This window comes from Odocoileus virginianus, chromosome 2 (genome assembly GCF_023699985.2).
Source record: "Odocoileus virginianus isolate 20LAN1187 ecotype Illinois chromosome 2, Ovbor_1.2, whole genome shotgun sequence".
Lineage (NCBI taxonomy): Eukaryota > Metazoa > Chordata > Mammalia > Artiodactyla > Cervidae > Odocoileus > Odocoileus virginianus.
This window is the reverse complement of record NC_069675.1, coordinates 20,065,348-20,201,514: the sequence shown is the minus strand read 5'-3', so window position 1 is coordinate 20,201,514 and position 136,167 is coordinate 20,065,348. Positions and strand designations below refer to the sequence as shown.

Below are 136,167 nucleotides of genomic sequence, written 5' to 3'. Positions count from 1 at the left end.
TTCCTTTTCTATCTATGATTTCTAGTATCCCCAGGCTTATATCATCCTATATAGCAATCTTGTGTGTGTGCGAAGTTGATTCAGTCATGTCTGACTCTTTTCGACTCTATGGGCTGTAACCCACCAAACTCCTCTGTCTGTGGGATTCTCCAAGCAAGAATACTGGAGTGGGTTGCCATGCTCTCCTCCAGGGGATCTTCCTGACCCAGGGATCTTCCTGACCCAGGGGATCTTCCTGACCCAGGGGATCTTCCTGACCCAGGGATCTCTTGCATCTCCTGCATTGGCAGACGGGTTGTTTACCACTAGTGTGACCTGAGAAGCCCATACAGCAATCTTAGAATAAAGCAAACTTCACATTCCCAATAATATCAACAGAAGTCCCAGTATTTTTTTTTCTTTTTTTTTTTTTATTAGTTGGAGGCTAATTACTTTACATCATTACAGTAGTTTTTGTTATACATTGAAATGAATTAGCCATGGATTTACATGTATTCCCCATCCCAGTCCCCCCTCCCACCTCCCTCTCCACCCGATCCCTCTGGGTCTTCCCAGTGCACCAGGCCCGAGCACTTGTCTCATGCATCTAACCTGAGCTGGTTATCTGTTTCACCCTAGATAATATACATGTTTCAATGCTGTTCTTTTGAAACATCCCACCCTCACCTTCTCCCAGAGTCCACAAGTCTGTTCCATACATCTGAGTCTCTTTTTCTGTTTTGCATATAGGGTTATCGTTATCATCTTTCTAAAGTCCATATATATGTGTTAGTATACTGTAATGGTCTTTATCTTTCTGGCTTACTTCGCTCTGTATAATGGGCTCCAGTTTCATCCATCTCATTAGAACTGATTCAAATGAATTCTTTTTAATGGCTGAGTAATATTCCATGGTGTATATGTACCACAGCTTCCTCATCCATTCGTCTGCTGATGGGCATCTGGGTTGCTTCCATGTCCTGGCTATTATAAACAGTGCTGCGATGAACATTGGGGTGCACGTGTCTCTTTCAGATCTGGTTTCCTTGGTGTGTATGCCCAGAAGTGGGATTGCTGGGTCATATGGCGGTTCTATTTCCAGCTTTTTAAGAAATCTCCACACTGTTTTCCATAGTGGCTGTACTAATTTGCATTCCCACCAACAGTGTAAGAGGGTTCCCTTTTCTCCACACCCTCTCCAGCATTTATTGCTTGTAGACTTTTGGATAGCAGCCATCCTGACTGGCGTATAATGGTACCTCATTGTGGTTTTGATTTGCATTTCTCTGATAATGAGTGATGTTGAGCATCTTTTCATGTGTTTGTTAGCCATCTGTATGTCTTCCTTGGAGAAATGTCTGTTGAGTTCTTTGGCCCATTTTTTGATTGGGTCATTTATTTTTCTGGAGTTGAGCTGGAGGAGTTGCTTTTATATTTTTGAGATTAATCCTTTGTCTGTTGCTTCGTTTGCTATTATTTTCTCCCAATCTGAGGGCTGTCTTTTCACCTTGCTTATAGTTTCCTTTGTTGTGCAAAAGCTTTTAAGTTTCATTAGGTCCCATTTGTTTATTTTTGCTTTTATTTCTGAAATTCTGGGATGTGGGTCATAGAGGATCCTGCTGTGATTTATGTCAGAAAGTGTTTTTCCTATGTTCTCCTCTAGGAGTTTGATAGTTTCTGGTCTTACATTTAGATCTTTAATCCATTTTGAGTTTATTTTTGTGTATGGTGTTAGAAAGTGTTCTAGTTTCATTCTTTTACAGGTGGTTGACCAGTTTTCCCAGCACCACTTGTTAAAGAGGTTATCTTTTTTCCATTGTATATCCTTGCCTCCTTTGTCGAAGATAAGGTGACCATAGGTTCGTGGATTTATCTCTGGGCTTTCTATTCTGTTCCATTGATCTATATTTCTGTCTTTGTGCCAGTACCATACTGTCTTGATGACTGTGGCTTTGTAGTAGAGTCTGAAGTCAGGCAGATTGATTCCTCCAGTTCCATTCTTCTTTCTCAGGATTACTTTGGCTATTCGAGGTTTTTTGTATTTCCATACAAATTGTGAAATTATTTGTTCTAGTTCTGTGAAAAATACTGTTGGTAGTTTGATAGGGATTGCATTGAATCTATAGATTACTTTGGGTAGTATAGCCATTTTGACAATATTGATTCTTCCAATCCATGAACATGGTATATTTCTCCATCTGTTTGTGTCCTCTTTGATTTCTTTCATCAGTGTTTTATAGTTTTCTATGTATAGGTCTTTTGTTTCTTTAGGTAGATATACTCCTAAGTATTTTATTCTTTTTGTTGCAATGGTGAATGGTATTGTTTCCTTAATTTCTCTTTCTGTTTTCTCATTGTTAGTGTATAGGAATGCAAGAGATTTCTGTGTGTTAATTTTATATCTTGCAACTTGACTGTATTCGTTGATTAGCTCTAGTAATTTTCTGGTAGAGTCTTTAGGGTTTTCTATGTAGAGGATCATGTCATCTGCAAACAGCGAGAGTTTCACTTCTTCTTTTCCTATCTGGATTCCTTTTACTTCTTTTTCTGCCCTGATTGCTGTGGCCAAAACTTCCAAAACTATGTTGAATAGTAGTGGTGAGAGTGGGCACCCTTGTCTTGTTCCTGATTTCAGGGGAAATGAGAAGTCCCAGTATTGAATCTCACTTGGTCACGTGCTCTTCTGAACCGACTAACTGGTAGTTGGTAGGTGGAGTCAGGCTCACCCAAGGATATGGACTGTGAGAGTGGGGAGGGGTGATTCCCCAAGGGAAAATCTGGATGTTATTCCCAAGGAGAAAATGGATACTGATCAGGCAAAAACAACATGTTCTCACCAAAAAGAGTAATGTCATTAGAGTATTAGAAGTTGGAAATAAAAAATAGCTACATAGGGAGTCCTTGTAGAGAGTTCAAGCATTTAGAATATTTTGACACATCAGAATACATGTGTCTCATGAAGAACTTTCAACATTTTGTCAGTGGTTTCAGTAGCAGGTGTTGCCACTTCCTCACATCTATTCTTGTTTTATCTTTGCCTTTTCTCTTGACTAATGAGGTATTGATGCAACTCTGCTTGAACCTTTCTCAACATTGTCAATTACTCTGCTGCTATTCAAAGGACAAGAGCTATCAACATTTTAAAGCACCAGGGACTGGTTTTCTGGAAGACAATTTTTTCACAGACCAATGGGGTGTGGTGGAAAATGGTTTACAGATTATTTGAGAGCTTTACATTTATTATGCTCTTTATTTCTATTATTATTATGTTGTAATATATAATGAAATAATTATCCAATTCACCATATTGCAGAATCAGTGGGACCCCTGAGTTTCTTTTCCTGCAACTAGATGGTCCCATCTGGGGGCTATGGGGAGTGACTGTAAATACAGATGAAACTTAGCTTGCTACTGACCTCCTGCTGTATGGCCTGGTTCCTAACAGATTGAGAACCCCTGAACATTCTAGAGAGAATGCTAGCTCAGATTCAGTCTAGCCTGATGGATATTAATCCTTGCCTTGTCAGAGTACAAGGCAGATGAGGGAGTTGCTCTCCAAGTTTATCTGAACTTCATCTCTCATGACATGGAATCTTATATCAAAACTCACAGGTGTATATAATTCTTGGCATAAAACAGCATTCAAAAAACATTTTAAGGGATTTCTCTAGTGGTCCTGTGGTTAAGATTCCACCCTCCCACTGCAGGAGGTGCAGGCCTGATTCCTGATGGTGGGGAGGGGACTAAGATGGTGTGTGGCACAGCCAAAAAAAAATTTTTTTTAAAGATTATCTTACTCAAAAAAATGTGGAGAATCCACTTCCATGATTTTTCCAGGCTGATTCAGTCATCTTGGATTCAGTCCCTTTCATATCTGCTAATCATGGGAAACATAGTGTCATTTTCTCAATTCCTATCTGCTATGCCACTTGTTCAAGAGGTCCCAACACTTTTACAATTTCTTGCTTTTGGATGGTTCATGTTTGGCTCAGCTTCAGTGATAAATTTCTGACAAGATGTAACAATTGTGGCTTAAAAGAGATACAAATTGACTTCTTTCCTAAAAACAGTCCTGGAGGTTTGTAAGTAAAATTCTAGGATTTTACTTTGCTTGCCAGTTAATAAATTACTGTTTCACAGATGCTGGCTGAAGATACAAGCTTCCTAGGTCTGAGACAGAAGATTTAGCCACTCACTGCATTCAAGCAGAATGGGCATCATGTTGGTATTTGTTCCTCATGCCCTTCAAAACCCATGAAGGCAGCATGAAGGGACCAATATGGTCCCTTCATATAGTGGGTTTGAGAGTCAACTGAAATCTACCACTTTTACAGTGAGGGAGAGCAAACCTGCTTTTTGTTTGAGAGAAGATATTACCTTGATATTATCTCTTGAGCCTGCTCATTGCAAACTCAACTCGGAAAATGGTTGGCTAAAGAGTGGTCAAGTCTTGCACTGCTGGCATGCCCGAAAGGGGTGTTCAGGGGTGCTCAAGCTCACAGTTGCTTGTCTCAACAGGTCACCCAAGGTTAGGATGGCAGTTCTGCTTGATGTGGTCATCTGGGACCTAGGTTCCCTCTAACCTGTTGCTTCATCATCATAAGCTAAGTGCCTAACGTCCACTTAGCTAATGAGGTATGCTACTATGTCCACATACAGAGGACTGGGGTAGAGAAGAGGAGACAGGGACTGCTGGAGAAAGGGCAGCCGCCTCCCTTTAAGGACACATACTGAAAGTTCTATACTTCACTTCCCTTCATCTCCCATTGGCCAGAATGTATTCATATAATCATGTCAAACTTTAGGATATGTTGGGGAATGTATAGTCTTTATTCTAGGTATTCTATTGTGGTGTATGTGGTTTAGTCCCTAAGCTGTATCTGACTCTTTGCAACCCCATGGACTGTAGCCTGCCAGGCTCCTCTGTCTATGGAATTTCTCAGGCAAGAATACTGGAGTGAACCCAGAGATGGAACCCAGGTCTCCTCCTTGGCCAATTCTTTACCACTAAGATACCTGGGAAGTCCTCCCACTGTTTGTACATAATAATAACCTAAGCCTGTGGCTTGGGTGTGTACTGGTCACAGCCAAAAATCTATGAGTACCCACCTGAGGTAGAACTACAAGTCCCATACTTTGAAGGCATTGCCCAAAGTGAGAAGACAAATGAATCATATGACTATCAGGGGTCTGGAAGAAGATAGAGAATTTACTCTAGAAAATGGTGTATTTGTGAGTAAGGTTCTGGAGGCTCCAAGGATAGGAATGGTGTAGCAAGGTCTGGAGGAGCTCTAACTGGAGAAGTTTATTATGCCCAGAGGTGGGTGGTACAGGTTAGGGAACCATTTTGATGGTGATGGGTTCATTGATTGAGGAAGAGCCCAAGCCACACAGAATTTCCCCCCAACCCTCATATAAGTGGCTCCCATAAAAGACATTGAATACTCCAAGTCAGTTGGCCCAGACAAGGGCTATTTCTGTCATGGAAGAGGAGACAGAACCAAGTTGGAGGGAAAGATTTCCAAGAGTCAGTGTTGACCCAATATAGTTACAGTAAGGAATTCCCTAAGGCTGACTAGGAGTTGCCTGGCACTCTCCTTAGTAATACTCAAGTTGAGGTTCCTGGGATGACCATGCATTTGGCAGGTGTTTTTCTCTAGATAATGGTGACTCTGGAGTATACTCTTCTAGTCCCAGGGAAGCTTCTCCTTCATGGAAGACTTGAGGCTCTGCTCAAAGTGGAAACACTTGGCCAGTTCATACTACTTGGACTTCAGCACATTAGGCCTCAGTCATCTCCCTTACCAAATTGACTGTGTCTCTCTCCCTACAGGTGGGTAAGACAATTATTGACAAGGTTAATTTTGTCCTGAACAGGGTTATAGCAGAAGAAATCCCTGTCAAAAATTATCACATATTAAAAAAAAAAAAAACTAGGAATGAGGCCCCTTTGAATGGTTTCAGGTATGCCACCAGGTGTACCAAGAGGTGTGGCATGGATTGATAAAACTATGTGGATTCTCCAGGAAGAGAGAAGAAAAGGCAAGGAAGTGAAGGGACAGCCTTCTAACATCAAGCTCTGGGAGCACAGGAGGCCTTTCAGAGGTGAGTCCAAGATAGGAAGGCTTATCAGAAAAGACTTTACTTGGTCTCCTGGGGCACATTCTAGTGGACATAGCTGAGTAAGTTTATTGCAGCAACTTTGAGGCCTGAGGAAAGGCTTGACCAGTGAAAAATAGCCAGGAGGAACAGAGGCAGGGAATATAGTTAGAGGGAACAGGTCTGGCAGACACAAATGACCAGATTCAAAATGTTTTGAAGCAGCTCAGGCGGGGTCCAGCCAGAGTTAAGGCAGTCAGCTAGTCCATAGATGATTCCAGTAAATGAGCTTGTGTCCTGTTGTGGAGCAGGCCCTTTGCTCCCTGGCTTGCTGGAGACTGTCTTCTGGGTGTGCTACTGATTACAGTCAGTATGTCAGAAGCCTAGAGGCAAATTCTGCCCTCCTTCTGGGTAGGCTCGAACAGAGAAAATTTTAGCCCCACTTCTTTTCCTCTTCAAAAGGTTAACACTGAATTTAGGTCAGAGAATTGCAGCGGAATTGACTGTTTATTCTGGGCTCAACCACATTCTATAAAGAAGTGTGGTTATACAAGGGCCAGGTGAAGTCAGGAGGAGACAATGTGATGGGCCCCTATGTAGTGGTTTTTTCTGACACCACTTTTGATACTAAATGTATGTCATTTTTCCACATACCAACCAATTCTATGACACTAACTGGGTCCTCACCAATTCGGTTCCCACCCTATCTACCTAGAATTAGGGTCAGATCCCATGAGTTAAGGGGTTCAGTCTCATGTGACTGCCTTACTTCAAACCAGCTGCAAATGGGATACCTGGGCAACCCACTCTTCTGGCTGGCTAACTGCAAAGTTGCGAGTCCCCGTGGGCTCCCCTCAGGGTTGTTAATATTCTAGAATGACATAAAACTCCTGAAAAACACTTAACTTACGTCTACCAGTTCCTTACAAAGAATATAACTGAGGGACAGGCAAATGGAAGAGATGTGTCAGAGAAGGAAAAAAATTTCCTTTACCCTTCTAGGTTCTTCTGATTAGTCTAAGAATTAAATTGACATGAGACAGATTAACAGAAGAAAATGAAACAAAAAGTAATAATATGTATACCTGGAAGAGACCCAGGAAAGTTGAGTGCTGCTGCTGCTAAGTCACATCAGTCGTGTCGGACTCTGTGCGACGCCATAGACAGCAGCACACCAGACTCCCGTTCCTGGGATTCTCCAGGCAAGAACACTGGAGTGGGCTGCCATTTCCGTCTCCAGTGCATGAAAGTGAAAAGTGAAAGTGAAGTCGCTCAGTTGGGTCCGACTCTTTGCGACCCCATGGACTGTAGCCTACCAGTCTCCTCCATCCATGGGATTTCCCAGCCAAGAGTACTGAAGTGGGGGGTGCCATTGCCTTCTCCGAGGAAAGCTGAATAACTCACCAAAATGGCCAGAGTCCTCACCTTACACACCATCTTCAGTTCAAGACAAAAGAGGATGTTGGGGTTAGTGGTTTGGGACTTCAAAAGGGAGGAAGACCACAGACAGGAGGTGGATAAGCAATGTTTGTTAGTAAACAAATGTTTGCTGGGCCAGGCAGAGGCAATAGGACATAGGGAGGAGTTTTGACAGACTCTGCTCTGTTCCTGTCTGTCAATCATACCTAGTTTATACAATAGGTATCTATGGTGATAGTGCCCTTCCTGGAACTAGTCCTCTATGTATATTCTTAGGCAGTTAGGGGGAAGGTCAAAAGTTCTTCCTGAGTCTCTTGGACCTTGATAGTTTTCAGTTCAACATACTCTGCATGCCAAAGAGATAATTGGGTTCCCCTACAGATGCACAGGGCAAGTTACAGGGGATAGGGGTGAGGAGTGGGGGTTGGTGCAGAGCTCTCATGCTCTCTCTTGTTATGCCATCTTCCCACCACAGGAACGTGTTCACCAACCTGGAAGCTCACGGAACTTATTTTTTAGGTTTTTAATCAAGGTTATATTAGCTAGGCATGATTACTGGCCATTGGTTATTGAACTCAGTCTCCACCCCTTTTGCCTCCCTGAGGAAGTCAGGGGCTGGGGTTGAAAGTCTAGTCTTAATCACTTAATCACTAAGTCTTAATCACTTGGTTGATTTTTCTTGTGACCAGTTCCCATCCTGAAGCTATCTAGCATGCCCCCCACCAAACCCCTCCAAGGGTTATCTTATTAGCATAAGACTAGTCACTATTAGCATAAGACCTTCATCACTCAAGACACTCATCACTCAAGACACTCATTACTCAACAAACTCATCACTCAAATTCCAAGGATTTGGGAGCTTTGTGCCAGGAACTGGAGATAAAGACCAAATTTTTTTCTTTTTTTTTTAAATACCTTGGCCCTCAACTGGACCCCAGCACCCACTCTGTCTATCAGAATAACTAGGTCAAGAAGGAGACAAGAGAAATTTCCAGACAGGGGAGTGATTCTCATACTTTGGTGCATGTTAGAATATTCTGGGAAATGTATTAAAAATGTAGATTCCTGGATCTGACTCGCAGTCACTGAGGGAGGGACCAGAGTATCTGTATTTTTATTTATTCTTTTTTTTTTTTTTTGGTGCATGCAGGATCTTAGTTCCCTGATCAGGGGTCAAACTTGTGCCCCCTGAGGTGGAGGCTCAAAGTCTTAGTCACTGACCCACTAGGGAAGTCCCTGTAGTTTAATAAACTCGCTAAATGATTCCCACACTCACTGAGGTTTGAAAGCCAGGGAGTAAGCATTTCCTTTAGTCTTACCCCCAACCCCAACACAACTCCTTTCTAGAAGCCTGTCCAGTCAGAGCCCCAAGTCTTTGACTGTAGGTTACCACCTTCCCCCGACTTAAAGACAAGGAAGAATTACGACTGAGTACAAAGGACTCCCAGGTGAAGCTGATCATTAGGATCCTGGGGATTCTGCCTCAGATTGGAATCAGAATCAGGAATCAGAATTAACATCATCGATCATTGTCTGCTGTGTCAGGTGTGTGCATGCTAGGCGTTCTCGGCGGTTTATCTGTGAGGGAAGTGTAAGGTTATAATTTCATGGCTGAGAAAGCCAAGACTTGAGAAGATGCAGCCAAGTAGGTATGGTTAGTATTCAAACTCAGCCCTGCCTGGCCCCACTACCTACCTCAGACTTCGTTGTTGTTCAGTTGCTAAGTTGTGTCTCTTTGAGACCCCATGGATTGCAGCACAGCAGGCTTCCCTGTCCTTCACCATCTCTCAGAGTTTGCTCAGACTCACGTCCATTGAGTCGATGATGCCATCCAATTGTCTCATCTTCTGTTGTCCCCTTCTCCTCCTGCCTTCAACCTTTCTCAGTATCAGGGTCTTTTCCAGTGAGCCAGCTCTTTGCAACAGTCGGCCAAAGCATTGAGCTTCAGCTTCAGCATCAGTCCTTCCAATAAATATTCAGGGTTGATTTCCTTTAGGATTGATTTTACCAGCTGAGCCACCAAGGAAGTCCTACCTCAGAATGGAAAGCAATTAAAAGGGAACACGCTGAATGGGTGTGACTTAATTGTGAGCTGGAGTTGCCACCACACTACTGAGGGTCAGTCCCTCCATCATCATCGCTGTGGAAGTGGCCGCGCTAACATGGCAGCCCTGGACTGCCAAGTAGGAAAAGCTTTTGCCTACAAATGTTACTAACTGAATAGCTACCTTCTCAGAACCTCTCTGGGAAATCACTAGTCCTGATGAGTGTTTCCCTGTCTTTTTGCTGAACTCAAATCCCTCAGGTAGAAGAGCCTAGCCAAGGGTTCTGGAAATTGCTGGGGTTGTCACATCTCATGCTGCATCTAGCATGGTTGAGTCCAAGTTGTTCGGGAGTGTGTTCTGGAGAGTTCTGTGCATCTCAGTCCTGTCAGCAAGGCCAGGGTAGGCCTGGTGGGACAGCAGCCCTTCAGTTCACGGTTGAGGTAGAGGGAGACAGGCTAGGGAGTCACCCAAGGCTTTTCCAGTCAGCCAAGGTCAAATCCAAGAGGAGCCACCAGTGGGGACGTAAGCAGGAGAAGGAGTTTAGATGTCAGCAGCCAGACCTTTTAAGGGTTGGTCAGAAGGAAGTAGACCGGGGATGAGTGACTGAGTGGCCAGCTTGGCCACCACCCCTGGAGTGTGTTGTGGGACAGGTGCAGGACCTTAGAGGAAGTATGTACACCTGGCCAGATTCTGTTCTACTTCCATGTAGGTCCTTCTGCGTCTAAAGTGGGAGTCCCCACTGTGACATGCCATTGACTGAAGGGGCAGGGCTGGGAAACAGTGGTGTTACCAGGAAAAATTGGACAAGTGATTACCAGAGTGTGGATTCACACATGAGTCCAAGGTCTGGTCCTCAGCCTTTCAGGCAAGAGACTCAGTCTTTTTTTTTTCTTCCTTATTGAAGTATAGTTGTTTTTTTGTTTGTTTTTTCACTTTGTCACACAGCTTTTGGGATCTCAGTTTCCCGACCAGGGATTGAACCTGGCGTTGGCAGTTGAAAGCCCTGAATCCTAACCACTAGGCCACCAGGGAACTCTCTCTTGAAGGACAGTTGAATTACAGTGTTGTGTTAAGGAAAATCCATCTCGTGAGAGCCCCAGGATGAGTCCTGCTTAGGGTGACTAATACCAGCTACACTGTTAAGAGACTGATGTGTAAAACAAAAGCCCATTCTATTGGCTCAAAAAGAGGTTATGCTTTTCCACTGCCAGTCTTTAGAATGGACTAACTTTATGATGGATTAATAATCAAGGACCATTTGATAAGCATGGATTGGAGCAGAAAGCTGGAGAGTTTGGGCTGGGGCTAGGCCCCCCAAAATGTACCTGCTTCGTAAGTGGGCATTTCCTCTGATGACCGAATTGCTGATGTCCCACAGATTCAGGGTGGTGTGGCACATAAACAGCCAATGTTTGTAGTTTTGACTTGGCTTTTTTTGTGGGCTTCTGACTCAGAGTCATATAATTCAACTTCGTTGTGCAGATAAAATGGATTTTTCCTACTATTTTGTCCATAACTGATGCGGTCTTCTCTAGAGCTCCCACCCACTGGTTAGTTATTGGTAGTGGTGATGACAAGTTAAATGTCCCATCTCATTTAAAGCACAACAATGCCAATAATTTAATGAACCCTTCAGGTATGTTAAAATATAAACTGAAGCATTTAAAACTTTTAAAGAATTTGTTAGAGCAAAAACGGATTGCCATTGGGCAGCACCAAATCGGAAATAGTCAGGAACACTCCACCAATAGGAGCTCGAAGAGATACTTTTATAGAAAAGGTGGAAGCAAAGTAAGGAAATTATTGATTGGCTATATATACACATGCACACACATATTTTGGCTATGTCATGAAGCTTGTGAGACCTTAGTTCCCTGACCTGGGATCAAACCCAAGCCCTGCACAGTGAAACCGTGGAGCCTTAACCACCAGTCTGCCAGGGTCCTGATAGGCTGTATCTTAAAACCTAGTTGGCTATTTGTGATTGGTTGCCTTTAGGTTTCAATTTCCTAACATTGAGGCATTGACAGGCTTAGATTTCAGTTTGCTTACATAGGCCCCCATGGCATTAGAGCCACCTCAGTTTAATGGCCTCACTGAATTAATTTAACTGGTATGTTAAGTTTCTCTTCATTAAAACAAACCAAACAAACAAAAAAACAAAACCAAACTCCCAGATAAACTCCCTTCTCCCTGCTTCTTTTCCTAACGTGTTGAGTAGGAATTAAGAAAAGGGAGAGGTATGGCTGATGAGTATTTGTCACAGCAGGAAAAGCCAGGGTGCTTGGCTGGGCGTCCCTTGCCTCCTCTGCTCCCCTGTTCACTTGTTTGTTCTGGGCCTCACTGGTTCCCAAAGCTGCAGCCTGCTTTAGTTAACATGTGGCTCAGAACAGACTCGGCAATCTTCCTAGGAACGTTGACCCTCTCCCTTGCAGACTTGGCCTCCTCTTAATTCCTTCCGACTGAGCCTCTGCTTCATCCTCTGTTGGCCTCCTGCCCTGGGATCTCCTGCAGCATCTGCACTGGGTTTTTGTTGTTGTTGTTGTTTTTCTCTTTTTTTTTAAATTTTTGTTGTTGTTGTTTTTAATAACCTTTATCCTCTCTCATTAGTTATAGTGCTATAGTCTTCAACTAGCCTCTGTGGCCTTCTCCAAGCCTTTTCTCTTTCTGAAATACCCACATAATCACATCACTCCCTTCAAAACTTCTAAGAGCTTCCAGTTTGCTGCAGGATAAAGTTTAAACTTTAGTGTGCTTAGTCTGATATATAAAAGTGAACAATTTGGGACTTTCCTGCTGGTCCAGTGGTTAAGAATCTGCCTGCCAATGCAGGGGACACGGGTTCGATCCCTGGTCTGGGAAGATCCCACATGCCATGCAGTGACTAAGTCTGTGTGCCGCAGCTTCTGAGCCTGAGTACTCTAGAGCCGGTGCTCCACTACAAGAGAAACCATCGCAATGAGAAGCCCGAATAACGCAACTAGAGAGTAGCCACAACTTGTTGCAACTAGAGAAGGCCCATGTGCAACAATGAAGACCCAGTGCAGCCAAAAATAAAATAAATGTATAAGCCATTTCATTTAAAAAAAAAAGTGAACAATTTGATTCAATTAGCTTTTTAGCCTCATCTTTGCTCTGGCTTCCCATGCCCATCTAACGCATTATATACCCTTTCATGCCTCTGAGTTTATGTATTCTTCTGTGTAGAATTTTACTTTCTCTTCTTTCTTTAAAGCCTAGCTCAAATGTGTCTCTGTAAAACAACTTTTCATTTTTCTTTATTTTTGCATAGATCTGTAGTATGGCATTTAATAGCTTTTTAAGGAAGATAAAATATTTTAAATTAAACTTAAAAGCTTAAGGAAAATTGTGCAATTTTGTGTAATTCAATAAAGCATATACAAATTTGTATAATTTATGAAAGTATATAAGAATTTAGACCCCAATTAACTATAAATGGACTTCTTTGTGTACAAAAAGCAGCCCCTGGACATTAAAATAAACTCACTTTGAGACTCAAATATTTAGATAATTTTTAAATATGAAAAGTCTCATAACTGGCTTGTTAAAAGTGATTTTGGGGCTTCTCTGGTGGTACAGTGGATAAGAATCCACCCGCCAATGCAGGGGACACAGATTTGACCCCTGGTCCAAGAAGATCCCACATGCCCCAAGGCAGCCAAGGCTCCTGTGCCACAACTATTGAAGCTTGTGCGCCCTGGAGCCATGTTCCGCAGCAAGAGGAGCCACCTCAACAAGAGGCTCAGGCACTGCGACTAGAGAGTAGCTCCCCCTTACCACAACCAGAGAAGAGCCCACACAGCGAAGAAGACCCAGCACAGCCAAAAACAAATAAATAAAAACCATACTTTAAAAAGTGCATTTGGTTACAAGTAACTTAGCGACTGAACAACAACAAACTACTTGTTTGCAACAAGTAATAGTAGGTGAACAAAAAACAGTTTTTTTTCCCCTCACACAATGAGAAATGCAGAGCTGAGCAGTCCAGCACTGGTACAGCTGCTGAGAAATGCTGACAAAGGCCAAATGTTTCTGCTCTACCTTCCTTAGCTTATGGGGTTTTTTTTCTCATGCTTGTCCCCTCATGTCACCAACTGGCTGTTGCATCTCCAGGTCTCACGTCTGCTTTCTAGGTAGGAAGAAGGAGGAAGAGACAAAAGGGACAACAGGGCTCTGCCAGTTGTGATTATCCCTTTTCATGTGGAACTCAGACTTTCCCTGGAGATCTCAAATGAGAGAGTTCTGCTTACACTGTATTGACTGGATCAAAGTTACATAGTTGCTTCTAGCAGCAAAAATGGAAAAAGAAATATAGTCATTGGGGGATTAGTTCCAGGGCCTCTTTGGATACCAAAATCTGTGGATGCTTGAATCCCTTATACAAAACGCTGTAGTACTGGCACATAATCTACCCACATCCTCCCTGATAGTTTAAATCATCTCTAGATGACTCAGAAAACCTAATACATGTAAATGCTATGTTAGCAGTTGTCCATCGAATGTAAATGCTATGTAAATAGTTGCCAACATGTGCCAAATCCAAGTTTTGCCTTTTGGAACTTTCTAGAATCTTTTTCAGTTTCGAATATTTCCAATCTGAGGTTGGCTGAATCCATGGATGCTGAATCCACAGATACAGAACCCATAATACAGAAAGCCAATTTTAGTTTGCTGTCTAGTCCCTATATTGGAAAAGGGCAGGAGAAGAGAACATTCTGACTGTCTGATAGGCAGTCAGTCCCCAAAATCCATCACAGGGCTCCATTGGGTTAGATTATTCATATGATAAATTATGAAGAAGGATCTTGATGAAAAGTGGGGAAAGAAAATGGTGAAATATTAGGATATATTAGATCAAAAACCTCAGGTCTGGCCTTTGTTTCCTGGCCTTAAATCTGTACCAAAGAGATTACTCACATCCAAGAAACTTCTTTTTATGGCACTCTTCTCTCTTCCAGATTCTTCCTCAAGAACAGATTAAAAAAAATCTTTATTGAGATAATTCACAAACCATCAAGTTCATCCGTTTAAAGTGAACAATTCAATGATGTTGTATATTCACAGAATTGTGCGACCACCACTCAAATCTGAGCTCAGAACATTTTTACTATCATAGAAAGTACCCCCTACCCAGCAGCAGTTACTCTTATTTCCACACCCCCAGACCCCCAGGCCTAGGCAACCACTAATTTTCTTAGAGCAAAAAATTTTAAAAGAGTGATTTTCTGCTGGAAAGTCAGTAGGAACACTGTAAAAATGAGCTTTGGGATAGGTAATTTGATTTAAATATGTCACAGAAGGCAATTCATCTGCTATAGTAGAGTTGTGTGTGTGTGTGTGAACTGATGCAGTATTGAACTCAGTGAAAACAGAACTTTTAAGCACTTCATCTCTTTTCTCATTTTGTCCTAAAGAATCATGCTGTTTTCTAAATCTTGTCTTTCTTATATTTCAACCTTTTTTAAAAAATAAAGATAAGATTTAGAAAGATATAAATTAGATATAAAGTTACAAAACTCATAATGCAAATGCAAAATCTCATTAGTGGGAAGAGTTTAACTAGAAAAAACAAAACCCTAAGGTTTTGGTGGGCCAAACATTTGCTGGTTAGAAGTGCTAACTGAGCCAGGTGCCTTTTCTTGTCCCCTGGGATGGTACAGCCCATTTCTCTGTTTGTGTTATTTGCAAGAGATAATATCGTTTACCTACTGAAATGAAAATGAGCGAAGGGGCCTAAGACTCGGAGTAACTGCTTTCATTATCTTTGTTTGTAGCATTCCCTCTAACTGTCATCTCCTGCTCTACTTAGAGCCTGGTGTATCTAGATGAGAGAAAAAACAGGAAATGAAGCAGGTACTGAGCAAGCAGCTATCACCTAAATGTTCTAGGCCAGGGCTTTCTGATCAGAGGTTTGAGGACCCGTGGAGAGAAACAGAAAATTTGTGACAGTACTGAGAAATGAAAAACTGTGCCCAAACAAAAGTGAGGAAACATTTCAATGAGACAGCTTTTGATATTGGGTTACATTACACTTAAAGTAGAGATCTTACCCTGACACTATCAAACTATCAAGTTTCTTTTCCTCTGAGCTACTTTTTCCCTTTGCCTTTCATTACCGTCATTATAGCAGGAAGACATTTTGTACCAGTTTGCTATTTAAAAAGTTAGCTTTCTGTTTATTTTTGTCTTATTTTTTTGAGATTTAAATAAATTAACAGCTAAGTGGATGCTTTAATAACCAATAATTTCATCTCTGAAGGAAAGATAAATCCCAATTTAAAAACCTTTTTCCAGTTTGAAAAGTTCATAGGACTTCTCTGGTGGCCCAATTGTTAAGATTCTGCACTTAAGATTCTGCAGGGGGCAAGGGTTCAGATCCCTGATGAGGGAGCTAAGCATGGAGGAGCCCGCATGCCACATGGCAAAGCCAGAAAAAATGTTCCTAAGTGGGAAAGTAATATTTCTGGTTTCTAGAACTGTACATGAAAAAGTGAAAGTGTTAGTTCAGTTGTGTCCGACTCTTTGTGACCCTGTATACTAAAGGCCACCAGGCTCCTCTGTACATGGAATTCTCCAGGCAAGAATACTGAAGTGGGTAGCCATTCCCATCTCCAGGGGATCTTCAACCCAGTGATTGAAACTCCCACATTGCAGGCAGATTCTCAACCTTCTGAGCCACTTTCTAGAATTGTACACGTACTTCTTGATAAGCGCACTTTTTAATTCTCTACATTTTTCTTTTGTTTATTAATACTAAATTTTTGAGCCATGCAAAAAGTAGAGAAAAATATAATAAAAAATCAAGTTTCAAATCTTGTTTAAGAAATGAAATATTACAAATATGATTGGTCCTTCTGTGTATCTTTCACCTAGTGCTTGTCTCACTTTTCCCACAAAAGAACCAAATTCATACTTGAATTCATTCATCCAAGTATGAATTTGGTTCTTACTCTGAGACATGCCTTTGTAATTGTGATACACACACTCATGTAATTCCTGTTAAAAACGAGACAACAGGCCCAAAGTGGAGTCACTAAGCTAAGTCCTCAGTCTCTGAAATGAGACTTAGTTCTCCCAGAAATGAAATCTTAAATCAGTCAATTAAGAGTCCCCGATCAGCACTAGTTAGGTAATCTGAGACCCTTGTCATCTCCGAAAGGAAAGTAACCGTGCAATAACCAATCTGCAATTTTTGCCAAGTACGACTTCCTTGTTCCTGCTCCCTTCTGCCTATAAAAATCATTTCATGGAGCATCTTGGAGCTCCTTTCTATCTGCTAAACTGGATGCTGCCCGATTTGTGAATTATTGAATACAGCCAATATTAGCTTTAAAATGTATTTAGTTGAATTTTGTTCTCAAATATCCCTAAACAAAATCAGGATTTCTGCATATTTTAAACTTTTCAAAGTGAAAGAAGCACTACAATACTGGCATAAGCTTTGTTTTTGGGGAGGCCGAGCTGAATCCTGCTTCCAGGTCATTCCTGGCACCTAGTTCAGAGGTCAAGCAGTGATCACTGATCTCATGCTCTTGTAGTTAACTTTATAGCTAATCAGTGTAGCTATTCCAATTATTTGGACAAGACATGCAATTTGGATTTATTCTTAATATCTGGAAATTCCTTTTCAAATATAATTTAGTTTTGTGGCTATAAGTTGGGGTGAAAAGCCTCTTTGCATGCTTTTGTACATTGGAATTCTATCAGTCTTTGAAGTAAAAATATGTGTTTATTATTGCAAGAAGAATATGCCAGAATTATTCATGATGATTATAAAAGATTAATTTTCCATGAAAATTATTAAGAACTTTTTTCAGTAGTTAAATAAATAGGGAAACAGATGGACAGTTAATGCAACTATTACGGGTGCATTTGCTAGATAGTTGTAGGAAAAACAATAGATTTTTGTTGAGTGAATAAATGTAAATCCTTATGAAAATAATAAAAGTCAGAATAAGAGATTAGATTATATTATAATTTTAATAATTGTGCAATTATTAAATAACTAAATATATTAAATTAATAAATAAATAAAATAATTAATTATTAAATGGATTAAATAGAATAATCTTTAAGAACTATTTAAAATTCTGTTTATATCATGAATTATTCAAGAAAGTTCCATTTGGGAAATTTCTTCTTTTTGTGAAGATAAATTTAAAGTGGAATGTCAATTTTGCCAACTCAAAATTTTACCAAAAGGGGAAAACTCCAAAATCATATCAAAATCAAAATATATCAAAATATAAAGTACATGAAGAAAAGAAAAAAGAGAAAAATTAGATAATCCCCAAATACATTGCTTTTCTACTGATCTTAGCTAAAAAGATCTTAGTATTACACATAGGTAGATCAGTGACTACAGGAGCAAAATAGCATCTGGAAGTGGTATCAGTTCAGTTCAGTTCAGTCGCTCAGTCGTGTCCGACTCTTTGCGACCCCATAGACTACAGCACGCCAGGCTTCCCTGTCCATAACCAACTCCTGGAGCGTACTCAAACTCATGTCCATTGAGTCAGTGATGCCATCCAACCATCTCGTCCTCTGTCGTCCCCTTCTCCTCCCTCCTTCAATCTTTCCCAACGTAAGGGTCTTTTCCAATGAGTTGGTTCTTCTCATCAGGTGCCCTAAGTATTGGAGTTTCAGCTTCAGCATAGTCCTTCCAATGAATATTCAGGACTGATTTCCTTTAGGATGGACTGGTTTGATCTCCTTGCAGCCCAAGAGACTCTCAAGAGTCTTCTCCAACACAACAGTTCAAAAGCATCATTTCTTCAGCTCTCAGCTTTCTTTATAGTCCAACTCTCACATCCATACATGACTACTGTAAAAACCATAGCTTTGACTAGACAGACCTTTGTTGATAAAATAATGTATCTGCTTTTTAACATGCTATCTAGGTTGGTCATAGCTTTTCTTCCAAGAAGCAAGCGTCTTTTAATTTCATGGCTGCAGTCACCATCCGCAGTGATTTTGGAGCACCCCCCCAAAAAAAAGTCTCTCACTGTTTCCATTGTTTCCCCATCTGTTTGCCATGAAGTGATGGGACCGAAACCCATGATCTTAGTTTTCTGAATGTTGAGTTTTAAGCCAACTTTTTCCACTCTCTTCTTTCACTTTCATCAAGAGGCTCTTTAGTTCTTCTTCACTTTCTGCCATAAGGGTGGTGTCATCTGCATATCTGTGGTTATTGATATTTCTCCCAGCAATCTTTATTCCAGCTTGTGTTTCATCCAACCCAGCGTTTCTCATGATGTACTCTGCATATAAGTTAAATAAGCAGGGTGACAGTACACAGCCTTGAGGTACTCCTTTCCCAATTTGGAGTCAATCTGTTGTTCCATGTCCAGTTCTAACTTGCTTCTTGACCTGCATACAGATTTCTCAGGAGGCAGGTCAGATGGTCTGGTATTCCTATTTCTTTAAGACTTTTCCATAGCTTGCTGTGAACCATACAGTCAAAGGCTTTGGCATAGTCAATAAAGCAGAAATAGATGTTTTTCTGGAACTCTTTTGCTTTTTCGATGATCCAGTGGATGTTGGCAATTTGATCTCTGGTTCCTCTGCCTTTTCTCAATCCAACCTGAACATCTGGAAGTTCACGGTTCATGTACTGTTGAAGCCTGGCTTGGAGAATTTTGAGCATTACTTTGCTAGCGTGTGAGATGAGTGCAATTGTGTGGTAGTTTGAAGTGGTATAGCCTGGATTTAAAACCAAGCAATTTGGCTCCAGAGTCCATGCTCTTACTCCTTTATTCTTATCTTGGCCTAATAAGAATAAAAGGGCCAGGGCATGCTCTAATATCCAGGTTATTTTAGTGCTGCACTGTTTATCTTTGTCCATACATCAAATTATTTCCTTAAGAATATGTCTATTTTCTTTTATAACATGAAATCAAATATGGAAGAAGCCATGTGGTTATGGAAGGGGCTTCAAGAATTTAACATTTTCAGTAATCCCATGAGAGGAGGGACCCTTCCATTACCATTTGCTAAAGACCTATTATTTCACAATTAGTCAGGGAGTCCTTTCTGAAATGTCAGAAAGGAGATCAAGATAATTAGACTGATGGCACCATTGTGAGCACGTCTACAAAAATGGTATATATGAGATGTTGTTTAAAGAGGAAAGCATGGTACACATATAGTATACTTGTATTATCAGGTTACTGTAGGCTACTTGCCTCTAAACTGAACACAGGTCTAGTAGACAAATTTTTTCCTGCTTCCTTTCCTGTGTACAGCTCAGGACTATTTAAGAACAATTTGATGCCATGGTTGCCATGGTAAATACTTTCCATAAGAACTAAGTAATTGTTGGAAGCTGTTACAATTTACCATTATTTAGTTTCAGAGTGATTTAAATGTTCTCACATTCCCTCTTCATGTAAACATGTTATCTGCATCAGAATTTCTTTTTTAATTTTCTTTGAAAAAGACACATCTCATTAAGGACTAAGACACAGTAATTATAGTGAAAATAACGCACATTTTTTTTCCCCCAAAGAATATGGTCAGCTTGGTTTTATGCTTTTTGATCTGCAGGACTTAGAGCATTTTGACTCTGACCTCACATTAATGTTGTTTTAAACCAGGTAATAGATAGGCCTCAACAGTTCAGGGGGAAAAGCGGCCAACTTATCATAGAGGGAGTGTTTGGGAATGCTTACCTTATAGATTTGCTTTTTACCATCATAATGGAATCATAGATCATTCAAACTTGAAAAGACAAAATTTTAAATGCAGTTTTATAGCATAGATGAGTTCTGCAGCTGTGGTAACAATTTATTGCTGGGCATCTGTGCCATGCTGCTAATCAATAACATGGTTCCCAAAGATATCAAGATAATAAAGTATCCTTAAAAAGCAAAGGACTCAACACAAAAATGACATCAAGAACTTGAGCTGATACAAACAGCATTAAGGAACATGATGGGGAGGACTTCCGTTATAACCGTTGCTTATTCACTAAGGTGTGTACCAACTCTTTGTGACCCTTTGGACTGATCATAGCCCACCATGTTCCTCTGTCCATGGGATTTTCCAGGCACAAATATGAGAGTGAGTTGCTATTTCCCTCTCCAGGGGACCTTCCTGACCCAAGGATTGAACCTACCTCTCCTGCGTCTCCTGCATTGCAGGCAGATTCTTTATCCACTGAGCCACTGAGGGAGCCCCTTTATTATAACTAGGTACTCATAAAAATAGACAACTCCAAAGAGCCAAAAGTGTTCAGGTATATTTTAATCACAGGGTGAGAGACTTGCCATGTATCCTTCTAGCGCACCATTGCAGGGCAGAAGTCCCTCAAAATACAAAACTTATTTTCAAAGATGATATTGTGGAACATCAGTTGTGGGCTTGTTTTTTTTTTCTTTCTGTTCTAGGATGAATAATAACCCTGCCCAACAGTGAGTTACCTGGACAAATGTAGACCTCCGTTTTCTCTGCTCTCTCTTCGGTCTTCCTCTCTCCCTTCCTCCTTCTCCGCCCCTCTCTCTCTCCCTTCCTTTCTTCTTCCCTCCTTCCTTCCTCTTTCCTCTCTTCTTTTCTTTCTTTCTCTTCCATCCTCCCTTCTTCCCGCCTTCTTTCTTTCTTCTTGCTTTCTCTTTTATTAGTAATAAGTGATATAACTTTAAGTCTGTGTCTTGGTGTCTGGGTGCTTCACATAGATAATTCTTATGTCCCTAACTGGGCTTCCCTCATAGCTCAGTTGGTAAAGAATCTGCCTGCAATGCAGGAGACCCCAGTTCAATTCCTGGGTTGGGAAGATCCCCTGGAGAAGGAATAGGCTACCCACTCCAGTTTTCTTGGGCTTCCTTGGTGGCTCAGCTGATAGAGAATCTGCCTGCAGTTCAGGAGACCTGGGTTCGATCCCTGGGTTGGGAAGATCCCCTGTAGAAGGGAAAGGCTACCCACTCCAGTATTCTGGCCTGGAAAATTCTGTGGACTGTATAGTCCATGGGGTCCCAAAGAGTCAGACATGACTGAGGACTTTCACAAAAAAAAACCCAAAAAAACTCCCTAGCTAGCTTCTGAAGAACAGAGGCTATTTCCAAACAGAAAGCTCCTCAGTCTTTGACCCTGCAATTCTCCCTTGAGGCCTTCTAGAGTCCATTTTTTACAGTCTGCCTCAAAGCATTTTATCCAAGAATTCTTTACCAATGTACCACTTCTACTGCAATCTCTTCTATTAAAACACACACACACACACACACACAAGCTGAGTTAAAAATACAGATAAATATAAAGTTTTCTCACCTCCCAGAATTGAGAGTGGTTGGCATTTTTTTGCATATTTGTTTTTAGTCTTTATGTATATTTTTGCGTAAATAATAAAATATTCCCCAATACATTAAGTACCTTGGATCCCCACCCATCATCACAGTCCAGCTCTGACTCACCCGCTGTGCTTATCAACCATAAACTTGCTATGAATCCTTTAAGTTCTCTTTTCATATTTTCCAGTGTCTTCTTTATTCTGTATCATAAATGTTTTCATTCTTTTTTTTTTTGTAAGGAACTCCAGGTATTGCCCTTGATCTTAGAACGTCCAGTTTTCCCTGCTAGATGGGGATGAACCAGGAGGCAATTGTATCTCCCAGAGGCCAGCCCTTGCTGACTATGATCTGTGAATATCCTCCAGCCACCAGATTTAGTTGGGGGCATGCTCTCGCCTAGGTATGTCTTGACTTCTCCCTGCTACAATTCTGCATCTTGGTCCTTGATAACAGATTCATAGAAGAGCTCAAATAAACATATGATGTTGTACCTGACCACATTTATGCCCTGTTTTCTTGGGTTCTGTGACTAGAACTTTAACTTGGCTTTTGGTTTTCTAACTGATCTAATTTTCCTCTTGTTTGGCTGCCAGAAGCTCAAAACCAACATACCGTACACCCATATTAACAGGAAAGTTGGCTTTGTGGCATGGCTTTTATGTGTTAACCACATTATGGCTTTATTTTCTAACCTTCATTTATCTTCTGTCTTTTTCTAAAAATATCCTATTTACTTATTCAAGAGTTTATTGTGGACCACTTTTTAATAATTCTTTATTAAATAATTCAAATTCAATTCTTTATTATTGAATTTGTTACAATATTGTTTATGTTTCATGTTTTGATTTTTTGACCACAAAACATGTGGGATCTTAGTTCCCAACCAGGAATCAAACCTGTAACCTCTGCTTTGGAAGGTGAAATCCTAACCATGGGACTCAACCAGGAAAGTCCCACCTTTTGTCTTAATGTTCTTTATTTGTACATTTTTTACCTTGTGGAGTTTACAAAACTGTCCAAGAGGCACCTCATTATTTTAAATCGGGAGAATAAAACTCTAACAATCTGTTGTAGCAGGCAGGAGTTTTCATTATTTCTGATCCAGGAAAATTGAGTGATCTGACAGGTAGCCTCAAAAGAAAATTTATATTTAGGAAGATTAATTATTTCTTGTACTGAGGTACACATTAGGTGTGGTAGATGTCCTTTTTTACTTTTATGAATAATTTATGCGTTTCCTTTAATAGTTAAAATTTGAATGTATTAAATGAAATTCTAAATGAAACATGATTTGGAGCCATGGTTTGAAAATTTCTTTTTCTTTGAAAACCAAAAATAAAACCTTCATGCTATCCACTTAAATATTTTCCTTCTTCCTTTATTTTGAGGTAGAAGTAATGAAGATTCTTTTCCTAGGGCATTTTGGGGATCTGGAACTAACCTTAAGTAGGTGGTGTACGTAACCAATCTGCCTGTATGGTCAAGAATTCTATGGGCCTCTCCTGTTCCCACACCAGCCTCTTACAGTCTCTAAATCACCAGTATTAAGAGTTATGTTCCTTTTGGTCTTTAGAAAGTTTTTTGAAATGTGAATATCCCTTGGAAAAGAAAACCATCTTATGAATTTATAAGCTTCCATGTTTGAAATTTGGCTGGGAAGAACAATATGAACAAATATAAAACAGATATGTTTGGAGAGGATACAGAGAGTTATAAAGCAAGAGAGAAAACTGCTTTTAATTCTCCCTAGGATGAGCCCCTAGCAAAATTGAGAATAGTCCTTTCTTATTTTGGCTAAAATTTTAAGACTTTTCTTCCTTTCCTTTTCTTCTTTCTTTCCTTCTTCCCCAAATATAAAGTTCAGAAGGTTTTGGTCTAAAAAAATAAAAAAAAAGAGTTCTTGTAAGAATTGACCAAAGAGGATAAAATCATTTACACCACATAGGAAATTTCCCATAAAGGAAATTTTCAGCAAATTTTTCCTTCAATGAGTCTCTATATTAGAATTTTTCTCTTCATAAATTCTTTAAACTGTTTCATAGAAAATCAAATTATACATATCTAAACTGTAGTTTCCCAAGACCATAAAGCTTCCTAAGATGAGTTTATGCATCAGTAGTGATGGCACCTGCCTAAACAAATTCTTCTGTGGAATTGTCAGCACTGCTGATAGGTTTAGGGCCAAGCTTCTGCCACATTTTGTAAGATAACAACCAAGTATAGCATGACCTTGATAGATTCTGCTCATATTTTAGCAAAACCACATTCTGCTTTGAGAAAGGTCAGACTCACAGCAAGGGTATAGCTTCTTCCTTACTTATCTTTCATGATCTTGTCACCTATTTATCATATAGTAAGGACAAAGGGCAAATTTGCTTAATCTAGATACTTTACAATTTCATCTCCAAGTACCTAATGTTCTGAGCCAATTATTCTTGGATTTATGATGCTTTTTTCTGAAGAATGATGCTAAATCTTATTATTTTGATAAGTTATTGACTACTCAGATTTTTTAAATTAAAAAAATTTAAAATAACTAAAAATTTGTGTTTCCTTTCTAGGCCTCTAGAAAACTATGTATCTCCTACCATTCCTCACCTTTTCTGTCAAACAATGTCTGATGTATTTATTGGTCACAAAATTGAGCCAGATTTCACCAAGCAAAAGCCCTAAAAATGATTTCATTTAGTAGTACAGATTAGAAACTAATTTTGAAGATCCAAGTAGATGTTTGGGCAGTGAAGATGTAGGATAGAAGAGCAGGTGTTGGCCACGTTAAACTGCATTCAGCTTAATCTTCAGAAATATTGTGGTAATGAATGGGGCTTCTTGGGAGACATTTACCCTTGGGATGTGGTGACCGCCTGTTTAAAATATTGCCTGAAGTTGTATAGAAATTCAGCACTAAAAAAGAAAGAAATTCAGCACAAAGTCAAGCTTAAAAACAGTCCATAATGGCTGAATTAAATGTATAGAACTCAGTTTCCCAAACCTTGCTTGTGTTGAGTTGCTAAGTTCTGTCCAACTCTTTGGGACCCCATGGACTATAGCCCGCCAGTCTCTTTTACTCATGGGATTTCCCAGACAAGAATACTGGAATGGGTTGCCATTTCCTTCTCCAGGAGATCTTCCTGACCCAGAGATCAAATCGGTGTCTCTTGTATTGTCAGGAGGATTCTTTACCACTGAGCCACCAGGGAAGCCCTTTCCCAAACTTTAGCAAGTAACTAAAACCTTCACTGTTGCCAAACGAAGCAGCAAGATATGGAAAGTGGGGGTGGGAAATCCCATACTGGGAAGCAGGATATTTGAACTTTCATCTAGCAAAGATGAATACTTTAATGTGACCCCAGACTTGTCATTTAAACTCTTTGCTTGAGTTGTCTCATCTTGGCAGACTTAAGGTGAAAAGCTGGGCCAGATGACTATTATTAAAACTTCTATTTTAAAAGTAATCGTGAGTGGACTTTCCTGGTGGTCCAGTGGTTAAGACTCTGAACTGCCAATGCAGAGGCTGGAGGTTTGATCCCTGAATGGAGAATTAAGATCCAACATGCTGTGGACTCCACCAAAAGATTAAAACAAACAAAAGAAAAGTAATCATGGGAATTCCCTGGTGGTCCAGTAGTTAGGACTTGGCACTTTCACTCCCAGGGTCCGGGTTTAATCCCTGGTTGTGAAACTAAGATCCCACAAGCTTCAGGGTACAGCCAGGAAAAAAAAAAAGTCACCCTCGTTGTAACAAAACAAAATAAAGAACTGAAAAATGCAGAAAAAGATTAAGAAGAATATAGTGGTAGCCCATATAAACCATAATCTCACCTGCACTGATAGATTAATCAATGTTGACATAAGCTTCTTTTTTTTTTTTTTTTTTTGATAACTGAAATTATTGCAGGAAGGGAGACCCCTTCCAGGGCCCGAAACTGGGCTCTTGTCTAACACTCGGAAATGAATTGTCCGAGGAGACACATGCTGACAAAGCAAGAGACTTTATTGGGAAAGGGCACCCGGGTGGAGAGCAGGAGGGTAAGGGAACCCAGGAGAACTGCTCTGCCGCGTGGCTTGAAGTCTTGGGTTTTATGGTGATGGGATTAGTTTCCGGGTGGTCTTTGGCCAATCATTCTGATTCAGAGTCTTTCCTGGTGGCGCACGCATCGCTCAGCCAAGATGGATGCTACCGATAGGGATTCTGGGAAGTGGAAGGACACGCAGTGTCTTCTTTCAACCTTTCCGGAACTCTTCCTGGCTGGTGGTGGCTTATTAGTTCCATATTCCTTATCAGGATTTCCTGTCATAAAACAACTCATGCAAATGGTTACTATGGTGCCTGGCCAGGGTGGGCGGTTTCAATCAGTGTGCTTCCCCTAACAAAATCATCAATGTATACAATTTTGTATATATACTACTTTTTGAGAGGTAAAGGGTTTGGGATTTGTTGTCCTTCACAAAAGAGGCCTGGGACAAATGGAAAGGTAGACTGTGTTCTTGGGTAGAAAAACTTAGAGGCATGATGATGTTAGCCCATTAGGGACTGGCAGTATCCTTCAAAATTGTAAATGGGTATACATTTGGATCCAGCATTCTACTTTTAATAATGATTCTAGAAATGGTATCTAAGAAATAGTTTTCAATGCAACATTCTTTTGGGGCAATAGCGAAAAATTGGAAGCAGCATAAATGTCAATTAGTATAAGCCTTGTTAAATAATAGATAATTACACTTTGGAATATTACACAGTTATTGAAAAGAATGAGTACCTGCTTTTTGTATTGATTTAGAAAGATCTTCAAGATACATTAAATGAAAAAATCAAGCTGCTGGGAAAATATTTATAGTATTTTATCATTCATGTAAACAATGTAAGAGGACAGAGAATACATGTTGTCTTCTACCCGAAACAATTCTTTGTAAGTCTAAACAAGAAACTTCTAACATCAGTGACTTGTGCTATGGTTGGGCTGGGAACCAAAGATCTGGGACTGAGTGGGAGTGAGACTTTCTACTGTGTACATTTTTATGCTTGTTTGATGTTTGGACAATGTGAATATATTATTAACATTAAAATAGAAATAAGAATGTGCTATCCTTTGTTTGTCTGTATATTATTGATTCACCATTAGTGTGAATTCTATTTTTAGTTTAACAATGATACATTTAGCATGAATCATGATACCACATTTCTTCCATTCTAAGATGTATTTTTCCCATGTATGAAAATTTCTGAAATGAGTAATTCCCTTCTCCTATTGCATATAAATATAAAGTATAAATACTTTACTTTGCTATTTGACTTTCATTGGATTTTTTTTGTTTTTTGGGTTTTTTTGCTATTTAATTTTCACTAGACATTTAGGTTGCTTCCAGTTTTTTCTTTCATTTTTTTTCCCCATGAATAATTGTCTCACTCTGTTATTGAATCATTAAAAATATTTTGTTTTGACAATTAGAAACAATACTATAGTATAATGTGGCAGTTAAAAATATGGGCCCTAGAGGCACACTGCCTGGGTTTGAATCCTGGCCCAAGTACATCTAGGCTGAGTAATATGAGTAGTGATTTAGCCCAACTCAGCTGTTTGTGATGGGGATTATAAAACTACATGTTTCATATGGTTTAGCACCATACTTGGCACATGGCATAAATATTCAGTAAATATTATTCATTTTGTAATGAAAATATTTGTGGATATATAAGAATTACTTCTATAGAACAGCTTCCTGTAAATGATATTATTTAACCAAAGAGTATAAACACTTTTAAACTGTTTTTTGTATTTTTAATTTGAGAGATGATAGTATTTAAATATTCAATTTTAGGGTTTTTTCTTTTTACTACTTAGTTTGATGGAAGTTGTTTTCTTTTTTTAACCCCATATGTTTAACGGCTATTTATATCTCTTGTTTGAATTTGTCTATTCTTGACTTTTCCTTTTCCAACACAATATTTATCTGATTAATTTATATGAATTTTATATAATAGTGATGCTTTAACCTTATTATTTATGCATTTTCAAATTTTAACCTAATGATTTTTAAAATGAACTCAGAAAAAAAGGATCAGATGGCCTTCTAAATTAAAAATATAAAGATACTCAAACAAAAGAATATATGTTGCACCTTTTTACAATATAAAACTTTGTAATAAATTGAACACCTCTGTATCCCCATTCAATTTGAGAAACAATATTTTTGATGACACCTGTGTAAAACTCTCCAATCTTATCCTCCCTAAGCCCTGGGGTTGTCAAAGTTTGAGTTTTGGTTCTTACTTTTTAAAATAGTTTACCAGGTAATCCCTAAATAATATACGGCTTGATTTTTGTCTATTTTCAACTTCTTTTTTTCAATGTAGTCATACTGTATTCATGTTTCTATAGCTTGTTGCAATGCCAGTTCTATTATATATTAGATTTCCATGTGTAAATCTATTTCTGTGTCACCTAATCTATTCTGTTGGTCTATTTTTTTCTGAATTAACACCACAAAACTCTACAATAAATCTTTTTTTAAAACTCCTACTTATCTATTTTATTTCTGGCTGCTCTGGGTCATTTCCTCCTTCAGGAGATCTTTCCAACCCAGGGATCAAACCCAGGTCTCCCACATTGAGGGCAGACACTTGACCATCTAAGCCACCAGCGAAGCCTTGTCTTTGTTGCTGCCGGTAGGCTTTCTCTGACTGCGGAGAGTGGGGGCTACCCTCTCATTGTGATGCACAGGCTTCTCTTTGCAGTGGCTTCTCCTGTTGCGGAGCACAGGCTACAGGGCTCAAAGGCTTCAGTAGTTGTGGCACATGGGCCCAGTAGTTGCGGCTCCTGGGCTCTAGAGCACAGGCTGAATAGTTGTGGCACATGGGCTTAGCTGCTTTGAGGCATATGGGATCCTCCTGGATCAAGGATCAAACCCATGTTCTACATTGGCAGGTGGATTCTTTACCGCTGAGCCACAAGGGAAGCCCCTGGTGTGACTCTAACAATGTAGAAATCCAGTAGGTATCGTTTCCTTCTTTCAGATTAACATGGTAGTTAAGAACTCTGGCTCTGGAGTCAGAAAGACCAGGATTCTAATCTAACCTCAAGGGCTGGAGAATACACATTTTGGGAAGTCTGCCCAGACCACAAGCCTCCTTCTCTGAGAACTTCCCCTAGGAGTGTGCCCTATACTCATGTTTGTATTATGTGACTGCCTGACTGGACATATTCGATTGCATCAGAAGAGAAGAAGACAAGGTTAATTGGATTTCCTCTTCTAATGTTTAGAATTATGACCACTTGAATTTAGAACAAGTAAACGTGCCGGCTGGGTGGCAACTATACTTGGCCATGCACACGTAGAGGAGAGCGAATGCCTGGAGCATACAAAAGATTGAGACAGAGGAAGAAGATATACAGAGAAAGAAGCAAGAAACCTTGAGGAAGGAAGATGATATTAAGGAAGAAAGAGAGATGGGGATGAACTAACCACAAAAGTACCCTCATATGAATTCCAGGCATTTGTACCGCCTCTAACAGATTTCCATTTCTTGATTCAAGTCCATCTTGGTGCCTGATGTTATTTCCTGACTCTTGGGTTCCTGGTAACAACCCTCTGTTCTTAAATTTCCTTTTTGTGTAGGAGGGGGAGTTTTATTTAGCTCAAATCTTACTGGTTTCCATAGTGGCTTTTTTTTTTTCCTTTCTTTCTTTTTTGGTTTACGTTCATACCAACAGTGCACAAGGATTCTCTTCTCCATATTCTTGTCTCTACTTGTAATCTCTTGTCATTTTGATAACCATTCTAATAGGTATGGTATCTCACTGTGGTTTTGATTTGCATTTCTCTGATGATGTTCAGCATCTTTTCAAGTATCTGTTAGTCATTTGCATGTTTTTTTTTTTGAATGTCTATTCAGATCTCCTGCCCATTTAAAACAATTTTTGGATAGGCTATTGAGTTGTGTTAGCTCCTTATATTTTTTGGATATTAACCCCTTATTAGATAGATGGTTTGCAAATATTTTCTCTATAAATTGCCTTTTCATTTTGTCGATTGCTTCTTTTGCTGTGCAAAAACTTTAGTTTGATGTAGTACCACTTGTTTATTTTTGCTTCTGTTGCTTGTGCTTTTGGTGTCATACCTAAAAAATCGTTGCCAAGACCAATGTTAAAGAGCTTTGTCCCTACATTTTCTTCTAGAAGTTATACGGTTTCAGGTCTTGTCTTTAAGTCTTTAATCTCCATTGCCATTCCTTTCTCCAGGAAGTCTTTAATTTATTTCAAGTTAATTTTGTGACTGGTGTAAGATACAAATCCAACTTCATTCTTTTGCATGAAATTACCCAGTTTTCTGGGCTTCCCAGGTAGCAGCAGTGGTAAAGAACTGGCCTGCCAATGCAGGAGAGATAGAGATGCAGGTTTGATCCCTGGGTTCAGAAGATACGCTGGAGGAGGTCATGGCAACCCACTCCAGTATTCTTGCCTGGAGAATCCTGTGGACAGAGGAGCCAGGCAGACTATAGTCCATAGGATTACAAAGAGTCAGACACAACTGAAGTGACTTAGCACACATGCATCCAGTTTTCCAACACCATTTATTGAAGAGACTATCCTTTGCCCATTGAGTATTCTTGTCTATCTTGTAAATTATTAGTTGTGGGTGGGTATGTGTGTGCTAAGTTGCTTCAGTCATCTCTGACTCTTTGTGACCTCATTAACTGCAGCCTGCCAGACTCCTCTGACCATGGGATTCTCCAGGCAAGAATATTGCAGTGGGTTGCAGTGTCCCCCTCTAGGGAATCTTCCCAACTCAGGGATCAAATCAGCATCTCTTACTTCTCCCGCATTGGCAGGCAGGTTATTTACCACTAGCGCCACCTGAGAAGCCCATTAGTTGTCCATATATGCATGATTTTGGTAGAAGGGGACTCTTGATTCTGTTCCGTTGTCCATTTTTATGATAGTACCACACTCTTTTGATTACTATAACTTTGTGATATCATTTGAAATCAGGATGTGTGATTTCTCCAGCTTTGTTCTTCTTTCCAGGATTGCTTTGGCTTTTGAAGATATTTTGTGGTTCATACAAATTTTCGATTATTTGCTCTATTTCTATGAAAAATGTTACTGAAATTTTGATGGAGATTGCATTGAAGCTGTAGATGGCTTTGGGTAGTATGGACGTTTTAATAATATTAATTTTTTGATCCATGAACACAGTATATCTTTCCATTTAATTGTTTCTTTCAATTTCTTTCATCAAAGTCTTAGAGTTTTCAGTGTACAGTTCTTTCACCTCTTTGGTTAAATGTATTACTATTTTATTGTTTTTGATGCTTTTAGAAATGAGATTTTTTTCATTTCTTTTTTAGATATTCTGTTGTTGGTATATAGCAAGGCAATTGATTTTTGTATAATTTTGTAAACTGAACACATCATTTTTCCAAAGGTGTAATGATTATCATTTTAAACAGTATTTCATGTTGTATATAATACATAAAACACTCTCAAATTGTTTAAAAAAAATGTTGCTATGATCATGTAAAGCTGGCAGTGTTCTTTGGGATCTTACAGAATTCTCAGATTCTCAGGAGATTAATTTGGAGATGAAATGGGCTAACATGGGAATCAGTCTCTGGAGCTAGGTTGTTGACAACAATTTTTAGCCTTTTTCCTTTAAACCAGGGGTCCCCAACCTCCAGGCCATGAACTGATAACTCCTGTCAGATAAGCAGTGGCATTAGATTAGAAATAAAGTAAGGAATAAATATAATGCACTTGAATCATCCCCAAACCATCTCTTCCACCCTCCTTCTGTGGAAAAGTTGTTTTCTATGAAACCAGTCCCCTCACCAAAAAGTCTGGGAACCACTGCTTTAAACATAAAAAATTCATAAACCTCATGGTAATGCAAGTCAAAACCGTTGGGGAAATTTCATCACCCTAACATATTTCATCACCCTAACAAGTGAACTGGCAACCCACTCCAGTACTCTTGCCTGGAAAACCCCATGGACGGAGGAGCATGATAGGCTACAGTCCATGGGTCGCAAAGAGTCAGACATGACTGAGCGACTTCAGTCACTCACTCAACAAATGAACCATATTCATTTTTACACGTTTAGTCCATATGTCTTTTAATGGTGATTGACACATACCCTTGAAATTACAAATTGGCAACACAAATACAGATTGCTTTTGAGCTATAAGAGATGCTTGCATAGCATTTGAGGGGTAACACCACACAAGAAGTTTCATTGTCGTTAAAAACTTTTCTGACACTTATAGCAACATTAAAAAAGATCATAATCTGGAGCTGCCCTGGTGGCTCAGTAGTAAAGACTCCATCTGCCAATGCAGAAAACCCAAGTTCCATCCCTGGTACGGGAAGATTCCACATGCTGTGGGGCAAATAACCCCGTGTGCCACAATTATTGAGCCTGTGCTCTAGAGCCTGGGAGCTGCAACTACTGAGCCTACATGCCTCAACTACTGAGGCCACACACCCTAGAGTCATTCTCTGCAAGAAGAGAAGCCACTCCAATGAGAAGCCCATGCACGTCAACTAGAGTATAGGTCCTGTTGCCCACAACTAGAGGAAAGCCTGAACAGCAATGAAGACCCACCACAGCTAAAATGAATAAATAATTTTTAAAATGTGCTTATTAAAAGAAACATAGTCTGTGTATACATCTCCTGTTGGAGATTACAGTCTCAGAGAACAAATGAAGATCATGGTTTGTTCACTACTGTGTACCTTGTACATAAAGGACAATATCTGTTGGAAAAGTGAATGAGATTGATAAAGATGGGCGTCTGACTACTGGAGACTGAGACCAAGAGGGAAAGGAAAGTTAGCTGTTCTCCAAGCTTCTCTCTGACCTGACTAGTGACAGTCTTGCATGAGAAGGGGTATAAAGTGGTAGGTATAGGACACCACCATGAATTTACTCAGTGTAACTCTCTGGAGTCCTTGTCCACTTCTGGCCACCTAAGGCTCTCATCTCCACTTATCTAGAGACCAGAGGAAGAAACACTGTGAGAGTTTTGAGAAGTCCTATTCTTTCACAGTAGCCAGAGATTCAAGAAGGTCTATAGCAGACCAGAGTAACAGGCTGGTCCACAAGAGGTGCCCTAGGGAGCACCCTGTGCAGTTAGGGGTCTGAGGACCTGAGGTAATTTGGAGACAGCCAGTTGTTAAATATTTAGCCTCGCACCACTGAGTAGAGGCCTGTGCTGGGACAAAGAGCTCTGTGGAGACTTCATGACTGAAAACAAATGGACAAAACCATCAACTCCCTCAGCGGTAACAGCACAATATCTTAAATGGCAGAGAGGAAGAAAACATATGAACTAAAAGTTCATCATCAAGGGATAAGACCAAACTAGTCCTTCCAGAACAGTGACTAAGAAGGATCCTGGACACCCCCTAGATTGCAGGCTCTTCCCCTTACTGCCCCAGAATTCTACAATTCCTATCACTGAGCCACTATCTTCCCAAAGTCACTGATCATCTATCTACCCTCATTACTAAGTCATTCAAGAGACTTTAAAAGCCAAGACTGAGAGATTTTTGATCATTTAATTCAGCATTTTTCAAAGTCTAACTAAAAACATAGAGCTTTACAAAATCTCCTTGTAAAGTGGGAAAACGAATTTATTTATTAGGGCCCAGCTCCAGGGCATGTGGGGAAGAAAGGGGAGGGGTATCTTAATTCCTTTACCAGGGATTGAACCCATGTCCCCATGTAGCGAAAGGAGTGAGTCTTAACCATCTGATGGCTAGGGAAATTCAGGAAAATGAGTTTGTTAGACCTGGCATTTTTGTATCAATATTTATAGAAAAAGGAGGAAAGTTTTTTAAAAATGGTGAGAAACACTGTTTTACACTAGAGTATAGATACTTCTATTTTCTGTACACCTCAAGATTATGCTATTCTTGATCTGGTATATATTAGACTCTGATTGAGGAGGGACTATATAAATAAAAAAATTAACAAAAAATAAATAAGCAGGATGTTATTCTCAGTTCCAAAAAAGTCATCATTAAATTTGGAAATGGTGTCTTAGTAATAGTTCTGATAGGGGTGGGCTAAAGTTAAGTGTGTCTATTGCATTCATACTTGGAGCTTTTTTAAAATAGTGATTTCACATTTATATATGGCAATTCTGACCTGGTTACATCAAAGTGACTTTAAAAATGCACTGTTTCAGACCTGTGTCCTAAATGACCTTCTGTCTTCACCATTCTACTCCCTCCTCCTTAAACCTTCAGCATAAAGAAGACAGGAGTTTTGCCAATGACAGTGGTCACTAATGTCTTCATTCATAAACAACCATGACCACATGCTTTATACAGGTAGTAGGGGTAGAGGTAAATAAAGTCTATGCAAATTCTTTTTCTTCATCATATTTCTGGGGGTATGGTAAAAACAATTCTAGGCATCAGCTACCTCTTTATGGTTGAAAATACCCTTTTGCCAGCTGCACAATGTGAAAATACTATAGGATAGAATAGGAACTAGGCAGCAGTTCTGTCTTTTGCAGTCAAGTTCCTCATATGCCTGACATGTGGTGGTTTTCTTCTGCAAAAGTAGTAGGAGGTAGAGCAGGAAAGCAAGAAGAAAAGACGGAAGTCAGGAGAGTCATTCGTTAAATTAATATTTATTGAGCCCTACTATATTCCAACTGTTGTTCTAGGCACTGTTGATAGAAACAAAGCCAGGATCCTTGCAAAGATCCTGCTTTGAGCTTGAGTTCTAACAAGATAGAAATGAATAAAGTTTTATCACAGAGTATGTTGCACATGAGTATGGGAGCTATTTTTGCACAATGACAGGCTCACATTTAAGCCTACTGTATGCTTTTGGTAGCCATGTTGGGAACTTACTGTAGATCTTAATTACATGTACCCACCAATGAGAACTCTTCTAGAAATTGTGATGTTATTTTAAACTTATTTACTTACTTTTGGCTATGCTGGGTCTTTGTTGCTGTTCGGGCTTTTCTCTAGCTGTGGTGAGTTGAGGTGTGCACTCTCTAGTTGAGGTGTGCAGGCTTCTCGTTGTGGCGGCTTCTCTCGTTGCAGAGCAGCAGCTCAGGCATTGTGGCTCCCAGGCTCCAGAGCTGCAGGCTCAATAGTTGTAGCGCATGGGCTTAGTTGCTCTGCATGTGGGATCTTTCTGGACCAGGGATGGAACCCATGTCTCCTGCATTGGTAGGCAGATCCTTTAGGTATATGTTTGGTTGCTGGCATTCAGGGAGCAGGAAAGGGACGTGGCTAGGGCTTCTGTGGTTCAGCATATAGCTTCTTATACAATACACCAGTTTTCAACTCAGTGACTTGTCCTTGCCCTGTGTGTAGCTTGGTCTCCAAGTTCAGAGCCTTTTGGGTTAATTTCTCCAGAGTACGAACTTCCATTCTCCTGAGCAGTGGTGAGTAGAGAGGGGGAATATCTACCTGGCTGCTTAGAGTTGGAAGGGGACCCAGGACTAGGGATTCAACCATTTTCGAAACTTGTCCACCAATCCCACTAATTTTAAAAGCCACATCTTCACTTCACCTTTTGTGGTACTTGCTACCTCCAAACATTGAGACTTTCAGTATTAGTTCATTCATTGAAATTCCCCTCTGAAATGCTTAGATTTCCACTCCCTCTGCTCTCTTAGTTATTACTACATTCACTTTCCATCTTCTGTAAGTTTGTTAAATATTTTTGGTTTCTGTTTCCCCTCCAACTTGTATTTCTTTACTGTTATTTTATTGGTGCTTGAGAGGAGGAATAGACGTGTAGTCACTCTGCCATGTCTTTCTTCCTTTATCTAGTTAACTTAATTTTTAATCCCAGGCATTATGACAGTTAGCATCCCAATAATTGGCTGTAGGAATAAAAACTCCCAGGAAAGGTTTAACAGTTGAGCAGGTTGTTGAAGGAGCTTGAGTCATTTTTTAATTGTTTTAAATACTCATTTATTTGGCTGTGCCAAGTCTTAGTTGTGGCACATGGAATCTTCGATCTTCACTGCTGCTTTGTGAGATCCTTAGTTGCGGCATGTGAACTCTTAGTTGCAGGATGTGGGATCTATTTCCCTGACCAGGGATTGAACCCAGAACCCCTGCACTGGTAGCACGGAGTATAGACCCTGAACCACCAGGGAAGTCCTTGAGTCATTTTTTCTTCAGTCACTTTTTAGTGAAAGAAACCCTGTGCAAACAGGCTCAAGCAAAAGAAAAACTGGTTGGCTCATGCCAGTTGGGAGATTCAGGGAACTGAAAGAACAATTTTGGTCTAAAAGCGAAATTCAGAGAAATAATCTATTATATAGGAGGAACATAAGCTATCTATATTAATTAGTATAAGTAAAATAAGTTAATAAATTCAAGACAAAGTAACATGTCAGCTAGAAATTTTGGAAGGAGACAAACAAGAAGAGAAACAGGTAGAAATTGTAGAATGTCTATATTTTTGTGAACACAAAAGCAAGGGCAGTGAAGAACACAGTGGAAATAAGTCTGGTGTGGTTCAAGCTTCACTCAGGTTGTGATATGTATGCTCTTTCCCCACAGTAGTTCTAGCAATAGAACATACTCTTTATCATAATGACAAAGACCACATGCACACTAAGTAAATAACTATAGGGCAAAGTCATAGGTAGTCTCACTAGCTGAACCTTGGGGAACTATCTAGAGAGGAATTTTGGAAATGATTTGGAAGTGTTTGACCGCAGATACAAGAGTAGTATCATGAAGAAAATAATTTGCTTGTGAAAAGGATTATCTAGACCCTATGGACTTGAGAGAGCTTCTAGGTAATTCCAACCTGGTATCTTTCTCCCTGACTTTGGTCAAAGTTAATGAAGACAATAAATCATGTGCTTGCATGTTCTAATTGTCTCAACAGTTGTTTCATTTGCACAAATGCCTGAAGGAAATTCAAGGAATCCAGGATTGGGAAATAGTGAGACTTTTTACTCCTGGTGAGCTGGGCAAGGGCCTCCCTGGTGTGTCAGACAGTAAAGAATCTGCCTGCAAAAAAAAAAAAAAAAAAAAAAGAATCTGCCTGCAATGCAGGAAACTCAGGTAAATAAGTCTGGGACTGGAGCAATTGAACCTACTGCTTCAGAGCAGATGGTAGGAGAGAAAAAGGAGTTAACATGGAGTGGGCTTTAGATATTACTGGATCCAGGGGCTTAAATGATGTCATCAGGGCTGTTTCCCTACCTCCTAGCTCTGCTCATCTCTTGAAGTTTCGTCCTGGGTTTCTCAAGTCCCAGATGTTTATCCTTCCAGCTTAGCAAATCCAGAAAAGAGAGAAGCCTTTCCCAATAGCTCTGACGAAAAATTCCTGAAGGTGATTCTGATGTTCTGCTGGGATACCTGTACATCTCTGAAACAAGAAATGACAGTCAGGAAATGGGTAACTCTGGTTGGCCTCATCTGGCCACTTGTGCCCTCTTGTGATGATGGTCATGTGGCCCTGAAAGCTCAGCCCCAACTAAGATACCTGCATTGAGTTCCTAACAGGAAAGAAGAGCTCTAGTCTAAAGGGAAGGAAACAGACTATTAAAAATAAATGATGTCCATTACAGATTCATTCAGTACCTGTGGAGTAGAATCTTATCCTGTGTGCTAGCAAGCATGGTCCCCACCAGAGATTATATCATTTGATATAAAACATTCCAAGCTTTTAGAATAAACATGGAATGGACTTGTTCTAAGAAATAATTAAGTAAAATTTAATTTAGTGTGATGACCATAGTACCTGTAGAAAGGTTGCTATTACAGCTTCATTTATTAGGCTTCATAAATATGAGCTTAAAAAATTGCTAGCTGTGAACATGGAGACCATGGAAGTGGCTAACAGAGGAGGAATAATTTTAGAGGAGATGATGTGCCCCTCTGACTTGTCAATGCCCAGACTTCTCCAACCTAGTCTTCATCTCAATGTTCTTCTTATCAAGTTTTTAATCCAATTTTTTCCTGACTGAAAAAGAACATAATGGTTTCATGTATGTAAATTATACCTAAAAATGGTTTTTCATAAGGAAAAAAGAATTTTACCAACTTTTCTGAAATATTTATTTTATAAAGTGAGGAATACCTAGCAAATATAAAACTGGAACTGCAAGATATTTTTTATTAATCAGATATAGTCTGAATGTTCTCACACCTATTAGCCTACGGGAACCAAAAGAGTCACATCAACAATAAACGTGTACCCAAAAGACTGCAATAACTTCCTCTCACAAAATCTTCACCAGTTAATTTAGGAGTTGTGACTGGGTATTTTGCACGCACTTAGGAATAAATCTGCTCATGTTCCTGTCTTGGCCTAATCTCCTGGTGGAAGTCCCTTGTTCAAAATCTGCTTGAAGGAGTCACCAGCCCTGTTGCTGGAACTCACCAGATAAATTCTGCTTTTTGTCTGCTGAATTCCACACAGCACTTACTGTACTTGCTTTGCTCCACTTATGCAGAAATGAAGACGATATCCCCAGCCCACTCTGTTCTTTGTTACTTGGGTCTGACAGATTCTTGTTCACAATCTGCTCTCTTTTCCTTTCTTTCTCAGTTTTCAAATCACCCAAACCTCCAACCAACACCTTTGTTTACAGATTCAAATATATGCCCCAGAACCATCATTCTCTTTGCCAAAGTGGAGGTCCACTGGATCACATGCTTTTCAGATAGAATGCTTTTCAGAATAATGTCATTGAGACTTCCAAAATTAGCTTTTAATCATCCCGTAGTAATGGAGCAGGGAACAGAATGGCTATGTAAATGAGACAATGGTCTTATTCTTTCCTAATCCTACAGTGGTTGAATAGCCTACACTCTTTGTTCTGTGTTCTATACTGGCCGTGTTGCTTATCACACATTCATAAACAGAAGTTCTATTTCTTGGGCTCATTTCCATTAAATGATGGAATGAACACTGTAAGTTCGGTTCATTCAGTTGCTCAGTCATGTCCAACTCTTTGCAGTCCCATGGACTGCATCATGCCAGGCTTCTCTGTCCATCACCAACTACTGTAGCTTGCTCAAACTCATGTCCATCAAACTCATGACCATCGAGTCGGTGATGCCACCTATCTCATCCTCTGTTGTCCCCTTCTCCTCCTGCCTTCAATCTTTCCTAGCATCAGGGTCTTTTCCAAGGAGTCAGGCTCTTCGCATCAGGTGGCCAAAGTATTGGAGCTTCAGTTTTAGCATCAGTCCTTCCAATGAATATTCAGGACTGATTTCCTTTAGGATTGACTGGTTCGATCTCCTTGCAGTCCAAGGGACTCTCAAGAGTCTTCTCCAACACCACAGTTCAAAAGCATCAATTCTTGGGCACTCATCCTTCTTTATGGTCCAACTCTCACATCCATATGTGACTACTTGAAAAACCATAGCTTTGACTATATAGATCTTTGGCAGAACAGTGATGTCTCTGCTTTTTAATATGTTGTCTAGGTTTGTCATAGCTTTTCTTCCAAGGAGCAAGCATCTTTTATTTTCATGACTGCAGTCATCATCTGCAATGGTTTTGGAGCCCAAGAAAATGAAGTCTGTCATTGTTTACATTGTTTCCCCATTTATTCTGCAAATGTTATATGCTATAATCCCTAATACTTTTTTTTTTTTTAACAAAATTGGGCATTGTCAAAATGTTTTCAGTAACTTTCTCATTGAAGTCAAACATACATTAAGTTCTTACTCAAATCCAGTCATGGAGATTGGTGATGGAATAATTCTGAATTCACTTTTTTCTTGTATGAAGTTCCTTTCCTTTGAAATTGTGGCAACTCTGAATGTGGACTGAGTCAAGAAGCATTCTGCAGAATAAGAGTCACATGCAGTATTAATGAGTCACTGTGTCCTTCTTCCTCATCTGAATCACATATCAATTTGGCTTTATGAGTTTTTTAAAAATGATTTTGTAACCATCTAAATAAAGTTTCTTTTGATGATATGTTTGTAGTGGGGAGATAAACATTATTTCTAATAGTGAAATGTATCAATATAATAATCTTTAAAGATTTAAATTCCTTAGAAGATTTTGTAAATCCTAACAGTCCTTAATTTTAACACTCTTAATATTTTCATTTCAAAAATATTAAAGAGAATGTTTACAAGCTTCAGAAACTTCATCATCCTATTACAAATGCTTTTAAAAATCTTCCAAATTGCCTTCCAGCTTTGTCTCTATGTGCATAGGTTTTACATAACTGTGATCACAGATATATATATATATATACTATATATGTAGTTCATCTAATAAGGATTCTCAACAAGAGGTGATTCCCACTCCCCCTGGGAGACAATTGGAAATGTCTGGAGACATTTTTGATTGTCTTTACTAGGGGCAGGAGTACACTACTGGCATCTCATGGGTAGAAGCCAGGGATGCTGCTAAACATTACAAAGTATAAGCCCCTCTCAAAAAAATGAATGATCCAGTCCAAAATGCCAATAGTCCCAAGATTAAGAAACCCTTGTACATACACACACATTTGTATTATGCTTTTCAAAACTGTTAAATAATACATCCCTTTTTGTAACAAGATTCTTAGAGTTATTCCTCATTTTATCTATTTGACAATCATAATTTATGTAAATGATTCCCCGCTCTCAGATATAGATAATGTGAGCACCTTCATGTACATAGCTTTTAAATTTGTTTGGATTAAACCTAAATTATTATGAGTAAAATTACTTTGATAAATGGTATTATTTTATGGCTCAAACTTGGTATAGGGACCTTATAAACATTAGCTTAGCAAAACACATTCATTATTAATAGCTTATTAATGAGAATTGAAGTTTGCCTTTAATTACAGTTTCTAATGCTCTGATTTTGTAAGTGGGAAGTAATGGTGCTGGGTGAAGATTTTATCTGACAGTTTCAGCCTTTGAATAGGCAATGTGATTTCAGGAGCAGAGGATTTCTCTTTCCCATATTACCTTCCTCACTGTTTTATGAAATATCACTTAAGTCCATGGGAGGAAAAGAACCATGTGCCTTAGCCTTCTCTAAAATATAAGTACTCGGACTTCTCTCATGGTTCAGTGGTTAAGACTCCACGCTTCCACTGCAGGGTTTCAATCCCTGGTCAGGGAGCTAAGGTCCCACATGCCACATGTTGGTCAAAAAAAAAGAAACGCACACCTATATATATATACACACACTGATATGGATCCAGAGAGAGCTGTGATGGTGTCTTACTCATCTTCGTATCTTTAGTGCACAACTTCAGGTTGAAAAATGTACATTATTATAAACATTTATTGAATGGTCAGAGAGGGGTAAGAGCAGTAACACATGAAGTGACTAACTGAATGTGTCTGACTTTACTGGGGCTGATGATAGCATAGAAAGTTTGGTGTTCCCATAAAACAATTAGCATTCGTGTTATGATTCGTTCTTATACTTATCATTATACTTAATGATTTAAGAATTGTTGCCCTTGCTATCAGACTCTGCTAGAAATATCTGCTAAGGTTGGTGGTAGAAGCCAACATATTAAAGACCTGGGAACAAATACATTCCTCTTCCTCTTGGCCAGGATGTAAAAGCACTCTCTAGCAAGATAACATTGGTTTTTGTTTAGCAGGGACACAAAGGCATTAAAAATTAATTAACTGATTGATGAATTTTTAATAACTAGGGAATACATATACACAGCACAAAAGCTGAAAAGTATAAAATAATATATAAAATATTTTTTCAAATTGGGATTTCCAGCAATCCAGTTTCCCTCCCTGGAGGGTCTGACATGGATATGCTAGGTTTAGTCTAGAAACTGTCATAGACAACAGGTCACCAAATAAAGTACACAAGCAAAGTATGAGTTTGCCTCTGTCATGTAACAGTCTGTAAGTACATGGGGGTGGCGCTGCTCTACAAAAACCATTCCAAGACCAGGTGCCTTTAATTTGCTATTCTGCTCTTTTGGTGTTGTGCACGGTGAAAGCTAACTTGGCAGCACATCTGTACTCCAGCCATATAGGAAAAAGAAAGGTCATGAAAGTCAAGCAATTTCTTTTTAAACCAATGGCGCAGAAGTTGCACCATCATTTCTACTTATATTCCACTGGTACGAATTTTCTCATGTGGCCATGTTTAGCTACAAGGCATGCTGGGAAGTGAAGTCTTTAGCTGGGTGGCTGTATGCCTAGCTGAAAATGCAGAAGAGAACTGAATTTATAGTTATGAGTGTCTATAAATAAGAATTCTTTCCGAATGTGGCAGTAGTATCAACTGGATTATGAATCACTGAATCTGTCCCACTACTGAACTATGAAGTCTGGCATGTCAGAACTTAATCTCTCTAAAATACCAGGAGATAAACAGCAATCAGTAAATACTTGATGATTTGATCCATTTCATTTGTAGATTGTTTTCTTTAACCCATTCTTCTCTTTCTTATTTGAATCTCTAAGACTGTTGTTATTCAGTCGCTCAGTCAGGTCTGACTTTTTGCAACCCCATGCACTGCAGCACACCAGGCTTCCCTGTCCTTCACTATTTCCCGGAGTTTGCTCAAACTCATGTCCATTGAATCAGTGATGCCATCCAATCATCTCGTCCTCTGTGTCCCCTTCTCCTCCTACTTTCAGTCTTTCCCAGCATCGGGGTCTTTTCCAAAGAGTCAGCTCTTCACATCAGGTGTCTGTAGAGCTTTAAGAGCACTAGAGGTCACTCGCTGGCAAGCCAACATTCCTTCTCCACTACAACAGCGGGCAGAGTTAATCTCCTAAAGTTGTGAAGCAGGGGAAATTTGTCTTTGGCAGTCTTAGCTTTCTTTGCCCTTCTCCCCCGGGCATACAATACCCAAGGTGCCCTGACCATTCAGAACCCCACACCATGGTACATACAAGACAGCTTTCTTTCCATGTAAGGTTGTGATTATAAAATTCCCTTCTTTGCTCACCCAGCAATTACCCCTTTATTACTCCACCTCTAGCTGGTTGATAGGTTTGAGAAATGGGGTATAAAAGGGTTGTTTAAGGAGTAGTTGAAATGTTACCACTTGTGAAAAGAACTCAATTTGATTAGGTAGAATGGCTGCCTTACCTAGTTTAAAATGACTAAAGTCTGTCTTACTGTTTGCAGGACAAAACCAAAAAACAAAACAAAACAAAAACCTCAAACAACCTCCCCCCAAAACCACAAAAACAAAACCCCCAAACATATACATATAAAATGTCTTAATTATAGATTACACTTCGGAATTTGTGGAGAAACCATTTTTACAAATTTTTACTTCTTTTCTGCAAAAAGCATTGTACTATGGAAATAATCAAGCAGATTGACTTTCTTCTCCCTTCCTATGGTCATTTTGGTGTCATTGGCAGAACAGCTGAGACCATCTTAAAACTGCTTTTGGACAAAGATAACTTGCTATATTAATATATTCTTTTCTCACTGTAGACATTACAAAATGTAAATCAAGTATACTTTAATAAAAAAAATCTTTATTACAAGAATTGATTTGGTGATACATAAGTTGATTATTGCTATTTTTAGTTTTATTAATTTGTTGAAAGAATATTTAATATTTAAAAAACTACCTGTGACTTAGGTTCCAAAATGAGGATACATATTGGTCAATACTTGACCAAGATTCAAAAATGGAAATGCTTATTCAAGCATTTATTCAAATGCTTCCCACATCACAGTATAGGTAGAAAATATTAATATGTGTATTGCACAATGATGTAAGGTGGAGCCATCTAACCTGGAGGCTCTGCCTGCACCTAGCCTAACCTAACTGCCCCAGGGATTGAAGGGAATCATCTCAGCATACTCCATTCAATGGGCAACCTGGTTGGAGAGGATAAAATGCTATTCAAAATGTAGCCTTCACATCAGCAGCAGCAGCATCACCTGGGAGCTTGTTAGAAATGCAGAATCACAGCTCTATCCCAATTTACTGAATCAGAATCTGCATTATTATAAGATGCCCAGGTGATTTACATGCACACTAAAATTTGAGAGCACTGATCTAGAAAATAGTGGATAATATTACTAGACTGCTTGGAGGCAAAATAGATAATCATTAACATGTTTTTTACCTTGCAAGAAGTTGTGCATTTCCTGCCTGGGATCTGAGATTTGCTCTTGTAACTTTTCTGGCAGCATGGAGCTCTCTCTATATATAGAAAGTATATGTAGAGTATTATATATATATATATATATATATATATGTATGTATTCAGTATTCTGTGAAATGTGCAGCACAAAAATGCATGGTCTACTTAAACCAAACATTCTTTTGAGTATGGAAGATAAACAAGCTTGCACCTAACAGTCATCTCCTTCAAGCTTCAAATATGCTTCTTGTGTGGCAGAGGACTGGTGGGCCAAGATCACATTCTCTAGAATCTGTTGCAGCTCTTATATTATGGAAGTATGTAGGTTTCAACAAACCCTTTATGTAAGATTTGGAAAGCTGTTTCTCTGATAGGTACAGATGTGGAAGCAATTTTTTCTTCTGTAGCAGAGTTACCAGAGGTGTCATTGTTCAGTCTTAGTTTTGTGAACGTTAGGAAGCATGGGTGGTGCATCCATTTTGTTGGTTCAGATTGCAGGTGGTATGGTGTAATTCTGGAGCTTGCTGAGGAAGTGACAGCTTCTTGATTCTGGTAGCTTCCAGACAGTGGCCGAAGTGCCATAGTTCTGAAGATGTCAAGCTTCTCAAAAAGGAAGAGCATATCTCTTTTGGTGTTAGCTCTGAGGTGTGGTTTTGAGAATTGCTCCCTTAATATTCTCAATTATTCTTTTCTAGTGTATTACTAACTGGAGTGTACTCTGTTCTCTGCAGCCTAACTTTGACTGATATAATCTGCTCAATTTGTTTTTAGGACCACGCATTTTTCATTGATTTAACAAATATTTATTGAAGGCTTTTTCTGAAACAAGTGATTGTATATATATATATATATATATATATATATATATATTTTTCAGATGTGTCAAACAATAGTTTTAGATCACAGAAATTACATGTTGTTTTACAAATTATATTTCCAGCAAAGTAGTTCCATCTAAATAGAGCATAGACATTAAAAGTTCCATTTCCAATCTAATCACCACAGATAGTTCATGTGTCCTCATTGGTATAATGAAAAGATTATGGGAATTTAGAGACAAAAGATTAGTCTTTCTGAACTTCATCTGACAAATGGAGGCAGGAAGGACCTGTCCTCCCTAATAAGGTTTCTGTGAGAATCAAATGATGCCAACTATGTGAAACTGCATTATACACAGCAAAGTGCTACACAGTGCTGGGTGTTTATAATTAGTAATAAGAATTTTATCCTACAAGGGTTTCAACATTGGATGCTTATGAGAGCACCTTTAAAGAGAAATATTTTTGTTTGCCTAATTCTCAATTCAGTACAAATCCTGATTTTCCTATAAAGGTATTCTGAAAGATAAATCATAGAGTGACTACTTATTTTGGGAGAGGAATTTTCTACTTCTGAAAAAAATCCACGATCGGAAACCTTTTACTAAATATGCCTCTCTCACATTTAATACAATTGTTGCTTTACACATTTAAATAATACATATCTTGGTACATTCAGTGCACAAAATAAGCTAATTGTTTAGTTGTTTGAAAAACAGAATTATATCTTACAAATGATCTCGTTTCAAATACGGGTGAAGAGCACATCAAATTATAAATCAGTCTTTGAGACACCTGCATAGTCATAATTTGCAAAGTTCACATGCTTTATTTTATGTGTTTCTTTTTCATGAGCTATGTGAAAGAGAAGCTTGATTTAGATCAAGAAATATCTAGTTAGTTAGTGCCTCCTACATACCAGGCAATGTTTTAGGTTTTAAAGACACAAAGATGAAAAAGACACAGTCATCTTCTATGTTACACTTCAGTCCAGTACTGTCCAAAGCTGCAGCCAATTGTACTTGTGGTCATTGATCACTTAAGTATGGCTGGTATGACTCAGAAACTGAACCTTATATTTATCTATTTAAATTAAATAGCTGTGCGTCACTAGTGACCACTGTGTTGGACAGCATAGGTCTAGGCCAAACACAACAGCTGACCTGTGGTTCCTGAGGGTGTAGTGCAGGGGGGATGATGTATGGGCAAGACACTTTTCTTTTGTCTTAAAATAAAGGTGGCCTATTAATTTTCTGGTCTTATAGGTGGGTGTGGGGAAAGTGGTGCAATGGTTTGGAAAAATAAACAGCAACAAAAGAAACAGTTATACAATTCTGTTTAAAATCTGTTCTATTTGATTAAAATGTCCCCTAACATATGACTGCAGCCATGAAATTCAAAGACACTTACTCCTTGGAAAAAAAGCTATAATAAACCTAGATGGCATATTAAAAAGCAGAAACATCACTTTGCTGACAAAGGTCTGTACAGTCAAAGCTATGGTTTTTCCAGTAGTCATGTTTGGATGTAAGAACTGGACATTAAAGAAGACTGAGTGCCAAAGAATTGATGCTTTTGAATTGTGGTGCTGGAGAAGACTCCTGAGAGTCCCTTGGACAGCAATGAGATCAAACCAATTGATCCTAAAGGAAATCAACCCTGAATATTCACTGGAAGTGCTGATGCTGAAGCTCCACTACTTTGGCCACCTGATTCACTGGAAAAGATCCTGATGCTGGGCAAGATTGACGGCAGGAGAAGGGGGCAACAGAGGATGAGATGGTTGGGTGGCATCACTGACTCAATGGACATGACTTTGAGCAAATTCCCAGAGATATAAAAGACAGGAAAGCCTGGCGTGCTGCAGTCTATGGGAGTCACATAAGAGTCGGACGCTACTTAGCGACTGAATAACCTTTACAATGAAAGACATTGCCAGGCCAAGAAAGCTAGACAGCAAAGGTCAAAAAACTGAGGTCTAAAAAGTCTAGTTTAGGGACATCCCTGGTGGGCCCATGCTTAAGACTTTGAGCTACCACTGCAGGGTGCAGGGATTCAATCCCTGGTTGGGGAACTAAAGTCCCACATGCCACACGGTAAGGTCAAAAACAAACAAAAAAAAAACGAAAAAAAATCTAGTTTATGTGTTATTGTTAGCATTCCTTGTCATTCTATATCGGCCATCAAAGATCAGAAAAGGATGAGGTTATTAGTAAATTCCTCATGAAAAATTTCCTTGATGGGGTGGGGTGGGGTGGGCCATATCCAAGATAATTGTTAGATGAGAGCTCATATTTAACAAAAAGGTATTACATGCTACGGGTCACTAATTATTGGGGTGATCTGTAGCACTTAATACCATTTTGTTAAATGTTAACAGCTACTGGTTAAATTTTTAAAAATTCATTTATTTTTAATTGAAGAATAATTGCTTTACCATATTGTGTGGTTTTCTGCCATACATCAACATGAATCATTCATAGGTATACATATGTCCACTCTTCAAAAATACGGAATGCTTCATGAATTTGCATGTTATCCTTGCTCAAGGGCTATGTTAATCTTCTCTGTATGGTTCCAACTTTAGTGTATGTGCTGCCGAAGTGAGCACCTGGTTAATTTTGCTTTACCTCTATTTTCATATGCAAGATGAATTTATTTTGATAAATTCTATTTATTCTAAACAGTGAACAGATGCTATGATTTTACTCTATTTATTACAGTTATTTTAAAGATGTCTAAACACTATCAGTTCACATGAGTCAGACAGGAAGGTAAAAATAATGTCAATATTGTTGCTAAGACTAGGGGTAAGTGGCTATAACTGATAACAAGAATATGACCTGTCACTGTCTGGTCATATACCACATATCCTTCTAGGGTCAGTGTATTCATTTTGCAGATTTGTCACAAATTACTGTTTTGTTTTTTTTTTTGAAGAGACCAAACACAGTGGCAGCTCCGGCCCAAAGCAGAATGTGCTGGGTGACAGCATCTGAAATAGAATACCATTGTGGTTACACTTGACTGCACAGTTAGGTAATAGTGCTTTGATGCACTTCCTGCAGGGCGCATCCTCCTGGAACGGTGGTTTCTTTTCACCAAAACTAACCAAATGTGAACGGAATTAAAGGGGTTAGTTTTGGTAATAGCACCATAGTGCTCATTCTTGGTGATCTCATACAAGGAAAATGGTATCAAACTCTGGATTTGACAAACTTTCATAGGAACTATTAATAATTGAAATATTTCTGAATGGACTTTGTTTGAAGCTGGATTTCATGTTAAAGTGAAAGTGAAAGTCGCTCAGTTGTGTCTGACTCTTTGCGACCCCATGGACTATACAGTCCACGGAATTCTCCAGGCCAGAATACTAGAGTGGGTAGCTGTTCCCTTCTCCAGGGGATCTTCCTGACCCAGGAATTGAACCGGGGTCCCCTGCATTGCAGGCAGATTCTTTACCAGCTGAGCTACCAGAGAATCCCTTCATGTTAACTGTGTCTTATTTAAAACACATCTCTAGGGTTACAATCCTTTGGATAATATTGTTCACAGGTAAGATGAAGGCTTTGATTTTTGCAGAAGCTAAGGCAGGAAACAAAATTTTGTGTATTCAGCAAAAAAGCAATATTGAAAATTGAGTTTGGGCATAAAATCTTATCATTTGCATCTCTAGTTGTTCAAAGCAATGCATCCATCAGAAGATGGTGAGACTTTATGATTTCTGGGCCTTGTCTATAGAAATTACATTTTTAAATGAATACTAAAACAGTATATTTGTAATTTCCTATGGAAGCTAATTGAAGTTCCTTATACCAGTGAAAAAAGTGATAATCTATTTATGCCTTCCCAGAGTTACAGGTGTAAGCCCTGTTAGAAATTAGTGAATGGATAAGTATCATGATAAGTGACTCTAAATTTGATCTGTATGTCTGTGGCAGTAAATAACACTTAAATCATCATTCTTCTTGATGAAAGTACTGGCTCTAGAATCAGATTCTTGGGTTCCAGTCTTGGCTTTCCAGTTTACTAATTGTGACTCTAGGGCAGGTCTCTCAACTTCTCTCAGACTTTCTTTAATTGTACCATGGCCACAGCAATAATAATGCCTCTGTTAGGGGGTTTCTGTCAGAACTTACTGCCATGACCCTTGCAGTGGTTAGCACAGTATACAGCATGCTAAGTGGCTGCTGTTATTACATGCATGTTAGATGTGCTCTGTGGGGCTCTTCCCTGGTGACTCAGATGGTAAAGAATCTGCCCGAAATGCTGGAGACCCAGGTTTGATCCCTGAATCTGGAAAATCCCCTGGAGAATCAACGGCAACCCACTCCAGTGTTCTTACACAGAGAATTTCATGGACAGAGAAGCCTGGAAGACTACAGGCCATGAGGCCACAAAGAGTTAGACACGATTGAGTGACTTACACTTTAGATGTGCCTTGTAGTCTCTCCTGAGTATGTGCCCTGTTTCCTCAATTTAACTGCAAGCTTTGAGAAGACAGAAACCAGCTATATAGTTTTCTAGTCCCTTCATCGTCCAGCAAAATATCTTATAAATCATTTTATATAGGTCAGCAATGAGATTTAAAACTAAAAGGCAATTTGGGGCTAAAGGACCTTGACTATAGTTTCCTGAGACTGTCCATGAACCTCTCTCCCGCTCTAGGATAACCCTGTAGTCCCCTGTGAGCTGTGTCAATGGGAATTCAAGGCTGCTGCCTACACCAATCAACAACAGTCAATCCAATCAAGCAGACAATTTGTCAAAGGCCTGAGACTACTTTTGCACAAAGTAGTGCAAAAGAGATTCCAGTTAAGTTAAATAACTGATTATTTGCGTGAATTACAAACTATTTCTGAGTTTTAAAGGCATTTCTGGCTAACCAGGAAGTGTGTAATTTCTTTATCTCACCTAAGTTAAATTATGCAGAATAAAATTTATGCCTTCCTTCTTTAGCTCTTCTCATGTTTTAGTGACAGGCTAATTAGCATTTTCTGTATCTAAGAACTTACTGTCGCTGAACAACTCATCTGCAACAAGCTCAAAGGTCACTCAGAGTGAACTTAAAAACCTATGTCTTTTAAACATGCTTCCTGAGTTTTACTTCTCAATCTTTTAAAAAATATTTATTTATTTATTTGGCTGCACCAGATCTTAGTTGTAGTACATGGGATCTTCAATCTTCGTTGCCACATGTGGGATCTTACAGTTACGGCATGTGGGATCTACTTCCCTGACTAGGTAGCGAACCCAGGACCCCTACATTGGGAGCACTGAGTCTCAGTCATTGGACCACCAGGAAATCTCTACCTCTTAAGTCATTTAAATTAACAGTTTGATTTGAGCTGTCCAAAGAAAGAATTAAGTTAAATACTAGTACATATTGACTCTAACCTACTATAAGTTAAGTAAACCATGAGTATAGCAGCAACGTTCAGCAAGGCTGGGTTTCCTTACCAACTGAGGGGTGTGAGAGCCGCATTTTAACTTGGTAGAATCCATAGGTGGGCTTCCCTGGTGGCTCAGATGGTAAAACGTCTGCCTACAATGCAGGTGACCTGGGTTCAATCCCCAGGTTGGGAAGACCTCCTGGAGAAGGAAATGGCAACCCACTCCAATATTCTTGCCTGGAAAATCCCATGGGTGGAGGAACCTGGTAGGCTTCAATCCATGGGGTTGCATCACAGAAAACTAACCAATCTAATGACATGTACCACAGCCCTGTATAACTCAGTGAAACTATGAGCCAAGCCATGTAGGGCCACCCAAGACAGATGGGTCATGGTGGAGAGTTCTGACAAAATGTGGTCCACTGGAGAAGAGAATGGCAAACCACTTCAGTATTCCTGCTTTGAGAACCCCATGAACAGTATGAAAAGGCAAAAAGATAGGACACTGAAAGATGAACTCCCCAGGTTGGTAGGTGCCCAATATGCTACTGGAGATCAGTGGAGAAATAACTCCAGAAAGAAAAAAGACATGGAGCCAAAGCAAAAACAACACCCAGTTGTGGATGTGACTGGTGATGGACCCAACGTCTGATGCTATAAAAAACAATATTGCATAGAAACCTGGAATGTTAGGTCCATGAATCAAGGCAAGTGGAAATGATCAAACAGGAGATGGCAAGAGTGAATGTCGACATTTTAGGAATCAGCAAACTAAAATGGACAGGAATGGGTGAATTTAACTCAGATGACCATTATATCTACTACTGTGGGCAAGAATCCCGTCGAAGAAATGGAGTAGACATCATAGTCAACAAGAGAGTCCGAAATGCAGTACTTGGATGCAGTCTCAAAAATGACAGAATGATCTGTTTGTCTCCAAGGCAAATCATTCAATATCACAGTAATCCAAGTCTATGCCCCTACCAGTAATGCTGCAGAAGCTGAAGTTGAACCGTTCTATGAAGACCTACAAGACCTTCTAGAATTAACACCCAAAAAAAGATGTCCTTCTCATTATAGGGGACTGGAATGCAAAAGTAGGAAGTCAAGAAACACCTGGAGTAACAGGCAAATTTGGCCTTGGAGTACAGAATGAAGCAGGGCAAAGGTTAATAGAGTTCTGCGAAGAAAATGCATGGTCATAGCAAACACCCTCTTCCAACAACACAGGAGAAGACTCTACACATGGACATCACCAGATGGCCAACACCGAATTCAGATTGATTACATTCTTTGCAGCCAAAGATGGAGAAGCTCTATACAGCCAGCAAAAACAAGACCAGGAGCTGACTGTGGCTCAGATCATGAACATCTTATTGCCAAATTCAGACTTCAATTGAAGAAAGTAGGGAAAACCACTAGACGATTTGGGTATGACCGAAATAAAATTCCTTATGATTATACAGTGGAAGTGAGAAATAGATTTAAGGGACTAGATCTGATAGAGTGCCTGATGAACTATGGTCGGAGGTTCGTGACATTGTACAGGAGACAGGGACCAAGACCATCTCCAATAAAAAAGCAAAACAGCTGCCTGAGGAGGCCTTACAAATAGCTGTGAAAAGAAGAGAAGCAAAAAGCAAAGGAGAAAAGGAAAGCTATACCTATTTGAGTGCAGAGTTCCAAAGAATAACATGGAGAGATAAGAAAGACTTCCTCAGTGATCAATGCAAAGAAATAGAGGAAAACAAAAGAATGGGAAAGACTAGAGATCTCTTAAGAAAATTAGAGATACCAGGGAATATTTCATGCAAAGATGGGCTCAATAAAGGACAGAAATGATATGGCCCTAACAGAAGCAGAAGATATTAAGAAGAGGTGGCAAGAATACATAGAAGAACTGTACAAAAAAGATCTTCACGACCCAGATAATCATGATGGTGTGATCACTCACCTAGAGCCAGACATCCTGGAATGTGAAGTCAAGTGGGCCTTAGGAAGCATCACTATGAACAAAGCTAGTAGAGGTGATGGAATTCGAGTTGCGCTATTTCAAATCCTAAAAGATGATGCTGTGAAAGTGCTGCACTCAATATGTCAGCAAATCTGGAAAACTCAGCAGTGGCCACGGGACTGGAAAAGGTCAGTTTTCATTCCAATCCCAAAGAAAGGCAATGCCAAAGAATGTTCAAACTACTACACAAGTGCACTCATCTCACATGCTAGCAAAGTAATGCTCAAAATTCTCCAAGCCAGGCTTCAACAATATGTGAACTGTGAACTTCCAAATGTTCAAGCTGGATTGAGAAAAGGCAGAGGAACACGAGATCAAATTCCCAACATCTGTTGGATCATTGAAAAAGCAAGAGAGTTCCAGAAAAACATCTATTTTTACTTTATTGACTATGCCATAGTCTTTGACTGTGTGGATCACAATAAACTGTGGAAAATTCTGAAAGAGATGGGAATACCAGACCACCTGACCTGCCTCCTGAGAAATGTGTATGCAGGTCAGGAAGCAACAGATAGAACTGGACATGGAACAACAGACTGGTTCCAAATCAGGAAAGGAGTACGTCAAGGCTGTATATTGTCATCCTGCTTATTTAACTTACATGCAGAGTACATCATGAGAAACGCTGGGCTGGATGAAGCACAAGCTGGAAGCAAGACTGCTGGGAGAAATATCAATAACTTCCAATATGCAGATGACACCACCCTTATAGCAGAAAGTGAAGAGGAACTAAAGATCCTCTTGATGAAAGTAAAAGAGGAGAGTGAAAAAGTTGGCTTAAAACTCAACATTCAGAAAACTAAGATCATGGCATCTGGTCCCATCATTTCATGGCAAATAGATGGGGAAACTGGAAACAGTGGCTGACTATATTTTTGGGGGCTCCAAAATCACTGGAGACTGCAGCCATGAAATAAAAAGATGCTTACTCCTTGGAAGAAAAGTTATGACCAACCTAGACAGCATATTATAAAGCAGAGACATTACTTTGCCAACAAAGGTCCATCTAGTCAAGGCTATGGTTTTTCCATAGTCATGTATGGATGTGAAATTTGGACTATAAAGAAAGCTGAGCACCAAAGAATTGATGCTTTTGAACTGTGGTGTTGGAGAAGACTCTTGAGAGTCCCTTGGACTACAAGGAAATCCAACCAGTCCACCCTAAAGGAAATCAGTCCTGAATATTCATTGGAAGGACTGATGTTGAAGCTGAAACGCCAATACTTTGGCCACCTGATGCAAAGAGCTGACTCCTTGGAAAAGACCCTGATGCTGGGAAAGATTGAGGGCAGGAGGAGAAGGGGACAACAGAGGATGAGATGGTTGGATGCCATCACCGACTCAATGGACATGGGTTTGGGTAGACTCCGGGAGTTGGTGATGGACAGGAAGGCCTGGCGTGTTGCAGTCCATGGGGTCGCAGAGTCAGACAGGACTGAGTGACTGAACTGAACTGAATCCATACGTTGGAGGTAGGCTTTGAGAACTTAAATATATTCAGTATCACACAAGATATTTGGAAAGTTTGTACAAGGTCACTGGGCTCTGCTCATTGTTCCCAGCGCTCTCTCAATGTTTCGTCGTCTGAGATTCCTCTTTGATACTTCTACTTTCACTTTATTGTAGTAATTAAATAAATTCTAGTTGTTTTTTGGTTCTACTTTATCAGTGTACATCTGCAGGCACACAAGAATTTAGTCTAGCTGTACTGTGTTGTGAAAAAACTTGCAATTGGATCCTAAAATGACAGGCAGTGTAAATTATAAAGTACAAAACACTGTAGGTGAAAGCACTGTCAGCAATAAATAAAAATGGCTTTCTTTGGGAGGAAATAACTGGAAAGAGAATAGTCTGGGGGAGGAAATGATCCACACCATTAGGAAAGGAAGAGCCATATTTAGGAACGCATATGAGGGACAAGGACATGTGAAACAAGTGAATTTTGGTCCTAGGCACTCCACCAAGGGTTCAAGTCACAGAGGGCAGTTAGGTTGCCTGAGCTTTGCCATTTCCTCTCCTGAAAGACACTGGACTTTTATTTCTCAAAAACCACTAACTCCGTTTTGCTAAGAGCATAACTTGTGTGCAGGGGCCTGTTCAGAAACTGGCTTTGCAAAGATGAAAAGAGCCCAGTTCCTGTCTCCAAGCGCTTCTGGGCCTCAAAACAGAACATCCTAATAGGTAGGTATAAAGGGCCCTATTACAAGATGAGAAGAACCTTGTGGAGGCCTCAGGTTTCCAGAGAGGAAATGAGCTCTGTGTGGTCCAAAAGGCAGACACTCTTGATAAGCTTTCTTATCTCCCAAAAAGAATAAATGATCATGTGAAAAATGAAACAAATAGATCGCCCAGAAAGGGAAGGATTGGGATGAAACTTTATACGGAAGTCTGAAATAAGTCCTCAGTATATTCAGGAAAGAAGGGTGTAGAAGACCCAGGAGTGCTAAATGATCAAACGGAAAGTCCACCCAGCGGAGCGTCTTCCTCAGATTTGCACCTCAGGAAATGTTGACTGTTCTGGAACACCTACTTAGAGGAGCGGAGAGAGTCCACCCACTTGTATCAGATTTGAACATAACATGGGGAGAAGGCTACTTTCACGATTCTAAGCTCTTTTCTCTCTTCACCCCCTGTAGTTTCAGAGCTGTGTGAGGTGTACGGGCAGGAATTTTCTTTTGAAGAGAAGTAATAAAAGCATTTAAATTAGCGGGAGGGTGGTTAACACCCGCAGCTCTGGCCCCACAGCACGCCTCTTCGTCCGCCGTGGTTGACTCCACGCCTCCCCTAGGGATGGCGCAACAGCGCTAACGGCCGCCGAGTAGCAACGGTTCCCGCGCAGCGCGCGGCGGGCGTTACGCGGTCAGGACTCGCAGGCCAGCCGCAAGTTCAGAAGGGGCTGGGAGGGGGTGGGGGGACGAGGCCGGTCTGTGGGCAGCTTTTGACGAACGGTCCTTACAGCCAATTGGAAGCCTGGTCGACTTTTCCCTCTGCCAATAGGGAGCGAGGCCCAGACTGGGGAGGGGGGCGCTTCCCGCGGGCTGCGGCTGGATTCGATCCCGGGCGGCTGCCTTGAAGGCGGGGGCGGAGGCTCGGCCTGGGCGGTGAGGAGCGGATTAGGGGAGGAGGGAAGACCGGAAGCCACGGTCGCGTCCCCATCCTTAGATTCGCTCCTCCGGGCTGGGAGCGGAGACGCAGGAGGAGGGAGAGGCTGGATGTCGGCCCCGTGATAAAGGGGAGCGGCTGCTCCGGAGCCTCTTCCCGGGGTGCCTCCCCATCCCGCCAACCCTCCGTAGCCACCCGGCTCCAGGGCGCGGGGCCCCCGCGGACTGCTTGTCCGCGCAGATCTTTGCTGGAGAGGCGCTGCCGGTGACGGGGACTGGCCGGCGGCGTCCGAGGCCCGCACCCCGCCGCCACCCCCACCGGCCTGCCGGCCGGTCCCTCTGGCCGCCGCCATGTCCTCCTCCTCATCCTCCCCCAGGGAGACGTACGAGGAGGACCGGGATTACGAGAGCCAGGCCAAGCGCCTCAAGACCGAGGAGGGGGAGATCGATTACTCGGCCGAGGAAGGCGAGAACCGCCGGGAAGCGACGCCCCGGGGCGGGGGCGATGGCGGCGGCGGCCGGAGCTTCTCACAGCCGGTAACAAAGCGTGGCGGCCCGTCAGCTGAGTCTGGTGGCTCCCTGGGAAGCAGGGCTCCGCGGCTGGGACTCGGCCCCGGGGCCTCTCGCCCTCCTCGTTTTCCTTTTTTGCGGCGCTGACCAGGTTGGGAAGCGCCTACTCTTTTCTTTCGGGCTTTTATTCTTCGCCCTACCTGTTTCCAGCATCCCGATCGCGAGTCCGGCCCCGGCCTGGCCGCAGGCCCCGCTGCGAGTCCATTGCCGGCCCTGAACTTAGGGAGGGTCGCGGGCGGGGGGCGGCGCGAGGCGTTGCTTCCGTTCCGAAGGGGCTCTGGTGCGCGATTAGCCCTTTGTTAGTTTAACTCCTCAGGCTGTTGACGGGCGTCGGACAACCCGTTCACTTCAGCCCCTAGCCCCCAGCCCGCAGCATCCACGCGCTGGTCTAGATCGCAGGATGGTGGCGTCGGTTCCGCCCAGGGATCTCTACGCCTAGGTGCTGAGGAGAGCCTCGGCTCAGTGACAGATTACGCTGTGGGGCTCACAATCCCGTTCCCCTCAAGGTTTAATTAAAATTTTATTCTTGCTAGGCCTGGCGCGCATGCTTTGCTCCCCAGTTTCATGGCTATTGCTCAGTACAGTTTTCGGCTCTTCGATTAAAAATAAAATGTGTTGGCAGGTGTTCGCGTACCGCTACTTTAAAAGGAATCTTAAATCTCAGTTTTTCCTGGGCAGTTTGTTTCCAATTTGTTCCATAAAACTGAACTCAGAACTGCATCAGACACACGTTCCGACATTCTTGTTTTTCCGCGTCAAAAAGCTTAGATAGAGTCAGAAGGAATGTGAAAGTCGTTTCATCCGCATCAAGTGGTAACTCAACTTCAGTTGAATGGAAACTTTAAGGACGTGAAGCAAAGCAAAAGTTTTTTGCCATTTTTGGTGCACTTAAGTTGTCTTTATGACTTATGTGTCTTTAAACATGAAACATTCTAACTGATTAAAAAAAACTATACATGAAATTTTCGAAATTGCATATATGTTCTAATATCAGATTAAAGTGTTTTTCACCTTTTATAAGGCAAATTAGAAGTCAGAAGTCTTTCAGCTCTTGTTTGCATTTTAACATAAATTCTGGTGAGTAGAATTTAGAGTTTACAAAGAGGATAATGTTGCAAGACATTTAAAAAAGGAACTTTTTATTCCTCTAAATAGTTTTCTTATGGCTAGATACTGCTTTCAACTTCTGTGCTTAGCTATTTGGAATATTCAAAGTGTAACTTGGAAGTGTGAATAAAAGAAGTGCATTTCTTCTTAGGAAGTTTCAGTTCAAAGTCAACTCCATCGTGGAAACTGAAAACAGGAATGTTGGAATATTATAACTGATATTTAGATGCATTGAATCAGCATATTCTTTTGCCAAAAGTCTTGGTTGAGTTTTTGTGCGGTGGCGTGAAATGTCTCATTGAGTGTCTTGGAAAGATACTTTAACCAGTTTACGAAAAATTGTTGTTGAAAACAGATTAAATATTAAGCCAATACTATTATTTTAGATGTTGGGAAGAAAATAATGTATTATTAATACATTCAAAATAAATTGTATTTAGTAGTGGAAATAGCTCTGGGCAGGGCTTGGGGAGTCAGAAATCTTAGCTAGTATACAATGTGTGGCCTTGGTAAAGTCAGTTAACTACTGTCCTGAGTTCTCTTTATAAAATGTTAAAGTTGAAAAAAAAAAATGTGAAAGTTGAACTTTGTGCTTTTCATACCTGAAGTTGTAATTCAGTGGTTGATCTAATGCAGCTTTTAAACTACCCAGGCAGGAACTAATGTATGTAGATTGAGTTATAAATTCAAATTTTAACTGCTTTTTTTTTCTTAGGAGAGCGTGAATTGCTTTTATTTAATAGTAGAGCCAATATTGCACTGTTGAATCTAATGAAGGATTATTTTTCCTGTTCTTAAACATTTTTCTTCATGTAATTTTGGATACTATTTTGAAATCATTGCAGCTGTGGAAACCTGTATATAATAAAATTTTACTAGGACAGGAATGCCCTGAATAGAAATTTATTGTCTAGTGCATCATCATTCAGAAATATGGTAATTCATCTAACTGAGAAGGGTTTGACTGCACCTCAGCCTAGCCCCAGAAGCCTTCGTGATCAAACTGTTTAGGTAAATGCAGATTAGGTCCAATGATGGGTAACCTTTTCAACACTAGCTGGAAGATTGTAAAAGTGTGCAGTAAGACTTCAGAGATTTACATTGTTCGGCTTTTCATGGGTTTTCTTGATTCTTTAATAATAACTAGGTTTAAAGAGGATGTATTTGAGGAACAGTTTATGCAAATGCTCCTGATTTAAAGATGAATTAGTCATTGTAAATTATGTTTTTAAGGTGTAAAAAGAAATAAGTTTGCAGTTTGGATATGAGAAATTAAGACACACTTCAGATTTGTGTCTTTTGGTGCTTTGAAGATCGAAAACTCCCAAAGTGTTTTGCATTCTTTGGACTACATTTTGAATAAAGCTTATGGAAGTTCATGCTGTGTATTATGCAGTTACTTTATTCTTGTGGAGTAAATTGTGTTCTTAAATTTAGCAGGTATGACCTTCAAGATCACATTAATAGTAAATATCTTTATCTGCTTCAGTTCAGTTCAGTTGCTCAGTCGTGTCCAACTCTTTGCGACTCCATGAACTGCAGCACGCCATGCCTGCCTGTCCATCACCAACTCCAGGAGTTTACTCAAGCTAATGTCCATTGAGCCAGTGATGCCATCCAGCCATCTCATCCTCTGTTGTCCCTTTCTCCTCCTGCCCTCAGTCTTTCCCAGCATCAGGGTCTTTTCAAATGAGTCAGTTCTTCGCATCATGTGGCCAAAGTGTTGGAGTTTCAGCTTCAGCATCAGTCCTTCCAGTGAATATTCAGGACTGATTTCCTTTAGGATGGACTGGTTGGATCTCCTTGCAGTCCAAGGGACTCTCAAGAGTCTTCTCCAACACCACAGTTCAAAAGCATCAATTCTTTGGTGCTCAGCTTTCTTCATAGTCCAACTCTCACATCCATACATGACTACTGGAAAAACCATAGCCTTGACTAGATGGACCTTTGTTGGCAAAGTAATGTCTCTGCTTTTTAATATGCTGTCTAGGTTGGTGATAACTTTTCTTCCAAGGAGCAAGTGTGTTTTAATTTCATGGCTGCAGTCACCATCTCTAGTGATTTTGGAGCCCCCCAAAAAACTTTTCAGAAAGCAGCTTGATTTCAGAATGTTAGCTCTTCGCTTGGCAAAACCAGCTGAAGAATTGAATTGGGAGGTTAGTTAGAAAAAATTCTGGTTTTATAAAGATTGATATCAATAAAAATTTATGGAGTATTAATTTACTTTAGAGACTTTTAAGTTTTTCTTTATTCTGCTAGTGACTAAAAAGACAAATCAAAAATTGTTAAAGTGATTGGTGATAAGGTGAAAGTTAAAGATTCTCAACTTTTAATAAATAGATCTGTAAGATGGTAAAATGATGAGATAAAAATAAGGATCCAGGATTTCCAAACAGACTATTCTGTTTGCCTTACATAGAGAATCTCATTTGAATTTAAGACACACTATTATATTAAGCTTTAATGATCTGAATTACAGTGATGATAGGACTACTGTGATGGCTTATTGGGATGAATATAGAATGGGACATGGGATGAAGTCACTTTGTTAGCTCCCACAGGAAGAGTTTAGACTGTGACAGTGAGCGTAGTAATTACACTCTGGAGAATAAAAAGTTCAAGGGTGTGTACCTCAGAGGTAAGTGCCAGAGCCTCGAGGCTTCTGTAACAGTAATGTCCTGTGTCTTATTTAGCTAAGCTGCTGCAGTAGAGTGAGAATTTTAGGTTTAGTTTTGGGAAGTAAATGAAAAGTAAAAGTAGTAGGTTCTGGGACTTCCCTGGTGGTCCAGTGGCTTGTGCTTACACCGCAGGGAGCTGGGGTTCAATCCGTGGTCAGGGAACTAAAATCCTGTGTGTCAGGCAGCAGAGCACCCCCCCCCAAAAAATTAGTAGGTTTTACTGCCTTTTGGTTTTAACAAATGACTGTTTTTTCATGTTAGTACATAAAAGTGAAAAGTGTTGTTAAGAGAGCCGTAAGCCCAACCAAAGCAGGTGTCTTGGCTCTGCTACCAGCATGCTTTGTGACTTAATCTCTTTGGAACTTGACTTGCTACCTATCACATGAGATGGTTGGATTAGATGATCACTGGGATCTCTTAGCTCATTAAAAAAATAATATTTGAGCCCTGTCATGTGCTAGGTGCTGTCCTTGGTGTTGGGGCTGTAATAGTTAAAAAATTCCACACTTAAAACTGTGTGATTCTACATCATTTAGCACTTTATTTTCCCTCTGTGAAATGGAATACAACTTTCAAAGTTTGCAGTTGCAGCCACAGCACCAACTCAGGTGAGCTTAAACAAAACAAAAAGGGGGCAGGTATAGGGGATTTATTGGTCCATATAACTATGAATGCCAAGTTGTGGCACTAGTTTTAGGCATTTCATGATCTAGGGATTTAGATGGAAGTCATAGGAACTAGATTCTGTCTCTTTCCATGTTTCAGCTCTGTGACTCTGCGATCCCATAAACTGTAGCCTACCAGGCTCCTCCGTGGCATTTTCCAGGCAGGAGTACTGGAGTGGGTTGCCATTTCCTTCTCCAGGGGATCTTCCCGACCCGGGAATCAAACCAGGTCTCCTGCATTGCAGGCAGACGCTTTACTCTGTGAGCTACCAGGGAAGACCTTATTTCCTCTATGGAGTAATAAAGTTAGGCCTACATTGTTTTTGCTAGCAAATAAAGAGAACACAGTCTGTCCCTCAGTGTAACTATCCCCTCTGATAAGCCATTTTTTTAGTATCTCCCTACTCCCGATGAGTCACTGGACTACTACTGGAGTTGGGAGGTTACAACTGTGAGTGAGAATAATGTGGGACTGAGGTGTTTTGTTTGCTTGTTTTTGTGTTTAACCAGAAGGAGGAGAAGAGAGTTTTGGGTAGACAAAACCATAGGATTTCTACCACATGAGCAAAAAGGTAGATTATTTTTTACAAAGTTATTTGACTTATATGACTCTTCATTTTTAATCTTCGTTCTATGATCAGATGTACCTTAAACTTTGAGTAGGAAAATTAAAGGACTTCCCGTATTTGGGATCTGCTCTACTGTAAGGAAAGAAAAGATCGAGTGATGTGATTGACTTGAGGACCATGTACTAGTTAACTCCAAGCATGGTGGAAGTTAAAAAAATACTTGCCTCTGTCCCTTGAAACTAGTTGGTCCTTCACCTATGTGAAGTATCCAGAGTAAAAGGAGGGCATAATCTTAAATATCTGTGCTCATTTCTTGGTACTATTTTGATAGATTCTAATGTATCCAGAAAACAATTACCAGAATAGAAAAGGTACTCAAGATCATAATCATAAGAGGAATGACAAGAATCTGGGGGATATTTAGCCTGAAAGGTAAACTTCAGAAAATTTCTGTGATTTCAGAAATCATTACAAATAGAAACGTTATGTAAAAGAGGGAAATGAAGATAAGGATGGGGGTGGCAGTGGTTAATATTTATTGAACTTTTGTTCAGTAACTACATCTGGCACCGTGCTCAACATTTTGTACTTGTCCTTTTTATTTGTTGTAATTTTAAGTGATGAGGATTTTGTTCTCTTATTTTTTTACAAGTGAAACAGGTTCAGAAGGGTTAAGTAAGTAGTGTAAGATCACAAAGTGTGTAAATGTCCAAAGATTCAAACACTGCTCTGACTTTTTTGTATAGGACCATTTTGTATCTGACCATTTTGTATAGGAAGTTACAGGGAGACAGATTTAGATGCATCTTATGAAGAACTTTCTAAAAATGTTAATAGTCTCACAAGGTTTTTCCCTGTCATTGAGGGTGTTTAAGGAGAGACTTATAATCATCACTTGCAGTGGTTCTCTGCACATTTGGTTTTGGAGGATGAATTACTCAATTTGAGATTGTTCATTTTTAATCCTATATAGGAGGACAGAATGTGTTTGGTGTTGCGCATGTGTTATGCATGGAAATGTTGGGAAAGCAAAAAAGCCTGAAGACATTGTGCATTGCCTTTATGAGTTTACAGTTTCACTGTATCGAGAAATGTTAGTGGACCCTTCTCATTTCTCTCATTAGGGAAGCTGCATTTGTACTCTACAGAGCTTCCCTTCTCTTTAGTTGAGCCTGGTTTTCAATCAGAAATAGTCAAAATTAGCACTCAAGGTTGATATTATTGGAGTTTGTCTTTGAGGTAGCCTTTGAAGAGGGGCTCGGTGTTTGTAACTGGTCTGTAGCTTGCCGTGAGGACCAAAAAATGCCTCCATTATAGTTCACACAGTTTACCTAAAGAAGGGATTGAGTGATTAAAACAGAAAACAAGCACATGTAAATTGAAGGCATGCCTCCATTTGCTGGGTTCTTATTTAGAATATTGTTTCTAGTCTAATAAATAGTAGATATAAATAGACCAGGAGAGAGCCTAGATAACTAAACATTTGAAGTGGACAGAATGAACTTCTATATGAGAAACTCTTTAAGCTTTAGAAGACATAGTCAAAGTACTAATATGTGGATGGGGTAAACAGTACTGACTTATTCACCAATTTAAGATTCAGATGCATAGTATGATGCTTAAAGGAGGTATTTTTAGGGTAGCAAAAGAATGTCTGAAGATGATTTCAGATTTCTTATCATCAGTATAAAGTGTTGATTTAAGAAAAAATGTTAGTATTTGGGAGGGAAATGAGGGGTATAGTGAAAATATAGTTTGAAAAGATATCTTTAATACATCAGTTTTATATTTGGAAACAACCCTAGGGTTTTTTGTTTGTTTGTTTTCTTTTTTAAATAAAGTACAGAAAGGATGAGAAAATTTTAAGTTCAAGAAAAGGGTACTAATTTAGAGAAATGTCAAGGTAGGTAAACTCATGAAAGGCAGAGTCATTGATGGGAATAAGGGACATATATAGGGGTTATGGGATATGTTCTCAGCCTTGAGGTGGGATAATCATATCTGCCTCTAAATACCATATGGATTGCATTTAACATCTTTCATATTTTAAAGAATGACTTAAGTTTTCATCTGTTTCACTTAGGAAATATAAGTATATAATAATAAAATCAGATCTTCTGAGAGATTTAAAAAGTGGTCCTATAGTCCATTTCTTTGTAAGAAGACCAGTTTGAAAAATACTCATTTTTTTATGAGTTTATTTTCTAGATACTCATTATCTATGTTGGGAAGGGAGGTAGGAAGAAGAGATGTGTTCTACTGATTGGGCAGTGTTACTAAAGTAGGTGTTGAATTAATGAACGTTTTTTATATTGTTCTTCATACTTTTTTGTAGGTCTTAAATGTCGTTCAGTCATGTCTGACTCTTTTGCAACCCCTTGGACTGGAGCCTAGCAAGCTCCTCTGTCCGTGCGATTTCCTAGGCAATAATATTGGAGTGGGCTGCCATTTCTTTTTCCAGGCGATCTTACCCACCCAGGGACCGAACCCATGTCTCCTGCAACAGAACGTGAATTCTTTACCACTGAGCCACCTGGGAATACAACAATTTCCCAACTTTTAAAAAAGTGTAAAATGTTTAATTCCATATGTCCTTCCTCTAGATTCAGCAGTTTTTAGCATTTTACCCTTCGGGATTTTATCTCTATATACATACTTTTTTCCCCTATACTATTTGAAAGTAAATTGCAGATATCATGATCAGTTCAGTTCAGTCACTCAGTCGTGTCCAACTCTTTGTGACCCCATGAACCGCAGCACACCAGGCCTCCCTGTCCATCACCAACTCCTGGAGTCTACCCAAACCCATGTCCATTGAGTCGGTGATGCCATCTAGCCATCTCATCTTCTGTCGTCCCCTTCTACTCCTGCCCTCAATCTTTCCCAGCATCAGGATCTTTTCCAGTGAGTCAGCTCTTTGCAACGAGGTGGCCAAAGTATTGGAGTTTCAGCTTCAACATCAATCCCTCCAGTGAACACCCAGGACTGATCTCCTTTAGGATGGACTGGTTGGATTTCCTTGTAGTCCAAGGGACTCTCAAGAGTCTTCTCCAACACCACAGTTCAAAAGCATAATTTCTTCTGTGCTCAGCTTTCTTTAAAGTCCAACTTTCACATCCATATATGACCACTGGAAAAAACCATAGCCTTGGCTAGATGGACCTTTGTTGGCAAAGTAATGTCTCTGCTTTTTAATATGCTGTTTAGGTTGGTCATAACTTTCCTTTCAAGCAGTAAGCGTCTTTTAATTTCGTGGCTGCAATCACCATCTGCAGTGATTTTGGAGCCCAGAAAAATAAAACCAGCCACTGTTTTCCCTGTTTTCCCCATCTATTTGCCATGAAGTGATGGGACCGGATGCCATGATCTTAGTTTTCTGAATGTTGAGCTTTAAATCAACTTTTTTACTCTCCTCTTTCACTTCATCAAGAGGCTCTTTAGTTCTTCACTTTCTGCCATAAGGGTGGTGTCATCTGCGTATCTGAGGTTATTGCTATTTCTCCCGGCAATCTTGATTCCAGCTTGTGCTTCCTCCCGCCCAGCGTTTCTCATAATGTTTCTCATGATGTTCTCTGCATGTAAGTTAAATAAGCAGGTTCCTATTTGGAACCAGTCTGTTGTTCCATGTCCAGTTCTAACTGTTGCTTCCTGACCTGCATACAGGTTTCTCAGGAGGCAGGTCAGGTGGTCTGGTATTCCCATCTCTTTCAGAATTTTCCACAGTTTATTGTGATCCACACAGTCAAAGGCTTTGGCATAGTCAATAAAGCAGAAGTGATGTTTTTCTGGAACTCTCTTGCTTTTTCGATGATCCAGCTGATGTTGGCAATTTGGTCTCTGGTTCCTCTGCCTTTTCTAAAACCAGCTTGAACATCTGGGAGTTCATGGTTCACATATTGCTGAAGCCTGGCTTGGAGAATTTTATGATAGTTCATCCTTAAATACCACAGCTTTCCTAAGAATAAGGGTATGCTTTTCATATAGCCATTACCATCATAATGGTACCTTAGACAATCTGTGGCTTCCCTGGTATCTCAGTTGGTAAAGAATCCACCTGCAATGAAGGAGACCCCTGTTTGATTCCAGGGTTGGGAAGATCCTCTGGAGAAGGGATAGGCTACCCACTCCACTATTCTTGGGCTTCCCTTGTGGCTCAGCTGGTAAAGAATCCTCCTACAATGCAGGACACCTGGGTTTGATCCCTGGGTTGGGATGATCCCTTGGAGAAGGGAAAGGCTACCCACTCCAGTATTCTGGCCTGGAGAATTCCATGGACTGTATGGTCCGTGGGGTCAAAGAGTCGGACACGACTGAGCAACTTTCGCTTTTACTTTTCAGACAATCAGTACGTCTATTTAATATCCTGTCTATAATTGAGTTTCTCCAGTTTTCCCTAAGATGACTTTCATAGCAATTTTTATTTGTTATAAAATGAAACCTCACATATTGCATTTGGTTGTCTCTTTACTCTTCAGTCTGAAGTCTTCCTCCCACTAAATTCTGGTACTGTGTGAAGAGCGCAGACCATAGAGCTTATTTTACACTTCCGCCTTTGCCAGCTCATTTCTAAGGATCAAAGGAGACAGCTCTCTTATTTCTTGTAGTTTATTATTGTCTAATTATTTTTAGAGTAAAACTTGTTATTTGTATATTGTGTTGTCTGTAAATTAGGTTTTTAGGTATTATTTAGAGCTTTCTTCCTGAATTATTGTCATCCAGTAATATTTAAGAGCTTAATGATGATAATGTCCATTTGGTTGTTGAGTTTCACCAATACAGTCTCATTTGTTTAGGCTGCTGATAGAATGTTGGTATACATAGGGTGCAATTAGAATGATTCATTTCAGACTTAGTGGCATGTAATCAATATTGGTTTTGCCTTAGAAACAACTCAGCATAAGCAATTCAAATGAAATTCCAAGGACTGAATTAATATTTTCAAAGGACTCAATTTTGACAAGAGTGTCAGAGTAATCTCATGGTTACTTATATACTTAAATTAGATCTTTAGATTCTGACATTTTTAATTAGCTGTGCACAAGACTGTTATAGCATTTTCTAACAGCCTTTATAATAAAGCAAAGTTGGTAGGTCTTTAAAAATAGCCATAAAGGGATTTAATTTTCTTAAAATGATTCTTAAGTTTTAATGGTAAAATATGCTCTTTTAGATTAGAAGAAAAAAACCTTTCTTCCCATTTGTAGGAGAAAAACCTTTTCCTTTAATAGATTTTTTGGTTATATATATGAATTGTGCATGGGTTTCATTCCTTTCATTTTAAAAACTTTTCAGTTGGAATATAGTTTATATATAATATTATGTTAGCTTCAGGTGGACTGCATAGTGAATGGACTTTGCATACATTATGAAATGATCACCATAATAAATCTAGTAACCATCAGTCCCTTACAAAGTTATTATAATATTACTGACCATATTTTTTATGCTGTATATTACGTCCCATGGCTTATTTATTTTATACCTGGAGGTTTGTACCTTTTAATCCCCTTCACCTATTTCACACTCCTCCCCTCCCAACATCCATTTGTTCTCTGTAACTGTGAGTCTGTTTTTGTTTTGTTTTGCTTGTAGGTTTGTTTTGTTTTTTAGATTCCATGTAAAACCCTTGAGTTCCATTTATATTGTCTCAAATAGCAATATATATATATATTTTTTTTTTTTGCTGAGCCTTGGAGCATGTGAAATCTTAGTTCCCTGACCAGGGATCCAACCTGCACCCCTTGCAGTGCAATCACTGAGTCTTAACCACTGGATTGGCAGGGAAGTCCCCAAATTTCATTTTTATGGCTGAATAATATTCTGTTTTATATATATATGTATATATATATATATATATATACATATATACACACACACACACATACGTGTGCGCATGTGTGCACACACACACGTATATACATGCATCACATCTTCTTTATCCATTCATCTGTTGATGGACACTTACGTTGCCATGGAGGTCATTTCTGAAGTGATGTAGGAGTGGTGCAGAGTGGCTTGTTGTATGTGTAAATCTTGACTTGCTAGAATTTGAATAAGTAAGTGAGAGCTATTTTCATTTTCAAGCTAATTCTCCTACATGGTCCCCTTTAAAATAAAGCATAAGACTGTATATTTTAAAACTTCTTGCTGGGCATACTCAAAGATACACAGTATTTCACAGAAGCCCAGGAAGGCTTGTGTTTTTTGTTTATTTGTTTTTGGCTGTGCCCTTGTAGCTTGTGAGATCTTAATTCCCTGACCAGGCCCTGGCAGTGAAAGCACCCAGTTCTAACTACTGGACCAACAGGGAATTTCCAAGGCTTGTATTTTTGAGTGCTCCTTGTTCAGCAGGAGATGGTGGTGGTTGTTGTTCAGTTGCTGAGTCGTATCCGACTCCTTGCAACCCCATGGACTGCAGCACACTAGGCTTCCCTGTCCTTTACCATCTTCCGGAGCTTGTTCAAACTCATGTCCATTGAGTCGGTGATGCCATCCAACCATCTCATCCTCTGTTGTCTCCTTCTCCTGCCTTCAGTCTTTCCCAGCATCAGGGTCTTTTGTTATGTGTCAGCTGTTCACATCAGGTGGCCAAAGTATTGAAGCTTCAACTTCAGCATCAGTCCTTCCAATGAATATTCAGGGTCAGTTTCCTTTAGGATTGACTGGTTTGATCTCCTTGCAGTCCACGGAACTCTCAAGAGTCTTCTCCAAAACTACAGTTCAAAAAGCATCAATTCCTGGGCGCTCAGCCTTTATGGTCCAGTTCTCACATCCATACTGGTACTTCAGCAAAGATGATACCTTGCATAAATTTAAGTTGTCAAGTATACTGAGTCACTTCAAATTATGGTGGAACTAGATAATCAGTTAAACAAGGTCAAAAGGTGATATTAATCTATATTGCAGAAAAAATAGAGTGTATACCCTTACATTAATTGGGACTTTTTGTTCACTTTTTTGATTTGGGATTTTTATTTAAGTGTTTGCTTTTTAATGCAGAGTTGGATTTACTAAATGATGCAATTTAGACTTTTAACTGAAAATTATTTTATCTTGCTAGGAGGCAGGTGGAAGTCATCATAAAGTTTCTGTTTCACCCGTTGTCCATGTTCGAGGACTCTGTGAATCTGTGGTGGAAGCAGACCTTGTGGAGGCCCTGGAAAAATTTGGGACAATATGGTAAGGCCAATAGGGACTTCATATAGATTGTGAAAACAGTACAGTAGAACAGACTTTGTTTTCTTGCTACAAGCCTTGATGCTTAGCCATAGAATATATTGTTTGCCTATGACTGTGTTTCTTTGAAACCTTCTGAGTCTTTCTGAGATTAATTTTTTGTTTTAATTCTTCTGAGGTGAATTTTTGTTGATCATGATCCCATCTCACTCCTCAACCAGATTGTGTGTAACATTGATTATTGCATCTTTCATCTGATTTTCAAATGAATCCATGATTCCTTCTTAAACACTGTTTTAAGCCATTGAATTAATTAATTATGCCCTTTATCTTAAGAGTTTCAAATAGTGGTACTTAAATACTGTTTTTTTGGTGGTTGTTTTAGTTTGCTTTGAACTATTCAGGAATTAATTGGCCACGAAAAGTGGGTAGACAAGGGTAGGCGTTATTTGCTTAGTGTGAGATGCTGTGATATCAGGAGTGGTCAGCGTTTTATCCTTGCTTATCCTCCTGTTGTGGTTTGTATTCTCTCATGGTCTTCCTTTACAGCTGGTGTATACTTAAGAATACTGACTTACATGAAAAATGTGATTTGAAAAATGAATCTGCTGCCAAAAATAGACACTTAAAAAAAATTCTTTCTAAATTGAGATATGCTTGGCTGTTCTTTTCTTAGTATGGATAATATAGAATTTATTACTTTTTTTCCATTGATAAATACATTTGGGGTTTTTGTTATAGGCAACAGAGACTATATAGACTAAGTCATAATATATAAACAGAAGAGAAATTTCATTATATTTGATGAGATCATTTGACTGCTTCAATTTTATAAAAATTTATGTGGAGTTTTGAGTATTGAAAGAAGATGGTGAGGGAGAGATCAGAGATTCCAACAGAGAGGAATTATTTCTTCAAAGGAACATTAGTAGTGTTAGGTGATACCTTCTATCATGGCATCTTCTTAATTTCTTTGGCGACCTCATTGAAAGGTGAATGACTTAGCAAACTTATTGCCCTTATCTTATGGACCTCAGAAACCACTGTTAACATTTTGTTTGTTGTTGGAGGTACAAATTGGAAAATCACATGGACATAAATAAAAGTCCCATTTCTTGAAGTATCACTAAGATGACTATCACTTCTTAGTCATTTGGAGTGGATATGGGAAGTTAAGTTTGTCTGAAGAGTTACATAGTACTGAAGCAGACTCCTTAGAGGATACTTAGACTTGCCTGTTGACATTGATTCACCCAGTCACCACTTCCAGGTGGTGTGTTGTCTCATGGAGTTATAAAAAGACTCCATGAGACAATGAGGTTATCTCTGGATTTTTACTTTCTTCTGTTCTTATGTATTTGGGGCTTTTTAAGTTATTTTTTTACAGCCAAGAAATACTGAAGCATTGTCAGAAAACAAGTTGGTGAGCAAATGAAGTTGGAAACTTTAGGGAAATAATAACTGTATTGATATTTTGATGTCAGTTATGACCATGAACTGAATGTTGTGGACTAAAGAAATAGAACTGTTTGTTTAAGGTTGTGATTAATTTGAATTACTTTTGAGTGGCTTGTCCATTTTTAGACTCTATACTGTTTGATAGTCTATGGTAATGTGTTCCATATATGAATTTTATTTAATTTGCATAGTACATGGTTCTGACCTCAAGATTCATAGTTATGTGGATAGAAAAATCGTGAAATAATTGGAACAAATTAGTGTATAATTAAGAGCTTAATTGGCATAAATATGTACAATAGGAGTTTCAGTTGTGTGAAATGATCTTGAATAAGAGGTAGCTGCTACCAAAGCTGAAAGAAGTTTGAATAGCCTCCTATGAGGAGTAGGTGTTTGCTTCAAAATGTCACATTTATAGAAACTTTCCATATTTTTTTGTTTGTTGATTTATTTGGTGGTATATGTGAGGGCAAATATAAAGATTATACAGAAACTGCTTGTATTAAAAAGATGAGTCACCAAGTTCAATATATAGTAAGTTTATACTTAAAAACTAGTTGTATAGGAAGGAAGTTCAGAAGAAACTGTAAGATGTTAAAAATAAGTCAGGATAATTGCTATTTTTTGTCTTTATTTAATCAAAAGAATATTTAAAAATATATCCTTATAAGTCTCTTTTCCTCTCTTCTCTCCTTCATAAAAGGAAAGAATACTAGGTAGTGATTAGCTATACCAGTTTGAATTTTAAAACAAAACTTTTGAGACCTGATTTATGTAGTAAATCTCTTGATTCCTTTTGTTTTTATTTAAAAATTAGTAAGCATGTTTTAAGCTATAAGTTGAATATACCTACTCTACTAACCCTTTTATTTCTTGGACTTTTTATTTTTTCTCTCTTCGGTCTTCCAGTCTTTCTCATAGTCTTAAGTCTATGGACTTTTTATTTTTCTTGGACTTTTTATTTTTTCTCTCTTTGGTCTTCCAGTCTTTCTCATATTAGTACTTTGAACTTTTTTTTTTTAAATTATGTGCCCCAGAATTTAAATGAATTATAAAATGCTTGTGACATTCTAATTTTCCATTCCCTGTCTTTATATGATATTACTTTTCCTGGGTAAGCTGTGTAACATTTAGCTCTGTGCTTCTAACTTACTTATTTTAGCTATAGAAAGCATTTTTTTTTTTTTTTTTTACTACAAACAGATAAGTCTATTATAATAGGCCAATAAAGAATTTATTTTTTGAACCTTTATGATTTTTCTGTCTTTCCAAAGACCCGAAGGACATTATTAACATATTTACTTGGTGATACCTCTTAGCTTTAAACCAACTTAGATTTGTGAGAGGGAGAATATTTATTAAATTTCTTTAGCATAGACCTAATTCTGGTGTTTTCTATTTTTTTGTATGCAAAACTTTAGAACCTCAACTAGGAGTTTGAGTTTCTAAAAGGAATGTTTCTCTCCTGAAATTTCTATCTTGCATTTATTGTTGGTAAAACTAATCCCAGGCGTTACTGTTTCTGTGTTTTATTCTTGAATGATGTGGGCTGAAAGCTAATAAAACTCCTAGACCAACAAGTATTGATTGAATACCTGTCATGTGCCAGGCTCTTTGTTTCTAGATGCTGAGGATGTAAAGATGAATGCGGCAAGGCAAACAATTTGTATGTAGGAACTGTAATCTTGACAGCCGTGCTCCCAGTTGTATAAACAAGGAAGCTGAAATTCTTAAGGAATTACATAATTTGCCAGGCTACAAAGTGGTCTGTTTCTAACTAAGAAATGACTTGCTGGTTTTTGAAGTGTAGTTAGTTCCTGGATGCCTGATTGAGAAGCAGTGCTGTCACTGACTACCTGACCTCATGTTATTTCTCTGGCCTTCTTAGAAAAAGCACATTGATTGTATTTAAAAATATTTTTAAGGCCCTTGTTTCTGTGAAGAGAGAACATGGTTCCCTGTTCTTATCGACATGTTCTGATTTCTTACTAACCTCCCTTCATTTCTAGTTTTTTTTTGACATGTGCACACTGCTTTATTTATTTTTGACTGCATTGGATCTTCATTGCTGCACAGGCCTTCTCTAGTTGCAGTGAGTGGGGGCTGTTCTGTAGTTGCCTTTCACGGGCTTCTCATTGCAGTGGCTTCTCTTGTTACGGAGCACAGGCTCTAGGTCTACGGGCTTCAATAGCTGTGACTTTCAGTAGACTTCAGAGTTGTAGCACAGGGATTCAGTAGTTGTAGCTCCCAGGCTCTAGAGCACTGGCTCAGTCAGTAGTTGTGGTTCACAGGCTTAGTTGCCCTGTGACATGTGGAGTCTTCCCGGACCAGGGATTGAACCTGTATCCCTTGCATTGGCAGGTGGATTCTTACCCACTGTGCCACCAAGGAAGTCCATTCCCTTCCTTCATTTCTTTATTTTCATTTCATGTATTACAATATATTCTCCTTCCTGAAGAATATACAGTCAAAAGTAAATATTCTCTTGCCCATTTTACATCCATGATTACCGTATTCTAGTGAATATCATTTTATGGATTCTTTAATATTTAAAAATATCAGAATTTTAGAGGAAATTATTGTATGAAATTTCATCTCTAGTTGGTTCATCTTTTCATTTTTTGTTTTTAGTAAGATGAATGACGGTAGTCATTTCTTAGTGTGGCACTTATTTGGAAAAATTCATTTGAGGTGGTAGTTTCTGTTGCTGAGGGGTCCCGTCTGCTAACCTTCTGTTGATTTTTATCTCTGTTGATTTTTTATTTTTTATTTTACTGAGGCATGGTTGACATACACTGTTGTGTTAACTTCTGCTGTACCACAGAGTGGCTCAGTTATACATAATCTTTTTCATATTTTTTTCCATTATGATTTGTTACAGGATGTTGAATATAGTTCCCTGTAAGATCCTGTTGTTTCTCTGTTTATTTCTGTATCTAGATATTTTCTAATGTTGCGTATAAGTGGCAGCCTGAGGGATAAACTGGATGGGATTATTAGTAACTGATAACAGAGTTGTGCTTGAGGAGGGTATGAGGTCCATAAAAGCTTTTAATCACAAGAGGAGCTTTCAAATATATACCATCTACCCGGTATACCACAATTTATTTGGATAATTTAAGAGTTTACTAATATTGGGTGTAGGTACTGAAGACTACTAGCCTGTATGATTTGAGACATTTTTAATTAAAGTCTGCTTTTAGTTGAGAAAAATGTTAATTAAACTTGCTTTATTAAGGTATTATTTCCCTATCTTCCTTTCAGCTATGTGATGATGATGCCATTTAAACGGCAGGCTCTGGTGGAATTTGAGAACATAGATAGTGCCAAAGAATGTGTGACGTTTGCTGCAGATGAACCTGTGTACATAGCTGGTCAGCAGGCTTTTTTCAACTATTCTACAAGCAAAAGGATCACTCGGCCAGGAAATACTGATGATCCATCAGGAGGCAACAAAGTTCTTCTGCTGTCAATTCAGAATCCTCTTTATCCAATTACAGTAGTATGTATTTTAGTAAGACAAACTAAATTAAACGTGATTTTGGAATTTGCCTTGGGTGACTAACCTGTAGTTTTTTTCACTGCCATGTAGGTATTTGAAAATAGTGGGTTTAAAAAAAAAAAGAATTATTAAAAGTAATCTTAGTTTTGACTATCAAGTTTAATGAACAAAGAAAGACATGGTGATCATTGAAGTTGTAAAAAGGTCAGAAGCATAGTTGTCATAATTAAATAGGCACATTACTTTTATTTACTACTCTCACTGTTAACTCTCTTTCTGATAATAAAGTATAGACAGACTTGTTGGAAATGATCCAGGAAATCTCTGTCACTCATATGCAAGCACATTAAGAGCATCTACTAGGTAGTGACAGAATCCTGTGGTACAGTAAGATGTATTTATCATTATAAACTGTTTAGACGTAACTTGTTAAAAACTTCTCTTCTTCACTCTTTCAAAAAGTAATGTTAGAATTTTGAAAGGATTCATGTCCTGAGCCAGTTGAGTTTTCTACTTTATAATAATTGCATGCTGTTTAATAATAAACTAGTGATAAGGACACTTGATTTTTGTAATGAATAAAATGTCATAAGAGGAGCTTCATTTAGTATGATTTCTAGTAAGAGTATATGATATTTGAACATAAACTTTTAAAGCATTAGATACTATTTAAATTTAGATAGATACTATTTAAATTTAGATAGATATTATGTATCTGTTTACTTTTGTGATCTGTATAGACTTATTAATAAACACCATTAATATATTTACAGTATTTGGTGTTTTGGGAAAAAGAATATAACTAGCACAAGTTCTCTGATTTGTTTATTATATCCTTAGTTACCTAATGGTGTGGCTCTGTAATTGTAGGTACTCAAAAAATTTGGAAGTTGAAGAATTGTTCCTAATTTAGGGTTCTCTCTTAGATTCAGGCATCTTGTTTGGTGAAATTTAACTCTTTATAAATGATTTTCTCTGGGTCTTTTATCTATAGCCATTGTCCTTGAAAAATAAATACTGAGTTGTGCTACTCCTACTCTTTAACAAATATTTTTTATTTGTAATTTAAGTGATTATAATAGTAAACATTTCAGAGTCACATTTGGGAAAAAATAAAATTGGTTACAGCTTTGGTTTATTAATTGTATTATCAGAGATTCTTTTAGGTATTTAAAATACAAATTTGAGGATTCATTTAGGAGATTTTAAGTAATAATGCTCTTCAAATGTTTCATTGGAAGTTCTCTAATGTGAGTATATTGTGTAGGTGAAGAAATAACTTTAGATTTATTAAAGTGTAACAGTTTTTAAAAGTTTAATTAGTGCTTAATAGAAATGACATCATGACAGGTTGTTTTTTTTGTTGTTGTTGTTAAACAAAATAGAGCTTGGCTTTATTATATTTCGTAATATAAGATGTGATGGAGTCTTGTTATCTTTCCTTCCTAGGATGTTTTATATACTGTATGCAATCCTGTTGGAAAAGTGCAGCGTATTGTTATATTCAAGAGAAATGGGATACAAGCAATGGTTGAATATCCTTTGTTTGTAAATTTTTTATTGACGTGTATGAATGCTGTGTAATATAGATCTTACTTTTTCCTGCTTAATAATTTTGAGAACAAGTAGTGTTTATTATCCCCTACCATCTAGTTGTCTTAGGTTTAAAAACAAACTGCAGTACTCACAGAGAATTTTACTATTTTTGATAACTTCTACTGTAAAGTAATCTAGTGCTTCATATTACCGCTTGCTTGCTTTTTTAATGGGGAAAAAAACCCACTGATTATGTGTATACTTGTACCTTTTTGAAATTTATCTCAAATGGACTTTTCTGAATCTCTTTAAAATAGTTTGGAAGTATCAAAACGTTGGAATCAGTAGAATGTTTCTTTCCTGTTTTCATCGAATCTTTTAAATGATCATGGTTTATGTAAGACCTACTTTTTTATGTTAAATTTGTCATACATTGAGTAAAACGAGCAAGCTGTATATATAGAACAATCCCATTAAAAAATAATTTAAGAAAAACATAAAACCCTAACCTATGTGTACATGTATATGCATAGAAAAAAGAAGGGATATATAATGGTAATATATATTATATATATTACTCTGGCAAGGTATTTTTGCTTTTTTTATTACCACTTTTGTGGTTTGATTTTTTTTTTTTAAGTAAATTTTTAAAGGCCAGTAAAATGAGGATAAGATTATAAATTCAACCTTCTCAGAAATATATAAAAATCAAGTATTTCTTTTGTTATTATATTGATTCTTTGTAATATTCTTCCTACTTTATTTTTTTAGCCTTGTTGTGTGGCTTGCAGGATCTTAGTTCTTGAACCAGGAATTGAACTTTCGCCCTTGGCAGTAAAAGTGTGGATTCCTAATCACTGGACTGCCTAACAGAAAGTTACCTGTTCTTCCTGCTTTGAGAGTGCAGTATTTCCTATTCCAAGATAGCAAGCTATAAAAAGAGAAGGGTTCTTGCTCTTGCCCGGTTGTCTCAAACCAGCACAGTCTGATCCGGAAATATAGCCTCTTTATGTGCTGCCAGTGTTTCCACCAGTATGTGAAAGACATTGGCTTCATTAAGTTGACTAAGTGAACTTCCTTGAATGGATCATCCAGCACATCTAACTTCAGTTCAGTCGTTCATTTGTGTCTGATTCTTTGTGACCCCATGGACTGCAGCATGCCAGGCTTCCCTGTCCATCTCCAATTCCCGGAGCTTGCTCAAACTTATGTCCATTGAGTCGTTGGATGCCATCCAACCAACCATCTCATCCTGTCATCCCCTTCTCCTGCCTTCAGTCTTTCCCAGCATCAGGGTCTTTTCCAATGAGTCAGACATGTAACTTACGCAGAAATGATACTAGCTCTTTGTATATAAAATAAAAGTTTAAAAGCTTCAAAAATCTAAACAAAAAGGTAGCAAGCTGGCCTTTGATAGGGAATGAGACCATGCTCCATTCTCCCCCCCCCCGCCAATTTATAATGTATTTCTGATGACCTATTCTGATGACCTAGAAGGATTAATGTAGATATTTTGGTTGCATTATGTTTTCTTTGGTACCCTTGATCTTATAACTAAATTCTCGTACTAAAAATTGTTAGAAATTTTATTTCATAAAGCATTTTCAGAAGTAAGTTATTTCTGACTTTTTTCAGTCCACTTCTTAGGGAGTGAATAATAATAAATTTTGGACACTTTAAACCAAATTTCCTTAATAGAGCTTATGTTTGAATCAGTCCTTTGTGCCCAGAAAGCTAAAGCAGCTCTCAATGGAGCAGATATATATGCTGGATGTTGCACACTAAAAATTGAATATGCAAGGGTAAATATTTTTTTTCAACACTTTGCCAAAGAAGTTATTTATGCTTTGGATACACAGTTTGAACTCCCTTTCTTTTTAATCTTAACAGCCAACTCGTCTAAATGTTATCAGGAATGACAATGACAGTTGGGACTACACTAAACCATATTTGGGAAGACGAGGTAAGTATTTTATGCATTTTAGATGTACTTGACATCTGCTGTCAAATTTTTACATGCAGTTAGATTCCTTTTTCCTGACATGAGCTAGTTCATTCAAATGAAAATCTTGTTGGTGAAGCTTTTGTTGCAAAAGGCCTTGTAATGCTGGAAAAGAACCTTGAACATTAGTGCCCCCTTCTGGTATGTACTGAGTTAACTTAATATTTAGTTCAACAAGGAGCCCACACATACAGGCACGCCCGCAGTTCAAGGACTTGCATTTCTCCAAGCAGCTCTCTCTCTTTGGAGGAGAGGAAACTGATTCAGAATATTCCTTACAAACTTCAAACTTGCACACTGCTTCTCTATGGAAAGGACTTTCCCCCCAAGCTGGACGAGGCATTAAGAAGGATAGAGGACTCCAGCAGGCTGACTCTACACTTCATCATGCACAACATCGGCATCAACAAAAAGCCCTCTGAAAAACTCAGACTTGCAATTCACCTTGACTGCATACTGCATGCACCATCACCCCAAGTTGTTAAAGGAGGACACTTAACAGTACTTCAGACTTGCATGGGATGAATACCATGATAGACTGTGCCCATTTATTCAAGTTGTATGTATATATTGGTTTGATTTCCCTTAAGGTTTCAGTTGTAGAATTTAAAACTTTTCACTGACGGATACTACATTTTATCTACAATGTTGTAAATCTTAATGCCCATTGCTGTAACTGTTAGCAGCTTAGATTCAAATTGTTAATCGAATCCTTAAAAGAGGATATAATCCTTAATAGAGCTATCTACAGGTCTTGGGAATTATAATGCTCAACCAATCCACACAGATATTAAAGATAAAAGAAAGATGCATACTTGTTGCAACTAAGATTACTTTTTTGTTTTGTTTTCCTCAATTGTGGACATTGAATAACATAATAATGAAAAGATGCATTATATGTAAAACAAGATTTTCTGTGTGGTTTGATTTTTGTAAAGTGGCTGTTTATAAGTTGTCACTTTTTGTAACAATTTAAGAGTATCATTCATGTTAATCTGTGTAACTAGAAATTTTGACCTTTCAAATGTAGGTGAAAGTACCATGTCTGTTCAAGGTAGAATATATTTAAACTTTATAAATCTGAAAACAGGAGCATTTCATTTGAGATGCATTTTCACCTATAACTTATAAATGCTAGATTTCATGAGCATAGATTTGAATGATGAAATGTTCAACTGACTGTGTGGCAATTCTGGAATATACAAATCAAAATGTGGATCTTGTAAAAACAAGGGGGCTGCAGTATTGGCTACATCTCAACTACAATATCAGTGTTTGAACCATGTGTTGGGAAACCTCACCAAGATGAGTATATTCATAGAAGTCAATAAACTAGGAAAAATTTTTATGCATCCAAAATATATTGGTCAGTAGGAACTCCATAGTGCATGTACTCCTGCCAAAAAAAAAAAAAAGAGAGACAATGTGGTGATCCTTTGCATGTTCAGATATTTAGGATTTGGGGGTAATTGACCCCTTTAATTCTTAGTTCTCAGGAAATCATCTTGCCTTATGCATGGGGTTGCAAACAAGTTTGATAATGCATCTTAGGCTGGACCCCACATTTTTTACTGCTCACAGAAATCTGCTTGGCCTGGGCTTGGTGCAGTTGCATACAGTACTGAAAAGCAAAGCCTTAGTACTCAAACAACAGAACGAGTGGTTGATGAGAAATCTCTCACTTCTGTCAAGTCCCAGTCACTGAACATTGTTTTGTTTTTTTCTAAACTCATTTGAAATAGTAAGTTTGGTTACTTTTCTCTTAATGTTTCTTAAAATATTTATGGACATCCTTCTTATTTTAATAGTGCTTATTTCTGTTCTTTTAAAAGAGCTGAGTTTTACAAAACCCAGCTTAGATTAGATTTTTATACAAGAAATTATAGTCAGGAAAGTTTAGAAATGTAAGATAGAAATTTAAATAGGGAAATATAATTAAAGGAGGTAAAACAGTTAGCTGTTTGTACTTTGAAAGGGAAAAAATTCTTGTTTTCTGATTCCTTACAGATATTTGTCTGTACAGCAAATATCATAAAGCAGTTTATTTTTGTTTTTGTAGTGACTTTAGCTTCCATTGAATTGTAACTTTTTCTGCCAAAAATGAGAATGACTTTATAAATATAACCTCATTTCAAAAAGTTCTTTTCAGGTCAATTTACATTTTAGTGCAAAGAATTCTTAGCCTAGACTCCAGAGAATCCCCCAGAAATGTTAAACAAAACTTGTGTGTGTGTACTTCTTTTGGGGGAGAAAGGTCCACAGCTTCCATCAGATTTCAGACCGAATCCATGAAAGTTTATAAACCACTGTTTATACATTGGTAAATTCAGTGTTTGACTCTCCCTCATACTTCTTTATATGACGTTATGTTAGGTAGTGCATTCTTCCAATTATTGAAGAGAAATTATTAAAGAGAAATAATGACAATGTTTGGTTGAAGATACCTTAGAGATCATCTACTCTCCTTCATTTTATATATAAAGATTATTTCTATGATTATATAGCAAATTAGTGGTTAAGTTGAAATCTTAGTTGATTTCCAATTCAGTGCTCTTTCTTTTATAGCACACAGTTAACTGTCAGTAAAACCAAGCCATGAAGACTTTATGATGGTTTTGGTTTAAGATTCTTAGATCAGATAAGCACTTATATTTAGCATTTGGTTGCATTCTTGAGCAGAGGAATGTTAGCAGAGTGGAATGGCAGACTGGACTGATAGAGTGAGACTTAAATGATAATACTAGGAAGAAGGAACTGTGAGTGTTTAGATTGGAGGAGAAATAAATAACTTTGGGAATATGGAGAGGATCATAATAACTTCTAAGCATTTGAAAGAGTTTTTGGAGAAAGACTAAGTATTGAGTAAGGCTGTGAGGCCCTAAATGGAGTAGAATATATTTAGAGGACAAATTTCTATACAATATAGAAATTAATTTTTTCATGATTTAGGGCTAACTGAAAATGTAAGGGAAAGTAATGAGTACTCTGTTACCAGAGTTGGGTCAGCAGAGGCTAGGTGGTCCCAGTTGATAGTCTCAGGGATGATACAAAGAGAATTTTTACACTGAATAAAAGTTGAACTAGATGACCTCCTAGGTCCCTTTCAATGCTGTGATACTTGAAATAGGTAATTAAAACAATACTTCTGTACCCTGAAGTGAAAATTAAAGTATTTCTCATCTCCCATTAACCTCATTTGTTTAGGTGACTAAGGATATGTAGAAAACCTTTCTCTTTGAATTTTCAAAGAATGACCAGACTCTTAAGATTCATTAAAAAAAAAAAAAAAAAGAAAATCTTACTAAACACCATAATTTGATCAGCAGACTTTCTCAAAATATTACACAATGATTTTTAAAGTTTACTAACATAGGAAGTACTATTTTAGAAACTTAGAAGTAATTTTTTAAATTGTTATCTTAGATTTGAGGAAATTGGCATGCCTCCCCTAAAGATGTAGTTAGCATAAAAATTATCCTTTAGGAGTATTGTAGTACTCTCATCCAATAATGTAGCCCCCTTGGTTAGCTTTAACTTGGCATATTTAAGCTTTGGGGGTGTTCCTAGTTCTGCCTGGTGTTAAGGTCTATAGACAATGGCCAATCCATGATACAGTATGGGCCAGTGATGTGAAAATTTCCAGCTCTCAAGTCAGTAGGTGTTTGTAAATATGTGTATATACATACAAAATACTCTGTGTTTACTGATTGTGAAACCATGTAATACAGGTTGTTGTTGGCTTATGCTGAACTTCTTGAAAGAAGCCCACTTTGAAAATGTGTTGCTGTTGAAGCTAATAGTATGCATCAGGTACTGTCTTTCAAAAGTACTGCACTTAAAGCTTGTTTTAAAGACATGTATTGGTAAAAAAAACTTCTGTACAGTGTCAAGCTTTAGCATTGTGTACCTCACTTTCTGAAAAGTATCCATTCTTTCCTTAAATTCGAAAGTGTGATTGTATTTGGCGTTTGCCAAAAAGATATTTTCAAGTTAAGTGGAATTTGTTAGATAGAATTATTTTCTTAAACTTCTGGTGTTTGTATTTAAATTGGATATGAATGGATGTTTAACATTAACCAGGAATCACATTTCTCATGAATTGTAATGGATGTTTTGAATGGGTGTTTCCCATGTGAGAACTCTGTTAAGTACTTGAGTCAAATTGTTAAAACCCTGTTTCTACTTTTGTGTCAGATAGAGGAAAGGGTCGCCAGAGACAAGCCATTCTGGGAGAACACCCTTCTTCGTTTAGACATGATGGCTATGGTAAGTTTGTCAAGGCAGAAGGAAGGTAGTATAGAAAAACTCTAAGAATTTTTGCATTTCTGATGAAGAATGGCACAGTTCTTGTCTCTCTTTTTTTCTGCTCACTTGAGTTGGTTTATGGGATCAGTCTCTTATTAATATACTCCAAAGGAGTTGTCCAAAATCCTTTGTTTTCTTAGGCTGTTGTTATATCATATAATCTTTGGGATAAATGAGAGCTCTTGTTTAGGATTGAAAGCTTTTTTACCATTGCATTTTGTTTTGTTTTGGTTTTGATTAGTTGTGAGCTCTAGACTGTTAGAAGACCAAAAAAGAAGTATAGCTCAGTAAGTGTATTTTCTTCCATTTCCAGCAGTTACAAGCAAAGAGGAATTTAGAGTAATAAAAGGCAGAGTGAATGGGATATTTATTGAAAAGGAAACATGATTTTGGTTAGATCTCTAATTCTTTTAGTTCTACACTTGGTTAAATTGGTATTTAGTTCTTTTTTTTTTTTAAACTTCTTAGTTTTAATGTTTGCTATGTTGATAAATTAAGATTATGAAACCTAGATTAATAATCTTCCCAGGAAAAAGTTAGGTATCTGGCTGTTGTCTTTATAAGTAGATGTTGAGAATTGTTGATAAAAGTTTAAACTGGTTCTAAGTTCTGTGTTTTTAAATGCTTTTTTAGTTTTTAGCAGTAGTTATTGACCCCACCTATTCTATGGTTTAAAGTTGAAGTACAATTAGCATTACTATTAAAAGTGGTAGAAAACAGAAATTGCTATGTTGTGTTCTTGGGATTTATTATTGAAAAGCCACCAGTGTTTCCTGTTGTTTGAAATGTTTTCAAATAGTGTACATATTTGATGACCATTCTTTGCTGTGAGTTTTAGCTTAATCCCTAGTGTCTTTTTTTGAATTCGAGGAATTAATTACATGTGTGTGGATGTGTCTAATTGTTCATTTTCTATGGTAGTCTGTATTGCAGAAGAGATTTTGAAACAATATGTTATATCAAAACAGTAAGTGTAGTATAAAGTGAAAATCTTACTGCAGTCATTATAGTGTGTTCCTTGATCATTTTTCTTAGTTGTTTCTTTAACAGTAAATATTAATATGGTCATACAAGTAGTTCTGATCCTTCAGTAAAGAAACCCTGCTAGGTATTTACTGTGCATTGTATAATGGAGGGTTTCAAAAGAATGGCTCATCAAAGTTTGTAGTATAGTTGTAGATTATATAAATGTGTCATGGCAGTTAGCTTAAGGCCAAAAATTGGTTAAATATTCTGCCAGAGGGAGTTAGAAAAAAATCTGTGAGCATATAAATGAAGGACAAAGTACTACAGTAATGATGACACAAACCATTTTCTCAGTGTGGCTTTTCAGGTTTGTCTTCACTTAATAAAATACATGAAAATTAATAAGAATATGTTATATGCCCTAGAAGAACTTTGTGTTTTCTGAAAGCCTGTTGTGAAATTCTCTGTTGGTTTCATGCCAACAGAGAGTATGTGTGTATAAATTTTAAGATGTAAGCTTAAAGAGAGATGCAAAACGCTTTGGAATGATGTTTGTTAAATAGGGATCATTCAGGTTCTGAAGAGTCCTGCTGAAGGATGGTTGTGGTGGGTTTGTGTAGGGGCACCTGCTCTGAGCTGCTTTTATTGAAACATTTGTCTCAGAGGAAAGTTTACTCTGTTTTCCTAGGGAAGTAAGCAGGATGGGGGATAGGAGATAATGATGAATCAGGATTGACTAAAGAGGGAAGTAGCATGAAGAAACTGGGGTAAAAGCAAAGATGGGAGTCAGTGCTCGTGATACTGAGCCTTTTTTACAGATGCTTCAAATCATAGCTGTGTCCCTTCAGGCCAGCAGTTCAGCAAAGCAGGTTCATTTGCATTTTGGTGTCATATCATAGGCGACTTTTCCTTTATAATAGCATGTGAAAAAGGAAAAAGTTTATTTAATAGATTAAACTTGTTCACTAGTTTATTATAGCAGTACAAATCTGTGCTTTCAGAATTCTTTAAATCTTTATTTGAAAGTCCAGCCATGTGAGATGCATGGTAGAAGCCCTCATACTTGAAAAGTGGCAAAAAATAATGTACAGATTTTAAAGTATTGAAGATGGGGAAGGCCTTCAAAGTGTTCAAAATGCCATTTATAGCATTCTCCCACATAAGTGAATTTTTTTAAAACAGAAGCAGCAATACTTGTTGCATGAGTTATTTAGAAAGCTTTTAAGAGACTTATTTTTAGTCTTCTTAATATAGGTAATGATTTAAATAGTGTATATAGCATAATTTAACCCTGCTGGCTCAGTGTCATTACAAACATCAGCTAATCTTTTGCACTGAATTTGTTACCTGTGGCATTGGATCTAGAGTTTTTGGACCTTGGTCAACTTCAGCAAAGTGGAAGTTTCCATTACCTATCTAACATACATTTTCCCACTTTCTGTGAAAAAATTTAGTCATAATAGTGTAGTGGCATTACTGTACAAGCAAATGGTAGTATTAGGGGAAGGGCTGGTTGTAGTATAATATATATGTGCATTTTTGCAGTAGGAGTAAGAATAATTGATACTTAACACCACCATATATGTAATAGTCTAAGTTAGAGGTGGAAATACGGAGAGGCCGAAATACAGGTAGTTACTTAACAAGTAACTCACCATGAGCTATATTGATTGTTTTGATAAACTAGATTATGGACAATAAGAGCAGTTGAAAACCTTGACCAATATAAGGCAACACTGATGATGATATATTGATAAAGTATGCCTCCATAAAATTGCAGGAATTTACACTATATTTACATGTGCTCAGTGATAGTATTTCTGTGTTGTTATGAATGACAGCTATATTTAGAATATTGAATATTGAATCCACGTAAGCTGTAGTAGTGTGCTATGATACCAAAATATAGTAGTTCTTAGTAACTCACTCAGTAGATGACAAGTGTTCCTTAGTCTTACATAAAACTGAAAGCCAGTGGCATTACATATTCTTTATTTCTTGAAAAATGAGGGAAGGTCTTGGGTTTTTGGATTGGTTTCTTGCACAGTAGGAAAATCTTTATATGCACCCCAGAGTATGCTTCTATAATCACTGACTCAGCTCAGTCGGTAAAGAATCTGCCTGCAGGGCAGAAGACCCAGGTTCAATCCCTGGGTCGGGAACATCCCCTGGAGAAGGAAATGGCTACCCACTGCAGTATCTTGCCTGGAAAATCCCATGGACAGGGGTGGGCTGCAGTCCATGGGGTTGCAGAGTCGGGCACGACTGAGTGACCAACACTTCACTTCAGGAGCACTAAGATGTGTGGGTTTACATTTTTGAGTTACATCTCTCCATCTTCATTGCTTGTTCTCAGTTCTTATGCCTCTCTTCTTCCTGTAAATGTGCCCTCTGCCAGCTCTTAGTATCACAGTTTCTCTGGACTCCTTCATTCCCGTCTATTCCATTCAGTCTAGCTTTGTTTTTCCTTTTGCTTCTAGTCTTTTATGGATGGGAAAACTGAGTAAATTGAAGTTACTTAGACCTACTCTGGAGTTAGCTAGTTGATTCTTAGTAAAGATTCTTAGAATGAGAGACATAGTTTTGTGTGTGTTTCTGTGACAGCAGATTCAGATATTCAAGCATTATCTTCTTTTGGATTCTTGATGTTTCAAAAAATGGAAGTTGCTGAATAATGATAACCTCTGAGTGTGTTTGTGGGGGGTTATTAACTAAATAATAACTAGACTTTTTGTATCCTAAATTAGAATCAGGAGAATACAATATTAGCCTGAAAGTACATTAATAGTAAAATATATTCAAGGGGACAGCTTCTTAGTGGAACTAAAGGTGTTATCTGTATATAGATTTCACTGAAGATTTTATTGTATTATTCCATCCTCCAAAAGATGTTGGCAGGTTTTTCTGAGTTTGATGTATAATTTATATATAGTGGCCCAAAGTTTTACACTGATACCTTTTCATCCATCCATAGCCTGATCTTACTTTTTTGTTAAAATCACTTTTTAAAAATAAGAACTTAAATCCTGGTGTATGCAGGTGTGTGCAGGTCAGTGTATATTGGATCTGGTACAAATAAATACAGATTTTTGTTAATTCCCACAGGTTATATTTGAATATTCATACATTTGAGTTTTCCTTGGATATGCATCAACCTAGCTAATAAGAGTTTGTTTTTGTGTGTGGTGAAGTGTGTCTGCTAAAGTTTTATTTTGTTTTGTTTTTAATAGGATCCCATGGTCCGTTATTACCTTTACCAAGTCGTTACAGAATGGGCTCTCGAGATACACCTGAGCTTGTTGCCTATCCATTACCACAGGCCTCTTCCTCTTACATGCATGGAGGAAATCCCTCTGGTTCAGTTGTAATGGTTAGTGGATTACATCAACTAAAAATGAATTGTTCAAGAGTCTTCAACCTATTCTGCTTATATGGAAATATTGAAAAGGTAAGTTTCATTTTTTTAAGAAATTATTTTTTAAAGTTACATTTTATACTAACTTCTTTTGCTGGAATATATAATAGGAAAATCTGAAAAGGCTGCAGATACATGTGTCTTCTCGTATTTAAGAGCATGCAGGTTCTTTCTGTAGTGATCCACATAAGTTAAAAATTCATTAGGTAGAAATTTAGAAATTGTTTTTTGTTTGTGATCAGAGTAGATTGTTGATACTAAAAATATTTTTCTATTTTTATTGAAGCATAGTTGCTTTACAATGTTGTGTTAGTTTCTGCTGAATAGCAGAGTAAATTACTAATATAAATAGAAGTCTAAAATGTTAAGTAGTTTAATCAGTTACTAGCATATTATAGGCATAAAACCTATACTTTTAAAATCACTTTAGATATATTCTGGTATTTAACATATTGAACTGTGGGATTTTGAAAGAGCAGTTACTTTCTTGGAGCTTGTTTACATAAACATGTCTTAGCACTTGGCTGTCTATCAATTTTAGGAGAGTTCTAAATTGATACATCTGCCTCCCAAGTGCTAGAGTTCTAATATCTTCTGTAGGACAACATGCTTTTACCTCAAATCAGTATTTGAAACTAACCCACTTTGATAGACTGTGTCCAAAACTTTCTGTCTGGAGGCTTTATACTGAAAAAGTAGCAAAACATGTAAATTTCACATACTTTGAAGATCTTTAAAACTTCATTGAACCTTATTTTCACTAGATAACTCTGTGCTTTCCCCAGATCCTTGATGTTTTATTGATATCAGAGTTCCTGTCACAAAGTATGTTCTAAACTATTTTTGAAAGAATCATGGAAAATTTAACTGGGGAAATGATTGGTAGTCTTACCAGTTGTTTGATACTTTTGCTAATTTGAGTTTCAGTACTGTAGTATGTTGTTTTTTCCTGTTGTTTTAAGTGATTTTAGTATTGTTTTCACAGCAATATAAGAAAGTACAGTGTGTGAGTCATAAGTGTATGTGGTGGGGCATGGAATTGCTGCTCTGAGTTCTCAGTTCATTAATTCTAAAGCCCCCTTGATCTGAGACAGTAACTTGGACCATCTCTGATAAAAAGAGTTTCCGCTACCTATTTGACCATGTGAAACAGAAAAAGAAAAAAAGAAAATTCCATATTTGGTTTAGGGGATAACATAAGGAATATTTCTGCTTGTATAACTAGCCAAGAATACATGGAACAGATTTAGCAGCATTGAGAAAAGTAATTCAGAGTTTTTCATATACACATTTATACATCTGGGTGTTCTGTTAAGGTCCAGGAACTGCATGATTTATAATTGATATGCTTTAATGTGTATTTTAACCTACTTTACATAGTGTTACTTTTCTGTTTGTGCTTTTCACATTTGTAGACAACTGGAGTCAGGCAATTTAATCAACATTTTTAGAGCATTGTTTTTTTGTGTTGTGAACTATTGTTTCATTTAGAAATCAAAATCACTTTCTAATAAAAACAAAATTTTCTGTATGTTATTTGAACAATTCTGGTCTCTCCACATCTCAAAAAATTAAAAAATTTAAATGATACATTTTAAGCCATCATAGTCCTTTAAAGATCTATTTATGGTTAGTTTCTTCTTTTTTTTGAGATTTACCAGTTGAACTACATACTTCACATACATATTTAGTCACTATTATATTTGTAGAAATGTTATTGGATTAAATCAAGGGAGAGAAATTTTGCCCACAGGAACGCAATTGATTTCAAATAAAACTGAAAAGTCCCACTACAGCTGAGTTTTGTTCAAGTACAGGTGTAGTATAAAAATACTAGGATAGCCTATTAAAATTGATTAGTTGCAGTGATAGATATAAATGCTATGTTGCAATTTGTTGTTTAAGTACTCTCACTATTCCTTGAGGTTAACGGGTTAGAACTGTGTTTAATATGTTATTAATGTTAGTAATACTTAATAGATATTTAGGGACTTTCCAAGGCATAGGCACTATGCTGAAAGATAGTCATACTTTATCCCATCTAACCCTTATAGTATTATATACTAAAACTGGAATAATATGAGAGGATAAATATGGCTTCTCTCAAAGATGTTGTGAAAACGTGTATTTCCGATATTTTAAACTGCCCCTACCTTGCCCAAGCCTTCCTACTGGAAATGCTATCTCAAGGTCATTTTGTATTACTTCTCATATAGTATCTTGTTTGTTACTAAGGCAATAAATAGCATGCTGAATAGTTGGTAATTATTATTTACTTTAACATTTCTGACCTTCCTACTTGAACATAAGCTTTAAGAAGAACATGTCTTAAAAAAAAAGACCATGTCTGTTATGTTTGCCATTAAATCCCCAGTACATAGTACAGTGCATGATTATTAAAACATATTAGGTACTTAATAAATATTTATTGGATGAATAAATATTGATGAGTTCTGCCAAATGTTATCATTATCTCCATTTTAGAAGGAAATCTGTTGCTCAGAGAAGTGAATTGCCCCACATCACACAGTTAATAAGTAACAGAGTTAGGGTAAGCCTGTGCTCTTCTTCAGTGTGTTATACAATAGAATTGCAGTCTTCTGTTTTAAACTATTGCATTTTGATAAGAGTTACGAGTGTCTAATAGAAAAGCAGAATAAAGTTAAGATTCCAGGTGTTCTTCTTTACTTGCCATCAGCCACTTATAATGTCTTTTAGAAATTCTGTTACTGTTAAAGGGAATTAAATGTTCACCTTTTTGGGGATTTTGTACTTACAGGTAAAATTTATGAAGACCATTCCTGGTACAGCACTAGTAGAAATGGGCGATGAGTATGCTGTAGAAAGAGCTGTCACACATCTTAACAATGTCAAATTGTTTGGAAAAAGACTTAATGTTTGGTAATTATTTATCTTAAGTGGTAAATTTAAAAAACATTATCCTTTTTATCAGAGACATTAGTTTCCATTTCAGAATATTTTAATGGAACTGAGGGCACATCTGAAACTAGCAGCTATAATGGTGTCATTTTAGACACTTCAGATCATATAATTTAGATTTTGTGTATTACTTGTACATAGTTTTATAATCAAAGCAAAATGTTAAAATGAGCAATTTTTTGTTTTCTAATATGAAATTATATTCAGTAGGTTTTTCTAAGTGTAAGAGCGATTGATTATAACTCAAACTAACTTTAAATATTAAATGTTAAAAATAGTGAATAGTAAGTATTTAAATTGTATTTAAATAGCTGCGTATGCCTTTTTTGCTAGGATTGATTCAGGCATATATGTTAACAGTTTGAGACTGCCAGCTGCTGCTTTTATCTAACAAAGGTATGTTCTATACCTCTTTGATTTCTAATCTTTAGTGTGTCTAAACAACATTCAGTTGTTCCAAGTCAAATATTTGAGCTGGAGGATGGTACAAGTAGCTACAAGGATTTTGCAATGAGCAAAAACAATCGTTTCACCAGTGCTGGCCAAGCGTCGAAAAACATCATCCAGCCGCCCTCCTGCGTGCTGCACTACTACAATGTGCCGCTGTGTGTCACGGAAGAGACCTTCACAAAGGTGGGCACGGAGTGGGGATGGTGTGAAGTGTTCTGTTGCTCATTTTCACATATGGGCTGTTTAACATCGTTTCTAAGTCTCTCACTGTTCATCTTCTGCTTTTGATATTATTGGTATTTTCTTTACTTATTTGGCACTTAATACAGTTCATTCTTTGACCATCATACTTTTCTGGCCTCCATCCTTCATTGGTCTTCCGTTGTTTTGTGGCTCAATATTTTTGAGAGTTGGAATTAGAATGAGGTATGCTTAGTCCTGCATTTATAAAGTTCTTTTACCATGTCCTTAAATCTCACCCATAACAGAACTTTATATATCCCTGCATTTTCCCCTAACTGCAGGAAATGCTTCAGAAAAGAATTGATTTTTCCAGAATACCACTCCCCACCTTAGGTACTCAGTTAAACCCTGGTCAGCTGTGAGGATATGTTTCAGTTACAAGTCTTTATTGTATAGCTTTATTGGCTTTATTGTATAGCACTAAAATTGTATACATAGTTTATAGGATACCACCATTTTAATTGATTTTCTCATATAGCTTATTAATCTAAAAACATTTGGTTTAATTCATTCATGCCATACTCAAAACTGTAAATGCTACCATAAAGTTTACTTTCTTGGGAGGGGGTCAAAAAAGGTAGGAATATTATTTGGGCCTTTTTTAATGGAGCTTTACATTTCTTTGACAGTTGTGTAATGACCATGAAGTTCTTACATTCATCAAATATAAAGTGTTTGATGCAAAACGTAAGTTCACATTCCCTCTTTTTAAGTTTCCTGGTTAATTTGATGATAAGCAAATAAAAAGTGGATTTGTGTTTCTTTGTTTTGTTTTAGCTTCTGCCAAAACACTTTCTGGGCTCTTAGAATGGGAATGCAAAACTGATGCAGTAGAAGCCCTCACAGCACTAAATCACTATCAGATAAGAGTTCCAAGTAAGTAAAATTGTGTCATAATTATTCAGTGGGAGTTACTGTCAGAACATTGATGATAATTTAAAGATACATTTATTAGTTTTTTTAATACAGTATAATATAGAAGTTCGAATTTTAAAAAGGCATATAAATTCCACAACCCTCATAATTCTTATATTAGTGACCTTTTGCTGTGTAACAGACTATCATAACATTTAGCAGCTTAAAACAGCAAACCTTTATTTATCTTACTGTTTCTGAGGATCAGTAATCTGTGTACAGTTTAGCTGGGTGGTTCTGGCTCTGGTCTCAAAGCTGCAGTCATTTAAGTCTTATGACTGGGGGCTGGATAATCCAGTTCCATGCTCACTCGTGTGTTTTCTTGCAGGGACAGTCAAACCCTGTTGACCATTTCATGGTAGCTCTTTTGCTTTTGAATGAGTGAAAGAGAGATGAAAGCAAAAGACTAACAAAACAGAAGGCACAGGTGCCTTTCATAACCTATTACTGGAGGTGCCATGATATCACTTACGCTGTAATCTTAAGGTCACACCGACCAACTGTGGTACAGTGTAGGAGGCGGCTATACAGGGCTGTGAGTACGAGGTGGTACAGAGCCTTGAGGCCCACTTGGAGACTGACTTCCATAAATCCTGTTGATCTTTTTAGAAGAAAGCAATAAATATATATGGCTAAAAAACTCAAATGGTACATACTGGTACAAAGTGAAAATTAAAGCTTTCTATAACCCCTAACCTTTCTGTCTTTTCCTTTCATTCTTCCTCCCCAGTGTATATATCTACCTTTTTAAAACTTACACAAAATGGTTCTTCTATACATACTATTATGTGCCTTGCTGTTTTCACTTAATATGTCTTGGACCTGTTTCTGTATCAGCATGTGTAAAGCTACCCCCCCTTCCCCCACCCCCCCCCCCACACAGAGTAGCTGTTTTTAATAGTGATGTACCACAGTTTACTTGATTTATCCATTTCCCCTGTGATGAATACTGCTTGTTTCTAATTGTGTTTTTTCTATTACTATAATAAACATCCTAATAGTTGCATGTTTTATATTTGTAGGGCAGTAGAGAGCATAAAGGTTTATGTTTTGGTAAATGTTGCTAGATTGTCCTTGGAAAAGGTTACACGAGTTTACTACCTGTGGTATATGAAAATGCCCACTGCCCAACTCTCTTACCAGTGCTGAGTGTTGTCAGACTTTCGATTTTTACCAATATGATAGATGAAAAATGGTATCCCACATTATTTTAATTTGTATCAAATCAAGTGTCACTCTCTTTATGATGGTAAATGACCTCTTTTTTATAGTGCAAAGAATATACTAGTATTTAACTTTTGAAGCTTTGTGCTACGTTATTTACTTAGCTCCTGGATCTATAGGGTGTTGAAACATTATCTTTCTAAATAAATAATAGGAGAATAACTAATATCAGTTTTATTAGGAGTGATGATGAATGGTAGTGGGGGGAAGAAGAAAACACACTGAAGTATATATGGATGGAGTAACGTATCTAGGATTTGCTTTAAAGTATTCTAGTATCCCAAAAGCGTATGGAGACTAGGCAGATGAAGTAAGCCTACCAGATGTTGACAGTTAATGAAGCTTTGTGGGTGTTCATTATATTGATCCATATATTTTTTCTTGATTGAAAATTTTCTTAGTAAAAAATTAATAAGTAGGAATACCTCCTCTCATTTTACCTTAGTCACAAAAATAAATAGGCTAAATTTTTGATGGAAGATTTTAAAAGACTTTATATGCATATTTGAGATATATTAAAATATAATATATGAATTATAAACTCCTTGAAGACAGATACAGTTTTTTTTTAATCTTCTGCAGTGTCTCGCTAATACTTGCTGATATATATACTTTTATAGGAATTTTTTTAATACTAAAATTCTGGTACATTACGATAACATAATTATTTCTTTGCATAATCAGTTGATGAAGAACTCTCTCTGCTTGTTCTGAAAAGTTAAAGAAGAATGTATAAAATGAAAGTATATTTGTGTATTATACCACCCCTTCTTTTCTTTAGCAATTTAAAAATTTATATGCCCTGTTGATCAGATTTAATACTTAACTCTCTTAGAACTTTTTCAGCTAATTGATATCTTCTTTTACATTCCAATCTTATTCCATTTCCCAAACTATTTGAATGAACTTTTATAGAGTGATTACCATTGGTGATAGTTTCTGCAGAGTGAATTTTGCAAATGGACTTAAATAAGCCCAATCCTGATACTGTTTATCTATAATGATTAATTCACTAAGAAAAAAAGAAAAAAATTTATGAGTGCATCCTATGTGTCAAATGATGTTTAGAACAACAGGAATGTAAAATGGACAATATTCCAGCTTTCATTTAGCTCACCTGATAGTAGATATGAATGAATTCAATCTTCTCTTTACCTTACATAGAAATTTTCCTTCTTCAAATACTATTAAAAAAGTGAAATAATTTACTCTGCTAATTCAATTTTATCATGAAAGTTTGATGAAGGAAACTGTTAACTTTGTTTTTTAATTTTACAGATGGTTCCAATCCCTATACATTGAAGCTTTGCTTTTCTACATCATCCCATTTATAAGAAGAGACCAGCATGTTAGAATTTATGTTTTACCTTTATTACAATTTTAAAGCTACACTTCATTTAAAAAAGAAACTAAAATGGTTAATCTAATGTTGCCTTGCTTTGATTTAAGATTCTGTTCTGTAATAAATATTTTGCCTTGAGTAAATTTGTTGTAAACTTAAATATTGCTTTCATTTTAACATAGAATATCATAATGTAGACTATCTACAACTTTCTTGTAGATTATACAAATATATGATTTCTAATCTTATTTTTCTTCCACAGTGAAAATATATTTGCATTCTTAATGCTAATTATCTGCAAGTATTTTTCCATTGTGTATGAGATTAATGCAGGTGAAAGTATTGCATTTTAATATTATAGAATTCCTATTATATGTTTAGATGTTTAAGTATGTTGCAGTTATTCATATTAAACATGTATTTATTAAGTATTTTAATCAAGTTTGAGAATAACATTGCATATGTTAAATTTTAAGTACTACAGATTTAGCTGATTTTATATTTCTGAAAGTCTAGCAGACATGGATACACTTGTACAGTATGCACTCAAACTTATTTAAATTGGTGTATTTTTTTTTTCTTCTTAAGTCATTGTCCATTTGTATTGACATGCCTCTGTTTCTAGTTCCAGTTTGGCGATTTTATAAAGTTACAACAATGAGTTAATGTGTTCATCTTCATTTGTTGCATGTGACTTGATCTTGAAAAGACATCTGGTATTTGGCATTGAAATTTTAATAGAAGTTATAATTAACAGTTCCTCTTCTAGATAATCTGAGATCCATGGATGGGCTTTAGGGAGTCTAAACTCCCTAAATTTGTATGTAGAATTTTGGGTACTTGCATTTTTATTTTTTACTCTGAAATCCATCAGTAATATATGTATTTTTCTACATGGTACAAGGTATAAGGATCTAATTTTATTTTTATTCCAAATAGATAGCTATTTGTTTCAGTACCATTTATTAAACATTCTTTCTCCCACTGGATCTTTTTTTTTTTTTTTTTTTTCCTTTTTTTAAGGAACAAAACATATCTTATACATAGGCAAGTAAGATGTAAGGACTGAGCATGGTATTGAGAGACTATACTATAACATCTGTTACCAGGTTCATAGCTTTTTCATAATAGAAAACTGATGCAGGCATTTTATTTTCATCTTTAATGGAAGGGAGAATTTGTTTTATCTATCTTGAATAACTATGAAATCTATAGTTGGCAATAGCCAATCTCTTGATCCTGAGAGTTTTAAACAAATTTGTATATAGCAGTTCCATTTAGATCTCTTGAAAAAGCTTTATTTTGAATTTTAACAAAAAAGCAGTTTGCCTTAATCCTTTTAGAAATGATGCAGGGGTTTAAAAAAGTTTTAGGAGCTGTTGAATAGAAAGTTTTGATGGAAATGAAGCATACATTAACATTTCTCATTGCATTTTGACAACGGTGGACTAATGTCCCTTTAGCCCTCTAGATGTAGAAATTTTAAATTCAATCTAGAAGCATTTTAGACCCTTATCATGGAACCCAATAAGTTATGTTGAAGGTAACCTGTGAATGAACTTCTGTAAATGTATGGTACTGGGCTGTATACAAAAGTTTACCTGACTTTACAATAAACAAAGCTTCTTTTTTCCCTCTTCTATAAATACTTTTCTACATTTGTTGTAAAATTGAGATGTCTTAATTTTATTTATTTATTTATTATTATTATTATTTTAGATGTCTTAATTTTAAAAGGTAACTTGTGAGTTTGTGTAATAGTTGTCTCCTTCCCTTGCCCTCTGAAAATTAAGATGGATATCAGTGTTACAGATTATTTTGTGCCTAAGATTTTAGGAGACAAACCTATGGATGGTTGACAGGGCTTATTTAATTTATATGTGCTTTAAGTAGTATTGACTTTACATATGAATTCTTTTTAATGCTTTCTCCCTACCAAAGTGACAAGTAGATTCTTCAGATATGATTGGGGTGGTAGGCTGGACCTTGCTGGTTTATGCACTGGCATGTCAGTCCTCTTCTGTTGCTGTCAGTAATGCTTCTGACAGTTTACTTGGGTTTCATCACTGTATACGCTTTGGCGACACACCCTCTTTCCTTATCCTTAACAACAGTCTTGGCTTCGTGATCTTTCAACTTTTAAGAGAACATGAAAGAGCAGGTTCTACAGCTGCTCTTACTGAGATATAGTAGCTTGGGAACTTCCCTGGTAGTCCAGTGGCTAAGACTCAGTGCTCCCAATGCCTGGGTTCAATCCCTGGTCAGGATCCCACATGCCACAACTAAGACCTGATACAGCCAAATAACTAAATATTTAGAAAAAAGAAATAGTAGCTTTGAGTTTATTTTTTTAATACTGAAATTCCATTCCATAGCCAAATCCCATGAAACACTGGATAATAAATCTGTAGAAGTGAGTTATGGAATCTAAGCTGCATTTTAAAATCCCTACTTTCCTACTGAGGGATTACCCTACCAAATAAAAATTATTTGCAGTTGCAGCTGGCATGAGACTTAGCAGCATCTTAGTGATTTGATTATCTAAACAGTATGTTTTCTAGGACTGAACTGAGAGATAAGGGCAAGCATGACTGAATGGGGTCAATAATTATATTTCATGTTTTTACATTGTTCTCTGCAGGGATAGGTTGCTACGTAACTGCTTCTTAGTAGTTATCAGTGATACTCTCTTTCTAGAAGAAAATTTTGAGTGTAGAACATTGTTCCATAGTAATCTAAAGCATAGATTTGCTTCATTTAAAAAGTTCAGGTGAACTAAAGTCACCCTAATTTAGACAGCATAAGGGAACTGCTGTGAGCACAGGCTGCTTTGATCATACAGTACTAGCTGTATCAGCCCAAACTATTAATTGCTCTGGTAAATGGTTAAAAATAGTGTTACCAGAGACTGGGAATGGGAAGAACAGAGATTAACTGATAGTGGGCATAGGATTTCCTTTGAGATAATGAAAATGTTCTGGAACTAGATAGTGGTACTAGTTAACTACATTGTAAATGTACTAAGTGCCACAGAATTGTACATTTAAAAATTTTTTAAATGGTGGTTTTATGTGTATTTTACTACAGTGAAAAAAAAGGTCTGGCCCAGCAATCCTTCAGTTTAAACAAGGGCCTGTGCAGTAGTACTTCACTTTAATGTAGCTAGTTAGGTATGTTGAGAAAAGGGTGTGGGGATAATGTGGGTTAGTTGCACCACACCAGCAGATGTAATCCCAGACCTGGTTTATGGTTTTATTATGCTGGCTGTCAGCTTTTGTTCTCCAGTCACCCTGTGGGTCGGGGTGGGTCACTGGCCAGGGAAGAGACGGCTCTTGAGCACCGTGAGCAGTTAGGCGTGCATTTGAGATAGGGAGAGGATGATTCCATGAGTAGAAACTAGAATTTGTCTGTGTTCCTAAACCAAAATGATGCACTGGCTGCACAGTTCAGGTTTTGCTGGGACTCTGCTATGTTTTGAGATACCCTGATTTAATGAGTCTTAGCCTTCAGGAAGACATATTAGTGAATGTAGTCAAGTTTCCTTGAAGGTTAAGAGGCGATTTTACTCAATTGACCCAGTTTTATTTAGATTTTCACCCATATACTAACTATAGCTATTTCAAAGACTTGAAGAGGAATTCAGTGAGATTGATATTTATAGAAAACAATACATAGAAACAGAAACATATATATAATATATAAATTCTTCAGAGAACCTTTTATTTAATACTGTTACCAAATCAAATTTGGATCCACTCACACGCACAGTAAAACCAATCTACTGACACTGGGCTGTGGTGAAGGAAGGTACAGTGTTTATTGCAGGGCACAAAGCAAAGAGTCCAGGCAGCTAATGCTCAAAAAGCCCAAACTCCCCAATGACTTTCAGGGAAAGATTTTAAAAGACAGGGTGAGGGAGAGGGTTGCAGGGTATATGTTCAGTTTATGGGCATTCTTCTGATTGGTTGCTGGTGAAGTAATCAAAAGTCAGCATCATCTCCTTGTGGTTCCAGCCCACCTGGGGTTTACATGCTTGTGGATAGCCTACAGTTTTTCCACCTAGTGAGGGTTTCGTTATCTGCAGAATAGTTCAAAGAATATGGCTCAGAATATTACCTATAGCTCTTGAGGGGAAACTAAATGTCCTTGACATCGTTTAATGGCTGAACTGTCATTATTTTGTCTTGCTTGACTGTTTTCCTTTGTTTCTGTGTTTTCTCACTTCTCTGATTAAATTTATTGTTTGGAACTTGGGGAAGGCCTAGGAGGCTCAAGTTATTTTGCAAATAAGAGGCATGCAGAAGGCAGGCAGGGGGGTCTGTCCCAGAAAGGTCTCGTTTGTTGTTTAGTTGCTAAGTCATATATGACTCTGCGACCCCATGGACTGTACCTGCCAGGCTCCTCTGTCCATAGCATTCTTCAGGCAAGAATACTGGAGTAAGTTGCCATTTCCTTCTCCAGAGGATCTTCCCAACCCAGGGATTGGACCCATTGCAGGCAGATTGTTTACCACTGAAGCCACCAGAGAAGCCTTGCTGGGTTACAAGATGAGAATGCAAATGCATTTTGTTTTAGGCACTTGTGTGATACGTGATAAAACCTGAACTATTTCTGCCTAATACAATATAGTAGGTCTGATACAAATGTCAATGACCTCAGTCATGGTAGAGCTTTTCTTGCTAGACATCTATAGTACTGTTGCCAACACAAAATCAGACTTGTCCTACAAAAGCCTCATGTGATTGTTTATTTAATGCTATGATATCTCTCAGTAAACTGCTTATATTTGTGCTGAAATTACCACTTGACCAGAAAGACTAAAATAGTTCTGTCACCTGTTGTACTTATTCCTGCTGTGTAATAACCCTTTGCTTCCTACAGTTTCTGTTGAGAACATTTTAGTCTCAGAATCAGTAAAACTTGTTATTTTCCTTAGTTTGTGTTTCTGAGGAAGGCAGAACTGCTCTGGGGTGTTGTTTCCGTTTTCTGTGAATGAAGACCACATGGTTTATAAATTCTAAAAAATGTACAGAGATAGCATCTTGGAGCCCCAGCCTCAACATACTTGCCACGAGGTGTGACACATTGGAGGATTGATCTGTAACCTAGAACTGTGTCATGGGCCATGATGCTCTTCCAGTGAGAAGCAGGTGAGCATGTGATTGTGTATAAAGGAAAGGGCAGAGACTGAGGTAGGAGAGACCTGATTCCACATTGATACAATGTAGAGTTTAGGCTAGATGACATGATTTGCTAAAGAATACTATTTTAGGACCTCCCTGGTGGTGCAGTGGATAGGAATCCACCTGCCAATGCAGTGGACACAGGTTTGATCCCTGGTCCGGGAAGATTTCATGTGCCATGGAGCAACTAAGCCTGTGCACCGCAGCTACTGAGCTCACGTGCCTAGAGCCTGTGCTCGACAACAAGAGAAACCACTGCAGCGAGAGGCCCGTGCGCTGCCACGAAGAGTAGCCCCTGCTCGCCACAAGTAGAGAGCGCCTGCGTGCAGCAGCAGAGACACAGCACAACCAAAAATAAAAACAAAACATAAACATAGTTTTATTTAACCGTCGTATTTTTCCTGATTCTTGTTTGACCCAGCAGTTACCACTTTTGGAAAGGGGCTGTTGTAATCAGTAAGGGGGTACTGTCAACTATACTTCAGTTTAAAAAAAAGGGACGATAACAAACAAAAGAGCTATCCTAGCTTTAGAGCTGCTTCTCCCACTGCACACAGGCAGAGAAACTAATAGCCCTGGTGACTGCTCAGTATAGTCTTCAACCTGCCTGACCTGGGAACCTCACCAGAGTACATGGGATGCTGTGTAGCCCATCCAGTAGCTCTGCCTACAGTGGGACTTGAACCGAGAGCATAGCCCATGGCTTTCCCATCTGCAGAGCAAAACCGGTGGCTTCAGGGAATTCAGTGCACACTTGCTGGATTCAGCTTCCCAAACAACAAGCCTTGTGGGTCCTGGCTGCTGGCCTGCTGCTCTGCAAGGGCAGGGAGGCTAACTCATAGACCCGTGTGCTACCAGGGTATCCGGTCCCAGCCACCTCCTGAGCCTGACCAGAAAATCCAGGCAACAGGTGAGGCCCAACCTATAGCCACACTTGGGAACCAAGTGAGCAGTTCTACCCAGCTGTTGCAGGTACTTCCCATTCCTGTCCTCAAAAGTATAATTGTTGCTGAGTAACAGTTTTATTCTTGCCTGAGTTACCCAGATAGGTTTCTTAAATTGATCATGTTAGGTATTCCCTAGTAATTTTGCTTATTTAGCAGTCTTAATGAATAAAGGAGAGGATTAGGCCAGCCAGCATTTTGCATTATGAATTCTCATGTGATGATCCTTATTTTAAAAAAAAAGCTTTAAATTGTAATTGACATATTGTGCAAGGTATACTGTGAGTTGTTTATAAATTCCAGTATGATTATCACCACTATAGTGTTAGGTTTACCTTACATCATGAAGTGAATACCACAGTAAGTTGGTAAATATCCATTATATCATAAAAAGTAAAATTAGAAAAAATGTTTTCCTAGTGATGGGGACTCTTATGGTTTACTCTACCATATAATGTACAGCAGTGTTGTATTTATTGTGCTGTACGTTACACCCGTAGTGCTTATTTATCTTATCAATGGAAATTTGACTTCTTTTGTGATGTTTTGACTGCCTTAATCTATTTCCTCTTCCCTCATCTGCCTCCACATGTGACAAACCTTATTAGGTAAATTGGACTAGGTGGATTTTTCATCCCAACCTAAAGCTAGTTGAAGAGGTCGTTGCTAAGCAATAGGGGTCCATTCCATGGGATTCCCAAATGTCACCAATCACCTGTTAGGTTGGGAGGATGAGCCCAGGATATGGGTTGGGTTGCTATGGTGCAGGGGAGGGGATAATGGTATTAGTACATCTCAGTGATTAGGTTTGGATATCTTAAAAACTGCACTTGGCAGGGATCAACCTTTCTGAGTTTGAGGACATACCATGCCAGATCCTAACTTTTGAGACTTGGAAAAAAGCACAGGAGTTAGAACATTTCTTTTTCTGGAAGCTGTGTGTGTGGCTTTGAGAAAAATGTAGACTTTTGTGGTCACACAAAAAATCTCACTGTCTAGAGGTGAAAAGGATTGAGCATAGGCATTTTAAAGAACAGCTCCATTAAATGGGAGAGACTTTACTAGGAAAACTGTGTCCCTAATGAGCTGTGTGACCGTGAGCAGGTCATTTTAAGGAACTTTAAACCTTAAGATTCTTTTTGTGTAAAATGAGAACAATCATCTGACCTACTTAGCAAATGAAAAAATACATATGTACTTTTGGTGATGCTCATAAATCTTCAGGAAAGGTGGGGCACTTGCATTTGAGAAGACCTCTGCATTGTCATGGCATTGACTCTTGGGAAGGATGCCATAGGCCACTACAACTCAATCATTGCCGTTTCAAATCCATATTTAGCTGCTCCTTGGAGAATCTTTCAGCAATACAAAGGAATTTTATATAGATAAAAAGTTGTATAGCTCAGGTAATAGAAGATCCAGCAAGTTGGTGATTTAAATTATTTCAACCTGTCTGGACAGTTTTTTAAAGACTTGGCTCACTATACATTGATGAAAGCCCTCCCCAATTCTAAAGGCAGGCAAGTTAAATTTAACTACTAGTTTAAAAGAAGTATATGATAGAACTTTACTTTTAACATTGGATATATATAAATTATATTTGTATACCTGTCATAATAAATGCAGATCTCATAGGCAACCAGGATGTGGTACATACAAACCCTTTTTAGTGAATAGAGCTGTAATATGGATTTTAATACTATATCTGATTTATTTATATCTGATGCGAAAAGCTGACTCATTGGAAAAGACCCTGATGCTAACAAAGATTGAGGATGGGAGGAGATGGGGACAACAGGGGAGGAGATGGGGGCAACAGAAGATGAGATGGTTGGATGGCATCACCAACTCAATGAACATGAGTTTGAGCAAGCTCTGGGAGATGGTGAAGGACAGGGAAACCTGGCATGCTGCAGTCCCTGGGGTTGCAAAGAGTCGGACATGACTGAGTGACTGAATAACAAATATTCTCTTGGTCAAGACCCCTCATCATTCTGCTGGGAAATGGAAAACGGTGGGAAAACAATTTAGTTCCTAATGACTGTGTTTTCAAGAAACTCACTAGTATGAAGACTGCCTGACTATTTCTGACTACTTCATGAAAGTATAGAGGTTGATACATTTCTATTCTGTGAAGTACTTTTCCAGGACTTTGAAAGATGCCAACTAGATTATAGAAAACAGTGCCTTGCAATCTTAGTTCTGTCTGGATTTGACAGATTTTTTTTTTTTTTTTTTTTTTGCAGATGGAGTATTTCTAGGTTGAAGAGTCTCCCCCCCCCCTCTTTTTTTAAGTTTATTCTAATGAAGTAGCTCTTCTTTCACTGAAGTCCCCAAATTTCTTCCATCCTTTAGCTGTCGTTTTTCTTGGACATTTCACATTCTGAGATGTGGTTAGCAGAGCTATATGCCAGTTGTGTAACCACTCCAGTTCATAGAAAGCTCTTTTCCATTTTGGTTTCCATACTCTTAGAATGAAGAGTGCTGAGGGGATAGGAGTGGAGGCTTGGAGACTTAGGTTCATGGCCTGACTGTCCTTCATTAGCTATAGAAGCCTGAGTAAGTCCTTTAACAATGGCCTGAAGGACTTTATCCTGGTGGTCCAGGGGTTAAGACTCCACACTTCCATTGCAGGGGGTGTGGGTTCAGTCTGTTGGGAAACTAAGGTCCCACGAGTCACACAGTGTGGCCAAAAATTTTTTTTGAAAATGGCCTGGGCCTTGATAGTTTATTAATCTATAAAATGGAGCAGTTAACATCTCTTCTATGTATCTCATTTATCCATTTAAAACTAAATTGTCACAGAGTGGGGGATACTATGCAGTGATCCTGCTTTTTTTTTTTTTTTTTTCATTTGTGAAGAGATTATTATACTCTAAACTCCACAAGGGCAGGAATCTTTGTGTTTTCTCTCCCTTCTCTTTCAGTACTCCATCCAGTAGAGTCAGTCTCTGAGATGCAGTTATCTTCACAGAGGAGAGTTGTCTCCACTCTCTCCAGCTTGACGTTGCCTAACTTTGTGACTAGGAGGAAGGAGCAAACATGCTTATCAAGGGGAAGATAATGGAAATCTAAAAGGAAGTGACAATACTAAAGACTATAGAATCAAGATGAAAAACTATCTTGACAGGCTGTGGCCCTGGGTTTGAAATAATAAGTTGAAGTTAAACAGATAAAAGTTCCTCATTTAAGTTTAAATGGCTAACATTTGGACTGCAAAGAGATCAAACCAGTCAATCTTAAGGGAAATCAACCCTGAATACTCGTTGGAAACACTGATGCTGAAGTTCCAGCTTTTTTATCATCTGATGAGAATAGATGACTCATTGGAAAAGTCCCTGATGCTGGGAAAGACTGAGGGCAGAGGGAGAAGAGGGCATCAGAGGATGAGATGCTGGATGGCATCACTGATGCGATAGATGTGAACTTAAGTAAACTTGAGGAGATGGTGAGGGACAGGGAGGGCTGGCATGCTGCAGTCCATGGAGTTGCAAAGAGTTGGAAATGACTGGGTGACTGAACAACAGCTAACTTTTAATTGAGCATTTATGTATATAGGACTCCTGCTAAATACATATGTAATTCTTAGGTAAGGTAGATATAATAAAGATGGGGTAATTCGGTAATTCAGTGTAACTTATCCAAGGTTGCTCAATCGTTAAGTGGTTGAACAAGGATTCCAACCTATAAGAGTTCCAAAGAACAAATACTTAACTGCTGTTGTGGTTGTTCACTTGCTCAATCCTGTCCAACTCTTTGTGACCCCGTGGACTGCAGCATGCCAGGCTTCCCTGTCCATCACCAACTCCTGAAGCTTGCTCAACTCCGTAGAGTTGGTGATGCCATCCAACAATTTCATCCTCTGTTGTCCCCTTCTTCTGTTTCAATCTTTCCCAGCATCAGGGTCTTTTCTAATGAGTCAGCTCTTTACATCAGGTGGCCAAAATATTGGAGCTTCAGTTTCAGCATCAGGTTTCAATGAATACAGAGGATTGATTTCCTGTAGGATTGACTGGTTTGATCTTGCAGTCCAATGGACTGTCAGGAGTCTTCTACAACACCACAGTTGGAAAGCATCAATTCTTTGGTGTGCAGCTTTCTTTATGGTCCAGCACTCACATCCATACATGATGACTGGAAAAAAAAACAGTAGAACACAACAAACTGGAAAATTCTTCAAGAGATGGGAATACCAGACCACCTGACCTGCCTCCTGAGAAATCTGTATGCAGGTCAAGAAGCAACGGTTAGAACTGGACATGGAACAAAGGACTAGTTCCAAATTGGGAAAGGAGTACGTCAAAGCTGTATATTGTCACCCTGCTTATTTAACTTAAATGCAGAGTACATCACGTGAAATGCCAGACTGAATAAAGCACCAGCTGGAGTCAGGATTGCCAGGAGAAATATCAATAACCTCAGATACGCAGATGATACCGAATTTATGGCAGAAAGTGAAGAACTAAAGAGCCTCTTGATGAAAGAGGAGAGTGAAGAAGCTGGCTTAAAATTCAGCATTCAGAAAACGAAGATCATGGCATCCAGTCCCATCACTTCATGGCAAATAGATGGGGAAACAATGGAAACAGTAACAGACTTTTTTTCCCCTTGGGCTCCAAAACCACTGCAGATGGTGACTGCAGCCATGAAATTGAAAGACGCTTGCTCCTGGAAGAAAAGCTATGAGCAACCTAGGCAGCGTACTAAAAAGCAGAGACATTACTTTGCCAACAAACATCCATCTAGTCAAATCTATGGTTTTTCCAGTAGTCATGTATGGATGTGAGAGCTGGACTATAAAGAAAACTGAGTGCCGAAGAATTGATGCTTTTGAACTGTGGTGCTGGAGAAGACTCTTGAGAGTCCCTTGGACTGCAAGAAGATCAAACCAGTCGATCCTAAAGAAAATCAGTCCTGAATATTCATTGGAAGGATGGATGCTGAAGCTAAAACTACAATACTTTGGTCACCTGATGCAAAGAACTGACTCATTGGAAAAGACCCTGATGCTGGGAAAGATTGAAGGTGGGAGGAGAAGGGGACGACAGAGGATGAGATGGTTGGATGGCATCACCGATTCAATGGACATGAGCTTGAGCAAGCTCTGGGAGTTGGTGATGGACAGGGAAGCCTGGCGTGCTGCAGTCCATGGGATCGCAGAGAGTCAGACACGACTGAGTGAACTGAACTGAGCAGGCTAGACTAGACAGACCTTTGTTGGCAAAGTAATGTCTCTGCTTTTTATTATGCTGCCTAGGTTTGTCCTAGCTTTTCTTCCAAAGAGCAAGCGTCTCTTAATTTCATGGCTGCAGTCACCATCTGCAGTGATTCTGGAGCCCAAAAAATCAAGTCTGTTGCTGTTTCCATTATTTTCCCATCTGTTTGTCATGAAGCGATGGGACCGGATGCTATGATCTTAGTTATTTGAATGTTGAGTTTTAAGCCAGCTTTTTCACTCTCTTTCACTTCATCAAGGGGCTCTTTAGTTCCTCTTAACTTTCTGCCATAAAGATGGTGTCATCTTCATATCTGAGGTTATTGATATTTCTTCTGGTGATCTTGATTCCAGTTTGTGCTTCATCCAGCTTGTTCTTCATCCAGCCCAGTATTTCACATGATGTACTCTGCATAGAAGTTGAATAAGCAGGGTGACAATATACAGCCTTGATGTATTCCTTTCCTAATTTTGAACCAGTCTGTTGTTCCATGTCTGGTTGTAAACGTTGCTTCTTGACCTGCATACAGGTTTCATAGGAAGCAGGTAAGGTGGTCTGGTATTCCCATCTCTTGAAGAATTTTCCAGTTTGTTGTGATCCACACAGTCAAAGGCTTAGTGTAGTCAGTGAAGCAGAAGTAGATGTTTCTCAGGAATTCTCTTGCTTTTTCTGTGATCCAGCAGTTGTTGGCAATTTGATCTCTGGTTCCTCTGTCTTTTCTAAATCCAGCTTGAACTGGAAGTCCTCAGTTCACGTACTGTTGAAGCCTAGCTAGGAGAATTTTGAGCATTACTTTGATAGCATGTGAAATGAATGCAATTAACTGCTATGGCTCTCAGAATCTCTTGGGCCCGTCCCAAGATGTCCATGTCATAATCCCCAGAACCTGTTAAGTATAAAATTGTCATGGCAAAGGAACTTTGTAGATATGAGTAAACTTACTGACATTTAGAAGGGGAAATTACCCCGGTGGATTATACAGGTGGGCTCAATCTAATCACGTACGTGTTTGAAAGTGAGAAACTTTCCTGTGTGCAGTGAGAGAGGGGACAGGAGAAGGAAAGATTGGAACATACGAACTCCACCTGCTGTTGCTACCATTGACAGTGGGGGAAGGAGGCCACAAGCCAGGACGGTGAGTGGCCCCTAGAAGTGCCAGCTGGCAGCCCGCTGGAGGGCGCCTCAGGGCTAGAGTTGCAGTGGGCTGAATCCTGCCAACGGCCTGAACAGCAAGAATGTACAGGAAGGAATGTAACCTTGCCAGTGCTTTGATTTTACCTAAGTGAGACCAAGGGCAAACATCTGATCTATTGAACTTTATGACAATAAATTTGTGTTTAAGCCATTGCATTTGTGGTAATTTGTTAGGACAGGAGTAGAAAACTAGTACTGTTGCATTCATTTTCCAGCAGAAACCACAGTCTAAGTATGAAACCGCACTATAATGAAGCTAAGACAAAACTAATGAAAATAAGGGTAGAGAAGCATTAGTTTTCTGATCATGTCTTATTATTTTTTATATTGGCCAGACTATTTCTGGAATATTGGGTCAATTCTGAAAGCTGTGTTTTGAAAGTCATTGGCAAATTAAAAGTGCATCTAACGTTAAGAGTGATGAGCCTAGGAGTCACAAAATTTTAACACTGGGACATGGATGCATTTTATACACGTCTAGCTTTGTCCTATTCCAGTGTCTTCTGAGTGTATTGATATATCATCAGGGTATAGAATATAGTTTTTTTTGCTTTTTTTTTTCTTCCGTGACAACAGATAATCAGACAAAATATAAAATACATGACAAAAGTCCATTGTAATCCCTACTCCTCACCACTCTCATAGCGTAGCAGGATCTTACTCTTTTTGTTTGTATGTATATTAACCTATCCACTGTTGTGTTTATATTTCTGAGTGAACAATACCACAGGGTTTATAGATTATGAATCTTGAAAGACAAAATTTATTCTAAGATTCTACAGGTATTTTTTATACTTTAATGGCTTTTTTAAAATTTAGATTTTTTGGTTTGAGAATTTATTTTTGTGTACCGTGTAATACAACGATCTACTTCAGTTTTTTTCTGTATGCATAACTAATTGTCTTAACACAATTTTCTGAATAATCCAGGTGGTGACATTTACTATACCTGAAATTCCTAGAGCGCTTGTGTCTGATTTTGTATTCTCTAATTTGTTCCATAGGTCAGCTATTCCTAAGCCAGTGCCGTGCTTTTGTTTTGATATCTGGCAGAGTATACCATCCTCATCCATCTTATTTTTCATACTTTTCTTTCAGTCCTATTTCTTCAGTATTATTCTCAAGTATTCTTCCAGATTAATTTAAGGATTAACCTGTCAAGTTTAAAAAAAAAAAGTCCATTCTGTAAAGCAATTATCCTTCAATTAAAAAAAAAAAATGTCCTGTTGGGGGAATTCGCTGGAGGTCCAGTGGTTAGGACTTCAAGCTTTCACTGGGGAGAGCCTGGGTTCAGTCCATTTTCAGCTAACTGAAATCCCACAAGATGCTTGTTGTGGCCAAAAAAAAAGCCCTGCTGGAATTTTCATTAGAATTGTATTAGATTTATACATTAATTTGAGAGGAATCAACATTTTTAACATTATTATAATATATTTACTTTTATTATATAAATGTAATAATATAAAAATGTACTATATACTTATATTACTTTTTACATTGTTCTGTCCAGGATATTCAGGTCTCCTTTTCAGTCTTAAGAGTATTTTATTTATTTATTTTTTTCAGTCTTTCAGAGTATTTTAATGATATTCTTTATGTAGAGCTTATGCATGTCTTGTGAAACTTATACCTAAATGTATTATTTTTTATTTTATAAATTGAATCTATTTTCTTTCATTGTTTTCTAACTACTTATTGCTCCTATAGTGTTAGGCTATTGAATTCATAATATTTATTTTTTATTTTTCCATTCTACTGAACTCTCTTATTAATCCTGATTTTTATTTATTTATTTATTTTGGCCTTCCTGTGCAGCTTGTGGGATCTTGGTTCCCTCAACAGGGATTGAACCCAGGCTCTTGGCAGTGTGAGTGCCAGGTCCCAACCACTGGACCACCAGGGAATTTGATCATTTTTCAGTTGAGGCTCTTGGATTTTCTTTTTTTAGGTGGGCAGTTATATCATCTGAAAATAATTACGTTTTCTCTCTCACCAACATTTGTTTTTTTTTCAGGTCAATTACTTTTTTTTTTTCCATTTATTTTTATTAGTTGGAGGCTAATTACTTTACAACATTGCAGTGGTTTTTGTCATACATTGAAATGAATTAGCCATGGATTTACATGTATTCCCCATCCTGGTCCCCCCTCCCACCTCCCTCTCCACCCGATCCCTCTGGGTCTTCCCAGTGCACCAGGCCCGAGCACTTGTCTCATGCATCCAACCTGGGCTGGTTATCTGTTTCACCCTAGATAATATACATGTTTCAATGCTGTTCTCTTGAAACATCCCACCCTTGCCTTCTCCCACAGAGTCCCCAAGTCTGTTCTATACATCTGAGTCTCTTTTTCTGTTTTGCATATAGGGTTATCGTTACCATCTTTCTAAATTCCATATATATGTGTTAGTATACTGTAATGGTCTTTATCTTTCTGGCTTACTTCGCTCTGTATAATGGGCTCCAGTTTCATCCATCTCATTAGAACTGATTCAAATGAATTCTTTTTAATGGCTGAGTAATATTCCATGGTGTATATGTACCACAGCTTCCTCATCCATTCGTCTGCTGATGGGCATCTAGGTTGCTTCCATGTCCTGGCTATTATAAACAGTGCTGCGATGAACATTGGGGTGCACGTGTCTCTTTCAGATCTGGTTTCCTCGGTGTGCATGCCCAGAAGTGGGATTGCTGGGTCATATGGCAGTTCTATTTCCAGCTTTTTAAGAAATCTCCACACTGTTTTCCATAGCGGCTGTACTAATTTGCATTCCCACCAACAGTGTAAGAGGGTTCCCTTTTCTCCACACCCTCTCCAGCATTTATTGCTTGTAGACTTTTGGATAGCAGCCATCCTGACTAGCGTGTAATGGTACCTCATTGTGGTTTTGATTTGCATTTCTCTGATGATGAGTGATGTTGAGCATCTTTTCATGTGTTTTTTTTTGCCATCTGTATGTCTTCCTTGGAGAAATGTCTGTTTAGTTCTTTGGCCCATTTTTTGATTGGGTCATTTATTTTTCTGGAGTTGAGCTTGAGGAGTTGCTTGTATATTTTTGAGATTAATCCTTTGTCTGTTGCTTCATTTGCTATTATTTTCTCCCAGTCTGAGGGCTGTCTTTTCACCTTGCTTATAGTTTCCTTTGTTGTGCAAAAGCTTTTAAGTTTCATTAGGTCCCATTTGTTTATTTTTGCTTTTATTTCTAAAATTCTGGGATGTGGGTCATAGAGGATCCTGCTGTGATTTATGTCGGAGAGTGTTTTGCCTATGTTCTCCTCTAGGAGTTTTGTAGTTTCTGGTCTTACATTTAGATCTTTAATCCATTTTGAGTTTATTTTTGTGTATGGTCTTACCAACATTTAAACTTATAATTTTGTTCTTGAATTGTGCGACTGACTACTGACATTTTGAATCAGCTGTTTTGACATACAAGACATTTTAACATAACCTTAACACAAATCACTAAATAATCTTTGTTTTTCCAAAATGAAATAGTAATAGCTGATGCTTACTGCATGCCAGGTAGGTTCTAAGCATTTTACATATATTAATGTATTTAATTCTAACAACAACCTTACAGTGTGGATATTATTACATTTGGTTCGATGTTGGGCAAATTGAGGAACAGAGGCATCAAGCAGCTTACTGAAGGTTGAACAAGGGGCTGTGCTAGAATTTGATCCTACTGGTTCCCAAGGTCATACTCTTAAATTGCTTCTAAATGATTAAAATGAAAATTGATTCCTTAAAGTGGATTTCTTGACTTTTCTCATTATAAAAGTGAGACAGGCTTATTACAGAAGGTTTAGTCAAAGGAAAAGGCACAGACAAAAGGAAAAATCATTTCTAGTTCACTGTCATTTTTGATCACTGTAGGGTATTCCATGGGATAGGATGGTAACATCTTATTATTTGGGTTTTCATATAGCTTTTCAGGCATCCATTTATTTTCTCATGATACTCTCTGAGCTGGAATTTTTTGGTCAAAAAGTATTAACATTTCAAAGTTTTAGAGTTGCCAAATTGTACCTGTCACCCCAAGAAAGGTTGACCTTTCTTTGCAATATATTTTCATGTATTTTAAACACCTTTATTTCTTTTTCTATTGGCTGTTCATCTTTTTGTTGATTTATAAGAGTTCTTTCATTCTTTTTACATTAGGGGCATTCTGGGTTACAAACCTGTTGCAATTTTTTTTTTTTTACCAGTTTGTCATTATAGAAGGATTATAGATATAGTGATTTACACTTTCTTATGTATTTTCACAAACTACCAAATATCTTTTTATTTATTTAAAAAAAAATATTTTAAAGTTTTGACTGAACTGTGTCTTCATTATTGTGCGTGGTTGCGGCACGCTGGCCTTATTCTCTAGCTTTGTTCAGTGGGCCAGCTTCTTGTGATGGCTTCTCCTGTTGCAAAGCACAGGCTCTGGGTGCATGGGCTTCGTGTTGCAGCTCGCCGGCCAGGTCCGTAGATGTGGCATGCGGGCTCTCGGGCATGCGGGCTTCAGTAATTGTGGCACATGGGCTTAGTTGCCCCGTGGCATGTGGGATCTTCCCAGACCAGGGATCGAACTGGTGTCCCCTGCTTTGCAAGGCAGATTCTTAACCACTAGACCACCAGGGAAGCCCTCAAATACTCCTTTTAAATTACTAATTGAGTGACCCAGACCCCATCTTTCAGCATTACTCCTTCCCTTAGTCTTAACCCCCCAGCCTTCTTGGATGGGATGAAGGGTCAGGGCTGCCATTTAAAGCGTTTTTAGTTGTTAATTCAGAACTGTTTGACTTACAGAAAAATGATGTAGATTGCATATTTGTGCAGAAGATAAGCATGTTTAAATCCACGTAGGACAGAAGAAGTCAGTGAATTAGAGACGCCAGCAAACATTAGGAAATGGGAAGCATACAGATAAATGGTACCTGACCTAGCCTATAGAGGAAAATGCCAACAGTCATACCAGACTGCACAGCAGAACTCTGAAAGGTTCGGGAGTTGGAGCCTCCAAGTACGTCAGATAGCTGGGAGGGGAGAGGAGCTCATCATGGGATGATTTGTTGAAAGACTTTATAAGGGACAGTTAACGCACAGGGCCCTTCCCCACCCTACCCTGCAAGATGACTACCTCTCCTTTACCCCAGAGGAAGAAAGGAGGTTTATTTTTTTAAGAAGTTCAACCTCAGATGGTCCCCAGCTTATGATGTTTTGACTTGTGATTTTTCAGCTTTATGGTAGTGCAAAAGGAAACTCGTTTAGTAGAAACTGTACTTCAAACTTTGATCTTTTCCCAGGCCATCAACATGCCCTATGATATTCTCTCACACGTGAACTGCAAAGGACCCAGAAGAGTCAAAACAACTTGGAAGAAGAAGTACAAAGTTGGAGAACTACAACTATCTGGTTTCAAATTTTATGATACAGCTATAGTAAGCAATACATATAGTAGCTCCAAATTGGAGACAGCCACAAATGTCTGTCAACAAGTGAATGAATAAACAAATGGTGGTATGTCCATGCATAGTGTCACTTCTGCCACACCACAAGCCTAAGCAGGTTCAAGGGAGGGTACACAGACCCCACTTCTCACTGGCAGAGGGTAAGTCACAGTGTAAGAAGAGCATGTGGGATGAGAGCTACCGCTGAAGATGTCACAGTGTCCTTAGAAATCCTAACACTTTTTAAAGCCCCACATCATATGCCAAGCTCAGAACACAGAGAACCATTGTCCCACAGCATGGTACAGGGCTTTTGTTTGTTGAAAGCCCATTAACTAGAACAGCTCTGCCTCTGCTTAATGAAAGCTCTTTTCTGAGAGGCAACAGAGCATGTGCTATCATAAACTTAAGTGCTCTTCAAGAACTGTGAGCTCAAAGAAATGAAGTATAGGATCATGGCTTCAGGGTCAGGTATGAAAACTGATTAGCTTGGGTCAACACTTATTGTGTTGGACTTCCCTGGTGGTTCAGACGGTAAAGAATCTGCTTGCAATGCAGGAGACCTGGGTTCAATCTCTGGGTCGGGAAGATCCACTGGAGACAGAAATGGCAACCCACTCCAGTATTCTTGCCTGGAAAATTCCATGGGCAGAGGAGCCTGGCAGGCTGCAGTGGATTGTTTAAACCAGATGCATAAGATATTTTAGGGATGACTGAGGAAATCTGAATATGGATTGGTATTAGAAAAGATAAAATTTTATTTATATGGAACAGTAGTAATCATTAAATTAAAAATCCAAGTTATATAATAAGGTCTGATATTGGTACAAAATATATAGAAATACATAGTTGTCTCTCAGTATCCCAAAGGGATTGGTTTCAGGATGCCCTTGTGCATAACAAAATCCAAGGATGCTCAAGTCCCTTATATAAAATGATGTATTTGCATATAACCTATGCATATCCTTCTGTATATTTTAAATCATCTCTAGATTATTTGTAATATCTAATACAATGTAAGTGCTGTGTAAGTAGCTGTAAATGCTATGTATATTGTTACCAGCACAGCAAATTCAAGTCTTGTTTTTTGGAATTTTTCCCCCTAATATTTTCAATCTGTGGTTGGTTGACTCCATGAATGTGGAAAGTGAAAGTCGCTCAGTTGTGTCCAACTCTTTGCGACTCCATGGACTATAGAGTCCGTGGCATTTTCCAGGCCAGAACACTGGGGTGGGTAGGCGTTCCCTTCTCCAGGGGATCTTCCCAACCCAGGGATCAAACCCAGGTCTCCCGCATTGCAGGCGGATTCTTTACCAGCTGAGCCACCAGGGAAGCCCATGAATGTGGAACCCATGGATAAAGATCAATTTGTATATGCAAATTGATTGTCTAAACTGGAACACTTAGGAAAATAAAGGAGAGCACTATTGATGGTTATGCTAGGAAAACAGATACAGGTTGGTTCTTCCAGGGGAGCCAGGAGACTGGGCATCCTAGAAGCAGCTGTTCTCAAATCTTACTGGGCTGCAGAATTGACTGGGGTGGGTGGGTGGTGGGGTGTGTAAAATAAAGTTTCCTAGACCCATTCTCAGAGATTCTGACTCAGTAGACCTAGGGTGGGCCCAAGAATTGGCCTTTTTCACTAGAGCCCAGGTGATTTTGATGCTGGGAATGGCACTTATCCTAAAGCAATGTTTCTGATGACAGTAAACAGGGATTGGCTAACCTTTGTATACATATTTAACTGAATTCTGCTGGGTTTTTTTTTTTCCTTCTTGAATTAATGGCTCAGAAATGCATCTGTTGTCTATTAAAAGAGACAGGAAATCACAGTGGTTAAATGAATGGCCTTTACAGTCTGATAGAACAGGTTTGAGCACCACCTTTAGCACATATTAACTGTAGGAGATGGGTATGTTTCTTAATATCTCTAGGTTTGTTTTCTTTTAGGTAAAATAAGAATATTGATAAGGCTGTGAGAATTAAATGAGATAAGACATTTAAAGCATACAGTACGTCTCAGTTAACAATACTGATGACTAGATCACTATCACTCTTACTGAACTGGCAGGGGTTGCGCGGGGCTGACCTTGGGAGCGTGCAGTGTGTGCCATTACCTCTCAAATACGGGGTGTCTCCTGCAAAGCACAGTGGGCTCCTCTCTCCTGACCCATGTAGCTGATTCATCAGTGCTTGGTGAACAGCTTTATCTGCTCCCTGACAGCCTCTGAGAAGTCTGTGCAACAGTCTTCAGCGTCTTTGGCATGGGAGTCCTACACGGCACAGTTGCTTCAATACTGTGCTTTGAAATCTTGGTTCTGGTTGCTGCAGAATAAAAAGCTGAGCACAGGAACCAGAGGGAAATTTGCCAGTCTTCTGAACTCAACTTGTCCTTTCTGGGTGTGTTTTATTTCTTATCCAACATTAAGTCTAAGAAGGTGAGATTTTTGTGGCAACACAATGATGGCTAGCCAGTAAGGGAAGATGATTTCCTAAAAGATTCCTGCTGTTTTTTTAGCAGGTAGAGACTTGTGTCTGCTGCAGAGGCTGTGTGCGGTCATTGTCCTTTCTGGGTCCATTCTTTCTGTTCTTGAGACAGGAAACAAAACATCCAGAGGAAACAATTGGTAGTCTGTCCCTATTTGTACCTATTGGGGGGTGGGGGTTGGTTTTTGGTTTTGTTTTTCTGCTTTGTTTTCTTTGTATTTTCATTCTGTAACATTATCACCTATATTTTTTGAAAAGTCAAGATGCATCAGTTGACACATGGCCTGATAAAATATTTAAAATAGGAACTGTCTTGAAAACTCTGGGGCTTCTGGCTGCTGTGAACACTTCCTCCTAGAGGACAGCTCTGTGCGAATACCTGTGAGGAGTTCACAAGGGTGCCCTTGGTGTGTCCTACTTCATTTCATATAAGGCCCAGGGGCAATTTTATCCTTAAGTTTTAGGAAATTAAGCTTCTGTACCCATCACTTGCCAGGGTCTGGTTCTTTCTAAGGCACTTGAAGGGGACCTAGTGATATATTGATATGTTCTTGTATAAATAGTAAAAATAAGACATTTTGTATTGTTTTCCATTAAAGATGATCTCAAACATTTTTTAAGCTTTAGGCCGGACAAATCTGCATCCACTCCTGACCAGGCTTTCCTTTCTGGCCACACCTGTTGTATTTCACCTTTTCATAACCAGATGGTAAGCAACCTCAATTTCAGGCCAAGACACAGTGGAATGCCAAGGTGCAAGTGCGAATGTAAGAACAGAGCAATATTCATCATTCCATTAGCTACTGGAGGACCACTCTGGCAGTCCAGCCTTAAGAATCCGCTTTGCCGTGCAAGGGATGCGAGTCTGATCCCTGGTCGGGCACATAAGATCCCACATGCCACGGGGTAGCCAAGATCCCCCGTGCCACAACTGAGACCCAATGCAGCCAAATAAATAAGTAAATTATTTAAAAAGTATTAGCTACTGGATGTTGGTAAGACCACAGGCTGAAGCAAGAGCACCCCTCTAGAGGGAAGAGAAGTTATAGACTCTGGTCTGGCGCGAAGTGTTCTTTCTTCAGAGGAATGGGTGGCTAATCATTTACTTGTGTAAAAGTCTTTGAGAAAAATTAATGATCTACATTTAAATCCTTTTCATATTAAAATGTCTGGCATGCTGCAGTCCATGGGGTCACAAAGACACGACTTAGCGACTGAATAACAACAACTCTAAAATGCCATTGCCTACGTGCTGTGTCTCAACCACCCAAAGGCCTTGAGGGTTTATCTCCTGCAGTGGAGAGAACCCCTAGTGGCTACTCCTGACCCCCGCTACTTTGCTAAACCTGTGATTTTGGCCAAATTACTAATCTCCTCCAAGCCTTACTTTGTTCATCCTTATTTATTTTTATTTTTGGTCGCCACTGCAGAGCTTGTGGAGATCTTAGTTCCTTGACTGGGGATTGAACCTGGGCCCTCAGCAGTGAAAACTTGGAGTCCTAGTAGCTGGATGACCAGGGAGTTTCCATTTTGTTTATCATTAATATGAGGTGTAGGATTAGGGAGCTTTATTCTGAAACTTGAATAATTTTATGGTATGTAAGTAGAATTTAGAGGATTTCTATAGTGCTACGAGGATGTTTCCACTGGGAAATATGATGCACATGTTGGGAGGGAGATGGACATATGGAGAAAAATTGGACCATATGGGATTAGGAAATTAAAAATTATCTCCTTCTGCTAAGTAAATGTGCCAAATATGAGGCTCTCATCTTAAGAACTGTCTTTCTTTTAGCAAGTGAGAAGACATTATGAGCATTTCCAAAATTAAAAATATTCATGTCATGTCAAATGTGAGATGAGTGTAGGCAGTGATGTGTTAGGTTCTAGGAAGGAAATTTGTATTTAAGATGTGTTCTGGGTTATTTGGGAGACTACAGCTAAAATAAGACTATCCCAGATGAAACAATTAGCAAACAAAGCTGATCAGATATAACCATGAGCCAAAATTGATGATGAGCTGATTTAGTAAATTATGGTGCATCCCTTCTGTGGAAAACTATCTAATTATCAAACAGAATGAATCACGTTTATATGTATTGACTTGGAAAGGTATAGAAGACATATTGTCAAGTGAAAATAAGGATGTGTTGAACAATATGAAGGGGATGATCATGTTTTTATAAAAAGCAAAACTGAGACTCCAAATAGATAATTCTCTGTATAAGTGTAAAAGAAGCATGGAGGGACACACACCGGCATCCTACCACCAGTTACTTTAAGAGGATGGGGTTGGGCGGAAGAGGGAGAGAGAATTGTTGTTTAGTCTCTTAAGTCATTTCTGAGTCTTTTGCCGCCCCATGGACTGAAGCCTGCTGGCTCCTTCTGTCCATGGGATTTCCCAGTCAAGAATACTGGAGTGGGTTGCTATTTCTTTCTCTAAGGGATCTTCCTGACCCAGGGATCGAACCCATATCTCTTGAATTAGCAGATAGGTTCTTTACTACTGAGACACATTATGTTTTTTTCCCCTAATCTTTCAGTAATCTGAAATGTTTAAATTGTTACAATAAGTGTGTATTATACTTTTTACAAGTGTTCTTGTAAAACAAACAAAAAGCATAACCTGTGTTTCCCCAGGCCTCACCAGTGTGTGGGTGTATGTTGGTTCATATGGTTCAGTCTTTTACTCTGCAGTATCCTCAGCTCTGTACTAAAACCCACCCAGTGGTTTCAGAGTCAGACTCTCCCGTTTAACACAGGAGAGACTTTAGCACAACCCTGGAGAAGGAAATGGCAACCACTCCAGTACTCTTGCCTGGGAAATCCCACGGACAGAGGAGCCTGGCAGACTACAGTTCATGGGTTCCCAAAAAAGTCCGACATTAACTGAGCGACGGAGCAACAACAAAAGAACTTAACGCGCCTGGTGGCTCAGATGGCAAAGAATCTGTCTGCAGAGCAGGAGACCTGGGTTCAATTCCCGGGTCAGGAAGATCCCCTGGAGAAGGGAATGGCAACCCACTCCAGTATTCTTGCCTGGAGAATTCCACGGACAGAGGAGCCTGATGGGCTACTGTCCATGGGGTCAGAAAGAGTCAGACACAACTGAGCGACTACACTTTTACTTTCAAGGCAGATGCCTGCTGCGAGGGGGGCGCTGGTGGTGCTCAGCGCTCTGCCAGAGCCCTTTCCCTTTCGGATTCCCGAAGCATCTTTGTTAGGGAAGGAGAAATGCCTTTCCTCTCGCTTCCCCATCACCCTTTGCTGGGTGGTCACCGGTGGAGGGCCCACTTGGGCTCCTCGAGCAATCAGCCCTCCCAGTCCGGTCCCACTCTTCAGAAATGCCTGGGCCCTCGACATGAGTTCAGCCTCCATGGGCATGTCCACACACAATGAAGGCTAAATTGTGAAGTGAAGTGAAGTGAAAGTCACTCAGGCATGTCTGACTCTTTGTGACCCCATGGACTGTATAGTCCATGGAATTCTCCAGGCCAGAATTTTGGAGTGGGTAGCCTTTCCCTTCTCCAGGGGAGCTTCCCAACCTAGGGATCGAACCTAGGTCTCCCGCATTGCAGACAGATTCTTTACCAGCTGAGCCACCAGTTGTGAGGGGGAAGCAGAAACTCGGTAAAGGGCAAGATCTAGGGTCCAGATGGGGCTGGAAGGAGGTACGGAGACAGGGGACATCAAATTGTGCACAGTGATGCCAGCAACATCAACAGAGTGGAAGGAGAGTAAGAAAGGGAAGAGCAGCCGGCCCCGCACTGTTGGTCAGTGTGGGGCACATTCTCCTTAAATACCATCTCATTGAAGGGCCCATGTCAGATAAGACCACTTTGTGACCCTGATGGATGGAGACACAAACAAGACTCCTCTGGAATCATGTCTGACCATAATCAAAATCAAGAAATCGTCTAGACCACAAAAATGGCCACCAAACTCTATCCTGGTAATATGAGTGACTTTGGCTTCTTTACCAATTACAGCTGTGGGCTTGCTTTGCTCCTTCTGTCTTTTAGATAAAGAATAAGCTACCAAGTGCTTTGGCACAACCTAGAGGGATGGAGTGAGGAGGGAGCTGGGAGGAGGGTTCAGGGTGGGGAGACACATGGGTGAGTCATACAGATGTATGGCAAAACCCACCACAATATTGTAAAGAAATTACCCCCCAATTAAACTAATAAATTTAAAAAATAGTAATAAGTTACCAATCCTAGAATCATCCCTGCTTCCTGACAACTTCCAACCCAGAGCAGAGCCCCACTTCCTTGAACCCTCCCCAGAATCACCAAACGCAAACCTCCCAACCCTATCCTCAGCCCCTTTTAACACTGTCTTACTCAAAAGAAGTGCCATTGTCCCAGGTGGACGTGGGAGGGAATGAATGATGGGGGTGGTGATGTCTGATATAGCAAGCCTTTGTGGGATAGGGTGGAAGGAAGAAATGCTATAGAGAGGGACACTTCCTGAAAGGCAGCCACACCTTGGGCTGATGGAGCCAACAAGAGAAACAGATCCCCTCAGAGTGTAGTCATCAGCAGAGGGATTCCCACTTCTAACCCTGAAGTCCATGGACCATAACCCCTTCCACTTGTGTGTTGTTGTCAGGGCTGCCATCACACAGAGGAAGGCTCCTTCCAATGGGAAGAAGCTCTGAAGGTCAGTTCAGGCTTCTTCCACATCTTACTGTAGGTGAGTGACCAAGGTGGGCCATTTCACTTTAGCCCAAGGGCAGCTGACCCCAAGGAGGAGAAAATAGATGATAGGTGTTCAGGGCTACATTGTACAATCACTCTTTCCTCACCAGCTCTACCTCTAGTGGCTGCTGAATTTTACAGTTAATGGTACCCCAGCAGACCTTCAAGCTAGTGCATCTCTCGCCTAGCAAGGAGGTTTTGGATCTGGAGGGTCTTCCCTGGTGGCTCAGATGGTAAAGAAACTGCCTGCAATGCAGGAGACCTGGTTTGATTTCTGGGTCAGGAAGACCCCCTGAAGGAGGGAATGGATATCCACTCCAGTATTCTTGCCTGGAGAATTCCATGGACAGTGGAGCCTGGTGGGCCACAGTCCATGGGGTCACAAAGAATGGGACATAACTGAGTGACTCAAACTTTAACTTTTGTATGTGGAGCATTTATATTTCAAAGCAAACAGAATTCATGGTGAGTTGTAATGACACACACAAAAAATTCCAACATGTACCATACTGCAGGTGGTATATAAGAGAGCAAAGTCAAGTGAACAGCAAGTTGCCTCCATGATTAGAATAATCAAATCAACCAGCGTTTACTGGGGACCTACTTTCTATGAGGCTGGGCACTGAGGAATTAAAAGATAAATAGCTGATCTTCATTATCTAGTGGGGAAGCTGAAAGTATATCAACAAATCTAATGCAAAGTCATAGGAAATGTATCCAGACCACCATGGTGATGGGAAGAAGAGAATGATTACATCTATCAGAATGATCAAGCCTGTAAAAGTTTGGATTTTAAAAGAAGAAAAGGATCTTGAGGAGTTCTTACTCTCAGCTTCAGTACATTGGCCAACAGCCAGGGACATAAAGGTCACCTTCATGTCCCTCTCCTGGAAGTGTGTGAGGGTCCTGGTCATCTTTTCTGGCCCTTCATGTCTCTGTCTTTCCTCTTGGTAGCCTGATTGGAGGATGGACTCAAAGAAGAGTCAACCACTGCTCAGCTCTCTTGATCCCAAAGGAATCTCATCCCCAAGGTGCCGAGGCCATAGGAATTGGAGAGGTATCATTATCACACTGATGATCAGAAAAGGTGTTGCGAGTGTCAAAAGTGAAATTGTGATAACGCATGCAGCTTGCTGAAAGAGACTGGAGGGATTGGGAATCATGTCCCTTGGTCTAAGCAGTCTCTCTGCTAGACTTAATGTGGTCACGTTTTTTTCCTGTTTTGAGAATGAGAGGAAGACAGATGCCTACTTTATAAATATAAGAAAAACAGCACTAAGGTTTGTAGAGCACTGTTGATTCAGTGAGGGAATCCACTTAGCTTATTCAAACCACAAATTAAAGTGAATGTGTGTACTCCCTTGCATTTTTTGTTCAGTGTCCTCCTTTGCAAAATGGGCATAATACCAACTTCACAGGGCTGTGAGGACTAAATATAGTCTTTTTGTTGAAAGTGTCTTGTAATATAAATATCAGAAGGTCTCAGACATCCTGATGCTGGCTACTGTTATTATTACACAGAAAATAAGCTAACCCTTTTCAAAGAAGGTCAGAAACATTGCTAAGTGCTGCCTGATCCTGCCTTCGATCGTGTCAGCATCGTCGGTCAGGCAGTATGTAGTGACACGGCCAGCAGTAGTACGAATTTCAAACAATTGAGTGAGAACACTATTATTTGTCTAGTTCCTGTCTTCTTGTCTCAAAGGGGTCTTTTTTTTTTTTTTAAGGAGTCTTAATGTAAGGAATATTAGACAGTTCTTGATCTGTAATGTAAGGAATATTAGGCAGGGGGTGTGTGTGTATGTTTGTGTCTTAAGTTAATAATTTAAAATGTTAACACATTTCCAAGATGCCTTGAGGGAAAAAATTTGGCTACGATTTCAGTGTGAAAGTGACACTGACATTGTAAAAAGAACACTCTAGGAGACAATGGTTCCAGTGGTGCAACCCTGTTCCACCTGGAAATATTGGGTGTATATCCTAAAATCTTCAAGTGTCTGGAAAAGTGGTTTCCTTCTTAAAATGGATCATATCCTGCTCTGTGTGCAGGAATCTAACTATTTAGGAGACAGCTCTTTCCCTGATGGTGAGAATTCAGCCTGGGGTGGGTCACCATGGATCCCAGAGCTGCCTTTGGATTGTCCCTGGGAGGGAGTCCGGGGCTGAACACACGGTTCCTTCAGTAGAGAGAAAATGTCTCTTGAGAAATGGGAGTACTTTTCCAGCAAAGAAACTGCTACTGATTCAACATTCAGTTCCAGCTTCTATGTCAGATGCTGATGTGGAAAAGATTCTTGTGTTGTGGGAAATCTCGGGACTGATGACTACAACAGATTGCACAGAGACAATATTAAATAACGCTGAACTTTAAAAATACTGTGTAATAGTCAAGTTTTATAGACGAAATGATATGAGATGAGATTTGGGATTTGCAGCTGACTAGGGGTAGAAGATGTGGGGTACAGATGAAATAGAACTAGCCATGTGTTGATAATCATTGAAAGTAGGTGGTAGGTCCTTGGGGGTTCATTATACTATTTTCTCTACTGTTGTAAACATTTGAAAATTTTCATATAAAAAGTTAACAAAAAACCCCAAAGGTATAACTTGTCTTGTTTGAATGAAAGATCTTTTTTAAAATAAATAATTCATAGACGTTGCATACTAAAATATATAACTAACATTATCGGTGCTCATTCTGTGCTTGGCATATAGCTTTATATTATGTACATATATTAATATATTGATGTATTTTATGTAATGTATAGATATTCATATGTATTTAATATCATATATAATTTAAAGTATACATATACTAAATACACACCTCTAGGCAGTGTATCAATTCATCTAATTCTTGTCAACAATCCTATGAGGTAAGCTCGATGTAAATTAGTGGCATTTACAGAGGAGGCAATGAGGTGATATGCAGGTTAAATACCCTACACAAGGTTGTTAAGCAGATTTGAACGCCAACTCCATCACCCACGCCCCCCTTTTCTCTATTTATATTTAAATTTATTTATTTTAATTGGAGGATAATTACAATATTGTAATGGCTTTTGCCATACATCAATATGAATTGGCCATAGGCATACACGTGTCCCCTCTTTCTTAAACAGCACCTCTGGCTGTTGCCTGGGTTCAGGCTGTTCTGTACATTGTCGCCAGCTTCCCTTACCAGTTTCTTTTTTATTTTTAAATTGATTTGGGAGGAGTGGGCGGTTGGAAAATTTTTTTACAAGACTGTTCAGCAACTCTGCTGAAGCAGTCTGTCCTCCTTGGCCCCAGGCGCGGGACTGGTGGGACCGAGACCCGGGTGCGTTCAGGGGGTTGGGGGAAGTTTGGCTCAGAAGGCCGGTCAGCCCGGATCCCCGCCCCGCCCCGGACTCGCACCTGGAGCGGCGCGCTGGCTGCCTACTGGCGCCATCTGGTGGCCAGAAGCCCCAGAGCGGCGCCTCCACAGGGCGGGGACGAGGCGGAGGAGGTCCGAGACCTCTAAACCCGCCCTTTAACTCTCGTCTGAACCGCGCGGGCCTCGGGAGGGCGATCTGGTCTTCCGCCACGGACATTGAGGGAGCGCTCCGCTCCTTCCAGACCACCTTCCCAGCCCGAGGCAGGCTTCCCTTCAGAATCTGCTCCACCTTCGAAAAGGAAGTTCATTTAAGAGGGGGCGGTTTTGCCTAAGGACTCTTGAAATGAGCCCTTAAACATTTCCAAGTACTTAAAATTCATGTATTTATCCATGTAGGCACATGCCTATTTCGTTATAACCTCACCTCTTTCCAGGAAGATCTATTAAAGCTGGAATTATGACATATAATTGTCCGCCCTCCTGACAGTCATCTTAGGTCTCGTGAAGAGCAAGTGTGATGACCCCTCAGGGCCCTGTGCTATGGAGCCAGCATCCGGCAGCAGTCTTGAGGACCTCCTGCACGGGTCCTGAGACCCCGTGACGGGCAGAGCGGCCCTCCCCCCTGGCGCTGGAGGAGAATGACACAGCTGGGGAGCGGAACAGAGCTTTGGGGCCCTGGGAGAGGGCACAGTGCTCCAGAAGGTGCAGCCCCCATCAGAGCAGGGGTCTGGGTACCAATTCTCCCGCTCCCATTAGCCTGCCTATACAAGATGAATTCCCAGGACTTCACTGGCTTCCTGAACCCGCAGGCAGCCCTCTGTGGCACAGGCTCCCGTTCCTGTGGTCGGCACTGCCGTAGGGCTAGGCACATCCTGAAGGAAGCTGGGCCCTCTTCAGCTCAGGTCACAGGCCATGTGCGGTTCCACACCTCCTACTACATGAAGGAGGTCCTGGGTGCCACAGAGGTGGGGGGCAACCCCCAAAGGTGGCCCCTCACCCAGACCTGCTAGAGATACTTCAGTGACTGCCCCAGTCTATGGCGCCTTTCCTGGCCCAAGACTGTACTGGCCATCTACTTCACCTTGTGAACACTGTTATTGTGCTTAAGGGCACCCCTCTCCATGAAAAGGCAGGTTCCTAACTGGTGGGTGAGGTCATTTATTACGTCACTCCATTAAAGAGGAGGAATATTTCTCAACTCTGATCCTGCTCTCTGAGCAGAGAATATTCCGGTGGGCTGCACAGCCAGTGATCTCTTTGCATATATAGCGAGGATGTCAAGGTTGCCAACGAGGGGGCTTTGGGGGGCAGGGCTGCAGGATGGTGTAGAAATGAGAGACCCAACGGAGGTTTGTGAAGACTTGTTTTAGACCCCTTGGGCAAGCGTATAGGTCTCTCAGATACAGAACCTGTGAACTCGGGACAAATTATCTATGTTGGAGGCAGCTTCCATACTGGCAGTGCCACTACTTCTTAGCAGAGTCGAGAGAAAATCACCAGATGAGGGAAGGTGTGGTTCTACTCTTAGACTAGAGCTGGGATAGCAGGCTGTGGCCCCAGGTACCAGTGCAGTGTTGACCTGGTACCTGAAGTGAGAGCACCCAGAGCTTAGTGATGGAGTCGGGGATCCTTAGATAACCAGCCTTTCCTCTTTGCCTTCTTCTGATGCTAAACCTTGCAAGATCTAGGCTTAGTTTTTATTTAGGAAAACATGTTTCCCTGTAACCCGTGGTTTTGATATGAGCCAGTAGAGAAGCTGGTTAAATAGGTAAATGCCAGGTTTGTTTGCATTAATAGCAGCACAGCATCTGGGCCAAGGCGTGTAATGATCTCACTGTAGTGTACTTATTCTTTCTTGGTTGTCAGCTGTTACTCTGTTAGAAGGAGATGGAGAGCCCTTGGGACTGGGTGAGCTTCAAGCACCCTTTTCCCCTCAAACTAAGTGAAAAACCTCGTTGGCCCCCTTTATCTGAACTTTTTTACTTGATTGATGAGAAGGCCTGGCAGAGGGACCACAGCATTGCTCTTGGTCTAGAGTAAAGCTCTAGGTCAGTCACTCCCTATCTCCTCTGCCTGGCTTCACCTTGGTCCTGCTGGCCAGGGCAGGTTCCATCCCCACACAGAGGGCAAGTCCTGGTCCTTTTGACTAGAGGCATGTGCTTCTGTGGGATGGAGAGCCTAAAGAAGAGAGTGGAAGAGGTCAGCAGAATGCCCAACTCTGTACCCTTGACCAGGTTCCAGATGCTTCCTTTCCAGACTAAGGGGGCCTTGGCTGTTCCCCTTGTGGCTAATGTGTGGCACAACTCTGGTCAAAGCATCTCTCTAAAAAGATGCTTGGTCCATCAGCATACAGCTAGCTAAAAGGTCATCCTGGATGACAGGCCTGGGAACCAAGAAACAGTTGCTGTAACTAAGAATGTTTAGGTTTAGGATAAAGAAGATATGCAAAGACCAGTCTCTCTTTTAAATATTTAGAATGTTCTTGGAAGAGAAGATTTTTTTTTTTCCTGTGTAGGATTTGAGGGAAAAATTGGGACCAAGAAATAAATTACTAGGAAATTGATTTTTTTTTGTTAGTTTCAATAGTAAAATTAGCCCCCATGGGGATATTCAAGGAGATGCTTCTGACGATGTGGTGTCGCTCTGGGAAGGAACATCCTTCTGGAAAGCCATCCAACCTTGTCTCAGCTTTTTGGAACAGTCCTGTTTTCAATATTCTCCCTGTGACGGTGACTATAAGCCATTACATGTCCTGGAAACCCCATAACCCTTCGAAAGCCTCTTGATTTTGGAAACAGAATAAAGATGTTTGGTCAAATATATTCTGATTATGGCTCATAAAATATGGGCAAGATTTTAGGGTTTTCTCCAGCTCAGAAGGTCTGTAACTCCACATTTACCAGACAAGATTAAGTAATCACGTTGATTATCTAATGACATAGTGGCAGAAGAGGAGCTAGAACCAAGGATCTGACTTCTCTCTGGATGTTATCTGAGACTTTTACAAACATGGCTCAAGAGGAGTCAGCTTTCCTAAACAAGATGCAAGAACCATCTCTTGGTTTGGAGCAAGCTCTGCCTGCTCCATCCTGCAGGTCTTTACTCATCCCCCTTCTTCCCGATTAACACATCTCCATAATGATGGCTTTCACCTGTTAGCTCGCATGTGGCTGGCACAGTATGAGATGAGACAGAGTTCACTTCTGGACTGAACTGCGTTTTTCTGCAGGTGAGCTCTCATCTGTATTATGTCCATCTACCCTTGGCAAGAACAAGCCCTGGTATAACCCAGTGTCCCTACACGAGCAGTATATTTGGAGAGTCTGCTATTGCCTTAGAGGCTATAAGTTCGCAAGGGCAAGGAACACGGAATTATTACTCTGAATCTCCAGGCAGCTAATAAAGTATTACACCCTGTGGGCATTTGATAGCTATTTGCTTCTCTTCTCCCACATGAAAGCTTAAGATTCCACCATTTGGGGACTCAGTTCTACCTGGCCACTCCTCTTCCAAGCTCAGCTTTGAGAAATAAGGAGTGTGTCTTCCCATATATGGCTCTTTTCAACGTAATGTGTTCATTTGAGCACCTAGAAACCATGGTGACAGGTGCCATAGAAATAGAAAGAGCAGGGAGGTAGAACACAGAAAGGGAGGGCCCAACACACCAGGGGGCTGGAAGCAGTGCTTTTGGGAGACCAGTGTTTATTTTGAGCCAGCGGGATTATTTATCATGTCTTCATGCACAGCCTCTCCCTTGGGAACGTAGATGCTGTCGCTGCCTCACACACTTACATTCTCTGGGTCTCCAGAGGAGGAGAGACGCTGCATTCAGTGTTTAAAGATACACGTCACCATCACTACGTCCTACCCTTGTGCCACTTGTCACTTTTCAGTGCACAGTCATGCACATTACTTCCCTCATTTGATGCTAACGGCGGGCAGATATTAATAGTATTCACTCCTATTTTTTCTGATGAATTTGAGGCTCAGACTACCTTGTCTAACATCACATGGCAGGTCAGAGGGGTCAGAGCTAACCTCCAGCTCTGTTTCCCTGCGTGGGCCTGCCTCTGCTAAGATCGGGCTGAACAGTGATGGGGATTCAAAGCAGGCAGGACAGATGGCCAGTGCATTTTGGCCCGTGTCATTCAGGTTAGAATGAGCGGGGTACAGTGAACCATGGAGGGACAGCTGGCACTTCTGCATGAAGCCTGCAGAAAGCTGTGATTGGCTGCAGGAGAAATTTTGCTAATTTTATGCCCTGAGACAAAGAAAAAGGTAAGCCTTAAGTGGATCCCGTTTTCAAGGCCGATGGTTCTTCACCGGCATGAGCAAACTTAAGTGCTTTCCACTTGATCTGCCTGTGCTAACCCTCTGGTCCTGAGAAAGGCCACACAGCTGTCTCTGTTCCTCCTCAAAGCAGACTGAGCCAAAGGCAACAGGAAATAAGAGTCCTGGGCATAGTGGCTGGACATGTTCCAACCTCATATCCAGGACCCCGCTTTGTGCATGTCTGATGTAGTTAAACACTGCTGCCTACAAATCCAGCCCCTTCTTGTCTTCATGTTACTGAGAAGCACCCTATGGGGGCTTTCCTGGGACAGATTTCCCTGTCCTTCTGCCTCTTCTATGATTTGCGTAAGCAACAGAATAAGTTCGTGTGTCTTGAGAATGAGTGGTGGATAAGTTTGTTTGAACCACCGTAAGGAGTTTTCATCATGGCTGAAGGTATTTTTTAATGTAGAAATTTCTTTTTCTATTTTAAGTAACCAAAGTCCAGTCTCAAGAATACAGTGTCCAAACACTCCCAGGATTTTTTTCTTATTCATACTGATTCTGCCCTGTTATCATCCAAGAGCCTCTGGAATGGCATTTGCTTTTCGGCAGGTATCTAGAATCTAGGGTCAAGAACTAACTCAGAAAATGGAGTTTCTTTTAAAAAATTACAAAAGAGTTTGATCAGACATGACCTCTAGTGCATCTGTGTTACTATGACACAGGGCTTGTGTACATCTTTTAGCAGAGTTCAGCCCTTCTTGTTGGTGGACAAACTTTGTTACTTGCAGCAAGTTGTTTCAGAAGACCCCACTTCACTGGCTCTTTGACATGCAGCTCCCTTATGTATGTGGTCAATCTCTGGAAAGGGCAGAAAAACGAAGAGTTTCAGGAACTTTTCTATCAAATCATCTTGCTGTCTGTGAAGAACTGATACAACTCAAATGATGATGTCTTACTCTGTTTAGCCAACAGCATTGCCAGTGGACTTTCCAGTCTTGCTCCAGTTGTAATTAGAGGAATAGATTCCAAATATGTCTTCTCCAGTCAACTTATGGATGAACTCATATCTGGATATGATATTGCCCAACTGATCAGATCCACCTAGTTAGACCCAGCGTCCATAAGGCTGGAACAGGTAGTAGAAATCACAAGCCTAGATACAATAGCCAGGACAGGGAAGCAACCTAACTGACAGAAAAATGGATAAAGAATATGTGATACATATATACAGTGGAATATTACTCAGCCATTAAAAGGAACAAAATTGGGCCATGTATAGAGCTACGGATGGACCTAGAGTCCGTCATACAGAGTGCAGTGAGTCAGAGAGAAACAAATATCATATATCAACATATATGTGGAATCTAGAAAAACAGTACTGATGAACCTATTCAGAGGGCAGGAACAGAGATGTAGACATAGAGAAGGGACAGGTGGGCACAGAGGTGGAAGGAGAGGGTGGGAAGAATTGGGAGAGTGACATTGATATATATACACCACCGTGTAAAACAGATAGCTAATGGAAAGCTGCTGTATAGCGCAGGAAGCTTAGCTCGGTGCTCTGTGACGACCTAGAAGGGCAGGATGTGGGGGTGGTGTGAGGGAGGTCCAAGAGGGGGGGATATATGTATGAGTGTGAGTCACTCAGTCGTGTCCAACTCTTTGTGACCCTCATGAACTGTAGCCCACCAGGCTCCTCTGTCCATGGAATTCTCCAGGCAAGAATACTGGAGTGGGTAGCCATTCTCTTCTCCAGGGCATCTTCCCAACCCAGGGATCAAACCTGGCTCCCTGCATTGCAGGCAGGTTCTTTATGGTCTGAGTCAGATACATGTATACATATGGTTAATTTACTTCTTTGTACAGTAGAAACTAACACAATATTGTAAAGAAATTATTCTAAAAAAAAAAAACAAAACAAAACTAAAAAAAAAAAAAAAAAAAAAAAAAACCCGGACAGGAAAAGAAATCATAGGCCTGGAGTACCTAGTATAAGACCTTTGCCAGACTATTGCCTTTTAGGCTCTTGAGTGAGTGCGTGAGTGAAGCCGCTCAGCCGTGTCCGACTCTTTGCGACCCCATGGACTGTAGCCTACCAGGCTCCTCAGCCCAGTCTAACTGCCTAGCAAACTCAGCAGCATGCTCCCCACGTAATGGGCCGCCCACTGCCTCTAGGAAGTCCACCAGGAGATGCTTCTGCTAGCATGCGAGGTGTCCAGCACTACAAAGTTGCCCCAGGTCCTCCCATTAGTGAAGAGCTGCAGGTGATGAACCGCCAGGGCCTCGAGCCCTGGGCAGAAGGCATGCACTCTGCGACCATCGCCTGGTGATCCTCGGAACCACCACTCCGATCTCCCAGGGGCGCTCGGCGCCTCCCACTAGTGTCATCGCGCTATGGCCAGCTCGCTGGAAGAGAAGAGGTCCAGCAGTGCCAGCAGGTGTTCACCATGAAACGAGTCGGCCTGGGGTCCAGGCCGCCATAGATGGTCCCGGGGAAAGTTTTCCGCTGGGTCACGAAGGAAGAGCTCTGGGAGCTCTGTCTTTGTACATGTCTCGGGGAAGAACTCCTTGAACAGACCTCGAGCCTTCTGCATCACCATCAACCCTTGAGTGTCCATGTAGGCCTCACCACGTCCCGCGGGCAAGACTCCTAACCCGCTGCGGTTCCAAATCACCGGGAAACGCACCGCGATGAGGGTGCCACCATCTTGGAGAAGCACCGGACGAAGAGAAAGAGGATGGTGAGGGTGGGGATGAAGACGGTGAAGACGAAGCTGGTCTGCCTGAAGGATATGAGGAAGAAGAGGATGAGGCTCAAGATGAACCAGGACTCTGGTGTCTGTCTAGTTTGGTCTGATCTGTGAGATACCTCTGGGAAGTGGCAGAACCCGGAGCGTGAGGACACCGCGGTGTATTTCTGTACTGGGGTGCATTGATTGGAGATTTTCCTTTTGAAGGGGAAAGAGGTATGATTTGGTCACCTGGTTTTGAGTGGAGTGACTGCTGTAACTGGATTTTCCCTTCTGGGATGCGGAGTCCTGTGGTCACCTGGCACCACCTGAGTTGTGTTTGGAAAAATCCCAAGGCCAAGGCTCGTCTGTACCCCTGTCTGAAACAATAGGTAGGAAATCTTCCATCCTTGTGCTAGGGAACTGTAGCCCTGGGAAGGCATTGAGCACTGGTTTATCTCGTTTTGCTTTGTTTCTGGTAATATCTACTGTGTGAAAGAACAACGGGGAAACTGAGGGCCTGAATGACACTTTTAAAAAACTAGAGTTTCTAAGTATGGCTAATGTGGAACTAAGTTCACTGGCCTGGCTGCCCAACTTAAAAATCTTTGGAAGTTGGAACGTAGTGACAATATAATTTCTGGAGGCTTGGAAGTCCTGGCAGAGAACTGTCTAAATCTTCTTTACAATTTGAGTGGAAACAAAATCAAAGATCTTTCTCTCATATCTTGGCTGTTATAAATAGTGCTGCTATGAACATTGGGCTGAATTTATCTTTTCAAATCAGGAAATTTTGTTTTGCTTTTCCCAGATGTATACCCAGGAGTGGGTTTGCTGGGTTGCATTTGCTGTTGTTGTTCAGTCACTAAGTTGTGTCTGGCCCTTTGCAACCCCGTGGACTGCAGCACGCCAGGCTTCCCTGTCCTTCACTATCTCCCTGAGTTTGCACAAACTCATGTCCATTGAGTTGGTGTTGCTGTCCAACCATCTCATCCTCTGTCACCTCCTCCCCCTCCTCCCCTCAGTCTTTCCCAGCATCATTGTCTCCTCCAGTGAGTAAGCTCTTTGCATTAGTGGCCAAAGTATTGAAGCTTCAGCATCAATCCTTCCAATGAGTATTCAAGGTTGATTTCCTTTAGGATTGACTGGTTTGATCTCCTTGCCATCCAAGGGACTCTCAAGAGTCTTCTCCAAGACCACAATTGGAAAGCATCTATTTTTCAGCACTCAGCCTTCTTCATGGTCCAACTCTTACATCCATACGTGACTATTGGAAAAACCATAGCTTTGACTATACAGACCTTTGTTGGTGAAGTGATGTCTTTGCTTTTCAATATGCTGTCTATGTTGGTAGCTCTATTTTAAGATTTTTGAGGAACCTCCATATTGTTCTCCGTAGTGGCTGTACCAATTTGTATTCCCACCAACAGTATAGGAGGGTTCCCTTTTCTCCACATTTACTGTTTGTAGAATTTTTGATGATAGTCATTCTAACCTGTGTGAGGTGATAACTCATTGTAGTTTTGATTTGCATTTCTCTGATAGTGACGTTGAACATCTTTTCACATTTGTTGGTCATCTGTATATCTTCTTTGAAGAAATGTCTATTTAGAAAGGTCTTCCACCCATTTAAAAAAAAATTGGGTTGTGTGTTTTTTGGTTATTGAGCTGCATGAGCTATTTGTATATTGGAAATTAATTCCTTGTCTGTTGCTTCGTTTGCAAATATTTTCTCTCATTCTATGGGTTGTCTCTTTGTCTTGTTTATGGTTTCCTTTGCTGTGCAAAAGCTTTTAAGTTTAATTAGGCCCCATTTGTTTGTTTTTATTTTCATTATTGTAGGCAGTGGATTGAAAAAGATCTTGCTGTGATTTATGTCCGAGAGTGTTCTACCTATATTTTCCTCTATGAGTTTTATAGTATCCACCCTTACATTTGGGTCTTTAATCCATTTTGGATTTATTGTTGTGGGTGGTGTTAGGGAATGTTCCACTTTCATTCTTCTACATGTAGTTGTCCAGTTTCCCCGGCACCACTTATTGAAGAGACTGTCTTTTCTTCACTGTGTATTCTTGCCTCCCTTGTCATAGATCAGGTGGCCATAGGTGTGTGGGTTTATCTCTGGGCTTTCTATAGTTTGGGTGAACTCCGGGAGTTGGTGATGGACAGGGAGGCCTGGAGCGCTGCAGTTCATGGGGTGGCAGAGAGTCAGACACGACTGAGTGACTGAACTGAACTGAATCCTGTTCCATTGATCTACGTTTTGTTTTTGTGCCCGTACCATATTGTTTTGATTACTGCAGTAATCAAGCTTTGTAGTATAGTCTGAAGTCAGGGAGCCTGATTCCTCCTGCTCTGTTCCTCAGAAAAAGTATTTTTGAACTGCTGCAGCGAATCACATACTTAGATGCATTTGACGAGGAGGATAGGTCCCATAGGGTCCTGCTAGTTACAGACTCAGTCTTATATCTGAAATGATCAAAGGTAACTGGAAAGCTATAGAATATGGCAAAAAAGTGATTAAGGGACCCCCTGTTTAGGAAAAGAGGGATGGACTAATTTGGACTAGTTAGAGAGTAATTATAGGACCAAAAATCATGTTTTTATTTTCCAACTAGATGACATTATTCAGTAAACTCTTTAGAATTATTTTTGCACCTGGTTTGTCTCTCTTTTTGAAAATTGTGGAAAAAGACACAAAATTTATTATCTTAAACATTTCTAAGTGTACAGCACTAAGTATATTCACCCTGTTGTGCAACCACTCTCCAGAACTTTTTAATCTTGCAAAACTCAAACTCTGTGCCCATTAAACAACTTCCCCAGCCCCCTCGGAACTATCATTGTACTTTCTGTTTTTATGAATTTGACTTCTCTAGATGTCTCACATAAGTGCATTTGACTTTTTGTGACTGGTTTATGTCACTTAGCATAATGTCCTCCCTATTCCTTTATATTGCCGCATGTGCCGGGGTTTCCTTCTTTTTGAGGCTAAATAATATTCCATTGTACGTATATATACATTTTAATTATCCAGTCACCTGTTGATGGATACTTGGATAGCTTCCACTTCTTGGCTATTGTGAATAGTGCTGTTATGAACATGAGGATGCAAATATCTCTTCAAGATCCCGCTTTGGATTCTTTTGGCTCTATTCCCAGACATGGGATTGCTGGCTTGTCTTAGTTTGTTTGGGCTGTTATAACAGAAGATCTTATACTGGGTGGCTTACAAACAAGGGAAATTTATTTCTCAGGGTTCTGGAGGCTGGAAAGTGCAAGATCAGGACAAATTAGGTGTCTGCTGGGATCTGATTTTGGTTCATAGATAGCAAGCAGTCTTTTTGCTGTGTTCTCACATGGTGAAATGGGTAAGGGAGCTCTGTGAGGTCTTATTTATAAGGGCACTAATCTGATCATGGGCTTCCCTGGTGGCTCTGAGGTTAAAGCATCTGCCCGCAATGCAGGAGACCAGGGTTCGATCCCTGGGTCGGGAAGATCCCCTGAAGAAGGAAATGGCAACCCACTCCAGTATTCTTGCCTGGAGAATCCCATGGACGAAGGAGCCTAATCACCTCACTTCTCAGGGACCCTGGCTCCAAATGCCATCACAGCAGGGGTTAGGATTTCAACATATGAAAATTAGAGGGAAACAAACATTCAGTCCCTTACATGGATCATATAGTAATTCAATTTTTAATTTTTGGGGGAGCTACCATACTGTTTTACACAGTGGATACACTATTTACTTTCCTACCAGCAGTGCACGAGAGTTCTTATTTTACCATATCCTGGCCAACAATTGTTATTTTCTGTGGGGTTTTTTTTTTTTTTTTTTGCAGTAGCCATCCTTGTGGGTGTAAGGTATTATCTTACTGTGATTCTGACTTGCATTTCCCTGATAAATAATGATGGTGAGCATTTTTTCATATGCTTGTTGGTCATTTGTATATCTTCTTTGGAGAAATGTCTAGTCAAATCCATTGCCCACTTTAAAATTAGGTTGTTGTAGTTGCTATGGTTATTGAGCTGTAGAAGTTCTTTATATGTTCTGGATAGTGACCCCTTACGAAGTATGAATTTGCATGCACCCTCAGTCGAGTCCAGCTCTTTGTGACCCCATGGACTGTAGCCCACCAAGCTCCTTTTCCCATGGAATTTTCTAGGCAACAATACTGGAGTAGGTTGCCATTTCCTTCTTCAGAGGATCTTCCAGACCCAGGGATCGAACCCACATCTCTTGTGTCTTATGCATTGGCAGGCGAGTTCTTTACCAGCTGAGCCACCAGGGAAGCCCCAACTATATGATATACACCAAGTATGTGATTCGCAAACACGTTCTTTGATTCCATCCGTTGCCTTTTCACTGCTTTTTCACTGTCTGTTTCAACGCCTCAGACCCCAGGGGTCGCCATCCCTGAATCAGCCGGAAGAGGGCGCATCATTGCAAGAGCAGAGCTGGGGGGAGGATGTCAGGATCTACTGGGTTATATATATATCCCCACTAATAAGTTCTCTACTTAAAGGTGCAGCAAAAATTATAGACAGTTTATTGAGAATTTCAATAAACTTTATCTCCTTTGAAAACTAAAAGGAGCAATATATATGGCTGATAAATGTATTTAAAACATTTTAATGTTTAATGTTTAAACGCTTAAGGAAATTCCCTAGTGGTTCAGTGGTTAGGATTCTAACACTCTCACTGCTGAGGGCCCTGGTTTGATCCTTGGTTGAGGAACTAAAGTCCCATTAGCTGGTGTAGACACAAGGTGTGGCCAAAATAATAATAATAAATAATAAAGCTAAACAAATAAAAATAATAATTTTATTACAAATAAACAAATAAAAATAATTTACTGACATATTGTGCTTCATAGGTGCCAGTCACTGCTCTTAGTACTTTACCTATACTTAACTTACATGCATTTACTCACAAAAGCCCTGGGAAGTATTATTATCACTCTCCTTTGAAGATAGGGAAACTGAGGCACAGGGGGGCTGAGAAACTGGTCCAAGCCCCCACAGTTAGGAAGTGGCAGAGCTGAAATTTGAACCGGCAGTCTGGCTCTAAAGCCTGTGCTCATGGCCTTGGATAGTTTGATTTTTAAAATTTTAAAAGAAATACAGTTAATTTACAGTATTATATTAGTTTCAGATATTCAGCATACTGATTCAGTATTTTCACAGATTATATGCCACTAAAAGTTTTTAGAAGATAATGGCTATAACTCCTTGTGCTATATAATATATATCCTTGTCATTTATTTGTTTATATATAGTAGTTTGTCCCTCTTAATCCCATAGCCCTAATTTGTTCCTCCTCCCCCCTTCCTTCTCCCTCTTGCTAACCATTAGTTGTTTTCTGTATCTGTGAGTCAGCTGCTGTTTTGCATATACACTCATTTGTATTATTTTTTAGATTCCACATGTAAGTGATATCATATAGTATTTCTCTTTGACTTATTTCTCTAAGCATAATATTCTCTAGGCTCATGTTGCTACAAATGGGAGAAATTCATTTATTTATGACTAATATTCTGTTGTGTGTGTATGTGTGTGTGTGTGTGTGTGTGTGTGTGTGTGTGTGTGTGTGTACCACAGTTTCTTTATCCATCGTCTGTTGATGGGCACTTGGGTTGCATCCATATCTTGGCTATTGTAAATTGAGCTGCTAGGAACATGGGGGTGCTTGTATCTTTTTGATGGATGGTTTGGTTTTTACCTGTGGAAAAAGTTTTTCCACTTCAACCAACTTGATCCATTAGGATATGTGTTATAAAGTCATTCCTTTTAACATTCCATTTTCTCACTTGTACCTTCTGAAAAATTCACCATTGACTTAGGTGTTTGATGTAGGACTTGGTGTCACAGAGCCCTGGAACGTCACCCCGGGGCTCCCAAAATCACCTCTTAGCTCTGTTGTTCAGATGCATGGGAGCCTCACTTATAGCCAAACTTGAAAAAAAAAATCAGAATAAATTAAAACACACATACACGCAAGCAAAAAGACATAGATGTAAGGGGGAAAAACTCTAATAAGAAAGGATTTTAACAAATTGCAATAATACCATTATCACATTCAGTAAAGTTAAAATAATCCCTTAATGTCATCTAATATTAAGAGTCCAATTTTTTCAGACTATTTCTGTTTTCTTTGATTATTTCAAAACTCTCTTTTCATAGATGTGTTTAGTTTTAGGTCTCAAGTCTTTTCTAATATATAAAATAATGCCTTCCTTTCAGTTTTTAAACATATTATTTGTTGGTGAAATTGGGTCATTTATCCTGTGCAATAACATGGAAGACCAAGAAAATCAGTTTAAGGTGTTTTTGTGGCTCCCTGTGTCTCTAGGCGCTATTCCACTAGGGGTGTTCAGTCAAAATACCGTGTTTTAAAGTCACTTGAGATAATTCTTCCATATGTGATTATGAAATCAGTTTGATATACTGTTAGTTTCATTTGTTCCAGTTTGTTTTTGATTGATGGGAGTTATCTTTTCTAAATATGGTTTCATTTTACAATGCTGCAAAATATCTACATGGTTGAAAGTCAAAATTATAAAAAGATGAACAAAGAAGTATAGCTTCCATGACTGCTTTCTTTTCCATCCAAGAGTCAATCTCTTCCTTGCCTTGGAGATGTTTTTGGTTTTTTAAAGTTAGTTTTGGCTTTATCCTCCCATTGTTTTTAATATGTGTGCATGTTTGTATTCCTCCTCGCTTCTTCTGACCTTGTATTTCTAGAGGCCATCCTTGTTCCTTTTTTTATAGCAGCATAACATTCCATTGTGTGTGGGTTCCAGAATTTTCCAACCAGTCCAATACTGATGGATATTTGAGTTGTTCCCAGTCTTGGCTACTGCAGATAATGCTGCAGAGTGTATGTCATATTTCAATTTTGGTCATTAGGTTTGGGGTAGACTTCTGGAACTGTGATTGTTGGGTCAAAGGGAAAAGGCATGTGCAGTATTGCTAGACAAGACAAAATTGTTCTCTGTAAAGATTGTTCTATTTTCAGTTCCCATCAGCAATGTAGAAGAGTGTTTCCTTGGAACCTTACTAATAGAGTATATAGTCACACTTGGATTTTTGTTTATCTGAAATATAAGAAGTGATATCTCAGGGTAGCTTAAATTTGCAGTTCTCTTGTGATGAGCAACAGTTCATTGGTTTTGTTTGCTTTTCTTTTTCTGTGCAATGTCTGTTTATATCTCATTTAAAAAAATCAAGTTATTGGGCTTTTTCTTCTTCAAATTCTTTAATTGTTAAGGATATTAGCCTTTTGTCTATGATAGAATTTGCAGTTATCTCGCCCATATTTTCGTTTGCCTTTTGATTTTAGTTAGGACTTTAAAAAAGATTGCCGTGGAGCCAAATTTGTTACTGTTTTCTCTTATTAGTTTCGGATTTTGCCTCACTAGGATATAAAATATTTCACCCATTTTTCTCTGTTATTTGTATGGTTTCATTTTTACATTTAGCCCTTTCACCCATTTAGAATTATCCTGGTGTTTAGTGTAAGAAATAGATCCAATTTTATCTTTTTCCTTATGGGTGTCCACTTGTATGTAAATTGTATCTCAATAGGGCTCTTATAAATATATATGTATATATATATTTGGAACAATACATCCTATGCTTTAACAGTGGTTAATTCTGGATGGTAAGATTCAAAAGATTCTCTATTTTTTTCTCTATATAAATAGATATGCCCTATTCTATTCTCCTATATTTGCAGGAACTTCTTTCTATGTTATATACCTCATAAGGCTAGGATATTTATTTCTGAAAGATATAATGCAAGCCCAATAATGCAGTCCTGGAATGTGAATCAAGGGGGCCTGAGGAAGCATCACTACAAACAAAGCTAGTGGAGGTGATGGAATTCCCGCTGAGCTATTTCATATCCTGAAAGATGATGCTGTGAAAGTGCTGCACTCAATATGCCAGCAAATTTGGAAAACTCAGCAGTGGCCACAGGACTGGAAAAGGTCAGTTTTCACTCCAATCCCAAAGAAAGGCAATGCCAAAGAATGCTCAAACTACGGCACAATTGCACTCATCTCACGCGCTAGTAAAGTGATGCTTAAAATTCTCCAAGCCAGGCTTCAGCGATACGTGAATTGTGAACTTCCAGATGTTCAAGCTGATTTTAGAAAAGGCAGAGGAACCAGAGATCAAATTGCCAACATCTGCTGGATCATCAAACAAGAAAGAGAGTTCCAGAAAAACATCTATTTCTGCTTTATTGACTATGCCAAAGCCTTTGACTGTGTGGATCACAATAAACTGTGGAAAATTCTGAAAGAGATGGGAATACCAGACCACCTGATCTGCCTCTTGAGAAATCTG

At 39.2% G+C, this 136,167-nt stretch overlaps 1 protein-coding gene, 1 long non-coding RNA gene, 2 other non-coding genes and 1 pseudogene across 4 annotated transcripts; 2 read left to right on the top strand and 3 right to left on the bottom strand.

Annotated features, from left to right (window-relative positions):
* Nucleotides 1-25,817: 25,817 nt before the first annotated feature.
* LOC110139441 (uncharacterized) lies at nt 25,818-56,271 on the bottom strand. The gene is made up of 4 exons (XR_002314497.2): nt 55,940-56,271; nt 39,512-39,642; nt 37,043-37,208; nt 25,818-26,135 (listed from the first exon to the last, which is right to left on the bottom strand). It is a non-coding gene; the product is annotated as an uncharacterized lncRNA (long non-coding RNA).
* Nucleotides 47,226-47,332, bottom strand: LOC139031596 (U6 spliceosomal RNA). Its single transcript, XR_011484095.1, has one exon. It is a non-coding gene; the product is annotated as a U6 spliceosomal RNA (small nuclear RNA).
* Nucleotides 50,236-50,307, top strand: TRNAC-ACA (transfer RNA cysteine (anticodon ACA)). Its single transcript has one exon. It is a non-coding gene; the product is annotated as a tRNA-Cys (tRNA).
* Nucleotides 55,196-93,938, top strand: HNRNPLL (heterogeneous nuclear ribonucleoprotein L like). The gene is made up of 13 exons (XM_070476963.1): nt 55,196-55,766; nt 67,879-67,997; nt 72,717-72,954; nt 74,404-74,484; nt 76,191-76,292; nt 76,381-76,453; nt 80,687-80,758; nt 84,994-85,211; nt 87,958-88,079; nt 88,550-88,751; nt 89,441-89,498; nt 89,589-89,687; nt 92,229-93,938. The coding sequence occupies exons 1-13, from the start codon at nt 55,581-55,583 to the stop codon at nt 92,282-92,284; spliced, it is 1,626 nt and encodes a 541-aa protein (XP_070333064.1). The 5' UTR covers nt 55,196-55,580; the 3' UTR covers nt 92,285-93,938.
* Nucleotides 93,939-125,524: 31,586 nt separating this feature from the next.
* Nucleotides 125,525-127,922, bottom strand: LOC110139435 (tyrosine--tRNA ligase, mitochondrial pseudogene; annotated as a pseudogene).
* Nucleotides 127,923-136,167: the final 8,245 nt, after the last annotated feature.

Excerpts from the sequence above, each read along its gene's own strand:
- HNRNPLL (XM_070476963.1), top strand. The coding sequence starts at position 55,581 with ATGTCCTCCTCCTCATCCTCCCCCAGGGAGACGTACGAGGAGGACCGG. Across the intron at positions 74,485-76,190 it reads GAAATGGGATACAAGCAATG|CTTATGTTTGAATCAGTCCT; the intron begins GTTGAATATCCT and ends TCCTTAATAGAG. Across the intron at positions 89,688-92,228 it reads CTATCAGATAAGAGTTCCAA|ATGGTTCCAATCCCTATACA; the intron begins GTAAGTAAAATT and ends TTAATTTTACAG.